Source organism: Pipistrellus hanaki (assembly GCF_964339955.1).
Source record: "Pipistrellus hanaki genome assembly, chromosome: 14".
Lineage (NCBI taxonomy): Eukaryota > Metazoa > Chordata > Mammalia > Chiroptera > Vespertilionidae > Pipistrellus > Pipistrellus hanaki.
In genome coordinates, this window is record NC_140516.1 from 54,129,937 (window position 1) to 54,273,161 (window position 143,225).

Here is a 143,225-nt window from a genome sequence, read left to right on the forward strand (position 1 = left end):
CGGAGCTCAGTGAGGGGCTGGGCTTTCCGATGCGGATGCGCCAGCCCAGGAGCAGCTGTGCAAGCGGCGCCTCCAAATCCGCAACAAAGGGGGGGGGGGGTGTCCCCCTTCGTGGATGCTGACGGCCCGCCCCGCCCAGCCAGCAGGGAGGTAGGTGCGGGGTGCGGGGCGCTGTCAGCCTCTCCCAGCTCCGCTCCCCCGCACCGGCCAGGCCCGGTCCCGCTTCTGCAAGAGGAGGACGGGGCGGAAGGCAGGGACGGCACCGGCATCAGGTCCACCGGTCTCAGGCCGGCGCCTCTGAGAACACGGGGTGCGCACAGCGAGGCGCTCAAAGCCGGGCTCCTGGGGCGCCCCCCGCCCCCAGGCTGCGAGGCCCCGCTCCTCCCGCTCCTCCTCCCGCGGGGCCCCCTCCGGACTGGGGCGACTTCCAGGCCCGAGGAGCGGAGGGTGACGGGGTGACGGATCCCGCCGGTGGGAGAGGCGCACGGGCCGCGGCCAGGGGCGCAGCGCCACCGTGTGGCCGGGCCGCGCAGCCCAGGCCGAGGGCTCAGCCCACGTGGGTGAGAGGGCGGCGGCGGCGAACTGGGGTCCCCTGGGGAACCCCGGGCTCACCGGGGCGCGGCGGCCTGTGGCTGCAGCAGCAAAAGGAACGGCGGGCGGGGACATGCGGGTCCGAGCGGGCGAGGCCGGCTCCGCTGGACGCCCCCTGCGAATGGTCACTGCAGCGGTCGTGCGTCCGCCCGCGGGCCGGGCCGTTCTCAGGCGGGAAAACGTAATGAGCACCTACTGTGTGCAGGGCCTTCAGCGGAGGCTGAGGTCCGAGGGGCAGGAGAGCCCTGAACCGGAGACCCTGGGCTCCTGGGCTCAGACTCGCCCTGACCTGCTGGGCAGCCGGTCCTCCAACCCATGAGGCCAACCCGCAGGCCCGCGCTCACCGCAGCACGAGGCGGACAGGGATGGGGCGGACAGGGATGGGGTGAGGCACGTCCTGCAACTGCGCCAACACCCTGCGCCCCGGAGCAGTGCGCCCCCTGATGGCGGCACCCCGCACTGCGCTGTGACTACAGCCTTCAGAGGTCAGAGCGAATGAGGCGGCTCCGCCGCCCCACCCACACCCGGGCCCCAGCTTTGTCCGCGGACCCCGGGTTAGGAGGCCGGACGTGAGCGGACAATACCTGGTGCAGAGGCAGGCAATGGCCACCAGGGGGCCCTGTTCAGCCAGTGACGCCACCCTGTCTGAAGGACCCCAGCCTGAGCCCCATCCCCCCCAATTCTAAGCCAGTCAGACTCATGTCTGTGCTGCCCAGGCCCTGCACTGGGATTTGCAATGTTGCCGCCTGGGGCAACCCACCGACAACAGCCATCGGCCGGGGAGCAGAACCTCCCGGAGCTGAATCTGCAGGTGAAGCTCAGCTTCCGGGTCCTTCCAGCCTCCACCCATGGCCATCCTATGGGGCCCCAGTCCCTCTGAGGCCAGCAGGGAAGCACCTGCTCCCACCAGTCCCACCGGCCACAGCACCACAAGCCGCGTTCTGGGGTGGCGGGGAGCGCCGGGCTGGGTCAGAAGTGGCCTGTGGGTGGGTCGGAACCAGCGAGGCGGGCTGCGGTGACGTCAGAGCTGGCACCGGCAGGAACACGCTGTTGACAAGAAGATTAACCAGAAGAACTCGGTGCCCATCAGTCACCAGGCCGCCTCCCGGAGTCAGCTCCTTAGGCCTTTGCTAGGTTTTCCCGTCTTTTAAAAAGAAGCTTAATCTCCTCCCGAGGCAGCCAGCACAAAGCTCCCGGCGTGCCAGAGAGCAAGTCCCTGCAAGCAGGTTCTGGGAGGGTTCCTGGAGCCGAGGGCCTCGGGCTGGCACAGCCGAGCCGGGCGGGCCTCCTACCTGCACAGACCCAGCCCCGGAAGCTGGGCCCCGAACCCCCCACCAGGGACGCCCCCATCGCTCCCTCTCTGCCGCCCACAGGTGAGCGTCCTTGAGAGGCGGGCAGCGCCACGCTGGGCCTCCTGGCTTAGGGCTCTGGCCGCCTACACCTTCCCTCATGTCAAATGTCCTTTCTCCAGCACGTCCGGCCATGTCCATGAGACAGGGCCTCACTGCCATCCGACAAACATGCACTGGCCTCTTCTGGGACACGGCAAGGCGTGACCTGGCCTGGAGGGGGTGCCGAGGGACACAGCAGAGCAAACTACATGCAGACGAGCTGTGTGCGCCCGGGTGGAGGCCTGGCAAGCATGGAGGGGATGGTGCAGAGGGCCTGAGGGGCAGCTTTGGGGGAAGGCCCGAGGGCAGGAAGGTGCCAGGGGAGGGAGGGACAGGAAGCTGAGGTGCAGGCGGGAGGCGTGCTCCTCCAATGTCTGTCCACTGGATACAAACAGGCTCCCTAGTTCTTTTGCTTTGTGGGAGTAGGTTCTTTGGGGCCTTGTTAAAACACAGACTGATTCAGGAGGGGGCCAGAGAGCTGCATCTGAATAGCTCCCCCTGCCCCCTGGCTGCTGCCACTGGTCCTGAGGCTCCATGGCCTGCCCAGGCAGCCAGCCGCTTCCAGCTGCATCTATCCACAGGCCCCCTCCAGGCAGCCGGCTCAGTCCTGGGTGCTGCTGTCCTTCCAGCCTTGGAGTTTTGAGACCTCCCACCCACCCGCAGCCCCCAGCCAGGCCCGAGGTGGCCGTCCCGGCTCTGCCGTCTCCGGGCACCGAGGCCCCCAGGCCCAGGTCCCTGGCACGCAGACCCTGGGCCTCTGCACACCTCCCAGGACTGGGGAGACAGCGGCAGAGGCACAGATGTCTCTGAAGAGATGTTGGGGGCCCTGGGGTCAGACATTTATGGGGAACCTCCTTTCCCAGCTGCACATGGAGGGACCAACCCAGAATGCTCATGCCCCTCCCAACCCATGGCCCCGGGCCTCCTCCGGACCCAAACCCTGGGAGGAAGCGGGTCCCAGGTCTGCTGGTGAGGTCCCCTCCCAGGACAGGAGCTCCTGACAGGCCTGGGCATCCCCATCCTGGGCCACAGCCTCGGCAGCCGCGAGCAGAGCTGTAAGGCCACGTGGAATATGGGCATGGATCCTCTCGCCCCTTAGCTGCCAGACAGACAAAGGGCAGTTCCCCAACGGGAGTTTCAGGGCTGCAGCGAGGCCACGACCTCATGTCCCCGTCTCTGCTGCCCCCTGCTGCCGGGTGCAGGCTGGAGCGCGGTGCGGGCAGAGAGCAGCGAGGCAGAAGCACTCTGGAAGGGTTTCTTAACCACGGGAACCTGAGGCTCAGAATGGGCAGGTTTCCTCCAGGCCACACAGCAAGTCTCTGGATAACGAGCCTACAAGGAAGACGCGGGAGTGGGCAGCATCCGCCTATCCTGGGAACTGGCTGACAGGCCGCCTCTCGGCCCCACGTGGCCCTGGAGGTGGGAAGATAGGTGGGGCTCGGCCTGCGGTTCGGGCCCAGGGATCCCTGCTCTAGGTGGAGTCGGAGAAGCAGCTGGACTCGGACCGTCCTGCACAGCTCGATAGAACAGCTGGGCGCGAGGGGAAATGCAGGAGTGGACGGAGCCCTGCTTTCCTTCCCCGCGGGCAGGTCCGTGCTGCAGAACGGCTGCTCCAGGCGCAGAGCGGGCCGGCCGGAGCTTCTGCGGAGAACACACTCCGGGCGTGGGAAGTCTGTCCTGGGCGACGTGGCGCCGCTCCGGGAGACAGAGCCTCCCTGGTCTCGGACCCGGACTCGGGCGAGACAGTCCACGCAGGCGCGGAGGCTGGATCTTCCCGACAGTGCTGACCTAAGCTCGCTCCTCACCACCCACTTGGCAACCGTTCCCTGAGCCCGGCATGTGCCCTGCAGACCAAGCAGCCGTTCGTGGCTGGTTCTGCCCTGGTTGTGGGTCGGGGGGGGGGGGGGCCAGGGGGGGCCAGACGGTAGACCTCAGTTGCACATGAAGTGAATCAGCGAGGGTCACTAGTCACGGAGCCCGAGGGGGACATTCAGTGCTGGACAGTCACGCAGGGCGGCCCTCGGTGGCTCCAGCTCCTCACCGGAGGAGACAGGCAGAGGGAGGGTTCCACCTGGAATCCTGTCTGCAGTGGGCGTACACCTCCTCCTCACCTCTGGAAGCCACACAGACAGAGGCTCAGGGTCCAGGCGCTCGGTCCTGCTCCGAGCCGCCCCCTTGGACCACAGCCTGGGCTCTCCGGGTTCGGGTGCGGCCGGCCGGACTCCTGAGGAGCCGGCACAGCGCCCACCTCAGGCCTGGCCAGACTTCCTGTTTATTCCTCACTTCTGTGCGTTATGGACATGAAATTCTCAGCAATAATTTGCAATAGTCACATCGCATGTTAAGAACACAGACAAAATTAAAGCACAGATTTCAAACAGGAGGCTTCAGTAATGCATCACAGCAGTTAACGTTCACATGCCACAGACCGTGTGGAACTGCGCGCTCAGGGTGAACTCCCGCGATGCAGCCCCGGACAGGAGCCCGTGCGCTCCCGGTGAGGACGCAGGGCGCTCGGCCTCAGCACTGCTCCGCTCTGTCGTCTGTGCCTTCAACAGCCGCACACACAGGCCAGCACCCATCTGGGAACAGGTCTTACAAACTCACCCCAGGTTCTCTAAACATCTTTAAACGTAACTGATGAGGAAAGTAATTCAGTTGCTTGAATTTTAAATTTAAAAAAATTAAAAGTCTTTCTAGGGACTCTTAAAGCTCTCTCTCCAAAAGTATAAAATGGCGCACTCGCTCCTCTCCTCTGAGCTGGGCAGGGGCTGGAGCTGGTGGGAGCTCGAGGACCTGGAGCGACGCGTCCGCCAGTCTGGGCTGTGACCGTGACTGTGACCGTGACCGTGACCACGGCCCGACCGACGCCCGCCTCACCTGGCTGGCGAGGTCAGGTTTCCCAGCGCCTGCTACCCTGTCACTCTTCAGCCGGTTCCTGTTTGGGGGATTCCAGCTCGTTCAGTAAATCTCTGCCGGCGGCTCCAGCTTTTGAAGCGAAAAGAACTGCTCCCTGTTTAAAACCGAGGCTCTTCAAGCTCCGGGCGTAGTCTGCGTACACGGCGGAGACGAGTCTCTGTGAGCTGCAGTCAAGGAGCTGAAGGCGGCAGGCCTGCTCCCCCCACCCCCCCAGCTCCCGGTGGGGAGGACCAGCTCCACCCGCAGGCGCAGGGCCTGAGGCCACTCCTGGCATGGCGAAGGCCGTTCTGTCTGTGACGTCACCGCACAGCACCAGCGGGGCCCATCTTCTCCCAGGACAGCGGTCTCCAGCCTTCCGGACTTCACGCACCACCAGCGTCCACGCTGGCTGGCGACCGCTGTCCCAGAAGATCCGCTAATGTCCTCCCAGGTCCCACGACCCAGCTCAGCGCCCCCCGGAAAAGCAGGAGCTGCCTGCCTGTCCGAGAGGCTGGCGTCGGGGGCAGAGAGGGCCGGGGAGAGGCCAGTCCAGGCCTGACTGCACAGGAGCCTGCTCTCTGGGCTTGGGCTGAGGGCCCCACTCGGCTGGGCTGCTGTCGCAATGGCTCCCCTGAACCAGCAGCTGCAGGGCTGAGGGAGCCGGTAACAAGACGCACAGACGGTGTCGGGAGACCACGTCCCGGTGGAAAAGGGCAGCGACCACAGGCAGGGCCGCACCCGGAAGGAGGGGAGCCGGCACCTCACGCCCGTTCTCTCTGAGGAGAGGCGGCCTGTTCCCTGCTGGGGGACAGGGCCCCGCGTGGCCCATGGCCAAGACGTCTGCCCGCGGGTCACAGTGTCCGCCCCTCCTCTCCCCCCAGCCCCCCACGTTTACTCCTGGAAATGTTTCCAGAGGAACATGCAGGGCGAGGGTGGAGGTCTGGAATGGACCACATTAAAGCAGCAGGCGCCTTGCCTTCCCTAAAGGACCCTTCACCTTCTCTAAGCTCAAACCGCATTACAGAGCCCGAGACCCCGTCCTGACAGACGTCCTCCTCCGAGCTGCAGCAGCAAGGCCCCACCCTCCCCCTCCCCCTCCCCCCACCCCCTCCGGGCTCGGGATCAGAACGGGATCTTTCTGGAGGAACTACAGCCCCTGCCCAGGCAGCGCTCCCAAGGGGCTCTGAGCCACCCGCCCATCGCCCCCTCCACAGCATCGCCGCCCGCCCATCGCCCCCTCCTCATCAGCACCCGCCCATCGCCCCCTCCTCATCACCGCCCGCCCATCGCCCCCTCCTCATCAGCACCCGCCCATCGCCCCCTCCTCATCAGCACCCGCCCATCGCCCCCTCCTCATCAGCACCCGCCCATCGCCCCCTCCTCAGCATTGGCGCCCGCCCATCGCCCCCTCCTCAGCATTGGCGCCCACCCATCGCCCCCTCCTCAGCATCGGCGCCCGCCCATCGCCCCCTCCTCAGCATTGGTGCCCGCCCATCGCCCCCTCCTCAGCATCAGCACCCGCCCATCGCCCCCTCCTCAGCATCGCCGCCCGCCCATCGCCCCCTCCTCAGCATCGCCGCCCGCCCATCGCCCCCTCCTCAGCATCACCGCCCGCCCATCGCCCCCTCCTCAGCATCGGCGCCCGCCCATCGCCCCCTCCTCATCAGCACCCGCCCATCGCCCCCTCCTCAGCATCACCGCCCGCCCATCGCCCCCTCCTCAGCATTGGCGCCCGCCCATCGCCCCCTCCTCAGCATTGGCGCCCGCCCATCGCCCCCTCCTCAGCATTGGCGCCAGCCCATCGCTCCCTCCTCAGCATTGGCGCCCGCCCATCGCCCCCTCCTCAGCATTGGCGCCCGCCCATCGCCCCCTCCTCAGCATTGGCGCCAGCCCATCGCTCCCTCCTCAGCATCGCCTCGGAAAGGATATGCGTGTCCTGGCCGCCCTCCAGGGCCCCGTGCTGCAGACACGCCTCCACAAACAGGGCGGCGCGGTCGAAGTACCTCATGCTGCTCGACAGAACACACAGGTCAGGGGTCACTGTCCTCGGGGAGAATGTCCAAGGAACCCAGGCACTGAGCCCTCTCACCAGCGCCTTTCTAAGCCCGGCTTCCGAGGAGGAGGCCCGCTCAGCTCTCCCCCGAGCCCCTTGTACTAACACGGAACCAGTGAGGAGCCGGGACAGAAAACTTCAGAGCCGCTGCCCAGGTGTAACACATCCTCTCTCTGTACTCACCTCCCGACCTCCGTCCTTTTAAACACGTGAAACCCTTATGAGTCCGGGCGATGCTCCTCAGACTCTCAGGCGACCCTCCCACCGCTCCCGGGCCTTCCCCTCAGGGGCTCGACTGAAAGCTGACTGTGCCCCGTCTCTAGAGACTTCCCGTCTTCCTCGAGAGGCACCGTACATCTGACCAGGATGCAGGCAGGAACAGAGCGGCCCGGCCCAGCCCGGAGCAGCCCCGCAGGTACCTGTGCAGCATCTCAGCGACGCTGGAGAAGCAGCCCAGGGAGAGGAGGACCAGGAGGGCCTTGGACTTCTGGTTGACCTGGGGAGAGCACAGGTGGTCCACCCACCGCTTCAGAACATCGGCGCACTCCTCCGAGCTCAGGCGGACCTGGAGAGACGCCGCGTGAGGACAGACACAGGACCGATCGCCACACCGCTCCCGAGACCACGGCTGGGCGTGGCTGCACTGGCAATGCCCTGGCGCCGCTGCTGACCACAGCGAGGGGACGAGGCAGCCTGCAGGGCACTCCGGCTGGCACTCCGGCTACAGTGGGAACTGCATCTTCCAACAAGAAGCCATGCAGTCTGTGCTCAGAAGAGCAGGAGGATGTTTTAAGAAAGTATTTGCAAAGCATCTCTGCAGCCAAACTGCTTCTAAACCTCGAGTATAAGGTTCAAGATTAAAGTTTCTACCCAAGTGCTCAGGGCACCCACAGGAGCCCCTACCTTTGCGAGCCACGCGGCCCGGCTCCACTCCCCGTAGGTCTGCAGGTAGCGGCAGGCATCCGCGGCCTTGTCAATCAGGCAGAGCAGCTGCACACCCTCTGCAAGACCCAGGCAGTCCAGTGAGCCCATGCCCTCTGTCAGCCGCCGCCAGCCAGAACACGCCTGACTCCACCTGGTCCCGTCATTTCACCTGCTGGAGACCCCTGGCTCCAGCTCCACGACGCTGCCACTCCAGTGACCAGCCGGAAGCACAATCCAGCCCGCAAGTGAATCAGCCGGTCCGGCACAGCTCCCGCTCTGGCTTTCAGCAGGCAGCTGATCTGCCCAGAGTGCCCGACTGGTGCCCACTGTCTTGGCATTTATGTCCAGTGCCCCTTTCACTCCTAGAAAGTGCTCTGGTCCAGGCAACTAAATCAGAGCCACCTCCTGAAGAGCCAGTAATAACCCCCTGCTTCTCCAGCACCCACAAAAAGGCAGAAACGCCCCCACTGACCTCCTCCTCTGCTGGGAGCGGCCCGGCTTCCCAGGGCCCTGGTGAGCAGGCCCCAGCTCGCTTACCTGCCAGCTTGCCGCTGGCGATCATGTTGGTGGCCACCAGCTTGATGGTGCTCTGGGAGGGCCCGGAGGAGGTGACGGTGGTGACCAGGCAGGCCTTCAGCGCGTCGCAGTAGTAGTGCTGGTTGTCCGCACTCGTCTCCAGCAGCAGCTGCACGGCCCTGTCTGTCTGGCAGGGACACGGTTCCTCCAATGACTCTCCCCCCTCCCGCCTCAGGCTCATCCCCTGGACACTGACGCTCACAGCTGCAAGAGGACGTTCCTTTAAGAACTCCTGACGCTCAGTTTACGAGACAAACACTGAGCGTGTTCCCGCTCCTCCGGGCAGCGTGACCCGCCTGGTCTACAGGAGTGCCCGTCGGCTCAGGCCACGACACAACACACCGAGGCCTCACCAGCACCAGGAGGCCCAAATCACAAGCTGGGTCACCACAGTTTCATTTTCTTAGAAGATTTGCTGGTCTTACTTTGAGAGAAAGCCCACATTTATATTATACTTTCAGAGAAATGCTATGTTGTGTGTGTGTGTGTGTGGGGGGGGGGGGGGCAATGCTCTGAAGCACTAATCAACCAGCAGCTCCATGAGCACGAAAAGCTATAAAAGCTGACGTACTTGTCCCAAGAGCAGAAGCTGGTCCGTGCACTTGCGCGTGTGATCGTAAGTTGACCGTTTCACCTCCTGCAGATTAACCCTCTCCAGCTGAAATTTCTAGAGAGGGAAAAGGAGAATTGGATCTGGATTAGAAGACTTGAGTTATTTAAATATTACTATACTTAGTAACTTTATTTTTACTGACGTCACTGACTTCTGAGTCATTAACCCACTTTACGGAAGGACTGGGACAGGAGCGGGTGAGCCTGCCGTCCGCACAGGCTGCCGCTCAGACAGCAACTGCGGAGGACGGGAAGCCCAGTGGGTGCTGAGTATACCACAGGTTAAAGGTCAGGAAGCTGTCCTTTCGTATATAAAAAGCACATTCAAACCAAGAGAAAGAAATATTTGTTATTTATAGGAAATAATAAGAGAGAGAGAATAAACAAGTTAAAAAATTTTAGGCAAAGAAAAAAATAAAAGACTGCTAACAAAATATCAATGGTATTAAAAAACCTAGAGCCATCCATCGTTCCAGGTCCTGGGTCCGGCCTTTTTTATACAAGCGTGGGCCTGGGCTCATTCCGCTTTGCGGGCTGTCACTTAGCTCCAGCGCCCCAAGGTGAGGAGGCTCAGAAACACGGCAGTGCCCGGGGACAAGCTCAGGGTCTCCTGCTGCACACGGCACCTGGAAGTAGGCGTTCTCACAGAGCACGTCGTAGCAGATGTCCAGCGGGTTGCTCGCTCTGTCCTGGGGGGCAGCGTCCTGGGCAGCGGGGGTGCTGGCCGCCTTCTCCTGGGACCAGCTGTGCAGGTAGTGGGCGGCCACGGTCCAGAAGTGCAGCTCCGACTCGTCGCCGTAGAGCCTGCGAGGCAAAGCCAAGTGTCAAATGAACCCCCACAGACGCTGGACGGGCTCTGAGCGCCGAACGCCGGGCTCAGTGCTGCCACGTGACCCGGGGGAGGGGGTGCCCGGCTCAAACCATACGGGCCTGGCCGCAGCGGGCCCCTCAGCCCCAGGCCTCTCCGTCTGTGCCCAGAGCAGTGCCGGCCAGGAGCCTGGGCCATATGCCGTTTGCCAAAGCGCCCTTTCCTCGGAGCCACAGCACCACACGGAGGAGGCTCCCTGGTTAACTGCCTACGAACGAGGTCTGGGGACGCCAATCTGTCCTCCCGGGAGTGGAGGGAAGTGTCTTTCTCACAGGTGACAACTCCACGGTACGGTGAGAGTACCGGTGATGGAGTCTAATATAACTCATCAGTACACTGAAGTGCACGCCCTTTATAGCCGACACTGTAAAAAGCTGTCTGAGGAGGGAGTCTTTCAATAGAAAAGGCCTCGATCTCACGTTTAAATGTAATGTTTTTTCTATTTGTGTTACTACTTTAAAAACTGTTATATTAAAGAATAAACTGCACTATATTTTTCTAATCTAAGAGAGTTTGGTCTTAACTAAAAATCCATAAAAGAAATGAGTTAACCAATTCTGTCTCTTATACAGAACTCCTTTCTTTTATATATATGGCTTTTTAAAGATTAACCTTAGAGAGGAAGGGAGAGGGAGATAGAAACATTGATGACAGAGAAACATCCCTGGGCCGTCTCCTGCAAGCCCCCTGGGGGTTAAGCCCACAGCCCAGTCCCGTGCCCTGATGGGAATCAACGCCACCCCTTGATGCCAGGACAACACTCAGCCACAGAGTTCTTCAGAAAATGTTACCTGGACACCAGCAGGCATCTTTGCAGAAGAGTGAATTCTGGATCGAGCAAGAGTTTCTTTATGTCACTGCAGACGAATCAAAGGCAAGAAAAAACATTTAATTAGACAACAAAGCAAGGGGATGAATCAACAGGCTCTAGAGATAGAAATTCCACTCAAGGCTGTGTTCAGAACACATCCCTGGCACTAAAGACGCTTCTGGAGCCCAGAGCGTGTGGCCTGGAGAGGGTCCGTCAGACTCAGCGCTGAGGCTCTGACCGTGTCTGACCTTCTTGCGACCCTGAGACACAGTTTTGAAAAAGGGAACAGCTGCCCACAGACGACCCGCTGGTCACCAGCAGCAGCGTGCCCCTGAGAAGCACATCCAGCATTTGCTTCTGAAATATCTGATGTAACATATTTAAGGAAGAAGGGCTAGTGTCTTTATAAACTGGTATTTCTAAGATAGCCAAATATGTATTCATAAAAGAGAGATATTCTTTAAACCTATCCTTTTCCATTTAAACACAAATGTTAACCTTTGACTAGAGAAAACAATAAGGTAATTATTTGGCATTTGACCTCAATAAAGCATTCTGTTATGGTGCACTGTTCTAATTAAGTGTAACAGACTCTGGATTGCATAAATGGGTTAGGTGTTACCTGTATGCTTCCACTTCCTTTGCAGCATCATTCCTACCTAATCTACCTGCTCCTGGCTATGGAGCACTGACCTCCTCGCCAGACTGTGCCCGGGCCTGGACAAGGCCGCTGTAGGAGCAAGAAGTGGGCACACAGACCGCCTGGGCACGTGTTCGCAGGAGCTCGTGGGTTTGTGGTGGATGCAGCCTGAGCCGGGGCCGCTCGCCCCCAGCTCTGCTCCTGCCCCGACAGGAGACCAGGGCCCAGGCCCCAGGAATGTGCCGAGACAGGTCAGCGTCCCTTCCCACCCACCAGGCCCGGGGACACGTGTCTCCCGGCACACGTGTTTCCTGCGCTGCACCTGTCCTCACTTTAAACAGCCTGATGGACGGAGTGTTTCCTTCTCATCTTCTAATAAACATGGCTGGAGTGCTTACTTGGACAACGAGTTCAACTGCTCTTGAAGAAGGCTCTTTATTTCTTCATTTTCTGGATAATCACTGCACAGAAGAGATTTTGAGTGAGTTCATTATTTCTTCAGGTACAACCATTCATTTGTTCACCATAAAACAGGTTAATTAGAGAAATAACCTGTTTGTAGTCCTTGGTTAAAAGCTGGCTGCAGACCAAAACAGCAGCACTGTTCTCAGGGACTCTCCCTCCCCCCATCATCTTTGGTGCTGGCTTCTGCCTCATTGCATCGAACCGAGGACACGGCAAAGAGAGCCCCCCTGACTTTCAAGAAACCAGAAGACTTACTGGTGGGCGCCAAACCCACCGGGTTCGGCGATGACGAGTGGAGTGTGTGCCCTCCGCTCCACCAGAGGGCGCCCCTTCCCAGGCAGACACTCCCTGAGAGAGGGCCCCTTGGTGGGTCAGGTGTCCCTTCCCCTGGAGAGAAAGCCTGTCTTGCACCCCGCATGACACAAGTGCAGGAACACTTGTGGGTTTACGTACAACTGCCAACAATCCTTCCTGTGGATACTTTTGTACAATGAGGCAGGTACTGAAATGTATGAAACAAGATGCCTGAGGGGGCCCATGCCTGATGCTCTTAAAGATTTAAGTCTGGCCCCAAACCCTCTTGGCCTCCACCGGCCGTCTCCACCCTCATGCTGTCGTTCAGACTGTGAGGAGCCACAGGGCTGCCAAGGGCAGCACGGGCACCCAGCTAACTTTCATGGACGTCCTACACCCCCAAGGAGATGACAAGGGAAAACAGAAGTGCAGACACTCACACTTGAGAAATATCCAACGAGTGCTGTCCGCTCCACGGCTGGTGCAGCAAGAAAGCCTTCAAGGCGAGGGAGGCTCTTGGGACAAGGAGATATGGGCACCACACGGGCTCTGGACACACAAACAAAAAGTGGGTTTACAAAAACACAATTGCTATGCTACTACTACTAGAGGCCTGGTGTGCAAATTTGTGTCCCTGGGCCTGGCCTGCGGGATCAGGCTGAAACCGGCTCTCCGACATCCCCCAAGGGATTCCAGATTGCGAGAGGGCACAGGCCAGGCTGAGGGACCCCACTGGTGCACGATCAAGGCTGGGGAGGGACGAGGGAGGTTGGCCAGCCAAGAAGGGACCGAGGCAGAGCTCCAGGGTGTGTCCGGCCCATCTTGCTCAGTTCCAATCTGCTGGACCTCAGCAGCAAGCTAACCTACTGGTTGGAGCTCTGCCCCTGGTGGTCAGTGCACGTCATAGCAGTTGAGTGACTTTAGCATATCATTAGCATATTATGCTTTGATTGGTTGAATGGACGACTGGATACCTAGCATATTAGGCTTTTATTAGATAGGATGAAGCTTCAGCTATAGACAGTTTACAGAGTATGGTGGCAGGTGAGACAGTGTGGCTGACATCATCACCACTTAGACACACAAGTGGAGAGATTCTTCCTCAAACTAAAATTTTTCTTTCAAAGACCCGGTGTCCTGCGTGGTACAGGATAATTACCCCATCTGACTGCAAGACCCAGTGCGGCAATCCAGCAGGTGCCATACAGGTCATTACTTGACCATCCTAGCAAACACTCACCCGTGCCATCTTCCTATTCGATGGCTGCTTTCCTGAGACCATTAAACCAGCGTGGCCCTCGCCCTGAGCTGCTGGCTGCAGGGCCAGGCTACCCGGGCCCAGTATGTGTTCAGGCCTCACTGAGAAGGGGCCCGTGAACAAAAGCCCCATCTTCCCGGGCTCTGGGCCCTAGAATCCCGACACGCAGTGGTTGGCTTACTTAGGACACACCGACAATCTGCCTGTTTTCAACAAGTTCCTGTGCAAACTAACAGGAGATCCAGAATTCCAACCCGACATCTGGACTCTGACTCCCTGCAGGGCCGCACGCCCACTCCCGTATCCCGCAGAGCCCTTGCCCGGATCCGTGGACAGCTGCACACAGCAGCAACAGGAACCCTCACCCGGGCTGCCTCCGTGAGACACGCAGCCACGTGTGCTGTCCAGTCCCAGCCTCGGCCTCGGCCTCGGCTCCTGAAACCTGGGAACGCGGTCACACAGGGAAGCAGGTGAACTCTTCTCTCACTTAATTTTAATTAATTTACACTTAAAATATGACACCCAACCAGTCATCTAAGAACACTGGGAAGAGTCTGACTACAGCACTACGCTCTGAGCGGTGAGTTTTATAAAATCTAAATATGACTAACACGCGTTTCAATGGAGAACCTGCTTCTGAACTGAGGTACGCTCTACGTGAAAATACACTGGGATTTGAAGACTAAGTCCTGAAAATGTAAACTATCTCATTAGTAATTTTTAATAATGATTTTATGTTAAAACGATATAACTTTGTATATACTGGCTTAAATACAATTCTTATTAAAATCAACTTCATCTGTTTCTTTTTTATGTGGTCCGGGAAATTTAAATTTATGTGGTCCGCTGTGTTTCTATTGGACACACGGCTGTAGAACACTTCGTTCTATGTAGTTAAGTATAAATTAAGTCACAGATAAAATATTTTATGTGGACTTTTCAATTTCTAAGTTGGAAAGTGGTCAAGAGTATTTCTCATTCTACATTTTTCCACAACCGACAGTGTTACCATTGATCCGATGAAATCACCTAAAACGCAGTTCACACTCAGCAGTCCTCTGCGACCCTCCTGTCCCCAAGAGCTGTCTTCTTTCCAGAAACCCGGGGCCTCGGCAGGGCCCGCCTGCACTGGCTTGTCCTGTCTCTCGTCTCCGAGGCTATAGGACAGACCTCCCACTTTGCTTTTGATCTCACATGATGTTTTCATTTTTAATGGGTCGTAAGATAGGCATCAGAATTCATTAACTCTCTGAACGCTTCCCAGAGCGATTTCCCAACAACCGAGGGCTGCCGGGACACGACGCTCGTCCCTGGGAGGCAGCAGCCACCAGAGCTGTGCCCTCTGGTGAGACCCCGACATTCCGAGTCAGCCCTTCCTGTGAACGCAAACTTCTCTCATCTTTGAAAAAGCCCGAAAAGGGTCAGAGAAGGCACGTGGGGAACGAGCTGGGGAGTGACTGACACCTGCGATTACAGAGTCCAGCGTCTCTGCGTAGCAGCACCCCAGCTCCCCACCCCTTCAATCAGACCTCGGACGCAAGGGCTGAGGGAGCAGAAGCGCCCCCCACAGGGAGCACCCCCCACAGGGAGCACCCGCACAGAACAAAGCTCCTGTCAGAGTGCCTACCAGTGAGCTCCTGCTCGTCCACCCGGACGCCCGCGGGCTTCATGGACATCTCCAGCACTCGGAGGCACCCGTCGTCCGACGCCAGGATCACTTTGTCCGACGTGCACCAGTCCACGTCCAACACCCGGAAGGTCACGTTCCTGCCGCTCCGCAGGCTGCTCACCATCTGCACCTTCAAGAAGAGCAGGGGATGCTCACCGTCTGGTCATCGTCACACAGAGGCCCGGGGCCAGGGCAAAGCCGAGGACTCGGGCATCTGCCTGCCTCCCACATGCAGCTGCACTTTGAAGGCCCCAAGGCGGTGCTAACATCTACCGTCGCTGAGCTGTCCCCTCTGGAGCAGAAACGCTGGAAGGAAACTCAGCGGAGGAAGCTGCTCTCAGGCTGACGGCCCACACACAGGTTCCCCCTCCGAAGTGCCCGCACCCTCCACGGCGCCCTCTCCCTCCACGGCGCCCTGTCCCTCCGCGGCGCCCGCGCCAGGCCTACCTCCTTGGTGTCCCACACCTCAGCTCCGTCGTTGTACATGGCGACCAACTTCTGGTTCCCTTTCCCCGGGGCAAAACGGATCTTCCTCACCCAGCTGCGGTGGGTCGGGACCCCTCTGAGAACACACAGACAGAGCACAGTGTGAGAGAGAGGGATTGGGAGCTATATCCACGTCCCTTCCCATTTCTGCTTCGGACAAGGTCTGTGATGGGAGAGCCACTTCCCTTCCCGGGCCGGGGCGAGCTGACAGAGGGTCTGCCCCTTCCCAGCAGCTGGGATAATGTCCCCGCACCTCGGTGTGGACCGTCTGCAGGGCTGAAGGATCCAGAGGCGGGCTCAGCCCAGGGCCTTCCTCCCCAGTTCAGTGACAGGAGACTCAGCTCAAGAGGTCACTTTTTAAACCAGATAAGAGTGCATTCTTAGCTCATACCTGGATACTCTGCCTTTCAAGTCCCAAAAATTTAAATTCCCGTCCATATCTCCAAGGACTAGCATATCCCCTTTCCAAGCGATGCAAGTAATGCTGCCCATGCTTCCCTAGGAGAGAACGGCAACAAGTACACATAAACCCTACCCACACGCTGTCCCGACAGAACAATGTCTTTACTTAATAACCGTGACAAGCTAGTATTTTAATACTTAATTATAAATGGTCAGCTTTATTATGCATGCAATCAAATCACTAGTGTATCACTTTCAACGGTGAAAAACCAGATTTCAACTTGATGGATATTAAGTTATCTGAACCTGCTTTATGGAGAAGGTGTGTCCTTGAGAAAGAACTATCTGAAAGGAAAGAAAAGGAAAGAGAAGGAAAGGGAACCCTGACCAGAGAGCCCTGGGCTCCAGCTTCTCTCGCTGCACAAGAGAAACCATCTCCAGGGGAAGCCAAAGCGGTTTCACAACCATCGGCAGCAATTTTTCTCCTGAGGCAGAGGATCCAGCCTGTGGCTCCGGGAAAGTGGAGGTGAAGAGACTGCACCCCGCACAGGCCTGCACCCTGGGACCCACAGAGAGCCGTGCAAAGCAGGCACGTGAGAGGCAGGAGGTCAGACCGGCACGCCTGGGCCCTCGCGGTGGGAGGACCTGCCGCGGCAGCACAGTCCCCCAGGCTGTGGGATGGGAGCCGAGGAGCCTGGCCTCGAACCCAGCTTGACCACGTGACTGCTGCATGTTCGCTTCATCTGTCTGTCTTGGGTTTTACCATCAATAAAGTAGGGCAAGTCATGAAACTTAGGAGTTCCCATTAATAAAATTATTAATAAAAGTATGCAGGTCAAGGCCTCAGAATAATGTCTACCACAGTCAAAGGTCCACACACATTCGCTATTAAATAACATTATTGCTCAGTTACTTCTTATTAAAAAGCATCTTGTGTTTGCTTCTATAGAGCAATATACAATAAAACCCACACATTCAGTTCTCTAGGGAAGCAGCACCTGGAAGAACTGGGCCACAGCTGTAATTAATGATACGGCAGTGTGAACAAGTCCATCGATGATACCGTCTCCTTAGACACTGAACTTATTTACATTTCATTTTTCTGAAATAGTTTTCCAGCGTAGGTGTGGCTTCACCGGGTATGAACCACACCCTCTGACCAGCACTCAGCAGCCGTGCTCGGCGGGACTCACGTCGGGGGGGATCCGAGCGCTGTCCTTCACGGAGCTGCCCTCCACGGTGAAGTGGTAGACCTGCCCGTCGCTGTCTGTGAACACGAAGTGCTCCCGGGCCGAGATGTTCTGACTGAGCTCAGACTTACTCTCCGCCTCCTGCAGCAAGCTTTGGGCAAAACGAGATAAAAATACTCATCTCTTTAGAGCGACACCTTGACTAATTAACTCATCCAAAATTAATGGGGAAGGGGTGTCCAAAACCATTTTAAAAAAGCGGAAGCTAATAACAGGAAAACACAAGCCCCTCCCCGGCAGTCCTCCCGGGAGGACCGCCCCGCGTGGAGGAGCAGCTCCATCACACAGGAGGCCCCTCCTCAATGCTCTGCCCCAGAGCGCTCTCTGCAGGCGGGGCTTTCCAGGGCCATCCTTCCCTGGGGTGGTTTTATTGGAAAACTGGTGGGGATGGGTGAGGACAATACTACGTGTAGAACGCTGAAAGTTTTCTTTGCACATCAATGACAGCATGACCTCTGTATGTTCAAGGCTCCGCTCGTTTTACTGTCAGGGTGGACGGTGTGGGACAGAAGGATCACGTCACGATGGACATGACGAAGCACTGACTGCGCTCAGCGGCGCGGCAGCGACGTGACTCTCCCCCGTGACCCGGGCACCACAGGTGGCAGGCGGGCAAGGGCACCCACCTGATCACGGACGACTCGGCGATGCTCAGCTCGGCGTCGGAGACCACGGTCTGGCGAGCCATGGCCTCCCGGGTGGCCAGCTGCTTCTTCCTCAGGCTCTTGAGGTTGTGAGACGGGGACCACTCCTGTGAAGGGAGACACGGCACTGCTCAGCGTCCGCCCAGAGCAGCGGGCTCCTGCGGTGCCGTCACTGATTATTAATTATAACTATGAGCGTCACTTACTATTGCTGCCCAGGAGTTACAGTTGTCCCAGAGACTCATTATTTACAGAAAGGCCGAAGGAATGCATTTGCATTACAGCTTAAGGCAGACGATTTTCATAATCTACCTCTACCCCTTGCTACCTCTTGTCTTCAATTAGAGCTTAAGGTAGAAGAATTTAATGGCGAACTTCTAAAAAGTCTAACCCTTTGATACTCCCTTTTTATGAACTGGAAATAATAAACTCAACGGTGTATCTCCCAGGCACACTCCCACCCCTCCCACAGCCTTGGTGCCAGGGAGAGCTGACAGTGTTCTCTGCTCAGTGTTATCACCCGCAGGTCCACTTCCAACCTCTCTATTTATTGCTCCTTTTACACGCCTCCTGCTTTAATGCATTTAGTCTACTATCGTCTCGTACGTATAAACTAGAGGCCCGCTGCGAATTCATGCACCAGTGGGGTCCCTCATCCTGGCCTGCAGGATCGGACCAAAACCGGCTCTCTGACATCCCCCGAGGGGTCCCGGATTTGGAGAGGGCACAGGCCCGGAACATGGCGGGCATTGGCCACAGCAGGATGGTGGAGCAGGTGAGCGGGGGTGCCAGATTGGGGCGAGCCTCTGGTGGTTACTGAATATTCTTTGCTGCACTGGGCCCCTAGTTATAAGCATATTACACTTTGATTGGTTGAATGGCCAACCAGACAACCAAACACTTAGCATATTAGGCTTTTATTATGTAGGATTAGCATGTAGTCATTTTGTATGCATTTGTAACTTACATAAGTAGCACTGTGCTATCCATCCTGCTCCTCAAACTTCTGAATAAAATTTGAATTGGAATTGCACTAATGTAGCGTTAGCTTAACACATCCAAGAATAAGAGCTGTCTTCATTTATTCAGATCATCTTCTTTGGACACACATTTTTACAAGAAAACACATGGCGATAACAATTTCAACTCAAGCTAAGACAACTATTCGCCACACACTCCCATCCCTAAATAAACCGTTTCGTTAAGTACAACTCACCAAAGCGGTTATCCCAGGAAAGTTCTTGGACATTTCTCGAAGAATGGTACAAGTCCTAACATCCCATAATTCGAGTGGTTTATCTTTGAATACAACTGCCAAATACTGCCTAAAACAAACAAAATTACTAAATAAGTGCCTTTTTGCAAAATGTTCACATACATGGTAAAAAGTTCAGTAAATCACAAATGTACGGTCCATTTGAATCTTTCTCTTTTATTAGTGTAGATAATCCTGCCGTATATTCCCCCTTGGAGCAAAAAACTCAGAAGTGTCCTGGAGGTAAAATGAGTATACATTACAAATAAAGTAAGTTCTTTCACTTAATAAACCACAATCAGGTGGAAGTACAAGAGCATTTCAAGTCGTCTTCCTTCCATTGCTGATAGCGCTCGCAAACATGGTGAACGTTCCTAAAACCGGCAGAACTTTCTGTGAGAAGTGTGACAAGCACCAATCCCACACAGTAACACAGCACAAGAAGGGCAGGATCCTCTGAGTGCCAGGGAAAGCGGCGTTATGACGGGAAGCAAAGTGGCTGTGGTGGGCAGACTGAGCCTTTTTCCTGAAAAAAGGCCAAAACTACAAAGAAGATTGTGCTGAGGCTTGAATGCATTGAGCCTAACATCAGATCTAAGAGAATACTGGCTATTAAGAGATGCAAGCATTTTGAACTGGGAGGAGATAAGAAGAGAAGGGGTCAAGTGATCAGTTCTAGAGTGTCATATTTTGTTTTATTATATGAAAATAAAATCTTCATATGGTAACTTCAAAAAAAGAGAGAATTTCATCATCTAATGAACTGCCTTTTCTTAGTGGCTGGCAGGATTTATGTCAATTTGCAGCAGAACAAAACGGGGCTGCTGTTTTTACCAACCTAATGAACTATGATCCACACAAGTCCTCTCATCTCTGTAGAAGTGGAGAAATGGAGACAGCAACTTGTCTTAGCTGGTTTGGCTCAATGGATAGAGCCTGAGCCTGAAGGCTGAAGGGACCCGGGTTCAATTCCAATCTAAGGGCACATGCCTGGGTTGCAGGCTCGATCTCCAGAGGGCATGCAGGAGGCAGCTAATCAATGATTCTCTCTCATCATTGATGTTTCTCTCTCTCTCCCTTCCTCTCTGAAATAAAAAAAATATTTTTAAAAAGAGACAGCATATTAATTTTGTGACTAAATTATTTCCTTTGATATGGCTGCATGTCACCATTTGCTATTAGGAAGAGCTCCCCTATGGACTTTAGCACATTCTCACCCTTAAAGAGGACAGAGATTCTACTGCAATAATACCATAGATGTGTTTAGGCTGATACTTACTTCAAATGAGATACTTTAATCATTTCGATGGGCGATTCATCATTGCCTCGTTCTCCTCGGAAAGCAATGCTCCTGCCTATGATTGCAAATATTGAAGACAAGGTGAGAAAACGGCCCATAGAACTTGGGAAACTAGGAGCTATATCATGTACTCTGACCCCTGCAACCCTCTTCTCCCCTCTGCTTCTGCATCTAATAGTCAAATTCAAGCCATATTCTCAAAAGCATTACAAGTTAAAGACCAATAATATATTACTTATATTCAAATCCTATTTTATAAAAAGATATCTTCACTTGTTATAGTTTCTTATATTTCTTCTGTGGTTTCTTTCAATAATTTAATTTTATAAATTTAGAAATGCCAATTTCTAAAGTTTGAAAGCATTACAGGAGAGCACTGTCACTGTACATTCAAAGGAATATAAACATTCCCATGCTGACAAACACTAACGCATGGGGAAAAGATTCTTATTCCAGGTGCAAAATACCCAACTGCAATACTCTGACCTGTTCCTATCAAAAGTTCTCTACAAACTGAAATTGGGGAATGGCAGGAACTAGTTAACTGCCGGAGAAGCCAATGACGTTCTCTCATCAAAAAAGCGTGCCCAGCTGGAGCGGCTCAGCTGGCTGAACGGCATCCTGTGCACAAGGGTTGCGCCTGGTTCCCGGGCAGGCACACACCTGTGCTGTGGTTCGATCCCCAGGACCGAAGGAAACCTGTGGATGTTTTTCACATCGATGTTTCTCCCCGCCCCCACCCTCTCAACCCTCAGCATGTCCTAAGGTGAGAATTTAAACAAACAAAAAAAAGCAAATTCTACCTATGTCTGAACATATATTTTAATACATTTTCCTAGTGTTTTATTCACATTAATCAGGAGAGAACACACTCAATTTAAAGACAATGACGCCTCCAGGCCTCCACTCAGACATTGGTTCCTCAGAAGCAGGTTGTAACAGACAGTTATCTACAAGTCCTGAACCGGAGTGATGGGGAAAAGCGAACAGGGTTTTGGTTTATTTGCTTGTTTTAGTGAAGAACACGAGAGAGCGCCATTTCATCCTAGGAACCTTGGGACCAGAGACAAGCAGCCTTGTGGGGCACCTGGGGAATCTGGGACCTAGTCACTTCCAGGGACGCAAGAGCAACACTGGCCTGCAGGTGGCGCCAAGTCCTTGAGGATTAGTAACACTCTGATCTGTACCTTAGCTGTTCTCAACTCTACCTTGGAAATACACCTTGAGAATATAAGGAAGCAACAATATACCTGATTTACCACACACATTACACACACATACGCTTTTTATTGGTTAAAACCATCTACATATATTTATATTGCTATGGCATTTTAAAGAAACCACAATTTTGTAAAAAAAATTTATTTGAAATCAATGCATGTGCTATAAAATAATTTGAAATCCTCACCTTATTCTACTTTCAAGTTTTTCACTTTGAAATTCTTTGGGCTGTAGGTTTTTAACAATTCTGAACAAGTTACTTTACAGGAAGTTTCCTGTGGTAAAGTCTTTAAGCTCCCAAATTAAATCTCCCTGATTAGTCAGCCAGAAGCTATCAAATGTCTTAAATGCGATCATTTAGAAACAATCCTCACCTGTAAGTTTTTTAAGGATTTCCTTTAAAGTCCAAAATTCTGAAACAGAATCTGAGTTGAGCTACCTGGATTTATTTTAAAACAGAACTTCTGCTATCTATCTGTAACTGTGTGTAAAAGAAGAACCGATGGCATATGTATTTATGAATCTCCTGTTCAGGCCAATGGGGCTCCCTTCGTCACACACCCGTGGTGACACCATTTGCATACAAACAACGCTGAGTCCTCCCCAGGACACGGTGAGAGAACAGCAAGACACGCACTTACAGACACAGCAACAGAGCTCCGTGGGGAAGCAAGAGCTTCAGAGCCCGTACAGGAATGGCAATGGCTCTGATCAGCATGACCAGCCGTCGCCACCGGCAACAGGCCCAGAGCACACACCTGTGGGAAGGTCAACCAGCTGAAGCTCGTTCCTCACCAGCCCCATATTGTTCGGTGTTGAGGTAGCAAAAGAAAGGAAGCCAGTCAAACTCGTCCACTCAATACCCCTAGAATGAGAAATTAAAGATTAAGCTAATACTTTTTCTGTTTGAAAAAGTTATTTGACAAGTAAGTTTTCCCAAGACCTAAATTATACAAGTTAATTAAGAAGTAATATTAACATAATCTCTTATTTGAGCCTAAATTACCATATATTTCCAACACATATGAAATTATTTCTAGTTAAAACTTTATCTCCAGATACTGACAAGACAGTTTGGCTATCGGCATCGGTAGCAGCAATAAAGTAACTTAAAATCCGGTAAAGGAGTCACGCTGCGGTGGTTTCTGGGAATTCCTCTGCTTAAAAACAAGTGGTACAGAAATATTCTGAGCAGACTGCTTGAAGTTGAGTCCACTTAGGAATTTTATCAAATTTTATCAACATTCTTGGTCAGGAGGCATAAACTCCCAAAGCAAGCCACACACACTGAGCCGTGCGATCTGGAAGAGCCTCCCCCTTGTCAAATGCAAACAGCACGTCCGGTGAACGCACTACGACGTGGTCAGTCACCACTGGGGAAGTCCTGTCTCCAGTTTCTCTTTCTCCTGATGGGTAACATCCTCATTCGGTTTTCTCCAAAGAGGAGAGTCAGCTTGGACTCACTCTGCTCCTAAGTCTGAGGCTTCAATCAGACAGAACCTCAGGGCACACTCCGAGCCTCACTGCTGGCATCTGAACCGCTCGGCTCCGCCCACGACGGCCACTGTCGCCGGACACTGACAACTCCAGCCCCAGCGCTCCACTCCACGTTTATAACAACACACTCGGTGCGTGCCAGTGGGTGCGCTAGGCCCTGGGAACGCTGCCCTCCTGAGCTTCCGACGCAGCAGGAGCGATCGCACCTCATTCTATTCTAGTTCCCGAGGACCGGAGAGGCGCAGAGGTCAGCAGAGCTGTCAGTCCCTCGGGGCAGGCGAGGCTTCAGGACCATGAAGCTGAGACCAGAGGGCGCACAGGGCTGTGCCTGGAAGCCTGCACCACCGAGGGGCGGGGGGGGGCCGGGGGGAGGAGGGCCGGGGGGATGAGGGGCCGGGGCAGCTGGCTGAGAAACGGCACTAGACCTAGACATTCTCTCTCTCTCTGAAGGGAGGGACCAGTGCGTCTCACAGGCACAGGACACGCTGCCCCAGTGGTAACTCCTCCGGTTAAATGAGCGAGGTGGAGAAAAGCCTCACATTGTCTTATGTTAGTCTCACACCTATTCAAGGAGTGCTTGCCCCCTGGCTTACAGGATGTCCCAGGGTTCACACATAACAGAAAGGGGGTGGCTATTATTTGATTTGATTTTATTCTAACACCAGGCGTGCTGCCTTTGAGCCAATCGATTCCAGCAGCAGCTGGTATATCCATCCCATGATCCACTGCAGAGAAAGAAAATCAGGTGGGACCTCAGAGTAGATGAGATCAGGGGGTTATTTCTCAAAAGAAAAGAGTGAAAACTCTTGTCAGACACAGCTGAACACCCAGTGCTTGCTCTGAGGATTAGAAACTATTGCTTAGGTTATACTGTGCACTGAGCTTCACACACAATGGGAGAGCAGCAGCTCACGCTCGGACTCTATCCAGGCAAGTTCTGTAGGATCCCTAACTACTGAGCAGTGTCTGGGGTTCTGACCCCCTAAGGTTTCCTGCTGGGCGCGCGGACCCCCACTGGGGATGGGTGCCACCATTTACTTCTAGTCCTTCCCAGGACATGGTGTGCGTGCTGGGGGAGCACACACTTCCTGACAGGCCCTAAAGTTCTGGGATTATATAAAACGAACGTCTGCAAATTTATTGAAAGACAAAACAGAGATCATTTTACTTTCCACAAATCACTCCATTTCCTCAAAACAGCACTGAGCCAGACAATGTTCTGATATCCATATAAACTACTATTCTAATAATTTCTGATACTGAAAATAGTATCGGGCTATCTATATACTGTATATAAAAGCCTACGGTAAGCAACCTTTGCAACTGGTTGCCATTGTGTGCACTGACCACCAGAGGGCAGACAACGCAGGAGCTGCCCCCTTGTGGTCATTGTGCTCCCACGGCCAACCTCCCTTAGCCAACCCAGATTAGCCCCGATTGCTGGGCAGGCCAAGGAACCCCACCCATGCACAAATTCGTGCACCGGGCCTCTAGAATTATAATCTAGTCTACTGGACAAAGACACAAGCTAATAACCTAAGAAAACCGACATGAGGCCACTTCACCTACTTCTAGGAATCTTCCGTCAGATCATGAGCCACACCTGTCTGTCTGCAGGCACAGAAGCTGCTCAATAAAAGATAACTGGTTAAAACACCATGACTTTCAAAGACCACACAGAGACAACTTGCAGCTGGGCGATCCCTGGCCGTGAGCGTGCGTGAGATTCAAGTGCTTCAGACTAAGTGGTTTTACACAACACATTTAGCATGGGGTAGAAAAACAACTTTCTAAAAGCTGGCCTTTAATTTGCATGTGAATATCCAGAGTGTAGTGGGTTGATTGCTAATAAGTTCAGCAGTTTTTGTAACATGCTGTGAGATTTTCATAATGGCTTTTGTAATTATGATGCTATAATTGTATTAATTGAAGCACAGGACGGCAGGATGTTAGCATCTTCTTGGGTAACATCTCTGAATATAAAAGGTGAATTTTCTTCAAAATGGCAATAGGGAGAATTCATATGAAATAGGGTCCAGATTGGTGTATCCTTCACACCAGTACGAGTGAGGAATGTACCCCTGGAGTTGTCTGGAATCCAGGTAACAGTTTCTAGGCACTCTCAGTGTCACTCAGTAATAAGTATTACCATAACAACTCTAAGTTATGGACTGACTGACATCTAGGACCCAACGGAGCCAGGAGAACAAATCTGACTTTAAGAAATGAGCAGTTCACTGGGACTAGCTACTGCCTTCATTCAACATGCCAGTGTTCAGAGAGAAGGAAAACGTGCTTGATTTTCCAGAAGCCAAAGTCCTAACATGGATCCTGGCTCGGCCAAATTTTTACCTTACTGTCAAAACGTCTCCTGCTCAGGTGCACACACCATCCATCCGCAGGAGGCCCCCCTGAACTGGGAAGGAAGGCCTCCCGCCGGAGCTGAGAGGCGGTTCAATGGGAGGAATGCCTGCGAGTGTGAGCAATGCCTACCGAACCTGAGAGCGAGTGTGGGCAAGTGGAGTCTGGCTGCTGGTGCTGCCACGAGGAAAGGAGGAGGCTGTCGGAGCTGTGGGCACACAGACTCCTGCAGAGGAGGAGGTAGAGGCCAGCTTTTGGAGACAATGTGCCCCATGGCGCGTATCAGGGAGACACAGGGGAGGCACAGGGTGGACGGTCACCCTGGCTGCACCACAGAGCACTGCCCCTGGGAGAAGAGCCCATCGAACTCCTCAGGAGCCTCCACCCCCTCAGCAGCTCGGATACCCGCAGGGCCAACCTCTGCCCCTTCAGACACGGCGTTTGCTCAGAATAGCGTGCTCTTTAAGGGTTCGCTAAGAATTATAACAAACGGATAAAGAAAAGTATAGATGATATTATAACAAAAGTATAGAGAAAGTATAGATGATACGTTTGTTATAATATTGTCAACAATACCGACAATTTAATGTCTTTACATTACACAGTCCATCCTTGCTCGGGCACAAAAGGGAAACAGCCATACAATCAGCACAGCAAGGCCATGAGAAGAGAGAAAGCAAGAGGCACGCACCCCTCTGTCACTCTGGCTCTCCCTCACTATGTCTGCACACTCACAAAAAGATCACATCTCGAAATTTTACAATGCTAGCGTTTGGTTCTGTTCTCATGGTGCTTAAACAAAAACATAAATGAGATTAATTATTAAAATGACCTTATTCAAATTTTCATCAGCAGTCCTACTAAGGGATCTCTATAGAAATGACAAACCAGCTGATAAACCCGACCAAGGAAACAGTGATTTCCAGTAAGAAAACAGCCCGAGCCTCGGGAGAAACACCTCGTCACAGCGATGTGTGGGCAGTACTCCCTGCACTGCCCTTACAGAAGCGGCCATCGGCGCCCATCTCGCTGAGCGAGCCGTGCCTGACGTGACTGCTGACCGTGCCGGCTCTCGGGCTTCACCACACGGCCGGGCACCGTGCAGAGCGCCGGGCGTGGTGTTGGTGACACAGGGCCCTCACCTGACTTCACACGAGTGGACGCTCAGCTCCTTGTGCAGCAGTCCGCTGGTCAGGTGGTACACCAGGACGGAGCCGTTCCCTGTACCTGCACACACAGGAGAGCAGTTACCCCGCGGGAGGTCCAGATCTTCCCAACGTGAGTCTTTTCTCAAGATTTCAATCATTTACAACATTTCTCTTTTATAAAAGGGACCAAAGCTATGTGATAAAAAAATTAAAATTCTGTCTTCCTTCCTATCAAAAATGGGCCTGATCTTGTGTGCTCTGAAATCTTACTGAACCTTAAAATTCCAATCACTTTCAGAAGATAATAATGAAAAACATGAGGGAGCCGAAACCGGTTTGGCTCAGTGGATAGAGTGTTGGTCTGCAGACTGAAAGGTCCCGGGTTCGATTCCAGTCAAGGGCATGTACCTTGGTTGCGGGCACATCCCCAGTAGAGGGTGTGCAAGAGGCAGCTGATTGATGATTCTCTCTCATCGATGTTTCTAGCTCTCTGTCCCTCTCTTTTCCTCTCTGTGGAAAATCAATAAAATATATTAAAAAAAAAAAACATGAGGGGAAAAATGTTGCCAAATAGCAATATTCAAATGAACCATCAGTACTCACATGTCAGCCATTCAGCTGACATACTAGCATAACTCAGACATACCAGCAACAAAATAAATGTGGTCAGGTTTTCATTTTAGAAACATAAAAACAAAAAAGAACCTGTTCATAGACCTGGGGAAAAAGCCAGAGGCCAACAAATCACAGCTTTAAAAAAAACAATTTCACTTAGCCTCTTCCTCTTTCTTCTCAAAGATAAACAAGGATTTTCCAGTAACTAGCAAGTTAGAATGTAAAACATGCATGATGAACTAAAGACAAACAGGTCCTTGCCCTGGCCGGTGTGGCTCAGTGCGGTTGGGCATTATCCCCTGCACCAGAGGGTTGCAGGATCAATTCCTGGTCAGGACACATGCCCGGGCTGCAGGCTCCATACCCATGCGGAGGCAGCGATCAATGTTTTCCTCTTAAAATGTCTCTCTCTCTCTCCTCTCTCTCTCTTCTCTAAAAACCATAAAAATGTCTTAATAAACAAACCAACAAACAAAAACAGGTCCAACACTCACCAACAGCAAGCAATGGCTGATACATCTTGATGTTCTTTGTGGTCAGCGGGGGACACATACGGACGGTGAACGGTGGCGCGGGCAGTCCTGAAATCAGTCCCGTGAGCAGGAATTTGAGGTGCACTTCCTGCAGCGCCGAGCCTTTGGGATGCTCTTCCCCGGCAATTGCGCTTTGCCCTGATTGGTAATCAAGATCAATGCATCAATTACAATGTGTGCGATCTTCATAGAGCACACCAGGGCCGAAGGTGAGCTGTGCACCGCGGGCGGGAGCAGGAGCGGCCCTGCCCTTGGCTGTGGGCCCTGCTGCCCGCTGCCTGACGCCTTCAGGCAGAAACTCCCGGGCATGCTTCCAGAATGCAACCTGTCTCCTAAGAAACACTGTTTCAGCCAGAGCTCCGGGAATTAGGGCACCGAAGACAAGCCAAGGCCCTCCGTTAGAGGGCCATTTCCGTGGAGTGACTCTTAATCGATGACTTGGTAAAAGGCACCCAGAATCACACAACACACAACAGGTTCAAGAACTAACATGGCTTTCTAATAAGAAATCTTACAAAATGTAAGCTTTACACTTAAATCCATTATATGTTAATATATAAAATGTATATTGCATATAACCTGCAACTGCCAAGAGCTAGGTATTAAATGGCATAACTTTCAGATATAACATTTACACTTAGGAAATTCAGTATCAAACTAAAAAGATGACTCCAACAAAAACAAGTGTAACAAATATGAAGACTACAACAAAATCAATACTGTTCACTTTCTTCCTATACACCACTACTGATGACTGGATTAAAATGTCAAAAATACTACAGTAAAGAATATGTGAGTGGAAGTTCACAGGCAACTATACCCTCACCACCCCAGCATCATGCAATGACTCCCAAAGCTGCCACATGTCTGTGCAAGCACCTTCCACACATATGTGAGGGCACCTTCCACACCTATGTGCGAGCACCTTCCACAGCGGCAACTCACCGGCAGGGCAGAACAGGCCTTAATAAGCAGTAGCCTTTACCCAACAAATAGAAATCAGGCCTCATATTTAACTGAACTGCTTTCAATTATCATTAAAGAAATAGTGAATTTCAAATTAAAAATTTAATTAAAAGTTTTAATTAACAAGTAACAAAGATTTAATACTTTTAAATCAGCTACACTGTCAAGAACTAGTGCACAATCTGTATCCTTTTGTCTCTTGAACGTGTAATTTGTATCGCTTACTTAATCAGCATAAAATCCCAGTGTCTTTCATATTACCAATTAGTTCTGTGCATGTGTGTGTTCGTAATTCTTTTCAATTTAATATTTTTATCAAGTGCAGACAAGGTCAATTAACTCAGAAAATTGTGTTACTGATAAAATGCATTTTGCAAAATGAGTATGTGTCCAAATTTCCTAATATGGATTTATGCCTGGCAGGTAGGAGGAGAATTTGAGATTTAAAAGTGACACTGAGCCGAGACCGGTTTGGCTCAGTGGATAGAGCGTCGGCCTGCGGATTGAAAAGTCCCGGGTTCGATTCCGGGCAAGGGCATGTACCTTGGTTGCGGGCACATCCCCAGTAGGGGGTGTGCAAGAGGCAGCTGATCGATGATTCTCTCTCATCGATGTTTCTAACTCTCTATCCCTCTCTCTTCCTCCCTGTGAAAAATCAATAAAATATATTATAAATAAATAAATAAATAAATGTGACACTAAGCAAAAGGACTTGACATCTTCAGGAGCCATGAGAGAGCCGAGGCTGGAGGTCCGTCCTGCCAAGGTCACATGGGGCGGCCAGGACTGGAGGCCCTGGCCAAGGAGCAGGCACCAGGCCAGGTGAGCAGGTTCCTTTGGCTCTCCACGTATGGGTTGTGTGGCTCTAAGAAAGTTTTAAAAATATCTCAGGGTCTCAGTTCCCACAAACACAAAATGGCAATAACATCACCTACCTACAGAGCATTTACACAGCACTGAATCTAATGCTGAGCAACCAATAAATGTCATCTCTGATTAAAAAGATTAGTAAGTGCCTAGCTGCTGTGGCTCAGTGGTTGAGCATCAACCTATGAACCAGGAGGTCAAGGTCCAATTTCTCATCAGGGAACATGCCCAGGTTGTGAGCTTGATCCCCCGTAGGGGGTGTGCAGGAGGCAGCGGATCAACGATTCTCTTATCACTGATGTCGCTATCCCTTCATCCCTTCCCTTCCTCTCTGAAATCAATAAAAAAAAAACCAAAACATAAAAACAATTAATAAGGTAATGCACTTTTCTTGTATATCATCTATCAAGCATTTCAACAAAACAACCTACTAAATAAAAGCGATTTTCAATTACATTATGGAAGAACAAATAATGATACACAAAATCCTTTATAAACCACAGCTACAATTTTAAAAGAATTAGACATCAAAATTTCTTGGCATACAGTATTTATACCTTCTAGTTATATAATCTTTATTCTTCATTTGATTTATACTGGCCCTAAGTTAATGGAACAAGTTGGAAGCATTACTTTAACTGCAAATAAGCATTTGAAAGGAAGGCTCACCAGCATGTAAACAAGACAATGTGTGTCTCCAGTTAAAATAATTGCCTCGCTCCTTCCCAGCTCGTTATTGCTCCTCCATCAATGTCACCGTGCGTCTGGGCACACAGAGCGCAGCTCTCCCACTGCCGCTTTCTCAAGCACTCACTTCGCCTTTGTAACTGCAAGTCCTGGACTATTAACTGTGCCTTTAGGAAGGATCCACAGCGTGGAAGTCAGGGAAAATGAAAGCTCACCGATCATGTTGTCCAGAGAGAGGTCGGGGAGTTGATTCTGCAGCACCCCCACCGGAGCCCCACAGAAAGACACCGGGGCGTACAGAGGTGACACGCCGGGGCCACTGCAAGGACACCATGGTTAGCTGGTTCACATCCTTAACACCTGCAGCCCATGACAGCAACTAGCCAACCACTCACTTCCGATCACGGCATTCAACTTTCCTCACCCACAAGTGAAACATCTCCAGCAGCTTTACATAAAGTCTTAATTATCACTTTAAAAGGCCCTGCTATTTTTATGATTCTGGCAATTAAAAAGGAAAAAAAAAAAGAAACAGAAAACAAAGGAAGAGCCCTACTGCATGACTTACTTGCTCCGTGCACTTCGACTGCAAACGGCAGACCTCAGCTCCCATACCATGACCCGGCCGTCGCTCACCACGAGGGCGGCGGCGTTCTCGTTGACGGGGCAGCACACCATGCTGAAGGGGCGGACGGTCTTCGTCACGCGGATGGCGTCACACTGGCTGCGTAAGTCGTAGGTGAGCTCCTGGACGGGATCTGCATCTGAACACAGTGGCGCCTTCTGGTCACTGTCAGTAAGCAAGCCCATCAGCATCACTGCTAGTCCCTTTACTTCAAATAAAACCTCCACTAAGGTTACCAGTCCGTCACTAATGAAAAGTCTGTCAAGAATGGCTTCTCTTTCAACAATTTCACCAGAATATATAGATAATTACTTTATTGATTGTCTACACCAAGTTTCATTTCCAAAATGACAATTATAATCAAGATAGCTTGTTTTTTTTTGCCCTAGCTGGTTTGGCTCAGTGAATAGAGTGTTGGCCTGCAGACTGAAGGGACCGGGTTCAATTCTGGTTAAGGGCACATGTCCTGGTTGCAGGCTCGATCCCCAGTAGTGGGCGTGCAGGAGGCAGCCAATCCATAATTCTCCCTCATCATTGATGTTTCTATCTCCTTCTCCCTTCCTCTCTGAAATCAAAAAACATACTTAAAAAAAAAAAAAAGATAGCCTGTTTTTAATGTCTCTAAAATAAAGGCTCTGAACGGTGATATATGATTACGTCATGAACATCTTAATTTACATGTCTGTAATAAGGCTGCAAATCACTGTACTTTACAAAAGCTGTTAACGTCACTTCGTGTCTAGTACGTAGTACATGACTTCACAAAACAGAATTGTTCTTCTCAGGGTAAGACTGAGACTGACAAGAGAACGACCAGAGCCTTACTTCCTGTCACTTTACAGGGAGATTCCTGAAGCAGAGGAAGGTCGGGGTGAAATAAACGTGCACACAAGGCTGGGCTTGTGCTGAAGAAAAATTCATAAAACATCACAGCTGCTTGGCCCTGGAAGCCATCAGGAGTGACAACCGGCTGCTCCTGTGGTACGCAGGGGCACTGTCGCCACACCAGGAGATGCTCCAGGCCTCACATTGTAACCTTCTTCTTTCTCAAGGCCAGGATTCTCGTTAACTCTAAGATTTGGCTGGTACTTGCTTTATGAAATAATTCTGAAAAAAAGTAACATTACTGTGAGATAGAAACTCACCTGGTTCCTCATTTGAAGTGGTGAAAATACTATTATAAGATCTTCGAACACGTAAAGTTATGCAACCATTCTCATGTAGGCAAAATAAACCATCTCGTTGAAAGCAGGGTATTACCTTTAAACAGATGATTCATTTATTTTTTAAAAACAAAATAAATTAAAGAGTATATACTGTGGGATTCATAAGCTCATATGTAGAGAATATAGGCTAAAAGAAAAAAGACAAACACAAAAATATACTACATAGTTCTCAAGTTTTAAAACTAAATGAATATTTTAAAAATCCATTTATAATCATAAAAAAATTGTCTTTATCCATGTAACTTAAATAATTCACTAAATATCTCCATTTCAATCAGAAGAGTTTCTAGGAGGCGTCAAGTCAATCAAAAGTGTAAAAAAATAAATGTACAATAACAGTTAATTTTTAATAAACAGAAAACAGCGAGTCAAACTAAGGCTGTCCGCATGGTTATACTCTTCCCCTACAACCGACCTGTGGGAGACAAGATCAGCTGCCGGTACCTGCAGAAACGGGACGCCCGTGCGCTCTATTGCGATCACGCCCACCGTCTGGTTCACCTCGAGGTCCAGGATCAGGATCTCACGGGGATAGAGCAACAACATGTGGCTCCTTTTGGAAGGCAGATAGGCCAGCTGCAGGCAATCGTTGAGGGTTATGAACTCAGCACTGAAAAAAACAAATGAATCAAAGACTTATTCATATCAGGCAAAGCTAATAGAGAACTGCATTTGGTAATATATTTTTTTAAAAAAAACTGTCAATGAGCATGCACAGTGGTTTTATGAAATGACCAACAGAGGCGAGTACCTAAAACTTACACCTCTTCTACATGCCAAAACTCAAATTATGACAATATCGTGTAGGCTGAGTGAGAAGTGTTTCTAAATATATAGAGTAGTAAGAGTAAGTCTATGATATAAGATGACAGGTTAAGTCTATACTATATTAGGCATTCACAGGAGAGTGTTTTATCTTCACTTGCAATTAGAAGTCTAACATGCTGAAATCCAGACTCAGGATAAAACAGAACGTTGAGTAATGAGGGACACGGACCAGGAGTCCGCGGGCTGTGTGTGGCCTTGGGCGGTTACTTCCTCTACTCTGTCTTCATTTCCTTCTTAAAGAAAACATATTTATTGATTTCAGAGAGGAAGGGAGAGGAAAGATAGAAACATTGATGATGAGACAGAATCGTAGATAGGCTGCCTCCTGCACACCCCTCACCGGGAATCGAGCCCACAACCTGGGCTCCAACCAGGAATCAAACCTCGATCTCTGGCTCATAGGTCAACACTCAACCACTGAGCCACACCAGCCGGGATTCTTTTCCTTTTAAGCTGCCTGAAATCTTTTTGAAACAAAGTAGGGCAATTTACTCATTTATCATAGCATTTTCTTCTGTGTAAATAAAATATACACAACTCCATGAAGAATGTAAAAGATTGTTAAAGAGATTCAAAAAAGCATTTTAGTAATCTGTGATTATTGCTTATACTTAATCATAACCTTTTTATAATAAATATATTTCAATAGGAATAGGCATACAGTTATATTCTATTTCTACATAATAATACTATTAAAAGGTTTTGAAATTTAAAATAAAGTTAGAGGACTAGAAAGAGGAATGTGGACTGCATTAAACTCCTGGCTCTGCCATTTCCTGTTTGGGTGAGTTGAGTAACACTTAAAACAACGTGTGACACAATTTCCTCATTTATAACATGGGACCAGTACTACTGCCCAGGACTGTAGCAAGATTAAAATATAATAATGTATGTGAAAACCCAAAGTACTTCTATTTGAAGGTATTCATAATTCATTTTCCCTAAACTCAAGGTGAACATGATTCATATGAGAAAAAATGTAATATATATAAATCATAACTTATAAAACCACTCAGGCCACAAAATAATTATTTCTTTATGAGACAGAATCAATGAAAAATAAATATAAAGTTCTCATATGCTATTTAAGGAGCTATCTTAAATTATTTTGGCACAGGATTGGGGGTAAATTAGTGAACTTAACCAGCCTGTAGCTTAATATATAAAAATGATATTTACATATAAATTAAAAGTGTATTTGTAGAGCAATTTGTATTTTACCATATATTTTCAGGTGATTACCACAAAGTCTAGATAGAATAATCTTAGCATATTAAAAGTAAAGCTCTTTTAAAATAAATGCCAAAAAAACTGCCAAAGCAATAAAAATGAAAGTATAATCATGGCTCTAGGAAGAATACAGAAATCCACTTCTAATGCATAAAACAAGTTACGTAAAATGAAATCTTATTCAGCAGCAGCTTCTGATATGAACAATGATCGCTAGGATTTACCTAGTGAGCGATCATGAAGTATCAGCCACAGTGGTAAGTACCTAAGTTACCGCATCTGTTAGCCATCACAGTATCCCTGGGAAATCCCTAGAACACGAGGTTAGAGATTGGGAGAGTGAAATCTGAGCAAGAGGGAAGAATTTTCTGAGTCAGAGAGCTACCATTTCCTCTAGAATCCTGGCCCTTAACCAGTCTGAGAAACATCTCTACGTGCATAAGAAAAATACCTATATTTGATAGCTCAAGGAATTGCACAGCATTTATTTTAAAATAAAAGCCAGATTTTGTCCTCAAATTTCAAATATATTCAATAGTCACAATGTTAGAACATTCTTTCAATATTTCAAAAGTAAATATCAGAAGACAAAAATGTTAATCAGTAAAAGTCAGCGGGGGTCGGGGTGTGTGGCACAATGAGAGGACACCAAGGAGCCAGGTTAAATGCTGAGTCTCCTCTAAGGGGAGGAGACAAAAAGAACATGGTTCCTCCTATACATTCAGAAGTGGAAGGGAGAAAGCTTGAGATGAAGAAAATCAATCACAGTACAAGTTCAAAACTGTTTTTTTTTCCAAGAACAGATAATAAACAGATGAAGGCTGTTGTCAGCTTCACACCTTTAACTTACCTAGGTTTCTCCTGTGTGATTAAGATTTTAACTTTATTAAGAGCCTTCTTAGCCCCTGTGGCGGCAGCCAGCTTGCCGTGAGCCGGGCTAGAGTGTGGGCTGGATATGTAGACTTTTTTCCCAGGGCCTGAGGGAGGCTTGGATGGGGAGAAGTCTGAGATGAACACAATGCCCTCGCTGGTGAGTACTGTATGGAGAGAAGCAAACCTGATTTAAATTTAATCAAGTTTAGCACAGTTTTCTCCAATATGATGTTGAGAGCAAGGTAGTGATAATCTTAACAATACAGAACTGGCAGCGTTTGCAGTCATAACGGGAATGTTCTCCAAGTTGAAGTGAAACAGGTGGTCCATTACGATTCATCTGAGGCCTCCAAGCTCAGCATTCTAAATTAATGTTTTATATTATAAAGATACCAGAGCCCTAGCCATTTGGCTCAGTGGATAGAGCATCGGCCTGAGGACTGAAGGGTCCTGAGTTCGATTCCGGTCAAGGGCACATGCCTGAGTTTCGAGCTCAATCCCTAGTAGGGGGCATGCAGGAGGCAGCTGGTCAATGATTGTCTCTCATCATTGATATTTTTATCTCTCTCTTCCTCTCCGAAATCAATAAAAATATATTTTTAAAAAAAAAAAACAAAAAACAGATACCAGAAGGTTCCTGGCAGAAAAATAAAAAATTTCAAATAATTCAGTGCATGGACTTCCATTAAAAACCTTCCCTCATTATATCCTATAGCTGTAGCATCTAAATACTTTCCTGAATATAAAATCACAAAAATCCCGTATGTACAGGGTGTCCCCCAAAAACATATACACACAATGTAGATTCTATTACATTTGGAAATGAAATGTATTTTAATAAACACCGCCTTGATAATTATTCACATACACTTTTTGGGGACACCCTGTATATATGAGGCCCTGCTTATCACACTTAGCTAGGTTCAAATATTTGACTTGATGATTTAAATTTATGATTATCATGAACTACTCAGTCTAAATATGTCTTTTTCTTCTTGATCCTCAGATGAAATCTTAGGATGTCCAGAGTTCTTTTTCTCTGTGGATCTAGAGGGAAGGTAGAATACCAACAGGGGCCTACATCTAACACAGCAGGCCCCGTGTTGTTCCCTTTATGCTGTTTCCCTCTGTTATACCACCTACAACCTCTTAACACACTAGACGCTACTAACTCATTATGCTCTGAGGTTAGACCTGACTCCCTCTCACTAGAACGCAGACTTGATGAGGGCGGAGTCCTTGCCTTGTCTCACAGATATATTCGAGGCCCCAGAACATGCCTCCCAGATAGTAAAAGCTCAAGAAACGTCTGCTGGATAATTGGATAAAAATGTTTTCTAAGTAATTAAGTCATAAAAATATCTGTCTAAAAACAAAACCTAATTTCTCCTGTTTTACTTTGCACATTGGTAAAAGCAACTTCTGCAGGAAAACACTCCCTTGGGCTTCTCTGTTCCCTGCATGCATCTGGTGACGGCCCTGGTTAGAACAGTGTTTTTTAAAAAGGGAAGGGCTGAATTTGGCCAGATTAAATGAAACCCTTAACTCAGATTTTTTAAATGTTCCAGAAAAAACAAGTTTAATTAAATTTGAGTTAGAACAGCACAGCGATTCTCTCTGGCTAACCTAATTCTATACACAAATTCAACAAGTGGAGTCCAGCTGCTGAATCCAACGTCTAAGTACAAACACCTGCCATCGCTGCGGGCTGAGGCAGCGCCTGCATCGGCAGAGGCAGGCTACGACTCACGCCTGTAGGAGGAGCTCGGAGGGGTGTCTCCCCCTCTGCTCAGCGGCTCGGACAGTGTGGGTGCAGACATATGTGACTTATGTACACAGTGTCACCGCATTATAAACACCTCACTCGTTATCTCCACAGGGAACCGTCACTCACAAGTTAAATGGGAGGAGTCAAAAGGGTCGAAAGCAAAGGAAAGGATGTTGTCTGCGTAGCTCTTCTTCCAGAGCTTGGTGCCGGTGTCCGCGTTCCAAAGCACAATGTAGTTTGGCGGGTGGATGGCGAGCAGCAAGTCTCGGGAGGCGTCTTGGCTCCATAACCACTGAACGTCTGAAAGACCAGACCAGGCAGAGCTGTGAGCACCCACCTCCAAATACCTGGATACTGACGCTCCTTGATATTTCGTAGCGTGGCATCTTTTTACATAATCCATAAACTCTTAACTACTCTCCCACTCAGTGTTGCATAGATGTGTCTACGTGTCAAGATTGCAGAGGAAAGTTAATTTTATATAAAAATTAGATGTGTCGACATTGGCATCTCAAGGTCAAAATTGGCAAGTAATCTGAAATATTACCTCAAAGAAAATACAAGGCTATTTGCAGAAACCAATACTTAAAACTTTATGTCAAAGACTGTCCCAGGCATGATCTCTGGTGCCAGACTTTCCTAACGTTTTTGTGGAATTACTTTATGGGACTTTGCAGTTTCATGTTTTTTCACAACCATCATCAGGATAAAGATCTAGCTCAGTACCTAGTACATAGGAAGTACTCAAATATTTTTTAAACTGCCATTTAAAAAAATTCACTCATTCAAACAGCCCATCAGCCAAATCCTTGAGTTCACAGAATACTCTTATTGGTTTTAAGACAACAAGTAAACAAGCAAACAAATTATCTATAAAAAATGAAAATATTTTGATCATCTCTATTAATGGAAAGTAAGCACCGAGGGCTAATATAAAATAGCAGTTTGGCAATGTTTACTTATCCTAGAGCTTCATTTACAAGACTGTTTATCCCGGCTTAATTTTTCTCATCAAGCTTGACTGAGGCAGATATTGAAATTAATGCACTTTATCAAAACTCAAATCAGCTGAGTTTTGAGGAAATATGCCCAGAAGTATAGGATAAAAAACAACTAGATTCAGATCCGGAGACCAGGGTAAACGCAATCCAGAGCTCAGTGGGAAGTGATGAGATTGAATGAATGGGGAAAACACACTAAGAGAAAGTGCACGAATGCCAACAGCAGAGCAAGCCTCCCTCACCCTGGATGGGCTTGGCGTGCTCCTGGATCTCACACTGAGCCACTCCGGCTGCCACGTCCCAAACGATGATCTTCCCACTGGCGTCGGCAGACGCGAGGCGCAAGGAGTAGGGAGAGCCGATGTGATGGTGGTAGTTCTCTCTGGCCCACTTAACCTGGCAGCAAGAAGGCGGGTCAAGCAAACACTGGCGCTGGATGAAGTTAAACATGTGTACCCCGTCCTTTAGCCGTGTGCACACTGCTTCCCTGGATGTATACGGTACTCGTCCTCTTTCCCGCCCTGCTCCTCCCCAAATGTGTTCTGTGCCTACCTACAGTTTACAGGGCCCTGAAACGCAGACTTCCGTGATCTTCCAGATCCCTACCACCAGGTAACGTGTAGCCCCTTGGTCTCCCCACAGCGCACTGTGCACGTCTCACTCATCACACCGTATTTGTGCTTTCCTTCTTCCTCGCTAGACAATGAATTGTCTGAAGGCTTTCACTTCTCTCTCCTTGGTACATGCCAAGTGCCCAAAACTAAAAATGAATGAGTGGTCCGGCAAATGACAGCTTTATGAGTGTTTTCCATCAGCTTTAAAATGACCTAAGAACCAGCATGCCATAGCTCGTCCTGGAATGACGTTAAGTCATATGCATGGAAGTATCAGGTTAACCCCAATAGATTATTTTAGCTCAAAGCTGTCCGACATTTATACGTATGACTTAATGAGAGTGTAGCCCTATTTAACACTTCAGAACAGACAACAGGTTACAGGGCCAAAGTGGAATCGGACTTACCTTGACAACATCAGCTTTATGCTTTTCTAAAACTTGAAGGGTTTGGGCAGTGCTGGAATCGATCACCACCACCAGGGAATGACACCCATACGCAATTAAACCTTGCCAGCCCCTAACAAAACAGTAAGGTGGAATTCAGGTGAAGCAAAGCAAGAGGTGCCCTAAGTCAACGACATATAACTACTAGGTATTAATTACCATTAGTAACATGACTAAGCCCAAAGGTCAGCCTTTCACATTATCTCATCTACATAAAATGTTTGCCTGAGCGCAACAAATGCTTGTTGGAATTCGTGTTTCGTGTGGTAAAAAGGCTCTAGGAGATGTGCACACAGGGCCTCGAGGAAGAATGAAGTAGCTCCTGTCCTCCATACTGGAGGCCATGCTACTCTTCCTCCTCGACTTGGAATCCTCAGCCTCCGCCCAGCGCCTGGGCCGGTGTGACATCTGCGGTCAGTCCCGGTCCCTCCCACCAGGTAGCAAGACCGGAGGCGGCGGCCCTAAGGCCAAGGTCCCCAGCGACCTCCGCCGCAGAAGCCCGCTGGCCGCTGGTCTAACTGCCCCGCCAGAGCCGCGGGGCTTTCACAGTAACAGGTGCCGGAAGTGAAGGGCGAGTGGAGAACAGGTGCCTGGCCCCGTGGAGCTTGGCGCGATGAATCAAGGTCGGGGGCAGGGACAGAGTGAAGGGGAGGGCGGACTTGCGGGAGAGAGGTGGGGCAGGTCAGCGGAGGGAGACCCCGGGGGGGCAGAGTGGGGAGAGGCAGAGGAAAACGAGGTGCTTCCGGCAGGTGTGGGGACCGAGAAACAAAGATGTGAGGAAGGACGGGGCGAATATATGTGCCCGCGGCAAGTGCCCACGCGAGGCATTTCCTGCTTTTACAGCAACAACCATCCAGCGCGGAAGAGAACATCTCCATGACGGGAGGGCGGCACCCCTTCTCGCGAGGCCACAGGAATCGGGTGACACCTCAGTCTGTCCCCTTCCCTCAAACTCCTGGCCGCGCCCGGCGGCCTGGGGCCCGGTGCCCTCACCAGTCCACCGCCGCCTTGTTGTGGGCGCTGAGGGCCCCGGTGAGGGTGCGGGCCGACACCTTGAAATTCACCGTCAGCGGCAACATCGCTGCTGCAGACTTGGCTCTCAGCCGACCCGCAACCCGGAAGCGGGGCCTCTGCATTTCCGCTTCCAACACAGTCCGGGCGGCTCCGTGGGCGTCGCCACTTGGTTCCGCAGGATCCAAGGTTCCATCGCCCCTAGATATCCCTGACCTTGTTCCGCCACTCCGGGTTCCGCCTCCTTCAGGTTCCGCCTCCTCCAGGTTCCCCCTCCTTCAGGTTCCGCCTCCTCCAGGTTCTGCCTCCTTCGGGTTCACAGCCCTGAGGGTCCCGCAGCTGGTTTAGGCCTGGGGTGGGCCTGGAAGAAGTGTGCTCCGCCCCAGTCACTGCTGTTTTCTCCTGTTGGAGACCGCCGGCCTCTGTACTTGCTGGAAGTCGTGAAAAGAAGAGCTAGACGGGTCGTTAGCCTGTCTTTGGCCGGTCACCTGCGGGCAATGCCAGCAGGGCTGCTGCGGGCGGGGGCGAGGGAGACAGCAGGTCCTAGAGGAAGCTGGTGAACCGGTTACTTGGATCCAGTGGAGAAAGCGAATTAGATTAACGGCTTGAACATAAAAAGGTCTAAATAGGAGAACATTCCTCATCTGGTTTGGAAATACTTGAACAATAGCACGATTCCCCAGGCCACATGCCAGCTCGCCCGTTGGATGAGTTTTCATTTTGCAGATTCTCCTCTTCGGCTTCCTCAATGCCCCTCCCGGCAGCCTTTTTTTTTTTTTTTTTTTTTTTAAATATTTTATTGATTTTTTTACAGAGAGGAAGAGAGAGGGATAGAAAGTCAGAAACATCGATGAGAGAGAATCACCGATCAGCTGCCTCCTGCACACCCCCTACTGGGGATGTGCCCCCAACCAGGGTACATGCCCTTGACCGGAATCGAACCCGGGACCTATCACTTCCTTATTAAAATTCTTCGATGCCTCTTGTGACCAAAGATTGCTAAACGGCTCCCCAAATTCATTCTCCCCTTCTCTCATTGGAACATCACCACTATTTGTATCCAGAAGAGATGGCCACACAGTTGACCTGCCAACACATCTCATTCCTGGCCACCTAGCCTCTGCCTGGGTGTGCTCACCCAGTTATTGACCTTTTAGAGGAAGAATAAACTGGAGGACTTTATTTCTCCTTCAGCATTTTATTAGCTCAAATAAGCAGTGTCTTAACATTGTTACTCATGGATAGCACTTCCTAAATTCGATTAACCGAACCAGAATGCATCTGACATGTGATCATGATTTCTTAGGGGAAAAGTGATTTTATTGATTTCTCCTCTTAACAAGCTTGGACTTTGGTGGAAATAGATTGAGGGACCTTCTTGCTGGTTTAAGAAGTCCATTGTCTGCTCTTTCACAGAATCCTCCAATTGTTGCAATTAAAAATAACCGCCAACTCACCACCGTTTCTTTCAATCTCTGCGTGTCATACTGTGCTTCTACCCCGAGTAGGTGACTGACTTGTAATTTAAGACATAACTCAGGATTAGTGCCGTGATTCAAACATTCCCTCTAGCAAGGCTTGAGTGTGGAAGTGTGGACAGACTGAATCAAGCAGCCTATATGAAAAGACCATGAAGGGTCTCCCACTGCACTGGTCTTTGCTGAAAGTGCTTGCTTAGGGGCCATCACATTGGACTCTTCTGCAATATGAAGGGCAATATAAGAACTTAAAAATATATATCTACACTCTTCACTCGCTAATGTAATTATTTTTGTGTTTACACATTTCTCCCAGACCTTGCCAAATGAAGATATGTTTTACATAGTAGCATAGTACTCGGACATTTTCAGTTTTTACTTGATCATTCTATCAAAATCATATTTATAATATTTAAATCCAATCATAATTACTGATTTAATGATTTCACAATATTTGGTACAGTGGATATACAAGTTATTTAACTATTCCACTTTTGCCTGATATTCAAGCTATTCCATTTTTTTAAATAACAAAGATAAAGCTATAGTAAATATTGTGCTTATAGTTGGTTTTAATTCTCTGAAGTTACTTCTTAAAAATAATTCACAGGAGTGAGTATAATTATATTTTTATACTATTAAATGTTTTAAATTACAATATAAATGCTTATTGCAGAACATATGGAAGTTTCAGAAAAGCATAAATACAAAAAAAATAATAATAATTACAGGCTGGTGACAGTCACAGGAGCTGATGAGAAGGAGTCTTTTCTGAAGTCCCAGGTTACTCCAAATCTGAAGCCCAGCCAGGTGCCAGGCTTAGAGCCACAGCCTCCGCCCCTGCCCCCTGCTTCTCTCACTGGCCTGCTCCGTGGGGGCCTCAGGTGCAGCAGCAGCTGACCCCCCGAATCTCACTACCTGCATGGACCCAGCCTGGGCTTCCCCACCTCCCCAGGCCCCGGCCATTCTGGTCCAAGGCCAGCCCTCCAGTCTCACCCCTGGGGCGGAAGGAAGGAGGCGCTCCAGGTGGAGGGGAGAGGCTGCCACAGACCACACCTCCAGGCAGATCTAGACAACATCACTGGGAAGAGGCACGCCCTCTGAGGGATACTCTTTTGAGAGTGAAGTCAGTGCCCGTGGGTTTCCAGCCAAATTAATTAGGAAAGTCACACCTGGCCCTGCTCAGTGCCAAGCTCCTCTCATCTGTCCCACCTGCGTGGAGGCTTGCAGTAGGAAGCAGAGAAGGAAACAGCCATTAATCTTCCTTAGGCTCAATGCCAATTCCCTGGAGGAGGCAGGCCTGCATCTCACATGTAAGTGACGTGTTCCCTTTCGGGCATTTTAAAAGGGAAAGCCACCAGGATTCCTGCGTAGTTGTAGGAAAGGGCATTCTGTGACACCGGGTGAGCTGAACAGCAAGGCTGTCTCTCGAGAAACAGTGCAGTCAGTGGAAATTCCTACTTCTGACTTTATACTCCACATACATCATTTATATGTAAAACCACAAACACAAACATTTATGTAAAAAGCACTTCAGTTTCTAATCAAGCTTGCCATCCAGTAAAATGGCAGGGTCTTCAAACGTCCTCGTTCTGCGTCTTGCGCCTTGGGCTGAGCGCTCGCGGCTGAAAGCCAGGCAGAGAGGGCGATGGAGCGGCCTCGGTCCGGAAGGCCCGGTGTCTGTGGGAGGATCCACGTGTCTCTGCTTCACTCGGCCCATCAGGACTCCCTCACGTGGTAATGAGTTCTTGTTGGGTTTTATTGGCATCGGCCCATTGCCTGAGGGCTCCTTCATCTACGGCAGGAGGCAGTCGGCACCTTGACGGGAACGTTAGTGATTTAAGAAAGTGATAACTACACACCATCAATTTTAACTGTGGGGAAACGGTCTGCCCCTGAACAGGACCCGTTGTTCTAACACAGAGCGTGTCAGGTGCAGTAAAAGGCTCCTTAATGCTTGTAACACCACGTGGCTCCCAGTGGCCCAGGGTCTCCTCTGTCCTCCTCAGCCATGGGGACCCCCTGCCTCCTGTCCTGTCCTGTCCTCCCACCTCTCCCGCCCTCCTCCATCCTCACTCACCACACGTGTTCACAGAGCACCAGCGGGCTGGGGCGGGCTCCGCTGGAGGCCGCTGCTTTCCCCTGACCCCTGGGCTGCAGCGAGGAAGCAGGCGGCTCCTGGGGTGAGCCAGCAGGGTGATGCCTCTTCTCCGGCTGCTGGCCTTTGTCTACCTGCTCCCTCCACCCGGACTTTTTTTGGGGGCCTTCCTCTTCCACAGATCTGGCCCAGCTGGAGTGGCTCAGTGGTTGAGCATCAACCTAAGAGCCAGGAGGTCACAGTTCGATTTCCGGGGTTGCGGGCTCAATCCCCAGTGTGCGGTGTGCAGGAGGCAGCTGGTCAATATTTCTTTCTCATCATCGATGTTCCCTCTTTCTCCCTCTCCCTTCCTCTCTAAAATCAATAAAAATTAAAAAATCCTACAGAAAAAAATAGAGGTAAGGAAAATTGAGTATGGTTCTCTTTCAAAGAATTGTTCTTCTCAGCTTCTTATAAACCCACAACAATTGGGAAGTTGTAGCCTGGGGTAGCTTGTAATCGCCGTTCAAAGAGGGATTATGGTAAGAGTCTCTCGCTTGCTCTAGGCCCGTGGTCGGCAAACTCATTAGTCAACAGAACCAATTAGCAACAGTACGACGACTGAACGATTGAAATTTCTTTTAACACCGGCGGGCCATCATGTAAAAAAAAAAAAAAAAAAATTCTTTGGAGAGCAAAATTTTTTAAGCTTAAACTTCTTCTAACACCACTTCTTCAAAATAGACTCGCCCAGATCATGGTATTTTGTGGAAGAGCCACACGCAAGGGGCCAAAGAGCTGCATGTGGCTCTCGAGCCGCAATTTGCCGACCATGGGTCTAGGCTACAAGGAGCAGAGCGGGGGGAGGGGGGGGGGAAGAGTCACGTTTCATGGGCCAGGCGAGTGCTCAGGGTCCAAGCTGGTCACCTGTCTAATCCTCACAGCACATGAGGGGGCGGCACCCCACTGTCAGGGGAGGCCACAGAGGCTCAATAAAGTAGCATCCCTCCTGAGCTCTCCTATGAGCGAGGGGTGGAGCTGCTGGCCCACAGGTGAGAGGCCCTCCCCTGTGTAAGGGGGAGTAGGGGTGGGGTGGAGGGAGGGGTGATGGAGGGAGCTGGCTGAGAAGCTGCTCACCCTGGGTTGGTGCACACACGCTCCTGTCTGCCACCTGCAACAGAGTCCACCTGACCCCACGGGTGTTTGCAGATTGGGAATGCCTTGCCCCTGCCATCGCTGCCATCAGGAGAGCCAGCAGGTCTGGGCAGAGGGTAGGCACTTGGCCTTCCTCCTTCGTTGCCCAGGTAACTAGAAGCCATTGTCTGCCCAGGCCCCAGCACCTGCCTGAGGAGGCGCTAACCACCCCACCACACACTGGCCTGGGGGTCAGCAGCAGGGCACTCCAGGCTTTGAAAAGTCCGGGGCAGATTTTTCTCTTTGGCTAATAAGTGACGCAAATTTTATTTTCATTTTCAGATATTTGACTTTCAACCACATAATAATGAAAGGAGTGGATTATTCCCGCCAGGTCTTACTGCGCTGTTTTCCAAATTGTATTTACCATCGTTACTGATTCCTTCAATCGACCACAGAGTGGCTAATTCCTGACCCAGCCTCACCTGAGCCAACGCTGACAGCTCATCAAACCTCCTCCCCCACGGCCCACCACAGCGAGTCTGAAAGCCATCGTGGCTTATCCTCGTGGCTCAGACCATCTCACAGCCACGGGGACTCCGTGGGGGACGGCTTATAGAGATGGACTGAGCTGCGAGTGGAATCCAGGTTATACGTTCTCAGCTGGGTGTTGGGCAGCAGAGGCTTTCCCAGTGTTGAAAGGAGCCGTTTGTCTCTAGACATGAGCCTCATGCGACGTGACCAGTGGAGACCTCGGGTTCCGCCCCTTTTCCTGGCAGAGCACCCCCTGGGGAAGGGGCAGAGAGATGAGAATCCACGTGAGCGCTGTTCCCGGAGACAAGGGGCCTCTGAGTCCTGGGGGCGGTGCTGGCTTCTGACTGTTTTGGGCGGGAAGTGCGTGCTCGGGGAGATTAATGTGGTGTCATTTCCTGTGAGCTTCGCTGTGATCTGGAACCCGCACTGCATTCCACTCCTAACGCGGAGCTCTCCACGCTGTAACTCAGAGTCCTGTGCTCCCGACACCACTATGGCTCCCCAGAGGGATGCTGTCCTATGGTCCTGCCTCCTGCCACTGAGAATAAATCTAACCTTTACCAGCCACGTCCTTGGGGACACTGCGCTTCCCTTTAAGACACACGGCTCGCCTCCCACCTGACTCCTCCACGGGGGGTCATCGTAATGACGTGGCCTGGCTGTCCTCGGGACTTGGAAAGGTCGTCTGCTGGCCGTGCCCTAGCTCCTGACCCGTCTCTTTCCCTCGATCTGATTTTACGCAGTGGGAGGCTGTCTTGTCCGTTTCCCTTCCGTCTCTATTTTCATTCTCCCGTCTCCTTTCTGGCCTGCTCAGCCGCTCCGCGTCCCCGCGCGGCTCCGCTGCTGGCACCAGAGGCAGCAGGTGCACGGCGCCATCTAATTGCGGAGTTATTGAGAGCATTTAATTCACATAATCGTGTTTGATTAGAAAAGAATGACTAAATCTGGGACCGAGTCGGCGTAACTATTTTAGGGCTCGTGCTTAGGGACTGTGACTGGGCAATGTCTTCTGCCTGTTTGAGCATCTGTTTTCACTTGTGATAACGAATCTCCTTGTCAGACCCTCTAGGGCCGCATTTCACACTTCACCGGGGCTGGCGCGTTCTCTGTGACGGGATCGCCTTACTGTTCAATGTTCCGGAAGCTTTTTCTCAGCCGCTCAGGTTGATGACACGGAGCCTGAGGCCACAGGACCTGCCTGGAGCTTGCTGGCCGGCGGTGGCCCCTTCTCTGGCTGTCAGCTGTCAAGGTCAAGTCTCCTCCGCTGCCATGGCCAAGCCAAGCGGTCCCAGAATTCGCTTTTCCGTTTGTCTTCAGACAATCTGGGAAGGAAGCTCCCTGCCTCCCAGAAGCAGGGCATGGCTGCTAGTTACTCAACAATTTCTGCAGAAGGAGGAGGTGCCGAGTTCCCCTCGGAAGCTGGCCACTCTGCAGAGTCGTGGCCTTAAACCTACGATCTGTTCCCCGCGAGGTCCTTGCTGAGATGTGGGCACCAGCATCCAATCACCATCGATACTTCTTGTGAGATCAGGGACTATTTCCCCTCTTACTGTGGGTTTTTATGTGTGTTTTTTTAATTGTTGTAAATTTGGGTTTCTAAACCTCAGTCCTAATCACATATCAAGGCAGGGTAATAAGCAATGGTAATAAAAGTGAGCACAGCCCACTTGGTTCCAGGAGAAAAGACAAACTCTGGATTTCTTAGGAGAGAAGCTTGGGTTTCACGATGGCTTTGGTTAAGGCCTGGTCACTGCTGCTGGCCTCATGCTGGTCACGGGCGGCGTGAAAGTCACCCTGTCTCAGGCCCGGACTTTCAGGGTAATCGGTGCTACGGGATGACGTGCCCATCAGCACCTCCTTTGGGGAGGAGGGAAGACGCGGATTCGTCCAGGCAGGTGGGCCTGGGGGTTCTGGTTCCTTCTCCTGGGCGGCACGTTTCCTGTGGGCGATCAGCTGCCGTTGGCTGACATACACGTGGATTGTGGCAATAAACATGCGTGTGGGAAAACACAGTCCACGGCAGAGGAACCATCTGTCAGCTGCCTCTCGTGACTCACGAGGTCACATCTGTTTCAAAGCGTTAAATGCAGAAAGCCCCCGCAGGTGGGACTGGGGACGCACGCTGTGTGCTGAGTGGCCGGCGGAACAGCGGGCCATTGAGGAGCGCCCTTTCCTGGCTGACGGCACACAGCGGCCAGCTGACCTGAAAAGCCTCTTTATTTTCTGAGGAATAAGTCCATGGCAAACACTTCAATAAACAAAGGAACAAAAAACACTCGGAGCCCCGAGGAGAACCAAACCCGCCCGCCGCTCTCCAGACAGCAGAGGGTGCATCTCCCCGGGAAGGATCTGGGATGGGGCCTGGACCCCCTGTCTTTCTCCTCAGATAAACTCAGTGCAGCAGAGCTTTCAGAAATCTGAGCAAGCCCAGCCACATGGAACCAGGAGGTCACAATTCAATTCCTGGTCACGGCACATGCCTGGGTTGTGGCACCTCCCGGCCTCAGACGCCCACCTCCCAACCTGAGATGCCCACACCCCGGCTTCAGACACCCACACCCTGGCCTCAGACGCCCACACCCCGGCCTCAGAAGCCCACACCCCGGCCTCAGATGCCCATACCCTGGCCTGAGACAATAAAGCTGTGGTGAGTTGCCCAGGTGGGCACTGGGCTGCGGCTGCCCTCGGAGACGATACAGGTGACGGCACTGATCAAGCTCCCACCGATGCTGCCCCATGAGAAACACCGGCATCCTTCTCCTGCCTGGTAAGAGAGTCAGAATGTAGGCTTGTTCCCTATAAAACCTCCCCATTCCAACGTGCTGGCGACAAGCAGGGAAGACTGAGGCACCACAGGCAGGCGAGCAGTGAGCAGCGCTGGCCCGCGGTCACACTGGGACCGCCAGCCGAACCTCCCACCGGCTCACTGGCTCCACCTGATGGAGGCCCAGGAGCTGCCAATAGGATGCTCCTGGCACTGGTGTGCGGACACAGAACCAAAAGCATTTTCTTTTAGCTCACTTACTTGGTTGGGTTATTGATTCTCAAACTTCTAAGCCTGGATATTCCATTGTCAACATTAATATCATGAAACTCGGAAGTGGAGTCCTCTTGGTATCTGTCGTTTCATGTGTTGAAAATAACTATTTATACAAAGGCGAGCAGTGAGAATGGGAAGACCCCTGGATGAGTAAGAACGTGTGAAGCCCATGTTGGTGCAGACCTGCAGGGATTTCCCGTCCAATTCCTCTGTGCTCTGCTTTGCTTGCTCCTTGGTGCATCCGGTAAAGGAGCTGCAAAAGGTAACGAGAGCTTAAGTGCATCCCTCAAATCTGATTAACAAGCTTGGAGAAGAAGAATGGGTCTCACTGCTCAGACAGATCTGATGCCCTGAGACACTTCCAGCAGCCCTTTGACGCTGTCGAGAGGATGGCACACTGCTGGTGAAGGACCTTCTGAAAGCAACCCCAGCTGTCTGAGCTGAGGCTGTAGCGTCCTCATGGCTCCATGCTGCAGACACAGGTGCCCACAGAGCCAGAGCGTGGCCGGGGCAGAACTGCGGGAACACAGACATGGGGTGACTACCGTCTGACTGACGGGAGCCGGATGCACTTGGAGGCGGGCTCACCTGCCAAGATCTCCTCTCAGGTCGGGGCAGACGTGCTCACTGCAGTGAAGTTCCCTCCGCCTGGGAGAGGCCTGGGCGCAGGCTCAACAGCTCAGCTTTCCCCGACCACCCGCCCTCCGAAGGGCACTCACCCTGTCTGCTGGGCTCTGCCGAGTACAATTCCCTCCTTCAACTGTACAAGTATCTCCAGCTCATTAACCTCCCAGGGAAAACAGGAGGCTATTAAAGGCTAAAACAGTCAATTAGCAAGAAAATGTTTTTACTTTAACATAGTGTTTTAAAGCTTAATTGTGAGAGAGAGAGAGAGAGAGGGAGAGAGAGGAGGGAGGGAGGGAGGAAGGGAGGGAGGGAGAGAGAAAGAGAAAGAAGAGAGGGGGGATGGAGGGAGGAGAGAGAGAGAGGAGGGAAAGAGAGGGGAGAGAGAGAGAGAGAGAGAGAGACAGAGAGAGAGAGAGAGAGAGAGGGAGGGAGAGGGAGAGAAAAGGGGGGAGGGAGGCTAACACCCCTAGTTTGCTGGCTCTGCAGGAACAAGGCCAGGGCGGGAGCTGTCCGTGGTACCACATGGTTTGCACTCGCTGTTGGTCACTCACTGTTCACGTCCACTGTCTGCTCTCCCTACACCGGAGGCCCTGCCCATAGCCTCCGGCCCAGAATCCACCACATGCAGTTCCAGCCCCGAGTCAGACCAGAGCCCGACTGCACATGCGGACTGCACAGACGAGAGAGCTCCCGGAAAGGGGCCCTAAGCTGGTGACTGAGGCAGAAATCAACTTCGCTTTCCTGACTATTACTCTGGGGCCACTCCGTTCTGCTCCTTCTTTCTCCTGATACCTGCTTCCCGCCCCTCCCCCACTGGGAGACCAGGAGTCCTGGTTCCACAGCCCACAAGCTGACAGCACCAGACTCGGTCCCGTGGGGTGTGTGAAACGACCGTCCTTGGGAGAAGGCCCACAGAGGAGAGACTGGAACGAGGAGGGAGCCTCCCACGGACTCGAGAGGCAGCGGGCTCTCCGATGCATCGTTTTCCTTCTTTAAAATGTCCGTGTCCAGCATCCAGTTTAAAGACAAGCACGGCATGGCCAGGGTTCTGTGAACTCGTCTCACGGCCAGCAATCGCTGATGCCGCCTCTCCCAGCTTCTCGCTAAAACACTACTGAAGGCGCAGAAACAAAAACACTCACACGATGAAAAAGCACTGGCAGCGATCTCCTGTGAGGATCTGGGGAGTTTCCACCATCGACAAGCCCTGCAGAGAGGATGGAGGCCCTCCATCGAGCAGCACGTGCTGTGCTGCGTTAAGTGGAGAAAGCCCAGCAGCCTTCAATACAGAGGCCCAGAGGCACCTCCTCTCTCCTCGATGGCGTCAGAGCTAAGTTGTGCTGGCGCGTCCGGAGGAGTCTCGGTGACGCCGGGGATGTGCACAATCCGGACGTCCCGCACAGCAGCCACCACCGTGCGTGACGGCCGAGCCCTGGATGTGCGGTTAGCACACGGAGGGTTTTAAATAAGTTAGCGTTGGATAGGGACTAAATGAGATGAGGATCATGTGCAAACCATTGAGCCAGGCGCCAGCTACAACCACCACTCAGTGCCAAATGCTCTTATGCCGATATCTCTTCTCCAGACGTACCAAGGGAGACAGAGAAAGGTTATGTCTGTGCTGAGACAATTTCTCCAATGGGGACAGTTTTAATTTTTGAGAAAAATGGGAGGAAACCCCCCGTGTTAGCTTCTACTTTCTCGCTAAGAAAGATTGTGTTAAGCACCCACAGCAAATGGGAAAGTTAGAATTTCAAACGCTGACTTCCATTCTTTCCGAGGCCAAGAGTGAACACCAAGGGCCTCTCCACACACACGTCATCCTAGGTGTGATTTGTCACGGGAACCAGCGGGCACTTTTTAAAACCCCAGCTCTGTTCAAAGCCGGGTCTCCCAAAGGCGCCTGAGAGGAAGACGGCATTCCCAGGCCTTCCCCTCGCAGGCAGGTGAAGCTGCGGACCCGCCAGGGCACCGAAGAGGAAGAAACGGCTTTGGGGCCCGGACCTCCCGCGGGGCCTCGGTTAGGGTTAGGGTTAGGTCAGCGGTGGCCGCGCTCACAGGAACGGTCACGGTTTGTCGTTTTGTGTTGCTGTCCTAAGAGCGTCTCCCTGCAGCGGTGGCAATGGCATCAGGGGCTCATCAAGGCCAGAGAGGGGCCGGCGGAGCTCACACAGGCCCCGGCTCTAAGGCAGTCACTCGCCCACACATCACGTCATGGGGTGGGGGGTCGGCCCCCAGGTCACACCATGGCGTCTGGATTTCCTCATACTCACCGTCCTGGACAGAATTCAGAGGCCACTCGGGGCGGCTCTCAGCCGCGTCAAGGCCACTCCAAGCTCCTCCTTCTCCCTCGACTGGGCCTTGGGCAGGATGTCCCGGGTCCCCCAGCTCTGGTGCAGATGGGGCAGGAGGAGTCTGCTTGGCCCGGGACCCTCTGGCTTTCAGACACCCGTGCTTCAGCGTCCCAGGGAGGCTGGCTAACCGGAGACTGAGACGCCCACCACTTCCCAGCTGAGGACAGTGCACGTCCCCCTTCCCCAGGTGCTCCTGCCGCTGCCAGTCCCTGAGAACCAGCTGTGAGTGGGCACCCTGTCGCTGTGGAGATGCCTCCCTCCCTGGGAGAGGCCACTCAGACCAGCCTCCCCCCGTCCTTCCCGCGGGGACCACGGAGCCGATGCAGGGCTCCCGCACAGGGGCTGAGGGTCACCTGGGGTGAGGGCTTCCCGTCCCGGAATCTGACTCAGGAGCCCAAGGAGGCAGGTAGGACGGTAATCAGACCAACAAGAAAACCACCTGCCCGGAGAGTGAGGGCCAGGGACCGGGGGCTGGGGGGGGGGGGGTCCGGGGGAGGGCAGGGCCCGTCCACACAGCCCACAGCTGAGCCTGGGATGAGCCGGCTCTGCCTTCACCAGCAGCTCGGGGCAGGGCAGCTCTGGGCCGGAGGCTTCTACGCTGGCCCCCACCCCCCGAGCCACTTCTGATGCCATGGGCTCGCTGAGGACACTGTGGGGTCAGTCGGTCTTCAGGAGACAGGCTCGGCCCTGGGGCCAGGATGCAAGGCCGAGCGTGAGGCCACAGCATCACACTCCCCGCCCCCACCTGTGGAACCCGAGCATCTGCTACGATCTGCCACGACCCCGCTCCTGTCTTCCACGTGGGAGTTTATTATGTTTCACAACCACGAAGACACAGGAAGTGGCCGAGAGAACCTTCTGGCAGCAGAACCAACCACACAGCACCCCCCACCCCCCACCCCAGCCTCGTCCCCGTCTCCTTCCCGGTCGGTCCCATGTCCTTCCTCTGCGAATCCAAGGACATGCAAGGTCGACATCTAAAGTGGCAGGAGCCAGCGGCGACATGAGGCCGGACGCAGGAACACGAATGGGGACGTGGCAGGAATCTCACGTGTGACAACGTCAGTGGGAGAGATGCCAGCTCGTGTCCACCTCCTGAGCCCTGGTCACACGGGGCCCTCGGTGGCGCCCTCCGGGGGCAGGCCGGGCGCACTGTCGGCCGCCGGCACCTCCTCCTCCTTCAGCGAGGCGGGCCCCCGGAGGCTGATATAGGGCTTGTGGCACGCCGTGTTGGCCAGAGGCGGGTAGTGCTGTCGGTAGCAGATGTAGGCGAAAAGGAGGCCAATGACGCCGCCCACGAACGAATCTAGGCAGAAAGAGCGAACCGGGAGAGGGGTTACGATGATGAATCCTTCAAAGGGGCCACGTGTGTCTTCCAGGGAGCACGTGTTCCAGGGCCGGCTTGCTGGCTGGGCCCTGACGGCCGCCAGGAAGAGAAGCTGCACCGGAGGAAGAACTTGGTGCCTCTGCAAAGTGTCCTGGACCTCACACATCCCTTCAGAATGTGTCCTTGGGCCCGGACAGAGTGGCTCAGTGGTTGAGCGTTGACCCATGAACCAGGAGGTCACGGTTGGATTCCCAGTCAGGGCAGATGCCCAGGTCGTGGGCTCGATCCCCAGTGGGGGGGGGGGGGTTGCAGGAGGCAGCGATCGAGGCCTCTCTCCATCCCTCTCCCTTCCACTCGGGCGGTCAAGGTGCCATACCTCATCCTTAGCTCACAATGTCATGTACAGCTCATCTTTCCGTTCTGTCTCTGAATCTGCCGTGAATGTGGGCCTCTAACTCTCTCATGTATGTGGGTCTCCCGTACGCATGTAATTAAACGTGGCCATTTTCTCATATTAATCTACCTCACGCTGGTTTAATTATTAGATCCGCAGAGAGAATCGAGAAGGGCTGAGGAAAATCCCTTCCTCCCCCACAGCCCCAGGTGCTGGGGGCAGGAGCGGACTGCTGGGTTCACTGCTCTCTCTCGGACGTCTCCCCTCCTACTCCAGTGGCTACTGCCAGGGCTGAGCGGCAAACAGCAGGCTGACCCTGGGCCTCACATTCCTGAGCCTCCATGCAGGTGTTTGAAGCTTTCTGTGATGATGGCCACGAGGGCAGTCTGTGAGGTCACCAGTGGGGTGGCCTGGCCATGCAGGACCAGGGGAGTGCGCTGAGGATGCCTCCCGAGGGCCGGCCCTGCAGGGCAAGCAGGCGCCACAGGGGAAGTGAGAAATGGAGGCAGGGAGGCCCTGCAGGCTCCCAGCCGGAAGGAGAGGCTTAGCCAATGTGAGAGACGGGAGGCAGGCGCAGCGGGCACCGAGGGGCGGAGTCCCCAGGCTCCAGTGTGGGCCCTTCCGGGCTCCAGTGAGCTCTCAGACCAGCCAGGGCCCCCCTGGCTCCTGTCTGCATCTCTTTAGCCTCTAAACCCCCACTCAGGGCCTGGCAGGGAGGCATCGCACTAATCCAGGCAACAAGCAGCGGGGGTTTGCACTAGACAGGGACGCAGACGTTGGATTCTGGAAATGTTTTGGACACAGAACCATGAAGAGAAACTAGGGAAAGCCATGAGGAGCCGAGGGGGCGGGGGGTGTGTGCCTGGAGGAGCAGGGAGCGAGGCTGCCTGTGGGCTGGGGAGCCGTGTGAGACCCAGAGCGAGGCCTGGGAGATGGTGGCTGTTCACTCGACATGAACGTGTCATCAGAAGCCAGACTGACTTCGCAAGAGGAACGCCCCCCCCGGGCACAGCTACTCAAATGGAAACAGAAGTGGAGGCATAACGTCTCGTCCTATTCATGTTAACGATGTCTAGAGGAGCTGCTCGGGCTTTTCTGGTCATGATGGTGGCCCTGCCCACGGACGCTGGCAGCTCAGTCACCACAGAAAAGCAGCCACTCCTCTGTCTCAGTCAGGCCGCTGCCCCGAGCCACCTCCGCGGCAGCCCACGCCTCCGGTCGGTCCCTTCTCCAGCTGCAAACCTGAGCCTCCTTGGTTACCCCCAATACGTGAGTGGGATGGACACAGCCCCCCATGCCGTGTGCACTGCTGCTCCTAACGAGTGATGAGGGGGACACGGAGCTGAGGGCTGTGCGGCTGGGGGTTCCCCGGCCCTGACTGCTGCCTCCCCACCTGCACACCCCCCTGGAGAGGGGAGAAGGGCGTCCCCCCGGCCTGGGCGGCAGGAACAGAAAGGGTGGAGGAGGAGCAGCACCCGGGCAGGAGGGGGGCTCACCTTGCCAGTGGTGCTTGTAGTCGCACATGCGGGACAGTGCGATCATCATGGCGCAGTACAGGGGCAGGATGGCGGCGCACAGCCGCCAGCTCTTCCCCCGCCCACTCTCCGTGAAGCAGTGCAGCTTGCCGGCCAGGTAGAACGTCGTGAAGCCCAGTCCCGAAAAGGCAACTGCCGGAGAGAAACGCAGGGTCACCCGGCAGGTGGTGAGTGGCAGGGATGCAGAGCACCCGGACACCTGTCTGCCCTCATGCTCTCCCCCAGGATGGCACTGGCACCATCTGGGCAACCTGTGCTCTGCTAGGACCAGGCGGGTATGAAGCCCTCAATCATGAGAATGCCCTCCCAGGCTTGCATGTGACCAAATCTATTTTATAATATCCAGCCAGCCAGCCAGCCAGCCATTTACCCATCATCTATCCACCCATCCATTCATGCATTCATCCACCTATCCATTCATCATCCATCCATCTATTCATCATCCACCCACATCCATCCATCCATGCATTCATCCATTCAACTTACCCACTCACCCACCTATCCATCCATCATCCATCATTCATCCATCCATGCATGCATCTATCCATCCTGTTGAGGAGCATGGGTTCCTGAGACACACCAAGCAGATGTGGTTCTCAGCTCTGCCATTTGCACCTGTGAGCTCCCCTCAAGGCCTCAGTTTCCTTATCTGTGCAATGGTGGTAGCACACCATTCACAGAGTGACCATGAGGGTTAGTCTGTGAGGAATTGTAAATTGCCAGCATAGTGCTTGGGACCTACTGACCAAGCTCCTCACACTGCTGGTTCAGTAGCCACCGCTGTGCACAGCCTCAGGTCTGGAAAGTTCCATCCTGGAGAGAAGCCTTTGCAAGGGCTATCTGCGCTCCTGAGTTATGTAACGGCAATGATTGCTTAGAGAGGATTCCAGAGCCAGGTTCTCAAGGTCTCATCATGCTGCCGCCCTCGGGGCTCTCAGCAGATGCAAACCATCCCTGCTGGTGAAGTAACGAACCTGAAGGCTCTGAGGTGAATCATGGAGCCTGGCCTTCCCATCCTGCTCTGCAGAACGCCGAAACTCAGCTCTCGCTGAGACGAGAGGGACAGCCAGCCAGGAGCCATGCCTGCTTTTCTCCAAGATTCTTTGGAAACAAATTCCACTTTCAGAACCTGTTTCCATGCCTCCGTGGCCCCAAATCCCTTAATATGGTCAGGTTTTTTTTATTTTATTATAGTTTTAATTTCACAGCTTCTCAATCCAAAGTTTAGCCTAGCTAAGATGCTTGTTCTGTTTCCTTTTTTATGACAAGCTTTATGCACTAGCATTCTAGAATATTAAGGAATTTCACTTTCAACAAGAGGATGAAAGATGACGGTTACAAATCGGAGAAGGCAGGTCTGCGGTGCATCTACAGGTGAAACCATTCCATGAGCACCCCCCAAGGCCGTGATTTCTTCCTCATGAAATCACAGGAGTTCGTTACCATCCACTGACCCAGCCAGAGTTCAAATTTCAAGGGAAATCTTGATGAAAACAGCAGAGCAGACTCAATATGCACAGTAACTTTTTAAAAAAACAAAACAAAACAATCTCGCTTCTCTAAACCCTCAGCCATGAGATACTTACGCTCTGTCTGATGTAGGAAACAAAGTCTGTCTCTGCTGGGTTGAAGAGAATTCTCAGAATCCTTGAAATCTGAATCTCACACCAATGATTCTTTTAAAATGTCTTTTAAAGACAAGAGTTCATTGCAATTATTGGTAGCAGTAATTCAACAGCCTAAAAAAATCAATTAAATTCAACTAGATAATTTAGGGGAAATTATTTGGGTCCTGATATAATTTTATAGGCTTGTTTTATGGATGAGAAATAGAGGCTCAGATAGTCAATTATTTGCTGAAGGTTAAAACCGCCCTTACAGAAATGAATTGCGCTGGTGGTGTGACCCATGAACCAAGAGGTTGCTGGTTTGATTCACAGTCAGGGCACAGGCTCAGCTGTGGGTCTGTCCCTAGCAGGGGGCATGCATAAGGAGGCATGCATAAGGCAGCTGACCAATGATGTCTCTCTCTCTCATTGCTGCTTCTATCTTTCTATCCCTCTCCTTTCCTCTTTCACTAAAATCAATAAAAATGTATTTTTAAAAAACAAACACCAACTGTGAATTATTTCTAAACAGAAAAGAAAAACACTCCATAGGATTCCTTGCAGAAGGCAGTCACAGGACTGCTAACTGCCCATTTGTTTCTATGCCTCTGCAGGTGTGTGGCCATCAGAATGGAGTTAATACGGAGGGAAGTCACCGTCCGTGGTGACTGAATGGATATAAACATCACTGTCTCTGCTAGGGATTCCTGCAACAGACCACAGTCCTTGGGGGCAGAACAACATACGTGGCCACAAAAGGTCATGCCCTTCACCCCTGTTTTGGGCAGGGCTGTACTTACACTACCTGAGCCAGTGCAATGTCCATCTCAGAATGGAAATGACAGTGCAATCTTGTTTGAGCATGAGCAATGGGGAAAAGGAAAAGAAACTAAAATGCTTGTAATTAAGCTGAAAGCAAATGTCAGCGGCAGGAAATGCAAACAGAAAAGAAGCAGACAATAACCTCTTTCTGTGGCACCAGTTTGCATCTTCCAAGAGGATTGTGTTTGGGGGGGGTGGAAATCCCACCTGGGCACAATGCACGAAGGCACCGAGGAAGCATGAGGGGCAGGGAGAACGGCTTTGAGGGGAAGTTTCTGCCCTTTGGTCAACCCTGTGGTCCTGGGAGTGGGCAAGGCCTTGCCTGGGAGGATTAAGGGCTTTGAAATGACAGAAGCCACTCTGTCCCTCCCGCACCCCCCTTCACCCCGCACTACTCAATGAAAAATTCTTATTAGATGCTGTTCCTTACCCTGGAGAGAGTTACGAACCGTCACTGAGATCAGAAGCAGTTTCAATCCCCAGGACAACCTTCGCATTTCCCATCTCAAGGATGTGCCACAATGATCAGAAACATAAATATGAGAACAAGACTTCAGAAGGGAGAAATTACCCTGCTCCATAGCACCGTTAGGGGAGCTGGTAAGAGCCTGGGCAGGATTATATAAAGATAACATTTTTATGAAAAATAATTGCATTTTACTTCCAAAGGCCTCACTAGGACATAAAAGTGATAGCAAGATTTGAATGCAACGTACATGTTTGAGAAACAACTACGAAGACTGTAGACCTTATTTACCCAGGGTGCTCATGGGATTACCGTCTTCTGGGGGGCAGGCCTCAGGAGTCCTGTAAGCTGTAATGACCACCACTGCCCAGCCACCATCTGAGGAGATGCCTCAGGTGCACCTGCGTTTCGTGAGATGTTGTATCACCTGCACTTGGGTTTGTTAAGAAAAAGCAACCCTTCGGATCAGACCCCTAGCCGTCGAGATTGGGGACTTGAGCCCACACAGGAGGGAAGGTATGAGAGACCAGAAATAGATATTGGTCTCTGCCCTCGGTTCCTGGCACAGAGCTCCTAAACCTACGTGGTAAGAGCACCAGGAACAGCTTTTATCCTAATGAGGCAACGTGGGGGGGTCCTGAATGGAGGCCAGTCATCGGAAGACCAGGTGATGAGAAGCTTGGAGTTTCAGCCCGATCACCCATTTTCCAGAGCAGGGGAGAGGCTGGGAGCAAAATGAAGACTTAATCAGCGTGATGAGCCTCAGTGGAAATCCTGCCCTGTGTTCATTGCAGAATTATTCACGGTGGCCAAGACATGGAAGCAACCAAAGTGTCCTGCGATCGAGGACGGGATCATGAAGATGTGGTCCATATGCACAACGACACCACTCATCCATAAGAAAGGATGGAATATCGCCATTTATGACCAATGGATGGGCCTTGAGAAAATGATGCTGAGTGAAATACGTCGGACAGAAAAAGCTAAGAACCATAGGATTTCATTCGTAGGTGAGATGTAAACTGAAACAGCTGTTCAGTGGTTGCCAGAGGGAAGGAGGGGGGGTGGGGAGTCCTAAAGTATGGTGACAGGAGAAGATTGGACTCAGTGGTGGGCACACTGTGCAATCAATAGTTCTTGTAACACAGAGACCTACCCCTGAAACCTTGTGCATGGTGACCAATGTCACCCCAATAAACTTAATTAAAAAAAAAAAAAGAAATCCCAACAGCATAGGGTCTAGAGACTTCCAGGCTGGTGAACATGTCTACATGCTGGGGGGTTATTAAATAGCATGTGAGGCCGAAACCGGTTTGGCTCAGCGGTAAAGCGTCGGTCTGCGGACTGAAAGGTCCCAGGTTCGATTCCGGTCAAGGGCATGTACATTGGTTGCGGGCACATCCCCGGTAGGGGGTGTGCAAGAGGCAGCTGGTCGATGTTTCTCTCTCATCGACATTTCTAGCTATTTCTCTCCCTTCCTCTCTGTAAAAAACCAATAAAATATATATTTTTTAAAAATAGCATGTGAGACAAAACCTAATAGAGAACTAGAATTGGAACATGATGGGTAGATAGATGATAGAAAACATGAACATCTTGAAGGAGAGGTTAAGTGACATGGATAACACGGTGAGAAAGTCTAACGGATGTCTAACTGGAGTTCCACATTAGAGAGAAATGAAAGGAAAATGGGAAGAACCAATATGGACACACATAACGGCTGAGGATCTCTCAGGATGTTGAGGGACACACACCTGATTCTCCTACAAGAGCTGTGACAGGAAACCCACGCAACACTTGACGACACACAGGAAAAGCAAGGCACCGAAAGCATCCAGAATGGAGAACAGGACGCCAAGGAAAGAGCAAGACCACTGACTTCAAAACACCAAGATACTGACACACAAAACTGCAGAATAACACCCTCACAGCTCAGGGAGACAGCGGCGGCCAGATCAGAATCCCAATGCGATAAAGCTGCTGCCCAAGGCTGTCAAGGAAGGAACACGTAGAAATGAAACACACGTGTTACCACAAGGTACAGCCAAGAAGGACAGGCAAAGGGCATTCATTGTTCAGGCAGGAGATGGAGCGGATGGGCTACCGGGTACATGGATCAGAGCTGAGGTATTGCATGGTTCGGCATTGCTCAGAACAAAAGGAGATTAACTTCATGTCCAACAATTTTAAAATTCACGTTCTTTTAAAGCCATGTGGGACATTTATGAAAACCGGCTACATGCCAAGCCTCAAATCCAGCCTCGGATCCCAAGATCAAAGGACAAGCCATTTTTACAGATCAATCATCTGACCACCAAGCAGGTAAACTATAAGTCACATAAAAATTCAACAGCCAGTTTAGTGTATTTTGTAGGTCTTTTTTGTACTTCTCTCTGGTGTGGTAACAGAGATTCTAAAACCAGACAAGTGTGGTACAAGAAATGAGAATAATCGACCAATATCACTTAGAAGATATTTACAAAAATCTTAAACAGAATATTATCAACCAAATTTAGCAGCGAGTGAACAGGGAATGCATCTTAATGGAGATGGGTTAATTCCTGGAACAAACACTGGCTTAATGTTTTTAAAAATGATTACTATAAATCATCATTAAAGGGAAAAATACCAACTTGTTAGAAGCACAACATTCAAAATTCATCCTTAGCAAACTAGAGATAGAAGGAAATGGGGAGCAGGGGGCAGGGAAGTCTACAAAAAAGGTCATGCTTAGCGGTAAAATGCTGAAGATCCCCTTCATAGCAGCCATAAAACACGGGTTCAGGAAAGAAAACAAATAAAACTCATTATTTGTAGGTGATATAATTATCCGTGTAGAAAACCCAAATAATTGACAGACAAGGAATTAGAATTACTAGGAGAGTTAGAAAATTTATGCATTAAAAAAACTAATACACCAAAGTCAATTGCATTGCCGGACACCAGGAAACCATCAGCTAGGCAATTCAATTTAAAATATAAAATTTACAAGAGCAATAAGAACATAAAGTGCCTGTGGATAGCTAATAACTACTGTGCAAGGCCTTTACAGAGAGGAGGGTAAACGACTAGAAGACACCAAGTCCTAAACAGACGTGCAACGCACTGAGACAGGAGGAAACCACTGCTCCCCCAACGGAGCCATGGAGTCAGCAAAAGGCCAATCAAATCTGAGGAGGATTTCCCTGGAACCGATTCTCAGACACACAGGGAAGAGCAGAAGACGGGACCAGCCACAACCACATGGAGAACATGGCAGAGGAATAGCCCAAACCACACGGAGAACACGGCAGAACGTGACGAGCTCCACTGAGGGGCGCCGGTGGAGCTGATAGGGGACCTGTCCGGGAGGAAGCTGCAGGAGCCGAATGTTACTCCGAAGCTCTCTTCTCCCTTCACGCTGGGTGAGAGCAGAGCCTGTCTGTCTGAGCCCTGCGGGATGACAATCCTACAGGTAGCAGAAGCGGAAACAGTCTTCCTGGTTTTAAGCCACTGAGACTTAGATGCAAAGACAAGCCATCCGATCCTGACGACATGGCGTTTGCCCTACAAATTTCAAAAGTTTTACAGACCTACAATGATTGAGACACTCCAGAGAGGGATCAGAATAGAGAGGCCTGCCCTGGCTGGGGTTGCTCAGTGGTTGGAGTGTCAGCCGATGGGTTCAATTCCTGGTCAAGACACATATGCACCTGGTTTGCATGTTTGGTCCCCAGCCCTGGTCAGGGTGAATGAGGGAGATAACCAATCAATGTGTGTCTCTTTCTCTCTCCTTCTCCCCCACCCACCTTCCCTTCCACTCCCTAGAAATCAATTTAAAAAAAAATATCCTCAGGTGAGGATCAACAACAACAAAACAAAACAATAAGAATAGAGAGAACCAAGAAAAAAGTCCATTCTCACATGGGCGTGAGATGCGGCAGATCAGTGCAGATCAAGCATGTCACACTCGCAGCAGCCGGTGGGCCACCTGCCTGATGCCCGCACCTCCCTCCGTTCAGGGGCGCTCGGCCTCTCTGCCTCCACCAGCAGCAGGAGAGAGCAGTGGCCCCGCTCCCTGCACTGCGTTTCACAGGCCGCCCCTGCACCAGCTCCATCGGCTCCCGCCTGGCCCACCCCTCGGGCAGACTGACAGCCTTCCAATCACTGAGCAAACCCTCCACGTGGGGATGAGGCTCAGGGCGCAGGGGGTCATGGATTCAGTCAATTCCGTGTGTTTGTTTTAAAGAAAAAGCAGCCACCGCAGCAGCCACTCGTCAATTCCGTCAACATGTCCACTGGCCTGCCAGCCAGAAGCTCTCCTGGGAATGAGCAGAGTGGGCACATGGGGAGCCCCAGAAAGGGGGTCGTGACCCACAGGTTGAGAACCACTACCAGGGTCGCCCAGGACCATCGGAAAGCACAGATATTTACATTACGATTCATCAACAGTAGCAAAATTACAGTTATAAAGTAGCAACGAAAATAATTTTATGGTTGGGGTCACCACAGCATGAAGAACTGTATTAGAGGGTTACACATTAGAAAGGTTGAGAACCACTGGTCTAGAGAAAGATGACTTGATCCCTAACACAATGCAAGGTTTTGTCCAAGACAAAGAACCTGACTTGCCAGGATCTAGAAAAATAGGCAAACGTCACAAGACACACACATCCTCGAAAAGCAATGGCCATCATACCCACCTGGGGCCAGAAGACTAAGGATTCTACCCTAAAGGTGTTCTTCCGACAAACATGTGTACAGTTCCTGCTGCACAGCAGGCAGGTATGAAGCTCAGCTCGAACAGTGAGAGGCAGGGTTCTTCGCCTTAGCTAAGGACGCAGAAACAGAAGTGATTACAAACCTGGAGAGTGCTGGGAAAGGAACAAACGGGCTCTCGGAGGAGAGAAAGCTGAGGGGACCAGGAGGCATCGCTGGGTATAAGGTCAGGTGATTAACACAGGAAGGAGCAGGAGAGTACTGAGCGTGGAGAGAGCGTCCGGCAGGAAACAGCGTGCAGGCCTTGGAGGACAGTGGGTGCAACCAGGAGCTGTCGGAAGCCAGCATCCTGACCCTGGAAAAGTGCTGGCCGTATGTCCCGGCCAGCGTGGCTCAGGGGTTGAGCTTCGACCTATGAACCAGCAAGTCACGGTTCGATTCCCTGTCAGGGCACAAGCCCCGTTGTGGGCTCAATCCCCAGTGTGGGGCATGCAGGAGGCAGCCGATCATGGTTGTCTCTCATCACTAATGTTTCTCTCTTTCCCTCTCCCTTCCTCCCTGGAATAAATAAAAACATACTGAATGGTGGAGGAAGGGAAAAACTGCGTCTCCTGCTGGAGAGTGTGAGCTGGAATGCCGGCCTCCTGCCCCAGAACTGGGACCCTCGCCATCAGCACCTGGTTCTTGGGCCTTGAACCCAAACTGGAACTTACCCCCAGCTCTCTGCCCCCCAAACCCTTCTGTCTGCAGATGGCAGATCGAGGGATGTCTCAGCCTCCATAATTACATGAATTATGTATTAAAATTCCTCACAGTGAATCTCATTATAGCTACACCATCGGTTCCGCTTCTCAGGAGAACCCTGACTCGCATGGAGAGAAAATGCAACTTGCTCCAGCCTGGCTGGGGATCCCCCGACTAGAATTCCCAGTGAATTATTCAAGAAGCTGCTCGGCTGTGTTAACATAAAAAACCACTGAAACCTTAAACAATTTTTGTGAGTTTATTTGAGCCAAACTGTCGACATATGCCAGGAAGCAGAACCTATACGAATTGAGATGATGCTCCGGAGAATGGCGGGTTACATCTGTACTTATACATTGCCATCAAAGGAGGGACATAGGTGGGTTACATGAAATTCACTGGTGATGGATTAAGGAGGTGGGATAAAGCAAAGAAGGGAAACCCCTGGGATTGGATAAAAAGTAAAATGATGGACACATACTTAGGGGGTGCAGGAACAATTAATATGATAATGAAGGAATTGGTGGTATCTGTCCTGGCGCCCACCACATTTGGTTGTACCCTGAGGGGTCCAGAAAAAGGGAGGTTACCAGTCACTAGACATTTCAAGGGTGTGTTATCTTAGATGCAAAAAGGCAAAATCTTGTCAGGGAAGATACCTGCCTAGGAGGTGACTACCCACCATCACTGCTTTTAAAGTTTAATTTCAGACGATCTTTTGTGGTGACTTTAGCTCTGAGTTTGCAAGACTGCCACGCAGGCCTCCCCTGAGCTGACTGTCAGGTCAGCAAGTGGCCCCTTCGGTCCACAGCTGCTCGGAGGGACGCTCAGCCGGTCTCAAGCCTGAAACACGGAGGAGCCGAGAGGCGTCAGGCCTCCATGCGAAAGGCCGGAAGAGGAAGACGGCACGTGTGCACCTGGGCATCGGGGAGGTCACCCAGGTCCAAGTTTCTTTCCTGGGAAGGATTTAAACGCAAAGCTGAAGCACAGCCAAACCTTCGTCCAGTGGCCTTCGCACTGCACTGCCTCGACCCCCCGCCCCGGGGCAGAGTGAGGGAAACGGAGTGATGTTCCAGGGACCCTCAGGCCCGGCTCTCCACCTGGGGCCCTGGGCCCACCGCCTCCGCCTCGGGGTCCACAGGCAAGATCGTGCTGGGAATCGCTGGGAGCTACAATGCTGATGATGCTGAGTGTCCCTAGGACTGGCTGCTGGGACCCGGGACGTCCCTCCCTCAGCTGGGGCAGGGCAGGGCCAGGGCAGTGGGTCCTGTTGGTCCTCCTTTCTCCCCAAGGTGGCCCAGCCCTGCCACCCACACCCCGAACTGGCTGGGGAGAGAGCAGTGTCATGTCCTCCGGCCGACTTCGCCTAACAGAGCTGGTCCAGCTGCCACTAAAGTGACTGCATTTCTCAAGCCGATGCCAGCGGATGGAGAGGCAGCCCGGCCTGAAGGGGCCAGGAGCGAGCCTGGAGGGAGATGGCGGCTGGGGACCACGATGGCAATTGCTCAGGGATGTTTCTGAGTTTTATGTGAAAGGAAAAGAAGGACACATCTTATCTTTCTAAGGATGCCCACACCAGCTACAGGTCAGAGAAAATACGGAGGCCGTATGTGCCCACCACTGCGCCAGCTGAGGCCCGGCACCACTCAGTGCTTGGACACTTTCCAGAGGAGGGTTTTGTGAACACTGTTGGCTCACGATTGATCGATCGATTGATTGATGGACTGATTTCTCTCCTTTCCTTTCACCCATTTATCAATCCGTGAATATACCCATATCCTCAAATATGTCTATTACAGAGGACATGTGGTGATTTGAATTTTCATCTTTAGAATACTCGTAATATCTGGGACAATCTTTGGGCCAAACTGGAAGTCTGAGCTAAGAGCCAAAGGTCTGAAACAGCGGTGAGGAACCACACTACGCCGCCCAAGGGGGTGAGGAGGGCTCATGGGTCGACACTCAACCACTGAGCCGTGCCGGCCGATGCGATGCATCTTGTTTATCGTTGTATCCCCAGCACCCGGCACTGCGCCCAACACGGAGCCCTCCAGCGAACATGGCGGCGAATGCGCAGAACAGCCCGGGCCTTGGCTTTGGCGATAAACAGCAACATGGATAACAACGTCCACTTAACACCAAGTACCTGACATACGCGAGTGGATCAAATAAGACAACGCACCCAAATGCTTAGGAACAGCGGGCGCTGAAAAACGCCAGGGTCAGCATCGCTTATCCCAACCCTCACCCACAAGAACCAGGCATCGTCTCCCCACCGACCACAGGGAGGTCATCGCAGAGGTGATGCCGGGCAGAGCAGGCACTGCCATCCTTCCAAGTCCCGCTCTCTCCACCTCACTTCCCTGCACCCCTCTCTCCACCACACCTCCCTGTGCCCCTCTCTGTCCACCACACTTCCCTGCACCCCTCTCTCCACCACACCGCCCTGTACCCCTCTCTCTCCACCTCACTTCCCTGCACCCCTCTCTCCACCACACCACCCTGTACCCACTCTCTCCACCACCACAGCTGCCTGCACCCCTCTCTCCACACCTCCCTGTACCCCATTCACACTATTTAGTCTTGGTACCAGCTAGACCATCTATAATAGATTACATATTGTGTGTAGGCACACATGTATATGTAAGTGTGCTACATGGTGATACAGTCTCTCTCTCTCACACACACACACACACACACACACATAGCACGTCCCTGAGGGAATAAACTGGAGCCAACCCGGAGCTAAAGGCAGCAGCCCAGCACCCGAGTCACAGGATGTGGGTGAAGGTCACGTGTGACGCCTGCTGGGCGGCAGCGGCACCAATGTTTCTGAGCCCTGGAGCCTCTGCAGCTGAAGGTCCCTTTGTGAGCCGACGCCCCACGGCGAGGAGTCGAACCCACCCAGCACTCACACCCTCACTGTCCCCACCTGACCCCGCAGGGCGACAGGACCGCAGGGAGCCATGTCCGCGGCACTTACAGGAGGAGTGGATGCTGGGGAAGCTCTTGCGGCCCTCGGACACCAGCTCGGGGTCCCCCGTGCAGTGCATCTCGGCGTTCATCACCCCATCTGGAAAGCAGCGGTGAAAGAAATCGGGGCGCGGTCTACAAGAGACACCATGGACACGTTCCATGTAAACTCTGCCGTCACGAGCCTGAGCTGACCCCGCCAGCCCCAGCCACACCCAGCCCCTCGGCCACATTCAACTCCTCCACCCACACCCCAACTCCTCCGGCCCCACCCCAACCCCTCCGGCCCCACCCCAACTCCTCCGGCCCCACCCCAACTCCTCCGGCCACACCCCAACCCCTCCGGCCCCACCCCAACTCCTCCGGCCCCACCCCAACTCCTCCACCCACACCCCAACTCCTCCGGCCCCACCCCAACTCCTCCACCCACACCCCAACTCCTCCACCCACACCCCAACTCCTCCGGCCACACCCCAACCCCTCCGGCCCCACCCCAACTCCTCCACCCACACCCCAACTCCTCCGGCCCCACCCCAACTCCTCCGGCCCCACCCCAACTCCTCCGGCCCCACCCCAACTCCTCCGGCCCCACCCCAACCCCTCCGGCCCCACCCCAACCCCTCCGGCCCCACCCCAACCCCTCCGGCCCCACCCCAACTCCTCCACCCACACCCCAACTCCTCCACCCACACCCCAGTTCTGCCCAGGGTCCCAAACAGGGCAGACAGACAGACAGACAGTCGGGGTAGAGCTTAAGCCTCAGGTCAGAGAAACCTGAGCTGAACTCCTGCTATGCCGCCTCCAAGTGCCCCCTGAGCCTGTTTCCACTTTGGTCAAGGGGAGGCCTCTACCTACAAGGTGAGGCCTGAGGGGAACAGGGCTCAGTGCTGGTGACGTCAGCACTGCACCGGCCCAGGGTCCTGCATTGAGGCTGCTTCGGGATCCAAGCCTTAGGGGGGCTCCTGTCCCTTCACTGGGCCTCTGGGTGGCCGGCTACCCCTCAGGGCTCAGCTACCCCCCAAGAGGACCCCAAAGGTCCGGTCCATGAGCGAGTACCCGGCCATGCAGTGCGGTGGGAGAGGGCCCTCCGCAGGGGAGCGCCCAGGCCTCCGGCCGCAGACTCGGCTCGGCTCAGCCCGGGATCAGATGGTGCTGAGCGAGCAGCTGTGCGGGTCCAGGATCCCTGACAATCCTGCGGCTGTTCTGGGACATCTCACTTTACAGGTGCAGAACACAGCTTCGGAGGGTACCCCCTCCAGGTCACACACAGCCAGCTCTGACCCCCCCCCACACATGGGTTCCTGCACCCACACACCTCACCCTGCCACTCTGCCTCCTTCCCGTGAGGGTTCTCTCCCAGGCGTGTGATGGCCAATGGCCAACCACCCCTCATGGAGTCAACCCAGGAACGCCACCTCGGGCAGGGCTGCCAGCACAGGGCCCTTTTCCGCACACACTGGGGCACCATTCACACACACTGGCTCACGGACACCCCCAGCTCTAGGAGGTAATCACCAATAATCACCAGTAATCACCAGTACCATGCCAATAATCAATGTTAGTCATCTATCAGAGTCTTCCCCTATTGAACGCACCCTCCGAGCAGGACAGCCTGAGAACCAGCATTCCAGCAGGGCCCCTGGCGGCTCTAAGCACGGGCTGCATGCAGGCGCGGCAGCGCAGGCCATGGACCGCCTGCCGGACAGGTGTCCCTCCCCTGCTCCTCGGAGCCAGCCCGCACCTGCCCCAGGCAGATAGATGGTCAGTAAAGGCCAGGCTCTGGGGGAAATAACCTGCCTGAGACCTACACCTGGTCAGGGCCCAGGCAGGGCTGAGTTCAGCCATTTGGCTGCTCTCCTCTACGGAGACCGCCCTTCCAGGCAGGTGGGGAAGAAGGCAAGACACAGAGAACGGAAATCACTTCCCAGGAGGGTAAGAGCATCTCCGTGCCGATCCACCCTTCTCATCCCCGAGAACGGGAAAGGGTGACCTGACTGATTCTGGAGGCAAAACCGATGAGCAAGTGGGTGTTGGGAGGCCCTGGCAGCACAGGACTGGAACTCCCGAGGAAGTGGAGTCGGTGGATCCCCCTTTACTCCCCCCCCTTCCTGAGACGGGGGCTGGGAATTCAAAGTGAAGGGGAGGAAAGACCTGTGCTGAGGACACAGCCCAGGACAGCATTGGAGGGGAACCAGCCGAGCTGGCATCTGCCTTGTGCTGTGCCCTCCCTGCGGCCCAGGGGACCCTGGGCACCTCAGTCACAGCCGTTTCCCTGGGACTCACCTGCCCACGATCAGCTTAATGGTGTTTGTGCAGACGCCGTTCAGAGCGAGAGCCAAGGACACGGCTGTGAGACAGAACCACAGACAGAAAAGTGACCAGCTGATCTCAAAAGTCAAAATCACCATCACATCACAAAGCACTATTTCCTTTACGGCCGCAGGAAGACGATCCAGCAGCAGCTTTCAACACAGGGATGTTTGGGTGGCGAGTAAATGTGATTAGGACAGGACTTCGGAAAGCGACTCATAAAATCCTGAATCCTGAGCTGCGAGATTTATCTCCTCCTCGACTGAATGCTCAGTATCACTGAGGAGCCATCGGTCACGGGCAGATTTAAGGCTGCACAGGCGGTTTCTTTTGCTGATAGCAAAAAGCGTGAACTTCTCATTTCCTTCTGCAACCTTCTCAGAAAGTTCTCATGATTAAGTCCTTCTGCAAACGAGGACACTCCCATTTGGCAAGTATCCTTTTCATTTTATTGAACTTCGGGGGTGACGTTGGTTAACGTGGTCACACAGGTTTCGGGCATGGACTGCTGGGTCATGTGGTGGCTCCAGTCGCAGCTTTTCTGAGGGACTCTGTGTTGCTTGCAGAGTGCCTGTACAGTCTCCCTTCCCACCAGCAGTGGACAGAGGAGGGCTCCCTCTTCTCCAGTGTTGCTATCACCTGCCTTGTTGATAATCGCCCTTCCAACAGGCACGCGATGGGTTCTCACTGTAGTTTTGATGTACATTCCCCTCATTGCTAGCGAGGTTGGACATCTCATATATCGATGGGCTATTTGTATGTCTTCTTGGGAGAGATGTCTGTTCAAGTCCTATGGCCATTTTTTTTACTAGTAAACCTTTCTTTTGAAAGTATCACGTTTCCTTTACTCCCCATTGACCTAGCCTGCTCCCAGCCTAAGTTATGCATATATGCATACAAGTTCTTCGGTTGACCTCCTCCCACCCACCCACCCTATGGCCATTCTTTTCTTGGGTTGTTTGACTGGTGTTGAGTTTTTTGAGTTCTTTATATATTTTGAATATTAGACCTTTGTCAGAGCTCCTGTTTGCAAATATCATCTCCCATTTGGCCGCTGCCTCTGTTTTGTTGTCGCTTCCTTTTGCTGTGCAGAGCTTTTCAGTTTGAAAGCGGCAACTACCGCCTGTTGACTCGTCACCTGCCAACAGCTGCCATCTATTATCCAGCAGGCAGCTGTGTCTGAGTGGGTTCTGAGAAGGCTGGCCTAAAGCACCAGGAATCCCGGGATACTTCCTTTAAAATACCCACCAGGGGGCTCTCTGGCTCCGAAGGACTTTGATGCCTGAGGGACAGGCCATCCAAGGGTGCGAGTGATGGAGTCAGGGAGCTGCCCCTGCAAGGACGTCACCCCCGTGTTCACTGCGACCTCACACGTGGCGAGCCGTGTGCGGGAAGCTCAGCCGCCGTGCACACGGAGAGCCCTCGGAGGCCCGCGCATTGCTCTGCTGAACGACGAGGCACTGGAGCTGCCCTTCCTCTGGCAAACAAAGGACCCAACAGGAGCCGAGACTCGCGTGGGAACAGCGGTGCAGGGACATTTCTGGGAAATGCTGCCCAGAGCTACTCCTGGCCATCAGGGGACGAGCGTGTTGTCCTTACGAGCAGAGAGAGCTTGGAGTGGCAGCGGGCACCGCGGGCACAGGGACGAGATGGAGAAAGCCGCTTGCCTTGTTAAGATGTTTGTGTTAGGCTGGGGTGACCTTGGTTAACAAAAAATTATAAAGGTTTCAGGTGCACAATCCTACATCACCACCCACAGGCTAGTCCCCCCATCATCATTTACTCCGTTCACCCTCCTCTCCCTTCCTCTGGTAGTCACTGCTGTCTGTGTCCACCAGTTTATTTTTGCTCAATCCTGTCACCCTTTTCACCCAACCTCCCTTCCCTTTGACAGCTGTCAGGCTGTTCTCGGTATCGATGAGTCTGTTCATTTATTTTGGTTCATTAGATTCCACATGAGACCACCTTTTGGTACGTGTCTCTCTGACTGACTGATTTCATTTAGCATCATGCTCTCCAGGCGCATCCATGCTGCGTAAAGGTAAGACTGCCTTCTTTTTTACAGCTGAGGAACCCATCACCTCACACCCCAGGATGGCATCATCAACAAATCAACCAACACTAAGTGTTGGCAACGATGTGGTGGGAATGCAGACTGGTGCAGCCATTGTGGAAAAAAATATGGATTTCCCTCAAAAAGTTAAAAATGAAACAGTAACCCTGGCCAATTTGGCTTAGTGGATAGAGCATCAGCCCTCGAACTGAAGGGTCCCAAGTTTGATTCCAGTCAAGGGCACATACCTCTCGGTTGCAGGCTTGATACCCGGCCCTGGTCAGGGTGCATGCAGGAGGCAACCAATCAATGTGTCTCTCCCTCTCCCTTCCATTCTCTTAAAAAAAAAAAAATCAATGGAAAAATATCCTCAGGTGAAGACTAACAAAACCAAAAAATTAAAGAAAGAAAAAAAAAGAAACAGCATGACCCAGGGACCCACTTCTAGGAATATATCCCGAGAAACCCAAACGCCTCTCGGAAAGAATGTGTGCACCCCTGTGCTCGCTGCTGCGTTATTTACGACAGCCATGTGCCCATCGGTGGACGAGTGGATGAAGCGGCTGTGGTACATGCGCACGTGGAAGGCCCACCTGCTTTAACAAGTTGGGGGAAGCAGAGAGAATGGGAGCAACCAGTTCCAATGAGCACCTTTGTCAGAGGAAGACTGACCACCTGAGTGTGAGATGGGGGAATTGCCCATCTTGGGGGGCGAGGGGGGGGGCGGGGCGGGGCGAGGAGAGAGGAGCCACCGGCCGCTCAGCTGCGTGGTCCTACCACTTAGACACCACGCCTGGGGCAGCTGGGGGCGGGGGTGGCGGCTCAGGAATGGAAACTGAGAGTGGGAAACTCAGGGAAACCCTCTGCATCCCGAGAGCACAGACCCTCCTTCCTAAACACTGGCCTCTGCCGTCTCGCAAGCTCGGGGCCTGCTGGAAGGTCTCCTGGGCCGAGGAGGGGATCCCTGGTTTGTCTTCATGCCGCTTCTCCCAGAGCCGTGACAACGGACAGGCTGTGAGGACACCAGGACGTGACTGGGTCTCCCGACACCATGGTCCAAGGGCGCACTGCTGTTCTCCAGCCGGTCCGACTTCCCACCTGGTCCTGGCCTGGCCTCTGGCACAGACCAGGTCTCCGGGAGGAAGTGTCTCCAGCTGAGCTGCCAGTGCCTCTGGGAACTTAAAGGGGAGGCGTCAGTCCAGAACCCCACACCCCGGCCTCTGCACCAGGGGCTCGCTGCCGCACAGAGCGGGTCTTTAAAAGACCAAGTAGCCGAGCTGGGAAGCGTGTGCATGTCACGTACTGCCCACAGCGGGCAGCCTCACTCCTGACCCGAAAGCCGAAGGAGAAGAAAGGAGGGGGATCTGGGTGACAATATCCAGGGCGGAGAGCATCTCCTCCTGGGAGCAATGGTGAGCTCCTGCTGCCAGAGCACAGCCAGACTCCTCGTTCTGGGAGCGACCTGAGTTATTTCCATCTGAGCAGCACCCCAGGGCATCGGCATGGCCTCTCAGGCGGACACCAGAGAGAGGGCAGCCGAGTGCAGATGCAGGAAAGGCCGAGAGCAGGAAATGAGTGACCTGATCCGGAGCTTCCTGACGGATAGCAGCCGGGGGTCTGGTGTGAGGGCTGGTCTGCAGCATCCACAGCTCTGCGGGCCCAGAGGCCAGCATGCCAGCCAGGCTGTCTGCTGAGAAGATGCAAAGCCACGTGGTGTGAGGAAGGGGTTACTGGGGATAAAAGGGAGACTCTGCAATATCTTTAAGAATAAAGATAATTTTTTAAAGTGAGGAGAAGGGATTTCCAAATCAGTTGAGAAGGCCCCGAACAGGACATCCTGGGACCACAGTGGGATCCATCCTAATCCAGCCCGGCTGCTCGGGGCATGGGTGGGAGGGCTCCAGTGCCCCGGCTGGAAAAGCTGACCTCCCACCACCAGCCTCAGACACTGGGCCACGTGACCACCACACCCAAAGCCACAGACGAGCAGCCGGGTCGTCGCCTGGCCTATGGGGGAAGCAGGAGGCATCCACAGGCTGGCCGGAGATGACCAGGCCTGAGAAATGATGGAGCCACACTCGGCGAGTGTGGACACGGTCGATTTCTGAGCTGCCTGTGGTGTGAGCCTAGTAGTCACAAACATGAGACGGACAGGCAGTGGTGACCAAGGACCAGGTTTCTTTCGCCACAAGAGCTGCCCTGCGCTGAGCCCGAGCAGCACCGTCTCTGAGGGAGGCAGACACCAATGTTCAGCACAACGGACAGCGGCCAGGGCCACAGGGAAAACAGGGCTGCTCCCACCTGTGCCCTGGACCTTCCAGGCTTACGCCTGCTCTTGCTTCTCCCAAGCTTGATTTGACCCAGAGAAAAGTTAGCTGGAGCACCTGAGGTTTTCTTAAACCCAGTCATCTAATCCAGTCCTGCCCCACCCCTAAAACCAGAACCGTGGATACTCTACCTAGGAAGGCTTCCTTAATTTCAGTCTTGTCTGTCCGCCGGATAATTTTCACCACACAGATCACAGCCAGGGGCGTGAGGAACGAAATGGCCTGGAAGAGAGGACAGACCCCGTGAGGACAGCGCTGGGCCATCTGAGGCTGGTGGGTCATCAGGGCCAGAGATGCCCCACCCCCTGCCGTGAAAGCCATACAGTAAACTAGTCAGACACACCCCGGTTCCTTTGATCTAGGATTCACAGATTTGACTTAGAGCCAAAATGGAAGAAGTCTCATTTAATACTCAAGTGTTAGGTAGTGCTCTCCTTATAAACACCTAGTTTTTAATTTCTCTGAGATTGATGAAAATCATTTATTTTCCAGCAGAAAAGCAATGATTAAAAAGCAATGAAAATAAGACTTGAATGCTCCTGTGCTCTGAGCTGTTGAAGGAGTTTGCAGACACAAAGACCTTCCCCCTCATCGCTAACGACAGGAGTTCCTCCATACAACCAGGGGATCTCTAAAAATGCAACCATGCTTCTCCTGTGCTCTGGGAGAGCTCTGGGACCCGGGCCACTGGCTCCAGAGGCAGAAGGGCTGGCAAAGAGGAGTGACCGTCCTCTCTCATCGCCGCGTGCCTGGAGGGCTCCTCTCTCCCGCAGTGAGGCCCGCACCAGCCAGGAGCCCTGAACCCGGTCCCAGAAGCCGAGACCCAGGCACTGCCCAGGGCTGGCGCCACACTGGGCGCCTGGTCAGTGGCAGGCAGCTGACCAGCTGAACCTGTGGCAAAGACCTCAGCTTCTCTTTGCAGTAGGCGAGCTTTGGTTTGCAGCCGATTTCACTGTGAATACTGGGGACAGCCCAGCGCAGCTCGGCCGGCAGGCCCCTCCTCCCAGCGCCCGGCATCACTCCTCCTCGCGTGAGCCAGCGGCGCCCACCGAGATTTGGTTTTGAACTTGAACCTGATGGACTGCTCACCGTCTCTCTCAGGCGGCCCCGTCTCCAGGGGGTTAGAAAGCTGACGGGGAAACTCACTGGGTTTGCACTTGGGAGGAAGGCCGAGCCAGCGGGAGAGCTGGTACTTACAAACATAAGGCGGGTGGGGATGTTGTCCGACTGCACCAGGGGGTTTTTGTACAGCCAGATCTCCTCTGGCTGGATGACTCTCTGGAACGGGTCCAGAAACTCCGTGAAACTGAAACAGCAAAGAGATGCGTGAGGGCCGAGCGCTCAGCTGCTGTCTTAGTTCCGGGAAGGCCGCATCCTCCGCACCCCCTGGGAGGACCAGCCTCCCCCCACCCCTGGGAGGACCAGCCCACCTCACACCCCCTGGGAGCACCAGCCCACCTCACACCCTAGGGGAGCACCAGCCCACCTCACATCCCCTGGGAGCACCAGCCCACCTCACACCCTAGGGGAGCACCAGCCCACCTCACATCCCCTGGGAGCACCAGCCCACCTCACACCCTAGGGGAGCACCAGCCCACCTCACATCCCCTGGGAGCACCAGCCCACCTCACACCCTAGGGGAGCACCAGCCCACCTCACACCCCCAGGGAGGACCAGCCCACCTCACACCCCCAGCGAGGACCGGCCCACCTCACACCCCTGGGAGCACCAGCCCTCCCCTCCCATCCTAGGGGAGCACCAGCCCACCTCACACCCCCAGGGAGGAACGGCCCACCCCTCGGGAAGAGCAGGGTGATGCTGCCCCAGCTGGTGGCTCTCAGCCCCGACCAACTGGGGAAAGACAAAGAATGACAGAGTGGGTGGCATCTTCCTCAACACCTGCCGGCATGGGCCGATTCTGGGCGTGAGAACAGCTGTGAGCATAACATGCAAAGACCCTAAGAACCGGGGATTCCAAGGTGAATGGTTCTAGCTCTGCCTGATGCCGAGCAGGTGCTCAAAAGAACTTATGGAGGAATGAGGGGCCTCTCCCTAATTTCAGAGAGAAAACACGCTTGCTGCTGTCCCCTCTGACGAAGGATCGTCATCGCATTCTAGCTGCAGAAGAGAGTTATGGGAAATGAGGGGTCACGCCCTTCCCCCCTACCCCCCCGCCGCCCCCAGACACCGGGAAGCCGCATGCTGGCAGGATGGCAGGATGGCAAAGCGCACAGCTCGCGGCCAGGAGCCTGACTATTCGATGCTCGCCCGTCCCTCTGCTCGAACAGCTGACTGTTAGGAAGAGCTCCACAAAGGAGCTGGCTCACGTGGGAACCCTCCATCTCACTGGTTCGCAGGAACACTCTGCTGGACAGGCTCAGCTGAGCCGAGACCCCGAAGCAGGTGGGAACACCGGTCATCAGCGGCCGAGCCGAGAGCATTACAGACTGGCTGAGCTCCGAGTCAGTACGTGAGCAGACATGGCCCCACGGCCAGGAAGTGGCGGCAGGGCCTGAACCCGGGGCTTTGATTTCTGGTCCGAGCGGCCCGAGGGAGACCGACGCCTGCGTGGCACCAGCACGGAGGTGCTCGGCCGCGTGCTGCCCGCGGGATCTCCACCCCGAGCTGCTGGCACCGAGGAGGGAGAGCTGCGGCCGCTCTGCTCAGGTGGCGCCCGCCCAGGAGGAGCCATGCTCAGTCCCAGCAACAAGACCGCAAAGCCGAACGGCGAGAAGCCAGGCGAGTTCGAGTCCAGCATCGCCCAGACTGCCGGGACGGGAGACGAACTCGGACCTCAAGGCCCAGGCTCGGGACTGGACGTTGCAGCGGCCAGGGAAGTGACGTTGGGGGCCGTCGGAAAGCTATCATCTTTGTTCTGGTTCCTCAACTCAAGTCTTTACAGGAAATCCACATCCGACTGGTCCTCGAGCTGAGGTGGTGGTCCTGGGAGGCACGTGGTCTTCATCGGGCAGAGGAGGGTCTGTCTGCGCCAACCCCAAAAAGCCGGGCAGGGACAAGCAGAAGCATCTGGAGCCGGACGCCGACCGCCATCCTGGAGCCCCGCTCTTCCGAGTGCCATAGTGGACAAGAGGATCTGCGAGAAGCTGGACACAGCCGGCTCCCAAGGTGCATCGGGACACAGCGCAGCACAAGGCTGAAACTTTCTCCCGAGTCTGTAAGCAGCTCATGGCAGGGACGTTAGTTGTGAATTCCCAGAGTTCCAGTTGAAAAGAAAAATGTCTATTGTTCTCGGTTTAAAAAAAAACCGAAGGGTGAGGTGCCAGCCCACACACAGAGGGGCAGGGGTGGGGGGAAGGGGGCAGGGGGTAAGGGCAGGGGTCTCTACTGGATGGGCAGAGTCCACAGCACTGATCCCGCAGGAGCAGGTGCAGCCCAGGGCACGCACAGCATCCCAGGCCTCAGGGCCCAGACCAGTGACTGACGGCGTCTCAGGGGCCTCGTCTGCTGGGTGGAGCCACGAGAAGCACACACCCTCAGGGAGGCGGGAAGCAGTGTTGATGTAGGGTTCGTTATCACCATAGTTTTTTTTTTGTTAACCTTCACCCAAGGATATTTTTTCTATTGAGTTTTAGAGAGACTGGGAGAAAGGGACGGGGGAGGGGAGACGGGGGGGGGGGGGGGTGATTGGTTGCTTCCCAGATGCACCCTGATCCTTGAGCCTGCAACCCAGGTTCGTGCCCTTGACCAGGAATCAAACCCAGGACCTGAGTTACAGGCTGACTCTAACCACTGAGCACACCGCCCGGGGCTATCCTTCATTTTCAACTCCTCCCTTTCCAGTTGGAACATCCTCTCCACAATCAGCCGGGGGTTAACGGGAGGCCCCCAAGCAAGCAGTCTGCTTGTGGTTAGATGGTGTCTATGATTTTCAATCTCTGTTCAAGGAGCGGGGTCACCCCCACCCCCCGAAACCCCCATGCTCCTCCGGACTCCCAGGATGGTCCACACCTGGGCGTGGTCTGGCGCAGCCTCCACAGGTCCATCACCTGCACACCTGTCACTACCTGGTGGTGAGGGGGGTGAAAATCCGAAGATGTGGGGCCCAGAGCCCTCGCCCACAGTCTGAATGGAGAGGCCCCTGGGCATCTGCTGTGTGCCAGTCGCGGTGTCGCTATTCAGGGCAAAGGACTGACCGCAGTCAGACTTGCAGGAGCCCCGAGTCCGAAGCAGGTGGACAATCAGACAATGGCCGCCTTGGGGGAGCACTGTCCAGTGGGAGAGGCTGTCTGGGCGCTCAGTGGAGCGTGACAGACTCCACACTGCAGACTTGGAGGAGCTTCTCAGGAAAAGTCAGAGCCTGGCTGGGCCCGGAAGCCAGAGCGAGATCCGTCAGGGCGGGGCGAGGGCGGGGCGAGGGCGGGGCGGGGGCGGGGTGGGGGGGGTGGATTTGGGAAGCCGGGCTCCAGGAAGGACGCTGAGGCAGTTCATATCCTTAGATTTGCAGCTCTACTGCAGTTAGTGACACAGTTACATTTACAGTCACCACCTGGGAGCCCCAGGCCTTGCTCTGCACCACCTGCCTTCAGGCTGGGCCTCCCTGCCTTTCTCCCCTCCCCCCTTCCCTCTCCACTGCTGGCCTGGCTGCCGGCCCAGCAGGACCTCACAGGTAATCCTGTTAGGCCCCCTCGTAGTTCAGCCCCATCATTCCTGCCAAGATTTTTATGAACCTTGATTCTATTATCCTACGTATTAGCCTTCCACCCCAGTTCTGTGTCATTCGCAAATTCGATAAGCTGCTTTCTATGTCCTTATCCAAGTTGCTGATAAAAACCTTGCACAAGAGGTTGGAAGTCAGAGGCCTGAGGCCTGAGGCCTGGCCCAGGCAGCACCCTGCTCCCTCCCCCGCCCCCCCCCCCACACACACACACCCACTATGCCCTGAGCACAGCCAATGCCTGCTCTCTGGAGGCTCTGCTGGTTCACCCTCCAGCTACTTCAGCAGCCAGAGGACTTCCTTCCCTGTCCCCCAGGGGCACAGACTCGGTAACAACAGTAACGCCTCACCCGCCAGAATCACACCAGCAAGCCAGCACCCAAACAGCCCCTGGGTGTGCAGAACTCGAGCCTAAGTGGGAGCCTATCAGCCCCTCCAGCTGAGCCTATAACTCTCATGTCACCCACAAGCATGTTTATACGTGACCACCTTCCTTTCTTCCTTTCAAGGAGCGTAGCTTGGTTTAAGTAAGTAAAAGGTCTGAGGCCTTTCAAGAAGACAAGCCACAATAATTAAATTCCCACTAATGCGCCCGGCTGGTTTGGCTCAGTGCATAGAGTGTGGGCCTGCGGGTTAAAGGGTCCCGGGTTCGATCAAGTCAAGGGCACGTACCTCAGTTGCAGGCTCTTCCCGGGCCCAGGGCCCTGGTCAGGGCACCTGCAGGAGGCAACCGATTGATGTGTTCCTCTCATATCGATGTTTCTGTCTCTCCCACTCTTCCTAAAAATCAATGGAAAGATATCCTCAGGTGAGGATTACAATAAAGAAAAAAAAATCCTACAACTGCATGGGAAAGGGGTCTATGCCTCAGTACACCAAAAGGAACCACGGACCTCAGTGGTTGAGCGCTGACCCATGAACCAGGAGGTCATGATTCAATTCCCCATCAGGACACATGCTGGGTTCCAGGCTTGATCCCCATTAGAGGGGATGCAGGAGGCAATCAACTGATGATTCTCTCTCATGGATGTTTCTATCTCTCCCCTTCCCTTCCTCTTTAAATCGATTAAAAGATTTTTATTTTAAAGGAATCACAGGTTCCACCAGTGACAGGTGGGACAAACAGAAAACAAATAACCAGGTGCAGACTTGTCAACCTTAAAAATAAAACAGCCAGTTGTTTTTCCAGCAAGAATGACCTCACTTGGGAATAGCAGAGGAGCTGCAATTCAGGACTTGCAAATGGTTTCAACTCATGCACGTGTGGAGAACAAAGGGGGGAAGTGTTACTTTTTAGAGAGAAAGGAGGAAGTTGGGAGGAGCAGTTAAGAACAACTCCTTCAGAGAGCCCGAGTTCCTCGTTGCAGTGGCTGGTTTCTCATTGGCTGTGCTGTTGCTGGGCAAGGAGAAAACCTTCCTTCCTCTGCTGGGGTTACCACGTCAGCTTCTTCCTGCCCCCCACTGTCAACCAGAGGGGGTGTGTCCACTTACAATTCAACTGCATGCCCAACCTCATCTGTCTCTCCACAGTCTTTCAGCCCTTGGTTTTTCTTTAAATAGTTAGCGGATATAAAACATAGAAAGGCTGATTTCTGACACTCACTGCAGGATTCCCAAAGCAATCATGAAAGAATCAGAGCCGTTCTGAGGATATTTCTGTTTTCCCCCAAACAGGAAACATCAATACTGATCTTCCTGATTATGAATGAAAGTAATACACTTTACTGTAAAAGAGTTTAGACCATAAACAGTATTTAAAAAACAAGTATTACGAAGTTCCATGCCTTGAAATAACCATCATTAAGATGTTTGTGTATTTTCATAGACATGTTTCTTACAGACGCGGACGCAAATTCGGGTACTGCATCGCTTGCATTGAGCACACTCCTGTGACTGGCTTCTTACCACTTAATAGATTGTGGGTATCCTCACAGCTCATCTACGTAATCAATTCCAGTGGCTGCATGTTCTTTCCGTTGTAGCACATAAAGCTTGCTCCCATCGACTCTCAGAGCACACCTGGCATTTCTATGGGAACCACAGTGTTAGGGTGTCTTAGTTATCAGCATCTGCCAGTTCCCTGCTCATATCTGCTGCCCCTGTGTGGACTGAAGCGCTCTCTGCTCTCCCTTCTGATGGCAGGCGCTCTGTGTGTGAGGCTCTAACGCCTCACCCTGTAAGCTAGGACGGGGCGGCAGAGATTAAACTATCTGAGGGTGCCAAGCCCCTAGCACGAAGCCACAGGCAGGGAGCTCAGCTGTGTCCTCCTTCCCTCCACCTCTCTCCTCCACCTCCCTCCCTCCTTCCCCACAAGGTGGAGGCTCAGGGCATCTAAGAGGTACCTACACATGCACACACACTGGCCGCTTCTCTCCCAGGGGGGTCCTGGGTAATTCTTCAGAATGCCTTCCCAACTTCCTACGTGCTACTCAGGGCTCAGCTCCGCTGCAGCACCGAGAGCTGCACCCTCATCAATACACTGTGACATGAGGAACCTTTTGAGTGACCTTTGCCTCTGCCTCCTCCTAGGAGGGAAAGGGGGTGGGGAGGGGAGTGGAGATGGGCTTTAGCGCGGACCTCGTGCAGCGTGTGCTGGGCACCATCTCACACGACGTTTCATCTTCACAGCCTCCTGGACGAATACACAACTCAGTCAGGATGCTTGTCTCACAACCAGCAGGCAGGTTTCGCCCCAAAACCTGAGGGAACGGCCCTCCTGCAAAGCAGGGTCCAGCTCTGGGCGTCCTTGTGGCTTCACCCAGAGCAGCTGCTCTGCAGACCAAGACGAAAGCAGCACCCGGGCCGTTCTCTCTCTCAGAACGAGGGCTGTCTAGAGAAGCTAATCCTTCTTACCTCAGGTGAATGCCAGCACGTCCACTCCTTAGTGCACACCAGTGGTCGGCAAACTCATTAGTCAACAGAGCCAAATATCAACAGAACAACGACTGAAATTTCTTTTGAGAGCCAAATATTCTAAATTTAAACTTCTTCTAATGCCACTTCTTCAAAACAGACTCACCCAGGCCGTGGTGTTTTGTGAAGAGCCACACTCAAGGGGCCAAAGAGCCGCATGTGGCTCGAGAGCCGCAGTTTGCCGACCATGGGATCATTTACCAATGAGACAAGCATTGGGCGTAACAGCCCAAACCTACAAACAACCCAGGTGTCTTCAGGAGTAGATGGGTGAATGAGGAGAGGTACAGGGATGCAATGAGACGTTCACCAAAGTGCGACCCACAAACCACCACCACACACCACGAGGACGCCCGTGCTTCCGTTTCTCCACCCACGAACAGCGCTGTCAGCATCCCCGTCTGAGGGCTCCCCACAGATGCGTGACCCTCCTCCTCAGGGCCTGGCACACGGTGAGCCCCGCATGCAGTCACCACCGGAGAAAAGCTGGAAGGAGCTGGTGCTGGTCTCAGGGCTGCTGACCGGCCGCCACGTCTCCTCGCTGTCTTGCTCACGCAGGCCGACGGCTTCAGCATCTGCAGAGATGCCCCCAGAATCTCCCCTGGATGATGGAGGGCATCTGTGTGCCCTGCTCCTGCTCTGCTCTGCCCACATCCGTACGTGAGGGCCAAGGGGCCTGTGAACCCAGAGCTTCACGGTGCCCAACGCAGCCTCCACGCCCCGTCACACTCGGACTTTTCCTAAACTCCTCGTCCCTCCACCAGTGCCGTTCCTGTTCGGTCACCTGCCTGCGCCAGCTCCGGTTTGCATTACTCACCCCTCATTTCCTTCCCAGTGACGTTCTCAGGCTGGACTGTCCCAAAGGCACGGAGCGCCCTTCGGGGCGTCTCTCAGGGCAGCTCTGGGGGCTGGGAGCACCTTGGAATCCCGAGTCACCAGCACCTGCCTGCACAGTGAGCACTGGTCCCCCGGTGAGCCGGGGACACTGTCACCCCACCATCGTGGTCCCAGATGCACGTCATTCCCGCAAATACAGACGCCACAGGACCCCCTGGCATCGGGGGATGGGCTTCCTGGCCTCGCACAGAACAACTGTGGTCAGAGAACAGGTGCGTCCACAGGTGATGTTTCCCCAGAGGCACCAGTTTGCAGCGCAAGGTAATCCCTCCCACCAGATTTTTCTCTTGTCCGGGGCAATAAACAGGGTAGAAACACCAAGCAGAACCAGGTGAATTAAATCAGCATCGGAGACATTGGGTTCTGCCTGCCCAAAGGGACTGTCCACTCCTGCCCAGGTGAGGCCTTTGGCTGAGACCACCGTCTTCATGAGCAGAGTACAGCCCGCCCACCTTGCCATCCGACCAGCGCTGGCAAACGAAGAATAAAATTCCCCTGCCAGCCTCTGCCCTTGCCAGGCCTGTCTGAGAAGACAGAGGGTCATCTGTGTCTGGGAGCCCAGCGCCTGTGCTCCGGAAGCCGCCATCTGCCTGCCAGTACAGCTCTGAAGTCTGGGTCCCACAGGGAGGCTCCCGCCAACACTGACGCTGGTCTTTGCAGGTAAAGGAGCCACTAGTTGACACAGCGATTTGATATGAAAACCAAGAAATCGGCCCAAAGTGCCGTCCATGCCCAGGTGTTTCCCTTTGGGTGAGAGCAGATCCCCCATTAAGTCGTTAATTCCAAGGGGGGTTTGGAGAGAAGAATATAAACTGGCTTGCTTTTACATATCAAGGGCACAAGAAGCACATTCACAGTAATCATAAAATTTCCAATTCCACTGCACAGATCTTTATGTATTTGTAAACATCTCATAAATGTTTGAGGAAACATGAAGGAAAACCTGAAAACAATACAAATATGATTGGACTCTCTATTTTTTTAATCCTCACCCAAGGATATTGTCCCATTGACTTTTAGAGGGTGGAAGGGAGGGGGAGAGAGAGAAACATCGATGTGTCAGACACATCAATTGGTTGCCTCCCTCCTGCTCCCCAACCTGGTGCTGGGGATCAGGCTGAGACTGAATGGAACCCAGGACCCTTCACTCCCAGGGCCAACGCTCCATCCACTGAGCGGAACCAGCCCCGAGGTGTGGACCCTCTCCCACCTTGAGGTTCTCAGCAGCAGGCAAACCAGGCAGCTCTCCTCACTGCCCTTCAGCACTACTCAGGCCCCAGCAGGTGCTCAGTTCTACCTGCACCCAACTCTCATTTCCGACACATAATTTCATGAGCAGAGTACATTGGACACTGTCCAGTCACTAGTCTGAAAGCACAGTAAGAGGGAACCGTGTTGTCCCTTTTCCCAAGATGCACTGAAGCTCCGGGCTCCTGTTCCCTGAATCGCCGGTGTTCCCTGAGGCGGGAGGGCTGCCTGCACTGGGGGTGGGAGGAACACTGGTGGCTTTCACCCGGGAAGGAACCGGGGAGACAGGGCACTTCTGTCCCCGGTGCCCGCTGCCAGCAGCTCCCAGCCTCCCACCTGCCCTCAGCCACTGGCTCCGCAGAAACCCGGGAGGAGGGGCCTCCCACTGGAATGGCTCAGCGAGCTTCTCAGCAACACAAACAAGCAAAACAGCCAGCAAACCCACCAAGTTCACGCAACTTGAACCTGTGACACGTGTCAGAACAGCGTGGGCAGAGGGGAGAGGGCCTGCGGCCACTGGGGGGACAAGGCCCGGGGAGCCCTGGTGGCAGTGATGGGGGGGCGGGGTGAGCTGGCAGAGGCGCCAGGGCTCCTGCTCTGGGCCCGAGGCCGGTGGGTGGCGGGCCCAGGGGCACCCACACCTGTGCCAGGCTGACCTCCTCCTTCCCAGATCTCTGTTCCGCCCCCCGCCCCCGGGCTCTGGGTCCCTCCCGGCGGGCGGGCGGCGGGCGTGGGGAGCCCCCCTTCCGAGCTCCCGGCCAAGAAGCGCCGCCGGCGCCCCCCGCACCGGGCGCTCCGCCGGGGTCAGGGCAGCACCGAGCCCGGCCTGGGGCGGCGGAGCCACGGGAGCGGAGCCCGGAGCCAGGGCAGCCACAGGGGCTCCGAACTCGGAGCAGAAACTTCCCGAGGGCGCGCCCGCCTCCGGGGATCCCCGAGCCCCGGCCGGTGCGGCGGCGCCGGCTCCGCCCGCTGGGGGGGCGGCGGCGGCGGGAGCGGGTCTGAGACCCGCGCGGAGGGTCCGCGGTCCCCAAGGCGCAGCCCGGCTGGAGCGGGGCCGGGACTGGAATCCAGGCCCCGCGGGACGCCGTGGCCCCAACAAAGTTGGGGCGCAGCATCGCTCGGCCCGTGGTCCCCGGCCTTGCGCCGCTACTTACACGAAGACCCCGAAGAGCAGGGCTCGGACCCCGATCTCGACGGCCAGCTCCCGCATGGCGCGGCCGGGCGGACCGAGGCGGCGGCGGTGCGGCGGCTCCGGCTCCGGCCCGGGCCCCGGAGGCGCTCCAGGCCGCGGCGGGGGCGGGCGCCGGCGGGGGCGGCGGGCGGGCTCTGCCCAGACCTCCCGCCTCCGGCCGGGCTCAGGGACGCCGCTCGCCCTGCCTCCCCGCCGCCCCGCGCCTGGGGACTCCCGGCTCCGCCGCCTCCTCCGCCTCCTTCTCCGCCTCCTTCGCCGCCGCCGCCTCCACGCGGAGGGAACCCCGCCGCCCCCGCCTGCGCGCCGCTCCCCGCGGGTGGGCGGCCCCTGCGCCGCGTCCTGTCCTCCGCGCGGGGTCCCTGCCCTCCCGCTGTCCGCTCAGTGGGCGCCCGCCGCACCCCGCACACGCCCCGGCACACGCACAGGCACAGGCACGCACGTGGCTGCAGCACAGACGCGCCGGGATCCTCGGAGCTCCTGGCGTTTCTCCCTCCTCCCTCCGCACCCCTGCACCTCCCGCACCTGGAATCCTGTTTCTAGGAAGTTTCCCTGCCACTCGGGGGAGCCAGGTGCCCATTGATGGGGCAGGGTAGTCAGTCAGTGTCTCTGTCTCTCTCTGTCTCTGTCTCTCTCTGTCTCTCTGAATTTATAATTAAGGACAGAAACGCTTTGCTCCTATGAAAGGACTGGCATGGCCCCATTGGTGTCCCAGATCCCATAAGGCAGCCAGCCAGTCCAGCAGCTGCCCAGCTGTGAGCGCGCACACATAAGGCCTTTGGTGCCCTCTGCTCCCGGATAAAGGATGACCTGCAAGCAGTGAAGGCGGCTTCAAAAGCCCGCCAGCCCCAGCACCCAGGTCCCAGCCGGACTCCTCTGGTCTGCGTGACCCCAATGTTCTCTCATCAAGGATGCCTGGGTGCGAGGGCCTACCCGCTCAGAACCCTCTCATTAGAGAGTCAACAGGTTTGCCTGAACAAAACCAGCTCCGTAACTGAAGTGTGAGGCTGATCTTTGAAAATCACTTCAGGATGCAGCCACTCAAGTAAGTGCAGCGCCCTCCAAGTGCCACTCTGAAAATCTCTCCTTTGGTGTCAAGGAAGTCACCTCACAGCCGTGCTTCTGCTGTAGGATCTTTTAAATCCCCAACCGCACTGTCCGGTAGGATGACCCCATGTTGACCAGACTAATTTAAAGAGAAAGCCACCGAGGAGAATATCACTTGGCAACAAATTCTGATAATCTAATTTCCCAATGAGAGGGTTGGCATGGAGACCCTCACCTGTAAGAACCCGTACTTCAGGCTTTCCGGGTTACCTGGTGTGAACTTGCTAATAAGCCTCAAACACCAAGGATCCAAGAAAAATTCCCAAGAGGTCATCAGGTTCAACCCAGCACATGACTGTCTCCCATGGTGGTCTCAGTAAATAGGTCTTCTGCACACCTCCAGGATGTGCAGCTGGTGGGCCGACAGCTGTCATGTCCTCTCAGTGACCTCTCCCAGTGAGTGATTGTCAGCTGTTAATGATTCCGTTCTGAAAACAATTACTGCCCATCTCTCATGCTTCTGGAATTTAACTGAAGAATCCACACTGGGTTGAAAAGGTCTTAAAAACCCGGTGTTTGTATTTGTAGCCGTGTACCTGTATGAAGACAGACTTTTTCTTCTCCACACAATCCAAACACTGCTACATTATCATCATGTTGCCTGTTCTGGGCTTACTCTCTCCTGGTTGAAAATGCAGATGAAAGAGTATATTTGAAAGGAGTTTTGTGGGGATTTAAAAAAATATTTTCTATTGATTTTGAGAGAGGGGGAGAGGGAGAGAAACATTGATGCGAGAGCAAAGCATTAGGCTGCCTCCTGCATGGCCCCCACCAAGGATGGAGGCCAAAACCCACGCATGTGCCCTGACCGGAATCAAAGCAGCAACCCCTTCTGTGCAAGGGACAATGCCCAACCCACTGAGCAACATCAGTCAAGGCAATAATAGCTATAGTTTCTCAGCACTCACTCTATGCCAAGCATTGTCTTAGGAACTTTATATTCTTCATGAACTTAATTCTTACTCAACAGTGTCACCTGTATATTATTATGCCCATCGTTCAGATGAGGAATTTGAGATACAAAGAAATTAAGAATTGGGCACAAAGTCACACAGGAGTAAATAGCGCAGGCAGGAGTTGAACCTGGGGACTTGAGTCCCTCTGTCCCAAGCTCTGTGCTTCCAGGGAGGAGGGGCATATGGACCTGAAGATGAACAGCCATGGGGAGAGCCAGTGAGGGGGTGTTGGCTGGAAGGATCCTAAATGCTGGGAAAGTGTTGAGGTTTTAGCTTCAGGAAATGATTTGTAGGAGACAAAAGGAGGGTGAAGCCAGCCCTGGGCAAGAAGTGCAAAAAAGAAAGCTGAGTCTGCCCTGGCCAGTGTGGCTCAGTGGATAGAGAGTCCGCCTGCAGACTGATGGTCCCGGGTCAATTCCGGGTAAAGGCACATGCCTGGGTTGCAGGCTCAATCCCTGGTGTGGGGTGTGCAGGAGGCAGCTGATCAATGATTCTCTCTTATTACTGATGTTTCTATTTCTCTCTCCCTCTCCTTCCTCTTTGAAATCAATAAAAAATATGCTTTAAAAAGAACTCAGTCTCAGATGAGAAACAAGCACTTCCGTGAGGACTGTAGCTACTCGAGGGACTTGGTCATATAGAATAGAAACCAGAGTTAACTAACTTAAGCAGTTCTTCAGATGGGTTTTATAAGACGGACAGAAAAGACAAAGAACCAGACTAAAACAAACAATAACAACAAAAAACCACCAAGAAACAAGGAAGATCCCGCAGCAGGAAGTACACGTGGCCACAGGGAGAGAACCGCCCGCTGAGCCGAACAGGGGGCTCCTGAGTCAGGTCAGGTGGCAGAGTTCTGGGGACCAGTGGGCCAGGTGCCGAAGGAGGAAACCCAGCAAGGCGTCCACAACCGGGGGAAACCACACGCCCTCTGAGATGGCTGAGCACCGCAGACATCTGCTCTCAAGGTCTTGTTTCTGGGGTCAGCGTCACTGCCTTGTGCAAAGGTCCCGCTACATAGAAGGCCAAGTCCCCATCCCAACCCGACGCCAGACCCTCATAAGTGATGGAGGTCGGTGGCCAACGCCATGGCCGCATGCTGCTGGGCGAGTACATGGCCGGGAGCCGCTGCCCGTGACCGCCTGAGCACCTGCTTAGCATGGCCGCTGCTCAGAGGAACTGGGGCAGGAAAGTGAGCCTGATGGGGGAGAGGGTTCAGGGCTGCCTGCTGACCTCAGATGACCTTGCAGTCTCGGGTGTTTTCTCCATCTGACCAAAGGCTGCGCCTGCATCGTTTTTCTGCCTGTGCTTGTGCCAACCTGACATCTCAACGTGAACCCTGTTGCACAGAGACGCTCCCAAATTTGCTGTTGTAGATTCCTCTTTTTCCTTTTTTCCAGCTTGGCCCGGCGGGCTGTTACAGCGAATCAGTAAGCAGGACTCGATGCTCCTGCAGGTGCCTGACAAATCTGGCCACTGATGCCGAAGCAGGAACTTGGCATGACAGGGAGAACACAATTATCATTGTGAACATGACCCCAATGGGTGATTGAGCGCACAAGAAAAGGAAACTTTTACTGGGGAAGCTTCATTTCAAAGGAAAAGGCTCCAGATAATTCTAAAAACAACCCTTTGATTTAATCATTAGCATCTGAATTGCTCTGCATGAGAAAACGCCTTTAAGCATTCATAAGATTAAGGTGTCAAAATTAATGTGTAGCTATTATAGAAGTGCTTACAATTGTCCAGAAATCGTGCATAATTAAATAGCAATTTTTCCAACGCTTCAATAAAACGCAGTCAAAAAAGAACAAGAAACGTTTGTGAGCTGTGAGCCCCCTTGTGGCCACAAAGCGCAGTGCAGCCAAGACCTCCACCCTGTCCCCCACCTCAGTCCTGGAGCAGGCGGATTTGGGGGCCAGAGTCTAATTGTGAGGCCTGACTCCCTCACCTGCCGGGCAGTAAGCAAATGCTCTCCTCTCTTTCTGGCGCCATTGAGGTCGTCAGAACAGACCCGGCCTTTCCAGCACCTCCCTTGTTACTGGGCAACAGCAGGCAACACTTAGGGAGCTTAGTTGCTTTGACGGACAGGTTGTTGGAGAGAGAAAGGGCCAGGATTCCTGTGTGCAGATGCTGCAGCTGAGGCTCCAAGGGGCTGTGTGACTGGCCCACGGTCTCACTCTTCCCGCCTGATGTTAAATGCCACCCTCCTGGGTTTGTTTGTTTATTTATAAATATTTTATTGATTTTAGGGGAAGAGAGAGACAAACATCGACACGGGAGTGATTCCTCCACTGGCTTCCTCCTGCACGCCTCCTACCAGGGATCCAGCCAGAAGCCCAGGCGCTGACAATTTACCTGCCATGCACCCACCCGGGGCACCTGCTGCTTCGACCCTGCCGCACTCCTTCACAGGTTGTCCTTGTGCCTCATTGGCATTCGGGCAGCAGCCAGCCAGCTGTCCTTCCGGCCTAGGCCACCAGAGGGGCTTGGCTTCCAAACCTCAGAGCGAGCCAGTCTGTCACTTAGAACCCTCGGGGGCCTGTTGCTTTAGGAGGAAGTCCAAGATGGCCACTGTGACCCGTTCAGCGGCCTGCTCCCCCACCCCGCTCCAGCCTCACAGACATTCCTCAGGGCACGCACTAGTGCTAGCCACACCACCTGGTTAAGTTCCACACCTTCGACAGCTCCTTCTGTCTCAGGCTGCTGCTCCACACCCTGATTACCGTCACTGACAATGCTGTTAAGCCCCTACTGTGTACAGGACACCATGTGAGGCAGACTCCAGGGCACTCTCTCCACTGAACAAGTCATAAAGCACCTTGTTCACACACGGTCAGCAAGGTGCTACCTGGAGACCACCTGACTCAGCCCTTTAATCCCAGAATCTAGGACAGTGTCCTGCATATAATGGTGCTCAGAAAGTATTTGTTCTTTTCCCTACTCCATGCCATCTTTCAGGATGTATAGTTTATATTGTTTCTAGAAGTCTCCTCTTATGAAAGATAAAACATAAGAAAATATGAGCTTTGCTTATGTTCTTCCTTGGTCTTTGGGCTCCTATGAATCTAGAATTTTTTTTTTTTTTTTTTTTTTTTTTTTTTTTACCTCTCCAGGTAAAAACTATACCATCACGCAAGTCTCTCACCCTATTGGCAGTTTCAATGAGGCTGTGGTGAAGATGCTGGCGGATGTGAGCCATTCGTAGACCATGTTCCGCAGTTCCCATAGAACAGGAGCCTCAGGGGTGATCGGTGTTGGGGCTGGAATGAGCTCTTGCAAAGCCCACAAAGGCACTGGCTGCTGGGCGGGCTACCGACCTAGAGGGAGGAGCCTGCCAGGCAGCTGCTCATCCAGTGACAGGCGTTGTCCGTTTCCCAGTGTTGCCTCGGCAACCTTGCCTTTAAGATTTGGAAAGTTTCATGAACAAGATCGCCCTGGTGGTAAAGATTTCATTTTTTAAAAAACAAGTAACAGGCCGACTCAGCCCTGGGGAGTGTACTTGTTTGGAGGGCCTTTCCCATTAAGCCAGGCACAGGATGAACAGGTGGAAGGCTGGGACCATGAACAGGAAAACAATGAAAACCACTTTAATGTTCATCCCACTAATTCAGGATTTGTGGAAATTGGAAACCATTGCCCTGGGATGCAGTTGTTCAAAACTATACTCTGAATATCTGAATGCAAGAATGTGTTTTGTAAAGTGGACTTCTCCTATAAGTAGACACAGCCTTAATGGAGATACAAATCTGTCTGCCCCATAAGGCTGCCTGGGAGAACACAGCGATGGGTGGTTTACGGAACATCCCCCTGTCGGTGGGAAAGCTGCATCTCCCTGAGGATCAGGTGCCACTAGTAAGTGACTGTCTCAGTGAGGGTGGTCATGAGAATGAATAAGACAGCACATGCTTAAAACTACTGCAAAAGCTAACGTGCTAAGCCACTGCTAACGGTTTTATTTAATCCCATCTCACCGAATTCCGGGGCTTACGTTTCTGCTCACTCGGACCCTCCTTCTCTTTCCCAGGGTATTACATAATACTATTCTGCTGCCTTCAGCAAGCATATCACCAAGAAGGTCACAGTGTGATGTTCACAGAGCAGAAGTGTGTGCAGGGTGGACACGGCCTCGGGACACCAGTCACTGAGCAAAATCCCGGCCATCCTGGCCCGGTAAGCACAGTCCTGGTGACTGACCTCTCAGCATTGGGTTTGCTTCGGGACAAATGACTTCACTACTGGACATGGTTGGCAGGTCTGGCTGAAACGTGCTTGCACCTTTTATTGCCCCTGAGCCACAAAAATTCCTTCCTCCACACAGATCAGTTTCTTGGAAGGAATGATAGCACCTAGGAGCCATGTGTCACTTGAGGGGCCGTCAAATCCCTCCAAACTGAGAGGTCTACTTGTCTCTCTCATCCTCCAACTGGTTAGGATGCTCGCCGGCTTCTTCTGCAGAATGAATGGGAGGAATGGACATGGGCAGATGGTATCTGAGAGCAGAAGAAAGCCTCTCACCTATTCCATTCATCACTCACTCAATGAATCTGGTAGGTACCACACAGTGCTATGTCCACACTGGGTATTACAATGCCTGAGGAAGAGGACCCAAACCTGACCCTCACCTCTGCTCTCCATTCTCCCATCTCATGGGTGCTGTTCCTGCACACCCTGTTCCTGCCCTGGGCATCTGCACTGTTGTCTCTTCTGCCTAAAATGTTCTTCCCCCAACTCTCTAGAGCTTATGCCTCCCTATCCATCCCTCTGCCACAAGTTCCCAGCCATCTTTACAAAGAGGCGTCCCCTGACTGCACCATCTGAGAGGAAATCTCCCCTCCCCAGCCTGCATTCATTTCCTTTTTAGTTGCTGTGAAATTTTTCTGATTTTTGGGCAGTTCTTTGTTTTCCTCCCTATTGGGTCCTCAGCAGCTGGCACACTGCCTGGCATATAATGAGGGATAATAGATTGCATTGATCTAGCCAGTTGCCCTTTAGAGTGCTTTCCTTTTTATGGAGTGTTTTAATTAGTCATCCCCACAAGCCTACGAAGTGGGTACCAATAGAGGCAGAGAAGCTATGCAACTTGGCCCTACAGTTAGTAAGACCTGCACCTGGTACACTGCACAGCCACGTGCTGAGTAAGGAGAAACAGGCTGGTTTTTGAACTCATGAATTTTGGTTCCAGTATTTGGACCCCTGACCCTGTACCAGAGTTGTCAGCCAGTGTTAGGAATGAATGAGTGAATGAGTAAATGAATATAAGAATGAATGAATGAATCTAGGGTGGAAGACAAGATAAATGGTTAACACCTGCAAAAGTACGAAGACCTGTAGGCTACTGAGCATCTGACAGTGATCAAACCTCCCATCAGGGGACACCTGCCACGCCGTGACACGCAGTGACAGAGAGGAGTGTGGGTGGGAGTTCCTGCAGAAGATCCGGGACAGGCTCCATGGAGGAGATGAATGAGTAAGAGCATCAAAGGAGAGGAAGATGGGGAAGCAATGGAAAATGCATGAGATCTAAAACGAGCAGACTGGCATGGCTCGACCAGTAACGACCATCAGTGATGACTGAGTGGCCAGGGAGGAGGTGACCCAGGAGAGGCATGTGGGCCTGGCCAATGGGGAGCCTGGAACGGCCACTCCCACCACTTCCACTGCCTGAGAACACGCTCACTGGCACTTCAGTGCTGACCCTCCAAGCACTGCTGTTACTTCCGAATCCTTATATCAAACAGATATGACTTACCTCCCATTTGAATTGATGGAAATTTGTTTAATCCATGCTGACTTTCTTTATAAAATGAAAGGTCCACTTTTAGAAAGTCCTAGAGAATGAGCATATGGATGATGGTTGTTCGGGGCCAGCCCCCGGCATGTTAACAGTATTTACAGTGGCAAGGAGGCGAAGCTGGGTGTCTGGGCCAGTCTCAGGGCGGCCAGGAAGCTCACTGCTGTATGGACCAACACACCTGCCCCAACCTGTCATCAGCTGTTTCTCCTGAGTGATGGGAGCTGCTCCATCCCCTCCCCCCCCTCACGAGGCTGCTCCACTGCAGACACCTGACAATCTCTCATCCTCCAGATGGCAGGTAAAACACTGAGAGACTCTGAGCACTGACACCTAAAGCCCTTCCTGGGTAACTTTCAGAGAAACTCAGAAACAAATGTTACAACACTTTAAAGAGATTTGGCATTTGAGGCCACAGGAGGATACATAAAGTGAATTAATTATTTAGCTATTTTCTGTAAAGCAGCCAGAATTGCCTTGGAGGCATCTGAGTTTAATTCTGCTAAAGAATTAGCAGTCTGCTGATTTCACCCTTTCATATTTTACTAATGTTTTTCCCCTCTGTTTACACCATTAAAGTCTGTAATGGCAGAAAAGATGAAACAACACACTCAATTGCTATAAAATGCTAATCTCACTCTGGCCTGAGGTGGCTGTTCAAGGTGCTTTCTCCTTTAATGAGGAAACGCCTGGGTACATTTCTGCCTCCCAGCGGAAGCTGCTGGTGCGGGTCACAGCCTCCTACTTTATGGGTTAATTTGATCAAAAGCAGTTTACATTGCAAACCTGCATTTCCTTCACCGTTGGCAGCAGCGAGGAGCCAGTTGCACAGCCAGCATTTGCTCCTCCTGAGAGGAGTGCAGGAGCCGCAGGGATGGAAACCACGAGTTGTTGGCACTTTCTTGTGCTCAGAGGTGATGAGGAAGGAGAAATGATGGGACAGAACGGAACTCATGGCAGCGGCAGAAACAGGCACAAAGCATTGTTATCCTGAGGGCTGGACTCTAGGAAAGGGGCAATGAATAGCCACCTGGGGGGGGTTGGCGCGAGTTAGTGATGTCACCTCAACGAGGCAGAACCCACCTGGCGTCCTGTCCCTTGGAGGCCCAGTGAGGAGGTGACAGTTGGGCAGAGATTTAACTGAAGCAAAGGAGTCTGCCCAGGAAGCCAGAGGTGACGGGTTTGGAGCAGACGGTCTGAGGCAGGAGGCATTTGATCATTTGGGAGCACAGACTCATGAGTGATCTTGAGTGAGAGGCGGGGCGGGAGCCAAGTCTAGGCATGGGAGTGGCTGTGCTATGTTTGATAGGAATCTATCCAAGGATTTTAAGCAGGGAAGTCACATGATCTGATTGGCTCAATTCAGAGATGAAGATCACTCTGGCTGCTCATCATAGAGCTGACTGTGATGTGATGCAAAGGTGGAAACGGAAAAGGAGAGAAGCTAGCACAGGTGCGAGGAGGACCTGGTGGGGAAGTACTGAGAGAGCCCAGTGGGTCTGGAGTGCAGTGTGAAGGCCGAGGAGACCAGGAACAAGATTTGGATGCAAGTAGTTTACGGAGAGATGGATCCCAGGAAGCACCCCCACCTGCCGTGCCCTCCAGGCTGGGCCAAGGGAAATGGGGGGTTGGGCGGGGGGGGGGGGGAAGACTCCCACTGCACCTGCTCCTCTCAGACCTCTGCATCTTCAGAAGCAATGGGCCTGGTGCCCAGGAGGAGACTGGGGGACAGGGAAGGTGTCAGGCATTTGAGGAAGACGCGGTATGAAATAGTCATCGGGAAGCATGAGGAGAACTGACCAGAAAATGGCCTGGGCTGCAGCAGAGCGGGCGCCCACTCTGAGCTCAGAAGCATCCCCTCAGCCCGTGTTTGTCCGCCACATTCAGGTGCATGGCAGTCAGCAACAGGGGCTGGCTTCCCGGGGCTGGGGCATGGTCAGGTGTGTGTGAAGAACTGGGGGAGGGGGACTAGGGAGTTTGGTTTATGCCATGCATCAGGAGAAACCCAGTTTTGTGGGGCCTGAAATGTAAGCAGCTTGGGGCCCTTATTCAAAAGTCCACAAAATCAAATACAGAATTAAACACAAAAGTGAGTATATTTTTAGAATAAGAAAATATATCATAAAAAATTTAAAAGTCACAGATATCACAAAATTCAGAAGAAGAAAAAAACATTTTTTTTTTTTTAATGAATTAGCTGCTTAGCACTTCATGGTCCTTTCTTTCCTGCTTCTTTTGCCAATCCACATGACAATAACTCTGTGTTATTTTCTACACAGAGAATAGAAAGTTAGTTCAGTCTTTCTCCTAACAAGGTTGACTGATAGTTCTTTTTTCTAACTGATAGTTGGGACAAAGAAAACATGCACTTTCAGCCAGCTAAACGTCACTGCTTGTAACACTGCCACAGGTTGTAGGCCCCAAACAGGATGTCTGATAAATTCTACTACACATGATGCCCATCAGGAAACACACAGTGCATTTATCATGCAAATATTGCATCACTAGGATCTGCCCACCATTCATTTACTCACCCACAAATCCACCCACCACCCACCTAAGCATCCAGCTGTGCACCCTGTGCACCTGTCCACTTGCTTGTTCATCCATCCACCCACACCCACCCACCCGCCTATCCATTCACCCACCACCCACCTATCCATTCACCCACCACCCACCCACCCTCCTATCCATCCATTTAAACCCTTAAGCACTTGCTAAGTGTAAGACATGAAGCATACTGTTTTATTTAGACAACAGAAGCCTTTCAATTTTTTTTTATTTCTCATCTCATTCCCCCTTTTTCTCTTTATAAGGATGGGTTTTATGCAAATCCCTCATTTCATTTATAATTCCTTCTTCAAGACCACAGTAAGCCATTTTCTCCTCATAAAGGCCCCTTCTCCACGCTTCTTGCCCTGCTGGTGCATGACTAATTAGCTCCTCTGTCATAACGACCTTCTTCTAACATTCAGGCACTCAGCATCGTTATGTCACTTCCTAAAATTTAATAAGAAACAATCGCTGGGGTTTGTAATTTGACCAACGGTAGCTACATTGCCCAGCGCAAGGTGAAGAAATAAGAGCCAACTCAGTTGCTAAGAGAAGAAAACTGCACAGAGGCCAGGACTGTGGAAAGTAAGGGAGGTCCCTACCACGCAGGCTGAGCTGCCCGTTCGGGAGCCTCAGGGATCACGCGTCTTGATAGGCATCCGGACTGTTCTCTTCAGCAGCTGAAAATCTCTCTAGTCGCACCAACCTTCTGACATTGACCGCCCTCCTCCGCCCCCCATCCCCAACCACATTTCTTAACTTTGGACAATGTGACAGGTGAACAATGGCATCTCTCTTGATTTGCATTTTTTAATTATGGAGTGAGGTTCTCACTTTCATTTTTAACCTGTCACTGCAGTTGGTGACAGGAGGAGGCAGCTTAAAGCCGAAGGTAATGTGAGCAGCTTCCTCTTAATCCCAACACCACCCTCACCAGGTGAGATAACAAAAAGCTGACTCTGGTTTAGCTTTCAGAGAGCTGGGCTGTGAAGTCTCAGCAGCACCTGGAGCCCTAACCTCTGCCGTTTCCATTGCAATTCTCCTTAGCACACCAGGAGTCGGGGCTGCCTCACGCCTGGCCGCTCCTGGCCGCTCCTGGCCGCTCCAGGCCGCTCCTGTGGCTTCTTGGAGCTGTTGAGGCAGGTGATCGTGGCTCCACCCCAGCACAGGGTGGCTGTGAGGACTTGCCTGCATGTAGAAGCTCCTCACAGCCTTCTCTGACCCACCGTCTGAGTGTCGAGCCCTCCCCGTGGTTGGACACATCCCTGAGGAATGTGAGCCCAGCCTCATGGGTTTCAGGAAGCGCTGAGGTGGCTTTGTCAGTCCCCGGGCGGCTGTGTTGGTTCCTTGGACAACCTGGGCGGCTTGAAACAACAAAAAATAGTCCCAGTCTGAGGCCAGGGTCTGAAATCTAGGTGTGGGCAGGAATATTCTCTCTCCAGGGCTTCAGGGGAGAAGGTTGAGAACGAAGGAGGCGGCGGAAACAATCTGCTGCTCCCTGGCTTGTAGCTGCGTAACTCCAGTCCCTGCCTCACCCTGCCGCCTGGCCACATCTTGTGGGGAACACAGTTCAACCTGTAACCGCTGCCTAAAACTGGAAATTTTCCTCTAAAATCTCACCTTCCAACCCATTCTTTACCTCGCCACTTGGGTCCACTTTCTACGTTCTAGGACTGCCCTCCCACCCTTTTCTCAGGAACCCGTCACATCCCTGGCCATCTGCAAAACCAAATCCAAACTCCTCAGCACGTGTGGGTCTTTGCTAATTTCTGCCTCTTCTTGAATGTCTTTTCTGTCCCCAGGTTTTGCCTTCCAGCAGCCCCCAGCCATCCGCCCTCCCCAACATACCCTGCACTTCGACTTTTATTTCTGTGTCCAAATATCCTTTCATCATCCACTCACCTCCTGAGCTCTCACTCATCCTTCAAGCCCCAGAGCAAGTGCTGCCTCCTCCAGGAAGCCTGCCCCATCCCCTTCTCTCTGTAAACAGAAACTGCTCCCAGTACAACGTCATTCTGCCAGGTCTCAACATGGCTGTCTTCCCTACAAGGACATTTCTTCCCGCCAGAACTGTGACCTCCATGAATGAGCCTGGGGCACAGAAGAAGCTTCTGAACAAGACACATGGATGATCACATGATTCTCTGGTTGCAACAGAGTAAAGCTGGCACATTCCCGTGTCTGATGATCGTAGAAATGCTGAGTATGAAGCACCAAGAACCTGTCTCTCCCTGGACAGCAACTGTCCTGGTGGAATCCGGCCGACGGAAGCCTTTGGAGCGCTGGAGTCCGCTGAAGATTCACGACGGCAGCAGGAGCACGTTAGGCGGCCAGTTGTGGCCAATCCCATGCATTTCAGAGGCAGCAGCTCCCACCTGCCACTCCCCAGGCCCGTGGCAGGGATGACTCACGAGTTCCCAGGGTGGCAAAGGGACCCTCTCCTCCAAAGACGGGTGTGTGCTTAGCCCTCTGATTGTGGCTTCTGACCCCAGAGGTGCAGACAGAAAGGCAGCAGCTTCGTGTGGCCCCACCTCCTCTGGGGCAAGCCCCTCCCCTCTGGCTGAAATAACTTGTGGGGGGGGGGGGGGCTTCCTCTTAGTTCTTCTCTTGTCCCCCTTTTGGGAGCCAAACGTTAAAGGCTAGGGTATGACAAAACAACTGTATACAGGAGGGAAATTAGTGATCACTTTAGTCAGGGTTTCTGATCTGCCCAGACAGCCTCGAGCATGAATTTTAATCAGACCTGGGATTCCCCCCAAGGATGCTTCTCCTGTTCCCAGAGCAGCTTATCCCACAGCCCCGGCTGGGAGAGCCAGCCCAAACCTTCCTGCCAAGAGGCTGAAACTGACCTCTGATTGCTAACACCCTCCCTCCCCTGGAAGGTTTGAACAATGCCACATCTCACAGCCCCCAGACACTTCCGAGCCAACAAAGCCTCAGAGTGAGGGGCTCTGAACAGTTTAAATTACATCCGCAGAGAAAGGGAAGGAGCCAAATCCAAGGGAGAAATCCCATCAGTGTTTCCCAAACAAAAGGTCTCTTCCGTTATTACTTCAATGATTCTGCCCGCATTTCTGATTAAAATGTAATCACTCTCACACAGGTTCACAGGAGCCAGGATTCTGGGAAAGAGATGGTCCTTTCCACAGAGATAAATTCACAGATTGGGAGACTATTTAGTCAGAAGTGTGGTGGGGGCAGGACCAGACCTCACCTCTGCCTGTGGTCAGGAAGGGGCTATGGGAGTGTTCACAGCCAGAAACTCCACAAGGGCAGGCATCTTGGTCTAGAGCAAAGGCTGACATTTCATAAATACTTAATAAATGTCCACTGAATGATCAAATGTGGAGAGCGGCCATAGTGTTTGGACACGTTCAAGCCTCAGACTAATGAGAGGGCACGTGAAAGCCCTCCAAGCACAATTATAGCCAAAGGCTATACATGTAAGCTTGAACCTGTGGTCCAAACCTGTGGTCCCACGTGGTTGACTGATGTGGGCTTGACAGAGCTCTGGTGCACCTAACGGAGTAGATTAGAGCATCGATAACATCGCGACCAGGCCCTTACTTTGCTCGTGGAATCTGCCTATAAAATAAAGACTTGGCTGCAGGCGGTGTCGCTGTCTCTCCACCAGAGAAGCAGTGTCCCACTGAAACCCGCTTTCATTCTCTTGTCTGTCTTCTCGAAATCCTTCACTGCGCCCCCTCAGGTTCACCCTTGGCCGTGCTGGCGAGGCACAATAAAAAAAATGGAAACAACCAAAATATCAATCAATAGGGAATAAGAAACAGAGATCAACTGTAAAACACATGTGGACATACAAGGTGTCCCTGTCCAAATGAAAAGAACAACAGCCGTGGGAGGTGGTGGTGGTGGTGGTGGTGTGTGTGTGTGTGTTTGTGTATGTATGTACAGGCCTGGCTAAGGGTACACTGAGCTGTGAGCTAGCACAGTGATCGGCAACTCATTAGTCAACAGAGCCAAATATCAACAGTACAACGATTGAAATTTCTTTTGAGAGCCAAATTTTTTAAACTTAAACTTCTTCTAACACCACTTCTTCAAAATAGACTCGCCTAGGCTGTGGTATTTTGTGGAAGAGCTACCCTCAAGGGCCAAAGAGCCACATGTGGCTTGAAAGCCTAAGTTTACCGACCACAGAGCTAGGAGATTGGACAAGAGAGGGTCGAGGGAATAAGTCACTAGTTATTTTATATTCATCTGTTGGGTTTTAATTCTTAGCAAACCACATGTATTAATTTTGTAATACAATAGTATGTTGCCTATTGACGTATAAACTGAGACTCAGCTGTACCAGATTTTGTTTTCAATTCTCTGAACTGAGCCCTTCATTGGGATTGCTCTGTCTCTTGGGAACTCCAGGTGGAAATGTCAGCCAGGCTTGGCTGTGGCCACAGGACAGGAGTGACGGGTGGGCAGGGATGGAGATGCAGTTTACAGATGAGGTCGGGCACCTCAGGGTGGGGTATGGCTATAGACTATAGGAGACAGCTTACAAAACACACGGCTGAGCCTGGTTAACCGCTTTGCATGAAGCATCAGAAATCAAATGATCCACCTGACATAACTGGGAAAAGCATGAAGTCATCTGTCATTGGAGTTGTGAGACAAGGCTCCAAACGCCACCAGAAATTCGTATGTCGTCCACCTGAAAACCATGCATCTGCTGGGTGAGGGCTGACATAATAAGAGTTAAGTGCTCAGCACCCAGAAGGGCCAGGCAGCAAACCACCGTGTGGCCAGGCAGGGCCTCTGAGACAGTAATGGTGGCCTGAAGGCTACCTACACCCATTCTTTCCCCTTTTCTGTTTCCTGTCTCCTTCCTCCCAGCCCCCAGGTGGGCATGCTCTGTTCCTTCCTCTTCAACCACCCCCTCCACCTCCATCTCCTGGGTTCCTCTCCTGTCCCACACTTGGCTCTGGAATAAAATACCAGTTTCCTACATCTGACTCTTTAACATGACACTCCAGTCCCCTTCTTGTTTATTTGAAGAGAGGTGTTGCCAGTTATGAGAGACAGAAAGGATTACAAAATTATGCACTTAGGGAAATGACAAAACTATGAAGCGGTGGTTCTAACTTTAATATTCATCAGAAAAACTGTAGAAACACCCAGACTCCTACGGCTGATATATAATATGTTCAAATAAAACTGTCACGTACATTAAAAATTTTCCACATGTAACTTATATTAGTGAAAACACTGGGAGACTTTTTTATTTTATTTAGCCAAGTAAGAAAGCAAAACAATACAGTCCAACTAGTCACATCCCGGTAATAACAGAAGGAATCCAAGGAAAGCAGGAAGTGGAGGCCACAGAGAAAAAACATCTGTGCCTTTTTATGCCTAAAGTTAACTCAGAATATTTTAGAAAGTATTCCAGAAAATATTCAATTAAATATTCATTGTATCGTCCATTCTTGTGCATATTGAAAATATAGATCATTGGCTCCCCTTAGAAACCCTTAATTCTAAATTTAATATTTAGAAATTAAAGAAAAAGTAAGACAATAAGGTTCTTCTACTGTCATTTCCTGAGAAAAAAAAAGATGTGAACACACAGGTCACGTGGAAGACCTTGCACAAAAGCAGCCAGGTGGTCTCTGGAGGCTGCAGTTGGAGGAGGTGCCCCCCCGCTTCTCCTCCCTCCTCCCCACTCCCCCTCTTCCCCACTCCCCATCCTATCCCCTAGGAGCATCTGCTGTGGTGGGGGCTATTCTGGAGAAGAAACCTGTGGTCCGGCTGCAGCCTAAACCAGATGTGGGGATGCCAGGTGGGACCCGACTGCAAGGGCCATGGTCTCCCTCTGGTCACCTTCAGGGGAGTAAGACTGCAGCTGAGAGGGGCACCATGGGCTCCTGACGGCCTCCTCCTTGGCCCAAATGACCAAAGTCTCTTTGTTTTGCCAGGAACAGAGCTGCTCTAGCTAGATGGGAGTGAGGGAGAGGTGAATGGAAACTCTTGGAAGGACACTCCCAGAAGCAGTTGTAATGGCTGAGGAGCCTGAGGTTTTTGCTTGAAATCTCTACCATTAACATGACATGGCTCTGCAATGCTGCCATGAAGCTCTGACATAACCGTCTGGAGTTAGCCAGACTCCGCAAGTTAAGGGCTCAGACTCCAATAAGACTCACTTCAGACACAAGTCATCAGATGGGGTTCCAGGCCACCTGCTCTTCTAACCAGTTGGCTACAAATTCAGAAGGTTCACATGAACCCCTGAGATTCCAGAATTAGCTAGAAAGACACAGAACTCAGGAAAGTATGTACTTACTATTGGTTTTCTTGTAAAGGACGAGACAAAGGAGAAGATGTACTAATAGAGGGTGAGGTCGGGAGGTCTCAAAGGCAGAGCTTCTGGGTCCTCCCCCATGAGGTCAGGGCACATCCCCCTCCCAACATCTATGCTCACAACCAGAGCTCAGCCAAGCCTAGGTGACCAGAGTTCTCGCCCGAGTTTCATTTTGTAGACAAGACTGAGTGAATCCCTGGCCACGTGACTGGACTTGGTCTCCAGCCCCAGACATGGGATGTGCTACCCAACTCAAAGCCCAACCCTCTAACCAGCCCCCCCACCACCCCCCGGAGCCATTGGAACATAAACTCGGGTGTAGTCCAGTGGACCACCATGACCAACAGACACACTCCGCCCACTTGGGATGCTCCGGGGGTTAAAGCTCCCTCCCAGAACCAGGGACGAAGGCCAGGCATCGTCTCTGCTACACAACCGCTCTCCATGGCTCTCCAAGTATTTTCTCGAGAACAAATCTAATTGGTCCAGCCTGGGTCCAGAATCCACCCTTAGTTTAATATGCCAGAGACCCAAGGGGCACAAATCCAGCTGCTCAGTAGACTGCTACCTGGGAGGGACTGCAGAGGAGGGGCAGGCGGACTCCCTCCCCACAGGTGCCTGTTAGGTCCTGAGTAATAGCATCAAATTGAGAACCCAGCAGCCTGCACCAGGAGACCTGGTTCTATCCCAGTTATTCCCTTGGAAAAAACAATCCAGTAATTTGATATCATTAGTGAAAGTATTGAATGCATTCTCAGAATACTGTCAGTGTTGAAATGAGCATCATAAAATCCATCAGAAATGTGACAGGAAAACCTGAGTTCTGTGTCTTTCTGGCAAGTATGGAATCAAACTTTGTATGAGACGTATTTCATTAAAATGACAACATTTTCTTCAAGTAATTGAAACCTTCAATCTTGCTACAGCAATACCAATAATAATATTTTTATCTTGTGAGGTTCAGAAATAAAATTAGGTCCTCAACTTCTTAAAAATAATTTAGAAAAATTCATACTAAGGAAAATATACCACTCTGAAGATTCTAAATTCTAAAGAGCAAAGGATAAAGTGAAAAGTAGTTCAGCTTGAACTACTGAAACACATTTTTGAGTGATTTTCATAAAAAAAGAAAGCTGGAAATACGAACGTCATTGTCCTGCCTGATTCACAGAGCAAATCCTATCACACGAGACTAGAGAAATGCCACCTGAGGGCCATAGCCGTGTGGGTCATGTGTCCCACAGAAGCTGCTATGGAAGCACTGTTTCTCTTTTAGAAACAACCAGACAAATGCACGTTATGTTTATGAGACACGTGCCCTTTCCAAGCCGCCCAGTCGAGTGAGCGTGGCACCTGTGTACAGGACGCCTCCGATGACGCTGATCTGCATAAATGTGGCCCACAAGCTCCCGCTGCCAGAGGAAGGCAGTGTGGTTCATCGCCTCCAGCCTCTGGAAGAACAGCACAGTATCATCGTCAACCAGGACTGTTTTTGAGCCCACTGGCCATTGTGTTAAACCACTGAATGTGGGCTCAAGACCCAGGCAGGTTTGGGTCCCATCACCCCCATCTCTACAGGGTTTTGACTTGGCCCAGGGACTGGGGACCCTGCAGTTGCCCACGGGCTTGCCTCCGTGTCTGCGTGGCTTCACCCACGGTTTCACCCACAACAAAGAACTTGGGAACTCAGATTCCTCTCAACAGCTGGGGGGAGAGTGCCAACAGAATCAACATCATCAAGACCCAACTGCAAACTTGGAGAGTTACCGGAGGGCAGTTTGCTCTCCCAGCCATGCGTTCCCACACAGCTCCTGCAGAATACTCCCACCCCCACCCGCCGGAGGGCAGAAGACAATGTCCCTGACACACTCTAGCAGGGGCTTTCTTAACCTGCACATGTCACAGACTCCTGGCATCTTCAGACGGAAGAGGAAAAGAATAGCTCCATGTGGCTACTTTGAATTCCTACATTTTCAGATATTTTACAGGAAGTGGTATTGTAAGATAGCACTCAGAAATCAGTATTTTAAAAATCTTATGACCCCATTATTCAAATAAATGTGCCAACCGAGCACTCCCTTGCTCCAAGTGGCTCGGGGAGCCATTAGAAGTGGACCTTACTCCTTTAACCTCCTGCACGTGTAATTCTATTACTGCTCAAATCTATGTTAATGTCATAATGGCTCTATGCTGCCAGCTAATGGGGTGCATCATAAAGTTGAAGAACTCCATAATCTTCAGATTATGGGAAACCTATTAATGGGCACCTAAATATGTATTTATTACCTCCTCACAATAAATCACAGAAATGATCCAGAAGTGTTTAAGTACACATTTAAAAACTCCTCACAGCCCTACAAACCTCAATACATCTCTTTGTATAAATTATTAAATTATTACATAATGTTGATTGGGCTCCCACAAGAAAAATGTATTCTTAGATGCCTATGAGCAAAACAACAACAAACTACATCTATGTAAGTCACTTTTGAGTTCATTTATCAAAAGGAGAAAAGGGGGAAATGTGCCATTTAACTGAAAAATCCATCAATTTAATTCTTTCTCATAAATGAGATATACTCTACAAAAAAGAAAACTACTTTAAGGAGAAACTTTGAGTTAACTATTCAGCTAGTTTAAATTAATATGCATTTGAAATATTTGGATTATGTTCAGTTGGAGGTAAATTGCATGATATAGTCACATAGGTTGTCCTTGGACTCTCTGTGTTCTAGGATTGTTCTGACTCCCGTCCCAACTCGTGTGGCTATAAGATTGTGGTACTTTCTTAACTCTACCCAAGAAGACCTCGCTTGCTGCTTCTTCGTGGGAAGAAGGAAACATCCTGCTGACTTAGCATGAGCACGTGCCCTGCAGAAACTGCTCTGACCTGAGCCGCAGCTCATTGGCTGCACATGGGTTTTTCTGGGCCCGGGCTTCGCCCACTCTTTGGGCTGGCTCCTCCTCACCCCACACACCCTGCAGACCAACCTTGGCTTTGGGTCTGGATGGTTTCTGCTGACCCTACAATTTCGACCTCCGTCCTCCAACCTGCACTGAATGCTAGAGGCTCCTCCAGGGGCAGTACCCACAGACTCCACTGGTTCCACCTGAGAGGCACCCCAGGGCATGGAGGCAGGAACAGTGAAGCTGGGGTGTGATGTCCCATTGGCCCAGTCTCTGTCTTGTTCTTAGCTGGGTTGTTCTACCATGGCCCATCTTTTCCCCCAGCACCTGTTATTAGGTGTACCGGTTAACAATGCAAAATTTTTTTTCAATAGATGGAGTTACACATATGTTGATATCTATGCCAATTTGATAAGTATGCTATTTTGTTGTATTGACAAGAAGCTTCAAAACTTCATATGTCAAATTTGCTGAAGGTGTTAACATCATAGATATTTTTACACTTAAAAATGTCAAATTTTGTGCCATGAAAAGCATTTACGGCAAGTTTAATTCATTTTTTGAAGAAAAATACTGCTGAATACTTCGAGAAGCTTATGCTCCATCTCATAATGCTGGTTATGCTCCATCTGAATGCTAGTTTAAACTCTTTAAAAGTGATGATTTCGATGTGAAAGACAAAGAATGTCCAGGTCAACCAAAAAAATTTGAAGACCAAAAATTATAAGCATTATTGGATGAAGATGTGTGTCAAACTCAAAAACAACCTCAGAAAGATTAAATGTTGCTCAGCAAACAATTTCCAATTGTTTACAAGCAATGGGGACAATTTTAAAGGAAGGGAAATGGGTGCCACATCAACTGAAGAAAAGACAAATGGAAAACTGAAAAGTCATCACTAAAATGTTGCTTCAACGGCACGAAATAGTCTTTTTCGCATTGAATTTTCATTGGCGATGAAAAGTGATTTTGAGAATCCCAAATACACAAAATCACGGGTTAATCCAGGCCAAACTTCAACATTGACTGCAAGGCCAAATCGCTTCGGAAAGAAGACAATGCTCTGCGTTTGGTAGGATCAGGAAGATGTGGTGTATTATGAGCTTCTACGACCGGGTGAAACCACCGTTAATACAGATGGCTACCAACAACAAATTATCTACTTGAACCACACTTTGATCATGAAAAGACCAGAATGTGTCGGAAGACACAGCAAAGTAATTTGCTTCATGATGATGCACCATCACACACTTCAAAACCAATTAAAAACACGTTAAAAGATCTTGCCTGGGAAGTACTAGCCTACCCCGCTGTGTTCACCAGATGACCACTTGTTCCGATCAATGGCACACACACTTTCTGAGCAGCACTTCAAAATGTACGAAGTGGAAAATTGGGTCTCTGAATGGTCTGCCTCCAAACAAGAAAAGTTCTATTGGGACGGTATCCACAAATTATCTGAAAGATAGGGGAAATGCGTAGCTAGCGATGGACATTACTTTGAATAAAGCACTTTTAATGTTTCTCTTGAAATTATCGTGTTTCTTTTTTACAAAATCCACCATTATTAATTGGCACACCCAGTAGAAGGCTCTCGCCTCCAGGTTGGCTCATCCTCCTGGGTCCTAGCAGCTGCCCGCCAACCCCAGGGGTAGGAACATCCCCCGAGCCTTGCATCACCCTCGGCCTTTTCTCTCCCCGACCCACATCTTATAAAGAGCCTCTGATGGCTCATTTCATGACTGGGCCATGGATGCCCAGATGCCTGACTAAACATTGTGTGTGTGTGTATGCGTGGGGTTCATGTTTCCAGAAGGGATAAGGGATTTGATTGGTAGGCTGAGCGAAGCAGGTGGCTCCTCTCAACATGGTGGGTTTCCTGACTCCACTGAGGGCTCCCACAGAACACAGAAGCGGAAGAATGTTGGCTTCCACTCCCGGCAGCCTAACCGCAGAGCTGGGATGGGCAATGCTCTCCGGCCCCCGGCTCCTGGCCTCAGGCCTTGGCACTGGGACTGCAGACACATTTACACTGTCATAAGCAGGGGTGGGGCTGCCCAGGGACAGGCAGGGACTTCAGGGGACATAGGGAGCTGGTGAGAGTCGATTAGAATCCCCTCAGCTGAGCTCTTATGATGTGGGCTCTTTTCTATAAGTAAAATAAAATTTAAAAAAATTAAGGTACGAAGAGTTTAGGACAAAGTGGGCAAAGACAGAGATGGAGGCAGAAAGAGATGAACTGGGGTGGACAGGCCAGGACGGCATCACAGACCACCCTCAATGAAAGCGTGACACCTGGCCGTGTTGGGTGCTAGGACACCAGCTTGGGGTGGGGTGGAGGTAAAAGACGCACTGTTTGCAACGACTCGATCTGGGCCACATTCCAACTCTCAGGCAACCACAAACATTGCACCCATGGACCACGGTACTGGAAATTATGGATTTCAGAATGAGCAAAGCTGTGCGAACTCTCATCAATGCCCAGCCCAAGAGAAAGGAGCCAGAGACCAGCCTCCGCACTGGTTTGCTGAGTGGTAAATACACAGCCTGCAGTGTTCCTAGGGGGAAATGCTGCTCACTCATAACTCACCACCATTTAACAACGGTAATAAACGTTAATGATTTTTTCAAACACCGTGGTAGTGCTGGGATCGTGAAGCAGCATAGAAAGCTGTTGGAAAGGCGAGCTATCACATGCCCCACTTCCCGGTCCCGATGGACCAATCAGCACCCCACACAGCCTTGCACGTGACAGTCAGTCTTCTGCTTCTCAGCAGAGACCCAACAAGGTGTTTTCCAGGGGCCTGTGGCTTTAATTTAGTTGGGGGCGCACGAGCCCCGGGGCGCAGCGCCATGAATTAATTGCTGCCATTCGTGTACCCAAGGCGCATATACTAGTATTTGGACATGGCCCTCACTACTCAAGTGTTTCTCCACTTGATTTATTATTCTCCTTTAAATGAACGTGTTGATAATCTGCATTACCAGTCCTCTAATGATGCTGTGTCAGATCCAAATGCCACCTCATTATTTCTGATACTCAGAACCCACAACAGTAAAAGCCAATTATAGACGAGAACTCCCAGAAGACCTTGCCTGCTGCAACAGCTAATAAGCCTCAGCATCATTACACCCTGCGACAGCCCCACAGGTGGCGCCTGCGCGTATCCTTCCCGGCAGTGGGTCCTCCGTTCACAGAGTAGAGACCCCCTGGGGTATCGACCTCGGGCTGTGGAAGCCGTTCGGAATGCCCTGCAGAGAGCCAAGGGAGTCCGCAGCAGCGTGGCGACCGAGTGCTGTGTTTTATTGCAGCCCACACAGGGCTTGGTCTCAGAGGGTGGCTCATTGTCCGAGTCAGCAGCCAAGCAGGGACCATGTTTCTGGGTCCAGCAGAGAGCTGGCCAGAGGAGCACGCTGCCCAAGACCTTCACGGTGGAAGTGAAGGGGCAACCGTCACGTTCTGAGGGTCGCCAAGGTTACACAAGGTGAAAACAGGCCCTGAAAGGCCAGTGGGTTCCCACTCACCCTCATTCTCCACCCAAACTGTATCTCCCTCTTTTTCCCAAATGCCAGTCTGCTCCCCAGATCAACTCAGACACAGAGAGAGACCTACACAGACTCCCCCAGCCTTGACCCCCCCACCGCCGACGTAGGACCTGCTGGCTGCTTCCCAGGCTTGCCTGCCAGCTCTGACTTCCCTGCCGAGCTGGTCCCTCTGGAGGCTGGTGAACGACTCCCACACTCCTTTCTGCACTTTCCTTCCAGCTTGAAGACTGGCCTCGGCGGGAAGGGTCCTGACCGAGCTCTGGTCATGGGGTCAATGGGAGCAACCAGTGAGAGTTCACTGCGTCAGCCTGGGACATGGACAGCAATTCTCCAATAATGACTGTAGATGTTACGTTATATTTGTGGTATAGGCCTTAACCCACCAATAAGAAAAACATGTTTTAAGAATTACCATTTGATTTTGATTATGTATTCCAGTCTGCAAAGCAGTATTTCCCTCTGGGACTTCAGATGCATAGAAACACAGGGATGTGGTTAATCCAACCACTTCAGGTGGTGGGCAGTAGGTCCGCTGGCATCAAGACCCACCAACAGCTTCATTTTGTGCCTGCAACACTACCAAACGTATTAATTCTGTCCCCTTCACCAATCCCTAATCCATTCCCATCCCACTCTGTGCACATGCTCACGTATTTAACATACAGCTGCCCCAAAGGACTTCATTTACATCTAGATGTATCTTGACAATATCTTACTGTGGTGGGATTTCTTCCCACAAGCAGGATTGTGCTGGGTATCTCATTTAACTTTTTACATAATTTTACATATTTAAGATGCATCAATGTGTGTGTGTGTGTGGGGTGCAGGCACACACTCACACTCACACACACTGTACTGACTACTGAGACTGACAGTAAAACTACATCTGCAGTGAGGTCACCATAACCATCGAAACTGCAGGTGCCCGTCTGACCCACTACCTGCCTGCTCCCATGGGGAGCTGTTTTCCAGAATGCTGCTTATTTTCTTACTTTGTTTTATTGGTTTTACCATATATGCCAGATACACCTAAATAATACACTGTCTAGTTTCACCTGCTTTTAAATGTTACATAAGGGAAATCATATGTATTCTTATGCAACTTTTAAAAATGCAACCTTATGTATGAATCATTCCTGCAGATGCTGTGACCATTGTGTGTACACTCGCATAACTGTGCACCATCATGGATCCACAACCCATCCTCGGGGCAGTGGCGGTTTTTCCCTACTATAAAGCTGGGAAGAACAACCCTACCCCTGCATGCAGGAGCGTCTCGGCCACAAAGGGGAATGGCAGGTCAGGGGTACACACCCCTGCAGCCTCACTGGACAATGCCAAACGGTGGTCCAACGTGGCTGTGGCAGTTGGCACTTCCACCAGCACATTTTGTGTTCTAGGGACCCTGACCCCAAGGTCCTGACAGCATCAGAATTAAACTTGTCCCATGCTGTAGCTTTAAAATATGCCTTTAATTTGAATTACCTTATGACCAGTGAACTTGACAATCTTTTAATGTTCATCATCCATTTGGTAATGACCGTTTCAATTACCTTTGTGTATGTTGTCCTTTGTGTGTGTGTGCATGTGTATGTGTTAGTGGTTTTTGATTTTGTTTTTTTGTCTGTCAGACTTGATACAAGCAGATGATCATTTTTACTGTGTGATACCCCATTTTACACGGATACCACTTTATCCATTCCCCTCACGGGGCTACTTAGCTTATTTCCAGCCCTTGTTATTACAAACAACACTGCGATAAACCCCCTGTACAGCCTCTTCCTGTCGGCAAAAGATCCCATCTGAAGTGGATGGCTGTGTCTGGAGGGTGTGCATATTCCGTTTCCTTCAGGCTGACAAATTGCTCTTCCAAGCAGCGGCACCCACTGGCTCCCCGCCACAAGGTAATGAGGCTTCCCGTTCATTATCTCACCCACTGCCAGCACTTGGCATCATGCACAGAGCAACTTCGGGTATAGATGGTCTCATTTCATCTGTAAACAATCCTGGGAGGTAGCAAATTTAAAAGAGCTGACATCTTTCTAGTTCTTTACAATTTGCAAAGCACTTTCATTTGCATTATCTCCCTCAGTTTATGCTGAAATCCTCTCACTCATTCCCTTGCAAAGTCAGATTCAAAAATCAATGTACTTGTCTGAATTCAACGTGCTACTTCACATGTCCATGTCAACACAGACGTCCTGCCCACCTGAGTACTCCACAAACCTTCCCAAGCCCTGCTTAGTCATGACCTGGCCTTGATTCCGCCCTGGGGAGCAGATGAAGCCAGAGGCTATCCTCTGTCATTGGGTCTCCAGGAGGGAGGATGTGGCTCCGTCATCCTCTCCCAGCACGCCTGCCTCCTCCCAAGCCAGGGAAGGTCAGGGTTCCTCAAGCAGGGACAGGAGTTTGGATACTGATAAGCCAAAGAGAAGGACATGTTGGCCAACAAAGAGATCATCAGTGGCAGGTTAGTTAGGATATGTGCTCTTGTCGTTTCTCCCTACACACAACCTTTCCCCTTCCTGTTTCCTTCACCCAATGTCTGGTGATAGGTTTGGAATAAAAATTGAGCCACAATATCATAATTACTCAAGAATTCCTACCAACAGAAGCTCGCTCAAGAACGACTTATTTTTCTAGAATAATGTGATTTTGTTCCTTATGTTGGCAATATGTCATCCTAATGACTTTATTTAACAGAAATGAATTATGACCCTGTTCCCATAGCAAGGCACATAGCCTCCCTTCTCAATCCCAAGTGAATCGGTGTTGTAGTAATGAACACCGCCGTCATCAATTACATTAGAAAAGTGAAATGGTGCTCTCCCGTCACTGTCATCTCTTTCTGTAATCTTTGCACTCTGTCATTTTGACTAATATTTTCTAGATTTAGCTTCCTTTTATATTTACAAAACTTTCTTGCATGTCTGCCTGAATTATAACCTCCGGAGTCCAATTTCATTCATGTTTGAGTGCCTACGTAAGGGCCTTTTCACACAACAAATCCATTGCTTGTACCTATGACAACCTGGGCTCAGAAAAGTGAAGGTCATTTGGTCAAGGTCATAGACATGATTTAACCTTGGATTTTGACCACAAAACCTAGTGCTTTTCTACTATGCCACACCCCAAATGTACAATATTGTTATTTTTAGAGTTGGGCAGCTGACATCTGAGCACAAAGATGGAAAAGATAGGAAGTTCCTTGTATGGGACGGACACTTCAGTCTGTGGAATGATAGGGACAAGGCCCAGAGCAGGAGACTCGTTGAGCCGGAGCAGAGTCAGCAAGATGCAGTGCTCAGGGACACCAGGGCCCAGGCTGTGGTACCTCGTTGGCCATCTTGTGGATGTCAGCTTTTGCAACCAGAGAAATGGAGAGACTTTAGAGGACTTGGAACAGAGGTGGTCAGATTCAGAATATTCGATGAGGCCTTCCTGTTGGACAGACTGAAATGTGATAAAGGACAGGCCTGGGCAATTCCACCATGGCAGCTTATATCCTGTTTATGTACTGTCTCCTTCATTGGACGGGGCTTGGCTGGGACAGAACTTGTCTTTGGATCCCCAGTGTCCAGCCTAGGGTCAGGGACACAGACAAGACGTGTGTGCCAAGTCTGGTGGTCAGATGAGTGTGTGTGAGCCACAAGTTTATGGATGAACGGGAGAGTAAACAGCTTCCTGACATCACTTGGGAAAACAAGTCCGAGGCAGGGAATCAATCTCCTCCTCCCACAGGGTATTCAGTGGACACTGTGACCTCTTCTTCCGTGGGTGGACAGGGAAGTGCTGGCTCCCAAGGCCACTTTACTTCAGGGTGCCGTGGCAGATGGGACTAGCCTCTTGTATTTGCTGATGCGTAAGGAGAGAAATCTCTTTTCAGCATGTTTCAAACAAAACTATTTAGAGCCCAGGAATTTCCCCAACGCCCAGTTACAACCAAGGATGCTGCCTGCACAGGGCTTTACTTGGATCTGAGATGGCTTAAATGGGGGACGTGAATATACATTCAGCAAACACTCTCCAATCATATAGAAATACAGAACCCAACCAGACGTGGGCTCCCACCGCCAGTATCTTAGAGTCATTCACATCTGAGACCAGCTCTGATGAGTGCAGGCACCACAGCGGTTAAATGGAAGTCGGTAGTACAGCAGCTGGTGACTGTGGGCTTAGAAGTCAGACCACTTGGACTCCAAGTCAGCGTCCCCCTCTCTCCCCCCTCCCCCATCCCCTTTCTAGCTCTGTGACTTCTGTGTAACCACTTCACGCCTCTGATCCTGACCTGAAAAACGGGAAGGTAACCAGCAGTGCTGTTTTACCAGTGTTACCGAGCGGATGGGTGAAAGTGCTTGGTGTGCAGTAAGCAGTCAATAATGCCCCCGTGATGATGGTGAAAACTCATCTCACTTGTCTGAACCATATGCTGCTAGTGAAGTTACGGCCAGAGGGAAATAGCTTTTGCTCCTTTAGTGACTGACAAGGAACGGAATGGGGCATGGTCAACACCATGTCGGATGCTGAGGCCCATGATTTGAGCTTGGGAGTGGCCTACAGCATGGGGTTTGGCCCACAGACATGGCTCGGTACATGTTTGTAGTAATTGGATAGAGCACCAGTGCTTCAGGGGCTCCGAGAAGGAATAAGATGTTCAGCTAAACTTTGAAGAACGTGCACCAGCACATTTTCCCCAGATGTGGATGGCATTTGTGTCTGCCTCAAAATGGTTTCCTAAAACTTACCAGTGAGACCATCAATGCAAAGGGCAACCAGAAACATTTATCTCCAAAACGCAAATTTCTCTCCAGAAACTTATATGGCAGCTAACATGTTTTGTTTTTATTTCTATTTCCATAAAAAAATAACCAAATGTCAGCCTTGTAAATATTTTGATCCTAAGCAGACAGTCCATATTTGAACATCAACTGTCTGAAGGCCATTCGAGTGCTTTTTATCAGAAATCTTTTATCCGACACATTCCCTCGACACAACAGTTGGCACATCCCCCTTTATAATGTGGCCCAGCATAAGGGCTCACAGGTAACCAAGGTGAGTGCACGGCCCGTCCAGAGCTTTGGCACCTCCTGGGGCTCTGCCTCTGGTCTCCTCATATTTCTGCAGTTTCCAGAGACACTGGATACAGCCTGTCTTAGCACTCAGGTCTCCAGTTTTGAGCCTCTGCCACAGTGATCTGGACTAGTGTTTGTCACTCTGGGCCCCGTGAAACTCCTGGCTCTGCAGGAGTAAAGGTGTAGAGATAAGTAAGTCTGACTATCTAAAAGGGGTAAACGATGAGTGATGAAGTTTTGGGGGAGGTGGTAAGGTCCATTAGATAAGGGGGGTAGGAGGCTCAGAATAATGTCCTGAGTATTGCTAATTCCATTAGGAAGGTGTCATAAAAGTGCTTAGTACAGGGCTGGCTAACCTTTTCAATAAAGAAGCAGATAATAATTATTTTAGGGTTTGTAGGACATACTGTGTTACAGATACTCAACTTTAACATTGTCCCCATGTTGCCATCAATTAGAATGCTCCCATGGGGTGTGTGTGTGTGTATGTGTGTGCACCTTTCTCATTCATAACAACTATTTCTAGGTAACAGGTTGGACTGTGCCCCAAAGAGTTCCCACGGGAGTACTCAGCCGAGAGAGATTCCTATCTGAGGGACAGAGCAAAGTTCATGGCTCCTGATGGGCCTGAAGAGAGAAATACATCTTTCCTCCTGTAACACACCACCTTTCAAATGATACCTAACTTTCTCTGGAGCATCAAACCCCAGCCCATGTCACTGTGTCCCTACAAACTAAAAACTGAGCCCAGACTCTGAACCATCTCCCTCACAGCCGTGCTTGGTCACCAATTTGGCCAAACCTGCTTTTAGGGGATGATTTAAACCCCAGCCCCTCAGAATGATGGATGTCTATTCCCTCACACCTCACACAATTCATGAGGAACAGCCAACCACTGGGAGGATAGCCAATTCCCATTGAATTTTGGCAATTATTTAAAAGGAGTGCTTCTCATTCGAACTACCCGTGTACAATAGATGTTTGGAGACTATTTTCCAAAGAAATCCAATACCTGGAAGAGAAAGCACAGCTGCCCACCCTTCCCCTGGCGGAGCTGACAGTCAGCCAGCTGGTACTGTTCTGATGTGGATCATTAGTCATCTTGACAGGAGGACTGAGAAAGAATTGACTGATAGCTTGAATCCATGTGATCACATACTTGTATAAAAAATAAGTGTCTGCAATTAGGAAGCTGATAAAAAAAATATCATAAATCCCTAAACTCTCCACCTGTCATTATACCAACCTCATTTAACATTCTAATAGGAATTACATCACAGCTACTCGATGTTTAGGGCCCATAAGTTTCCTGCACAGCCCATTACAGCCCCCCACAGCTCCTCACAGCCCCTCCTGCCCAGCACAGCCCCCCACAGTCCAACACAGCCCCTCACAACCCAGCACAGCCCCCCACAGCTCCTCCTGCCCAGCACAGCCCCCCACAGCCCCTCCTGCCTAGGTGTGCAGGCAGCATTGGTGTGAAGCTGCAGTTATGTGGGATAAATGAGTCTAGAGAGCTAGTTAACATTCAATAGGGGGACTGGTTACTAATACTTCAATGAATACTGAAATTTGCTGGTGGATTCAGGTGCCTCCACCACAAGGAAAACGAAGAGCTGTGAGATGGATCTGTCCATGAGCTTGGCTATAGTGGCCATGTCACTTTGTATGCACATGCATGTCAAATCATGTTGCACATCTTAAACATATGCACTTTAATGTTAAAATATAATAAAGAAACACAAGTTCTCCAGCCTTGGCTCAACCCACTGAATCAGAACCAGGGGCCCACAACCCTGTGTCAACAAACTCTCGTGCACACTCGTCAGGGAGTCGCCGACGGAGAGAAACTGCCACAGAGAGTTCCGGCAGCTCCAGCAACAGAGGAGGAAGGGGAGCCAGGAACTCGCCCGTCAACAGAGGATCTCATCTAAAGCTCCTACTCACTAACCGCAAGCCAACCGCCGACATGAAATGCCAAACGAAAACACTGAGACAAGTCTTCTTGGCTAATTGTCATCAACTCCGGATGTGAGGACTCAAAAATAACGACTGCAGGTTATGGAAATAAACAGTACGTCTCACTTCATTCTCCGGATCTTTGGAAAGAGGCTAATTGGGGCCCATAAATTAGGAGAAATTACTCAATAAGTTGATTAATGCTCCAAGAAAAGGAGTGAAAAATGGACACATTCTGATTTCTAAAAAGCAGCTTTGATTACAATTAACTGTTTAACCCACGTAGACAGGCCAGTGTCTGTGATGGGATATCACCACTGCCAAGAACAGAAAACAGTCAGCAGGATCTCCGAGAGATTCGGGATTTGCCGAAGGACTGCTTGTCACCGCAGGAATGAAGCGTGTGGACGGGAAAATCAAACATCCCGGAATGGTCCTCCTGTAAGTGGGAAAGGGAGCCCAGCCCTAGTCACTGAGCTCAGTCACTTACTCCATGGGCTAAGCTGCTGCAGGCTGCGGACCGCGGCGTGGTCTCCAGGAGCAGATGGCCTCGGCACCGCTGCATCAGGGAGGCACAGGGAGGCCTCATTAGTCAGCGGGGTCCCTGGCTCTGCAGGTGACCCAGATGGCTGGCAGAGGCAGGTCTGCACCCCACAGCCTTTCTCCCTCCACCGCGGCCTCAGGACACTTCCCAGACAAGACAGGTCCACACCTTCCACAGGTCCTTCCCTCCCACCTTCCCCACGGAGGCCAGCACCCCCACCCTGCAATCTTAGGCCTCATCCTGCTTCCCCAGGCCTGAGCGACTCCTGCTCCACCTCTGAGAGAGCTCTCCTCCAGGTGGAGAAGGAGGCCTGCATCGGAGAAGCAAAGAACCCGGGGCCAGTGCCCTTAGGCTGGCCAGCATGGAGAACACCAACACAGGCAGACCAGGCCTGGGTTGGGGCAGCAGACAAAGTAATGCCCCCGAAGACGTCCACATCCTAGTCTCAGACCCTGGGCTTAGGTGACCTCACAGGGCATAGACCAGCTGGCCGGGACAGGGGAGGTTAGCCTGGATGGTCTGGTGGGATCAATCTAATTACATGAATCCTAAAAGGGGAGAGGCAAAAGAGAGCCAGAGAGACACAGGATGGGAAGGACGTGGCCCTCTGCTGCTGCTCGGATGTTGGAAGAGGGACATACAGGCAACTTTTTGGAGTCAAAGGCAAGGAATCGGATTCTCCTGCAGATTCTCTGAAAGGAAGGCAGCCCTGCTGACCTGAGTGTAGCCCAAGGAGATCCGAGGCTCCTGGCCTAGAGAACGGCGATGCTAACCATGCTCTCACCTCTCCACTGAGGTCGGCATCAGTGATGCGGTGTTCACACCCACTGCCCTGAAGGTGGGTGTGAACACCCAGGGCGGCCCAGGCACCAGTGAAGGCTGGGCTCCCACCTGTTTGCAGCGCTCTGTGGATGCTGTAGGGCCTGCTCTGGCTGGGGCCTGGGGGGGTGGGGGGGTGGGGTGGGGCAGGCACTGCTGCCTGGATGGATGGATGGATAGATGGATGGGGAAGCAAAGATGAAGCAATGAGGGGCAAAGACACTTTTTAAAAAACTATTAACTTATCCTTTGAAGTTTCACAAACACGGAAATAATGGAAATTCAAATAAATAAGGTCGGCACCCTCAGTATTGATTGCATGAAGCAGGTTGTTGAAAACAACCTTGACAAAGCAATCTTATCTTCAGATTACATCTCAACGCATTATAGGGCTTGTGAAATTGTTTTTGTTGTATAAAAGGGAAAAATGGAATACAGCAATTAATTTTTTACAAACTCCTTATTTTGTTAAAAACATTTGACTTCAATAGCTAATTATATGCCATTAGCAACATCTAAACTATGCAGTTTTTAAATAGATTTTTAAAAAATTTTTGTGTAAATTCATACTCAGCACTGCCCTCCATGGTAGGAATAACAGAGATCCTAAAAGGGGGCAGACGTACTAACTGTAAAAATAATCTAGGTTGTGGTTTTCAGGGGCTTTGGCAGAAGAAACCCAGGGCTCTCCATCACACTCCATCCCTGGCTGCCCCCGAGGAGAGGAGACTGTGTGAGGCCAGATGTTTGGCCTGCAGGGCAAGGTCAATGCCACCCTCAGCTGCAGGTCTCTCATCTCTCACTCTCCTCAGCTGAAGGTCAGTGCTCTGCCCATACAGTCACCAGACCAGGGCAGGGCAGCCCTCGGCACAAGGACAAGCAGGGTTCTCTCTGGCTAGTTCCTTTTCTCTGGGTATGAGAGCCTGCCCCCTGGTGGTCAGTGCTTGTCATGGTGACCGGTCAGATGGTCAGATACTTAGCATTTTAGCCTTTTATATATATAGAAAAATTCATATCATTTTAAGCCAGTAAGTTGGTGGCAGTTGGCTACAGCACACATAGGAAACTAATACAGCATGGCTTATTTTTTAAGCCTGTCCCCACATTACAGGACATACTGCAGCCATGTGCCCACCCCCCTCTGAGTCATGTGATAATCAGAAGTACCCACTCATTTTCAAGCTGACTGGGGGGAAAGGGGAGCACCAGCCCATTGAGCACAGCTGCCCAGAGGATGAGCAAACCTTTCTTTCCTGCCTCAACCCCTCAAGCTTTCATCACTCCTGGCCTTTCTTCTCTGTCGATGCCAAGTCATCACATTAAAAGGCTCCTAAAATATTTCAGAGGTGACAGAAGGAGGCTTGGCAGCAAAGCTGGGAGCAATGGGTGGAAAGATCATCCATTTGACTCAGACACATTCACTTCCTTTGAGACATGTATTTCTCTGTGCATGTTCAACCAAGTACAAGGAAACCACTCACAGGGGATTTGCACCAACTGGAGGTGGGGGCAGGCAAATCAAGAGGCCACAGGTTAATGGAAAATGTGTTTGGGCCTCTTGACTGATGACATTCAATCCCCATCCGCCTTCCTTGGGGGCAGGGCTGGCTAACAGGCTCAGAATCCAGAAGGCAGAAGGGATTTCATTCTGGACCCAGAGAAACCTGAAAAGCAGAGCATGCTGAAGAAGGGCGTGCAAGGGCTGCTGGAAGCACTGACTCTGCAGTTTTCAGTTTGGCTTTCCTCCCAGATCCACACACCGGAGACCAGTCGGCTTTGGTGGCCCGAGGACCTCCTGCAAAAGCCTCATTTGGTGATACTGCAAAGACCAGAGTCGATGTGGGAGGACAGGTGGCTTATCTCCAGCTTAAGTTTCCAAGAAAAAGAGACTCACTGATCATGCCATTGTTTCCCATGAGCCTAGAATAGGGTCCATCTTCCCTTGGAAAGGGCTTCCCATAGGCAGTGCTGCTTCCAGGCCCATGAGAGGGGCAGGAATTCAAAGGCGTCTTCTGCCTCCAGCGAACATCCTCCGTATGCTCCTTTGAATTATTCATTATCGGAATTATGCCATCAGCAAGCCAACCCACAGATGTTTTAGAAAGTGGAATATAGATTAGCATCACCACTCCGGCTTTTACCTTAATTATTATTTTTCTTAAAATCCAAACATCACTACAATTAAAGATACAGAAAAACAAAATTGGATTATGTGTAATCATTGATATATAGTTAATGTTTCAAGGGTGAAATTTGTTATTAAATGTTAAATACTTTTTCTGAGCTGCAAGAGAATTTTCAGCTATGTTATATTATTAATCTTCTTCAAGGGGAATATCAGCAGCATCAAGATGTGAACAGAATTTTCTTAAATGTCAGATGAGTCTTATTCTTATGTTTCCAGAAGGAGTCGTTACCAAGTTCTCCTGTGAGGGATTGTGAGGTTGCTCTTACGGGGTCTTCATACCTCTCTCCATCATGCCCTCCGAGCGGGGTATGCATCGTATGCTCATGCACTCATATGCTGTTGCATTTCTTTGGGCCTTCATCTTTTCTGCCTTCAGCTTAATTTAGAATCATGAGGTTAGGAAAAGTCTGCAAAAGAAAAAAATCTATGCTCCTCCAATTTTCCTCACATCCCACTGACCTGCCCTTTGAGCAAATGAATAAATAAGCGAGGCTGAGGCATAGCTGCCAGGTTAACCAAGCTCCACAATTCATGACTGTGTGACCTCGGGCAAACTGTTTAACTCTCTGTGTCTCAGTTTTCTTATCTGAAAATTGCAGGTTAATTATACTACCCACTTCATAGAGCTGCTGTGAGAAGTGAATGGATGAATACATGAAAAGCACTTTTTAAAAAAATATATATTTTATTGATTTTACACAGAGAGGAATTGAGAGGGATAGAGAGTTAGAAACGTCAATGAGAGAGATACATCGACCAGCTGCCTCTTGCACACTCCCTACTGGGGATGTGCCCGCAACCAAGGTACGTGCCCTTTACTGGAATCGAACCCGGGACCTTTCAGTCCACAGGCTGACGCTCTATCCACTGAGCCAAACCGGTTTCGGCTGAAAAGCACTTTTAACAGAGGCTGGATGCAATAGATAGATGGACAGAGAGATGACACATGGATGTTTTAAAATAGCTGAGAGAGCAGCATGCTTCAGAGATTAACCAGCCAATCACAATAAGGATTAATTCAGCACCTTGCAAGAGGCAGGCCTGGACTTGTTGCTGTGATCTGAGCATAAACAGTGAGGCTTGCTTGGTCCTTGCTCCCGCAGAGCCACAGTGCAGTCCGGAGCACGGAGCCCCTATGGAACTGACATGCTCAAATCATTGCCGTTCTGATGTGAATTGAGCTGTGGGCTCAATTATCAGTGGACAAATGACAATCATAACAAATGATGGAGGCATTACACAATTCTGCAGACTAGCCTTGAAAGCACTGCAATTGGGGCATTCCAGAATAACTTACGGACAACTTTACAACGTCTTTCAGTCATTTAAAAAGAAAAATTTACCTTCTCTATAGCAATCATTTTTCTTTGGTCGCAGGATTGAAATTCAATCCCAAAAGTGTATCAGGTTTCACTTTCCGAATGACATATTACCACCCTCCCTGCAAACCCAGCACACCTGGTGCCCACGCGAGGCATAGGCTCCAGTGCTGCAGTGTCTAAAAGGCAAAAGCACAGGCAGCTTTCACGAGGCTCGGGGGGTGGGGGGGTGGGGGGTCAGGCTCAGGTTAACGGGCACCTCCTTTTAGTTGTCCATTCAGTGCTGCTCCAGCCAACCGCAAATTCACTCTCACAGGATAACCCTTCTGACCAGGCAGGATGAGGGCAGCAGGCCCAGAAGCCGGCCTCATTTCCAAGAGGACGGGGATTCACCACCAAGAGAAGCTTGTTTGTACTTCTTTTCCTGAGCTCATAGGGACCACCCAGCAGTGCAGAGATTCCAGAGGGAATGGCTCCTGGTACCGGAGTAACTCGTCCTATTTTCCGCAAACAAACCTTTAAGGCGTATTTGCAGCCTTATTTCTGAGCAGAAGAGAAAAGGCTTAATTTCAAAATTCAGTGTGATCACAAGAAAGAAGGCAACTTCCTGGGGCCTTTCATGCACGCGTAAGCACCATACCAATCTCTCTGAGCCCAGTGTTCCCAAAGTCTGCTAGTCACAGTGAGCGGGCTAGTTAGGGAGCAGTTACTCTACTGCAGATGTTTTTTAACTGAGATGTAAACTCAAGGTGTACAACATGTTGACTTGGCACATGTATATATTACAATATGATTGCCACTGTAGTGTCCACCAATGCCTCTATCTCCTCAAAGGACTATCATTTCTTTTGTGGGAAGGGAATAAGATCCAGTCTCTTGGCAAGTTTGATGTTTAAAATGCCGTGTTGTGCCGAGACCGGTTTGGCTCAATGGATAGAGCGTCGGCTTGGGGACTGAAGGGTCCCGGGTTCGATTCCGGTCAAGGGCATGTACCTTGGTTGCGGGCATATCCCCAGTAGGGGGTGTGCAGGAGGCAGCTGATCGATGACTCTCTCTCATCGATGTTTCTGGCTCTCTATCTCTCTCCCTTCCTCTCTGTACAAAATCAATAAAATATTTTAAAATAATAATAATAAAAAATAAATAAAATGCCGTGTTGTCCCCTATATTACTGTACTGTACAGTGTGTGTCCAGGACTCACCTACTCGTTCATACCCTTAAAGATCTTTCTCCTATTCCTCCACCCCTGCCCCTGGTGACCATGATTCCACTCTGTCTTTACAGTTTGTCGTTTTTAGATCCCACATATAAGTGATACCACATGGTATTTGTGTCTGCCTCACTGTTTGCCAGAATGGCCTGGGCTGGGGGTTACTAGTAAGTCTGCCAATTTGGAGGCATTGAATAGGAAGTTCCTAAGCCAAGTTTCCCAACTACTTCTTCGAGTAATAAAGCTGACATTTTCCTCTTCACCTGCCTGACTCAGAATTCACGTGGGTAACTTTTTCCTCAGAAATCTCACTTCTGGAATTTACCCTGAGAAGCCATCTCTAATGTCAGAAACAGCACACACACACATTATTCATGTTGTTTGGAATAGCAAAATACTGGAAATAGCCCAAATGCATACCCATAGAAGACTACCTATGGTACTTAATATTACCAATCTTTTTTTTAAAGAATGGGAACGATCTCAATAAAGTGATATGGAATAACTTCCAGGATGTATTGATAAATGAAAATAAAAAAGCAAGGTTCAAAAGAACTATTTAGCTAAGAGGCACATAATCACAATGCCATGTTTATTGGAAGGTGAAATTATTTTGTTAGATTAACAAATATCTCAGCATGTGATATTCCAATAATAATTTTTAATAAGAGTGAGAAACACCATAGTAAGTTTATTAATGTTAATTAAATCAAGTATGATACAGTAGGAATTCCCATTTGTCCTTCTCATAACTATGAAAGCAGGTGCCGAGGATGGGCTGGAGAGAAAAATGATACTTCCAGGTGAACAGGTGAGAAAGCCACCAAGGAATATCCTGAAGTTCATGCTTTCTACAATAGTTTTAATTACCTTGGCCCAGTTCCCATTGGAAGGTGAAGAAAATCCATAATGTGTTAGAGTACTTTAATTTCTTCTCAAATCAGAACGCAATCTGTCACTGCCAGATAAGAAGTGAAAAGGTCATCTTCTCACTTTGAAATTCTGAATCATTTAATAGCTAATTTGTCCTGCTAATTACTGACCTTCATTTCTGTAATTATTATGAATTACTGTCCTTCTGCTTTTAGTAATGAGTAAGGCAGGGACAACCAAACATGGCTCTCCTTCCAATTGGTCAGCCTGGCGATTGAGCCGCTCCGACGTGGCTGGTGGAGAGGGACTGTCTATGTTACTCAGCTTCGCTGGGTTGGTGACGAACGTCAACAGCTGAAACAGCATTTGCATTCCCATCTGGAACCCCTCTTCGGTAATGTATGTGCCTCTCCTTTTGGCTGAGCAGCAGCAATAGTGACGTGAAGAACATTCCACTGCTATTAGAAGTGTTTCTGAATCCTCAGTTACGCCTCAAACAACTGTAGTTCCATCACTCTCCAAAACCTTCTGGAAACAGCCCAACAGTCATGTATCAGGAGAAATCTTGGCCAAAGCTGAGTAGTGATTAGATGACATTTTAGAGATATTTTTAATGTTATGATTCTTGAGTAATATTTCTGTGAACTTAGCATGTTATTCCTTCCTTTAAGGCATTTCTGGCGACATTATACAGCTTGACCTTGGCCATATAATTGTGTTGGTTGGATGTGAAGGAAACCAGAGAGGTGTTCCTGACCCAGATTTCTCCCAACCAGAAGCTTGAGGGTCCATATTTACTTTTTTAAATCCACTGGCTCTTTGGTTCTTAAGGATGCCCTATTTATGGGCAGATTTCCCCAGGAAGCCCAGCATCTCAAACATTTATCGACTACCCTCTCACCGGGCCTCTAGCTTGGATGGGGCTCCGGTGAGAGTCACCTCTGAAAAATGGGAAAAGTTGAGAGAAAACTTCCATGCTCTGTAATTTTGCCAGGGTTAACCCTTCTCATAACATTTGAGGAGGTTACTGTAATGTCTTCTATTGGTATACTTTCTATAATATATAAACTCATTTATTTTACTCAAATGTATTGAATTGGCTACTACTAGGCATAAGTAAAAAAAAAATACTTTGGTGTAAACATGCCATGTGGAAGTTTGAAAGTGTAAAATTTGATAAGTAGAGTTCGGGGTACCTTACAAGGGATGGGCTGACGGTTAACTTTGTATACGATCCACGTACTACATGTAGAAGTGATGGCATCAGAGAATAGAATGTCTGTCTTTCAGCATTAATCATTACCATCTGTCAGCTGCAGAGGGTCCTGGGGCATGTGGAATAAGTGTAGGGTTTGGAATAATAAACACAATAGCTACCACTTATTGTGCTATTGCTTCCAAGCTGTTGCTATGCCCAATTCCTTGCAAGCATTCTCTCATCCCCTCATCTGATGGAAGTGCCATCATTACTCCATTGTACAGCCAGAGAGTCAAATACATTCCACATTCCACAGTCACAGCTAGGAAATGACAGTGACTGGACTCAAGGATTTTTTTTTTCTAAAAAACAACTTTAAATTGTTACATTTCTGTATTTCTGCTTTAATTTTTGTCTTGGTTGTGAAATAAGTTTTTTCTAGCTTCTCAAAAGATGAAACTTTGATCACTGGTTTTAAGTCTCTTTTATTCTGGGATAAGCACTTAAAGCAACAGCTTTTCTTTCTGAGCCAGCTTTAGATGCACCCCACATGTTTTTATATTTTGTATTTTTATTATTATTCAGGTGAAATATTTTCTAATTCCCTTGTGCCTTCTTTAACCCATAGATTATATAGGAGTATGTTATTTAATGTTTAAATATCTGGAGTTTCAGTGTTTTGCAATTTATTGAAGCTCACTTTAGGGCCTAACATATAGTCTATCCTGGTCCATACATTCTGTGTGCACTTATAAAGAATGTTGTTGGGTTTAGCGTTGTGTAAATATTGTCACATTGGTTTATAGTATTCTTCAGATATCCCTCCTTAACAAATTTTTAAAAAAATATTTCATTGATTTTTTTCTAGAGAGAGGAAGGGAGAGAGAATTAGAAACATCAATGAGAGAAACATTGATCGGCTGCCTCCTGCACACCCACTACTGGGGATGTGCCTGCAACCAAGGTACATGCCCTTGACCAGAGTTGAACCTGAGACCCTTCAGTCTGCAGGCCGCTGCTCTATCCACTGAGCCAAACCCATTAAGGCTCCTTAGTAAATTTTTGTTTACTTGTTTTATCAATTACTGAGACATGAATGGCAAATCTCCAATAATAACTGTAGATTTGTCTTTTCTCTTTTTAGTTCTGTCAGTTTTTGCCTCATATATTCTCAAAATGTTACTGGGCGCATAAATATTTAGAACTGTAGGTCTTCCTGTTGAAATAACTATTTTATCATTATGAAATATCTCTATGTCCTACAATATTTAATTTATTAGCAGTTAAATTACTTGGTAATTAGCTTAAGCTAGTGTGGTTCAGTTGGTGGGACATCATCCTATACTCCAAAAGATTGTTGGTTTAACTCCCGATCAGGGCACAAGCTCGGGTTGCAGGCTTGTTCCGGTCAGGGTGTGCAGGAGGATCGATGCTTTTCTCTCACATCCACATTCCTCTTTCTGCTTCTTCCTTCTTTTCTAAAATAAATTAAAACATTTTTTTAAAAAGGGCATCACCAAAACCGGTTTGGCTCAGTGGTAGAGCGTCGGTCTGTGGACTGAAAGGTCCCAGGTTCGATTCCGGTCAAGGGCATGTACCTTGGTTGCGGGCATATCCCCGGTAGGGGGTGTGCAAGAGGCAGCTGGTAGATGTTTCTCTCTCATCGATGTTTCTAGCTCTCTATCTCTCTTCCTCTCTGTAAAAAAATCAATAAAATATACTTTAAAAAAAAGAAAGAAAAAAAATTTAAAAGGGCATCAAGATAGGGAATGTTTAGATAACTTTTACAAATGAAAATAACAACTCAAGGTGACTGTCTATAGTACTTTGTATGGAGTTGAATGTGAAGATGCTGGTGATTGACTCAGGAAAGGATGCCATTTTTTTTCTGTTATCCTTTGGGTCCTCACTCACCATTCGTACTTGGGTGTTATTATAACTTGGTTTTATTTGGAGATAACTCCTAAATGCTGAACTTCTTTAAAAATAACAATCACACTGCCCTAAAACCTCTAACACACTGGGTTGTATTCCTATGATTTAGCTGATGACAGTGGTATCATGGAACTGATGCGGGAAGGCTTCTGAGCAGACACTGAGGGATTACATCCAGGTGTGCTTGTAAGCACTTGACATTCTGCATTAGTGAGTGGGCAGCAGAGGAATTCCTTCTCAGCCAGTTTGTCTTCTGTTTGCATCTTTTACTTATTTTCACTACTTTCTTCTGGATACTTACCTCATCTCCAACATTCTGCTCCAAACTTTTTTGGTATTCCACTGATAATCATCTGAATTTAATTAGAATTCAAGAGAAACACATACTCCACATTCAGGGGTAAAATAGGAAGAACTGAGCTCGCTTTGGCAGCACATACTTTAAAAAATGATCAGTTTCTTAGGATGCGATTGGTTCTTAAGCAAAATACTGATTTGTTTCCCAAAAGGCTGAAGGTAAACAAGTCACTCAACCCCTTTAAATGAATAGCTCAGCTTGCCATTAAGCAGGCTCTGCATGCGGAGTGTGAGATAAGAGGACCTGGAGCGGCAAATCTTGAGATGTGTGGCTGATTCTAATCCAGTGGAGTGGAGAGAGGCTATTTATCCTCATACTGAAGTAGGGACACAGTGAATGCAGGACTGTTTAGAGCTCTTGAACAGTTTATGAGTTTTCCTTTACCGAGAAGTAAAGCTGATGCTTAAAACTACTGAGGTATATCCTACCCGATTACAGAAACCAAAAGTGAGATATTCCAATCAATTGCACTTGGAGGAAGAGCTGACAATTAGACTGTCAGGCCAGGCAAACAACAGACTCAAACTTCATCAGTCAAAAACATATATTTATATCAACCAAATTTGAGAGAATATTGTCATGCCTAAAATATCTGTGCATATAATCTCTCTCTCAGCATATAGAACCAACCCGATAGGTTCTCCTCATTAGACAGCTAATGAGTACTTTCTAAAAATATAGAGTATGGTCAGCTTTAATTTAAACATAGCTATAAAATAGGAAGGAGAATTTGGGTGCTCACATAATCCAGCAGTTGTATATATTAAGAGGACCTGTGACACTTTGTGGAGGAGGCGGAGCTATGAGGAATCTCAGTGTGAGGTCACCCTGAAGTCTCCCCAGCTCCTCACCTCAGCAGGTTTATTCGCCTGCAGATCTAGGTCAGCTAGTCCCTCAAGAGTTAGGGCTCCTAGAGCTGTGACTCAGAGCCTAGCTCTGGTGCCTGTGGAGAGAGGCGCCTCCCTCCTTCATCATTTGCTACCTACTTGCTGACCTACCCATGGACCCCAAACAATTCATTTCTCCTATTTTCTGGTTCCCTATTTCCGCCTTCCAGGCAACCCCAAGACCCCAGTGCAGATCATGGAACTGGTGAGCAGTAATGTGAAGGCATGACACCTCCTGGCCAGTGTCCTTTCAAAGCCCTCCCACATTTCCAAGGCAAGTGTCTGAAACATTTTTCTCTCCTTCCTAACTGGACCCAGTTCCTTCTCTATCCCCAGAACTTAATTCTGAACAGTGAGACACGCCAAGCAGGGTCACCCCTCAGTTTCTAGGGAAAAGACAGTGAGTCCCTGTCCTGTCTGGAGAGAAGCAGGGGCAGGGAAATCTGCCCGCTCAGAGCTGAGTGCTCACATCTTACTAACCCGAGTACACTGCCCTTCACAACGGACAGTCCAATGGCAAGAGAAAATGGTAAAAAGAGCATTAGTGCACCTCATTACAAAGTGTAGCTTGGTTATAATGAATGATGATGATGGGGCAGCCACCACCGCTAAGTGCTAATGCTGAACTGGAGAGCCTCCGCTGTCTCGATGATGTTCCGGGTACAATCGGAAATAGATTAGGTCCTCCCTGACTGTGCTCAGACTCCATGCTAAGAATACTTTGTTGAGACATTTGAGACTTTATCCCTGGAATGGTATGAATAACAGTTTGGGCAACAGAAACGGTGGGGGCCTCTCCTCCCCATACTGAGGAGCCGCTGGAGCCCACATCTCAGGACTTCAAGTCCAGTGCTCTTCTACTACAGGTTCCTGAGGTTAGAATTTGTCCCCTGACCACGGATGTCATATTTTATCAGAGACTCTTCCAAACGGACACCTGAAACTTTGGTTTTGAGATGGTTATAAATAATTTAGCTTCTTTAATTTGGGCATTTCTTATAAATCTCACAATACAACTTCCACTTCCTATAGGTAATTTATACTACTTCATATTTTAAAAAATTACCTACTGGATACTATGGTTCTTAAATCAATCTCAGAGGAACTTCTGGTATAATTTTATATGCCTGACATTCTCAGGTCACACTAGCTGGGCTTTGATAATGGCCAATTCATTCGATCAGTTTCATCTCATACAGAGAGAATTAATCCGCTGAGTCTTCTAGACATTAGCAATATGTAAAAATCCCATAATGAAGTATGTTATCATCTCTCTTTGAATATGAGTAATGAGGCAGGATAATTTCTTTCTAAAGCAATAATCAAGAAAGAGAGCCCTGCATTCCACTCATTATGTGAGTCTATAGAAAGAACAAAAGAAAAATAAACCTTTTCATCCATTTCAATCATAAAATGGGAGGTTCTTGCTATTTGAACTTAACTGCTATCACAAGAAACGTAAGTTTTGTGATCAGATATTTCACAGGATACAAAATCCTGAATCCTTGGATTTTGGAAAGTAATATGATTATCTTTGAACCAACATGAACTGATATTCTCTCACAGATAATTTTCTTTTTTTAATATTGGAAATGAACACAAACTCAAACCTCAGGAAATTTAAATGAAGGTATGTAGTAGATTAGAACTTAGGTTCTGCCCTTTCCCAGTGTCCACACTTATAACTAGTAATGAATATTATTAACCTCAGGACTTGGCTAATCACATCAGCACTTTCTTAATATAAAAAATTGAAACTCGCCAAAACCGGTTTGGCTCAGTGAATAGAGCGCTAGTCTAGTCTGTGGACTGAAAGGTCCCAGGTTCGATTCCGGTCAAGGGCATGTACCTTGGTTGCGGCCACATCCCCAGTAGGGGATGTGCAAGAGGCAGCTAATCGATGATTCTCTCTCATCGATGTTTCTAACTCTCTATCCCTCTCTCTTCCTCTCTGTAAAAAATCAATAAAATATTTTTTAAAAAATTGAAACTCCAGTCATGATAGCCTGTTATCAGTCAGCACGGCGGGCCCAGGGGATCCCAGACTCAGCAGGGAAAGCTTCACAAGGTCACGGCTAACCCTGGGAACGCAGCACCGGTGTGGGTTGGAGTGCAGGTCCGGTCCTGTCCCCTCCAAGTCTGTGCTTCAAGGAAATTGCTTCTGCATTTTTGGGGTCTTCTTCTGACTCTGTCTACCCTCATTTCTAATGTCAGATTTTTATTTATTTTTCATCATTTATGAGCTTTATAAAAATTGTAAAATATTTTAATCTTGCAGAAAATTTCAGAAAATACCATGCTGTGCCTACACAAGTTTCTCCGATGTCATTTGACCATGGCTGCTTCAGATTTTTAACACCTTTTAAAGGGAGAAAAACCTCATTGTATTCCTGGAGGGTTGTCTGCAGGGGGAGCAGGTCAGTACCTCCACTCCCCAACCCTCAAGGTTAATCATAACCTTGTGAGGGACCTTTCTCCTGCTCTGCCTGTTATTGTTGTCATTTCTGGGGCTGGATGAGATTTGCTGACCCCTCATTATTAGTGACATTGAGCATCATTTCATATATTTTTTGGCAATTCAGGCTTCCCTTTTTTTCTAAGGAATTCTTACATGTAATAGGTGCTGTTGATCCTTTGTCAATGAAATAAGTTGCAAATATCTCCAACTTTCATTTTTTTTTAATTAATCTTCACCCGTTGATATATTATTATTGATTTTTAGAGAGAGAGGAAGGTAGAGAAAGAAAAAAAAATCAATGTGAAAGACAAACATTGATTGCTTGTCTCCTATATGTACTTGACCAGGGATCAAATCTGCAACCTGGGCATGTGCCCTGACTGAGAATTGAGCCAGAAATTGCACAGGAAGATGCTCAACCCACTGAGCAACACCATCCAGGGCTTCAGCTTGGTTTTGTTTTTTGTTTTTTGTTTTTTAATAATTTGTATTGTTCATATTATTACAAATGTTCCTCATTTTTCCCCCCATTGCTCCCCTCCACCAGGTTCCCATCCCACCCTCTGCCCTTTCCCCATCCTCCATTGTCCTCATCCATAGATGCACAGTTTATGTTCAGTCTCTTCCCACACCCCCCCTTCCCCTTTCCCCTAGAATCATCAGTCCACTCACTCCCCTTCCATACCTCTGATTCTATTATATTCACCAGTTAATATTGTTCATCATGTTTTTTACTTCCCTTGGTTTTTAGATTCACTTGTTGATAGTTACATATTTGTTGTTCATAATTTTTATCTTTATTTTCTTCCTCTTCCTAAAGAACCTCTTTCAGCAATTCATATAATTCTGGTTTGGCGGTGATGAACTCCTTTAGCTTAAATTTATTTGTGAAGCTCTTTATCTGGCCTTCGATTTTGAGTGATAGCTTTGCTGGGTAGAGTATTTTTGGCTGTATGTTCTTGTTACTCATCACCTTGAATATTTCTTGCCATTCCCATCTGGCCTGCATGGTTTCTGTTGAGAAATCAGCTGATAATCGTATGGGTGCTCCTTTATAGGTAACTACCTGCTTTTCTCTTGCTGCTTTTAATATTCTCTCTTTGTCTTTTGCTCTTGGCATTTTAATTATGATGTGTCTTGGTATGGTCCTCTTTGGATTCCTTTTGTTTGGGGTTCTGTGCGCTTCCTGGACTTGTAAGTCTATTTCTTTCACCAGGTGGGGGAAGTTTTCTGTTACTATTTCTTTCAATATGTTTTCGGTATCTTGCTCTCGCTCATCTTCTGGGACACCTATTAATTCTGATGTTGGTTCGCTTGAGGTTGTCCCAGAGGTTTCTTACACTACTTTCAACTTTCTGGATTCTCTTATCTTCTTGCTTCTGCGGAGGAGTGTCCTCTGGCTCCTTGTGTTCCAAATCTTTGACTTGATTCTTGCAATCTTCCATTCTATTTTTAGGACTCTGTAGAATATTTTTTATTTCAGAGAATGTATTCTTTATTTCTAGTTGATCCTTTATTATTTCTAGTTGACCCCTTTTCATATCTTCATAGGTCTTGTTTATCGGCCTTTTCTAGGAGATTTTTGAAAAACCTTATAAGCGTGGTTTTGAACTCTATCCAGTCGCTTTTTGTCCTCCATTTCTTTCGTTTGTGATCTGTTTCCTTGTCTTGGCATTTTTGCTGCTTCCTGAGTTGGTAGGGTGGGAGGATCAGCTGTATCTATACCAGGAGTCAGCCTTATTCGACTAGACTTGGAAAACTGCAAGAGCCTCTGTGCTCAGTTGGATGGGGCAGAGTTTCAGGGTGGAGCCTACAGCCTTGGCTTCCGGTTAGCCCCGCCCTATGAGGTTCCTGAGTCTCAGTGTTCCTCAGTGTCCTTTGGTAGTCACTGCAAGCACCTCTAAGAGATGGGTACCCTGGAGTTTCGCCCACTACCAGACAGTCTAGTCTCTCCCCCAATGAGCCCGCAACTGGGGTTCAATGCAGTTGGAAGTGGGGTTAAAAGCTTATGTCTCCTTCCCGCTAGGCGGCAATCCAGCAGCTCAATCAACAGTCTGTCCTCTGCGAGAAATGTGCACAACTCCGGGGCTCTGCCTTTCACTGCTCCCCTGAGCTTCCACCTTACAACCCAGATTCCCTCTGTATGAGCCTGGGGCCCAAGGGTCTCGCCCAGAACTGGGGTTCAGTGTAGTCAGAACTGGGGCTCAGCACAGTCTGGAGTTTTTGTCTCCTTCCAGCTATGGAACGCCAGCCAGGCACTCAGCCACCCCTCCTCTCCGGCTCCATCCTTTCCTTACATGTCTCTGTACCTTAGGCTTTTACAGCTCCTCTGATTTTCCTTCTGGTTTTCTCTTTCCTTCTAGTTGTAGAATTTCCTGTCAGTCAACTTTCCTGTAGTTCTGGATAATGTCCACTTTATATTTAAGATGTATTTTTTGAAATTGTTGTGTGAGGCTGCAGTTAGGCATTTACCTATGCCGCCATCTTGGTTTCTCTGTCCCATGACTTTCTTTAATATATACTATATTTAACACAAGTGTTAAAGTATATAACTACATTTTTCATATCCTGGTTTATGGTCTCTGCCCCTTTAAGTGCAGAGTGCTATGAGTGGGAGGATCTTACTCCTATCCTGGCCTGTCCCCCGCAGCAGGAGATAGGACAGGCCAACATGGTTTGAAGCAAAGGACACCAGGCATTGGGGCTGTGCTCTCTGCTGTAGCCCAGAGCCCTCTGAAGGGGGAAGGGGATGGCCCTGTCCCATGCCTCTTGCCTCTGCCTCTCGTGTCCCCAGGGCCAGAGCTGAAGTTCAGACCCACATCTGACTCACCCAGACCCCAAGCAAAGACCATGTCTGACTCACCCAGACCCCAATGACCCAGAAGAGCTCAGGACAGTGATCTGCATATTTAAAGAATGTACATCACTGGGGTCTGCATTGGGAAAACTACTTAACAGTAAGAACTGAAGAAAATATTTCATGACAAAAGTCAGAGCCACCCAACCCCCATATGCAGCCCAAATATTTCACTTGTACACCGTATATTTTAGGATTTGGAAATACAAAAAAAGGGAATGAAGCATATTTTCAGTAGGTAAAGTTAAGAGAGTTTGTAGCTTAGAAAATTAATGCATACACAGTATGTGGTATAGCTCAGTAAATACGGGAGGGCTTGGAGTTGATTTCTATCTAAAGATACTTAGAAAGGTCAACACTTCACATTAAATTGATGTCAGAGGCTGCAATCAAGGAAAACTCCTAGGGCAGTTTGCTTAAAAAAAGAGTTTTCATATAACTAATCTATGTTGCTTTCCTCTTGAATTGGCTGAAAGCATCAAACCATTTCTTCTTTGGAAATTGAGTCATCTTTTCATCAGGAGAACTAAGTGGTCAGACAGGCACCAACCTAAGGTATAAACTCAAAAAGGGCACCCATTGTTTCTGCCAGAAGCATCACAGCTCAACTCAATAACGCTCAAATGACCTCTATTAAAGAGAAGTGGAAGGATGAAATAATAATTTTTTATTGCCTTTGAGAACTGTTGAGAGTCTTTCCAATGTCAATCAAAAGCCTACAATATACATCATTGTTCATCACCAGCAAACACCCTTTGGCTGGACCTTCTATCCATCCTTATAACGGGAACCTCCTTAGGAATATGAAAATGTATCAGAAAGTCAAACAGATCAGTGGCTGATTTGTATAAGGTGGCAGGTACATCTTACCTTAGATCTTATTTATTTTCTACAAGTTAATGAATTAGTGTCAGTTTTCTATGCTCATATTTGGCTTCGGGGTGCCAGTAAATTCTGTTTCTGCAGCAACCCGATAAGATAATAGGGCTCCTTTATGTTTGTGCCACAAATATCACTGATCACCACTGCTGGGCACCAGGCACTGTGTTGGAACTTTATAAGCATTTTCTCTGGGGGACACGAACACATTTCACATAGGAGGTCACTGAAGCTTGGAGAAGTCAGGTAAGGCCCCAAGTTAAAAAGTGAAGCCTTCTTCAGGATATGGAAGCAATCCAAGTATCCATCTAGCCATCATGGGTAAAGAGATGTGGTACATACACACAATGATGTATTGCTCAGCCCCCTGAAATAATGAAATATTACCATTTCTGACAACATGGATGGACCTATTATGCTAAATGAAATGTCAGAAAGAGAGAAAAGATTTCACTTTTATGCGGAATCTCAAAGACAAATTAAACAAATGAAACAGAAACAGACTCATAGATACAGAGAACAAGCCGACGGGTGCCAGTTGAGAGGGGTTTGGGGGCTGGGTGACAAAGGTGAAGGGATTAAGAAGAACAAATTGGCTCTGTCCTCCTGTCCCATCTCGCTCCTCCAGCCACACTGGCCCTATTTCAGTCCCTAGACTAGGGCCTCAGGGGAAGAGACCAAAGACCAGCAGAAGGGAGAGAAAAAGCCAGGCTCTGGGGATAACTCTTTCATGTACAGCTTCTATGCAAAACCAGTGAAGTTTATACCTGTGGAGATTGGAATTATGAATTAATTGGCAAGATTTTTAGGAAAGTCTTTCTGAAACTTCGGTGGCCAAGGAGAAAAACATATCTTTAGGAGGCATTTGGGTTTTTGAAGTATGGATATACGTTCATCATAATTATGAAATTTAAGCATATAAGTTGTTAAGATGGCTTTTGAATGACATATACTTTCAGTTGTTCCAGAAGCTCCCAATTGAGGTCTTTTGTACTAAAAGCTGCACTGCTGTTTCCTTCTGTGCATCTGTCTTTCTTCTGGAAATAGAGTGACTCATCTGCCATGCACCTGGTAGGTCACTGTGTCCCTTGAAGCAATGATTTGGAACAATCTCCATGTTGTCCTTCAGACTGAACTTCTGGAGGACAATGGGGATTAGAGAGGTCTTGACCTTGGCTGCGAGGCAGTTTCTAAGGATCCTGTATAGGACTACAGGCCAGTGTGCTGGCTGCAGCTGCCTGCACATTTGTGCAGTGTATCTGGTAAGGTCAGAAGGTGGGCAGTGAGGACTAGCTGTCGGCAGTGTGTAGACAGCCTCCTGGGAGCACTGTCTCCAGGAAAGTTCCATCAGCAATACTGCACCTGCCCATGAGTCAGCCCCACCTGGAGAAGACAGATGCTGAGCCCAAAAGGCCCACTTACTTATTTGCTAAAATCGTTAATGAAGTATCACATTCCTACAGATAAGCACACACATTCTAGGTGACAGCTCAAGCTTTTCCTAAGTGTGCTCACCTCAAGCACAAGAGCGTGAACATCACCTAGAGATGCTTTTGGGCTCCTCCAATCACTGTCCCCCAAGGGTAACCGTCTCCTTACTTCTGACAGTGGAAATTAGAAGGGGTGGCCTGCATCTGGTGCATTATGTAAGTGGAATAATGCCCTACACACTCCTGGTGGCCTGGCTTTCCTTGTCAATGTTATGCCTGGGAGTCACTCAGCTGCTGTAGTTGCTCATTCTCATTGCAGGTGGCAGCCCACTGGTGAATATACCACAGTTGATCTGTTCTGCTATTGATGATGTAGTCCATTTTTTAAATTTATTATTGGTGGCTAGTTACTGTCCATTCTACTTTTTGGGCAGTTTCCAGTTTAAAGGTATTACAAAGGGTGCTACTTGGAACATTCTTGCACAGGCCTTTTGGTGAACACGTGAGATATGAGGCATTCGTGTGCTTGGCCGGCACAGGCCCTGGCTGGGCCTCTTGGGCTCCCTTGCTTGCTCCTGACAGGATTTTGCCCACATTCTTGAAAGGCTCAGGCTTCCCAGAGATGAGCAGGCAGAGACCAGATCCTCCAGGGACCCATCTTACAGCGAGCTGCTCCTTCCATGTGGAGCCTTGGTGTGGGCTTTGAAAACAGTTTCAGTGACTAATGTATTTTCATAAATCCTTACCTGGCACCTGAATAGTCTACAAAAGAGAGACTGCTTCCCAAAGACCAGGGAATAATTTATTTTCAAGGGTTGAAGTCCAAGGAAATTGGACTCACATTGTGTGGAGCAAAGTGGATCATAGTTCACATCCCTGAATGACTTCTGGCCCTGGTTTTACCCCTGGCCAACCTTCCCGGTTTCGCCAAGACCCCAAGCTCCCTGCACCCCACTTTTCCACGTGCATAACAGCAGCAATGATCTCCAGTAGGAGTGTCCTTTCTAGCGCTCAGGTGTGATGCTCCCATAACTAATGCCTTACTGAGCTTCGAGAGCCGCACCTCGGGAGAAGCTGAGTGTGAGGTAAAGGTAAGGTATGAGCTGTTTGACACACACACCCCAGAAAGAGAGCAAAAAGGGAAACATGGAAAGACATGGCCCCAACGTTTCTGGGTGAGTTAATGGTGCAGCAAAATCACCATGTCTGTATCTATCTAGACACAAAAATGTTCACTGGCCTGCGAGCTAATGGATCTGAAACAAATTTTCAAAACTGCAAACATGAAAAGCATGCTATTTATTCCAGAGGTGACCTTGCCTCTTTAGCCCCTTTCCCCATTTCATGATCAGAGTCCCAGATGCTGTTACCAAGATCTGATCGTTCCCTCTGACAGCACCTGCAGGAAGGGGCGGAAGAGGTCCATCTAAATGACCAAAACCCTAATGTAACAGATTAGATGGAAGCTATCAGATATAATGATGCCCACTTTTGACCTAGCAAATGCCAGTTTTGCTATATACATACAATGGGACATTATCCAGTGCTACAACCTGGATGTACCCTGAGGACGTGATGCTGAGTGAACTAATGAGCCAGTCACACACTCGGAGCTGTGTTACTTAGAGTGGAAATCGCAGACAGAAAGCAGATGGTGGTTGTCATGGGAGGGAGAGGGGGAGTTCCTGTTAGTGGGTACAGTGCCAGTGCCAGTCTTACAAGATGAAAACAGTTACGGAGACGGAGGGTGGTGATGGCTGCACAGCATTATAGATGTTTTATACACGGAAATGTACACTTAAAATGGTTAAGATGGTACATTTTAAGTTATGAGTATTTTCCACATAAAATAATTGGGAAAAAGAGACAAATTTCATATTTATCATGTTTCTAAGTAGACTCATACTTAGTATCTATAAGCACAAGGAACAACTTAAACTAGGATAGCTACTAGTTTAAGAAATAGATGAGCTACTTTACCTAGTCAACAGCAGGTTGAGTTTAATGAATAAAGAAGACTTGAGTGGCCACACTTATTTTCTGGAGGTAAATAATAATTCTGGACTGCTAGAGAGTACAAATATTTGGCATTTGAGTATTCTTTCTGTAATCGTGACCTCTGTAAAGGGCAACCGGCTTAGTCGTCATCGGCACAATATGAATGACAGTACTTACCTTGTAGTATAAGAACATCTGACAAGTGCAATGTTATTAATATATCGGTGATTAACAACACAGTTCACATCTGAATTGCCAATTAAAGAAACTCTGCCTCCCAGGATGACTGTAATACAAGAGAACTAGAAGAAGAAAAAAACCCTTTAACAGATGATGTGCTTGAAAGATAATAGAAGTGCACTCACTACACATATTATTCACTTATTTTTCGAGAGTCTTAATTAAAAATGTTTCAGATAATATTAATGTTGAAGCCTGAAATTGCAAGAGAGGTAAGAAGAGGTGGTGGATGCAGAAATGAGACCTATTTGTGTCTCAGGACACATTTGTGTCCTAATGGAGTCTCCTGGGGAGTCTGAGAAAATGTACCTGCTGTGCCTTTTTCTGCCTTCAGGTTCTGGGCTTCCAAGAGCTAGTTTTATTCTTCTCTAGGCCCACCCAATCTCTGGCTTAGACCTTGGGAGTAAAATCACTTCCCTGCCTCTGTCTCTTTCTATCCCTTTCAATCTATTATCAGTCAGAATGACTGTAACAAACACATTCTCATCACATTATTCCCTGATAATTAGCACCTTGTTATAGGACTTTGAGCTCCTGAAGGCCAGACTGCAGACCCAACCCTCCCTTTCTGTTACACTTTTGTTCACAGCTGCACATAGATATCTTCTCCCTCATCGATAATAAAGTGCAATGTTAGTTAGACCAAACAGCCCAACAGCCTTCCGGATGAAGCCGGTGCTGCGAGGGCCAAGGCCGAGCCTCTTGCACGAATTTCGTGTGTCGGGCCTCTAGTGTGTATATAACCAGCCAACTGGTGAGGGGGTTGGAGCACAATTTCAAGGAGCACAGCTCTCCCCATACTGACAGCATTATTGGAATAAACGCTCATATATGATTCAATCCTGTCTCTCCTTAACTTGACTCAGGTACTGACAGGCGGCCTCAGACCCACTGTGTCCGGTTTCACTTTAACGGTGACAGCATCTCCCAAGACTCAGCAAAGTGGGCTGAGCACCTGAGAGCTGAGGGAACAACAGGGTGCTGTGATGTGTGTGCTGATGGCACCAGGTGTTTTAGACCCCACACTGGTCTTCCAATAAAGTCGTTTTTCCTCAGAACAAGACCATAACAATTTAAAGGGAAGATGCTAGTCTGGCAGTGACCAGCTTATAAGCAATTCTCTGCTGCCTTGAATTTAACAAGAATAAAAATTTTACACCAAGTATAAGATTTTGTATTTGTATTCCCTTGGGTTTTTTTAAAAATGTCCTTCATTTATACTAGTAATAAGAACATATGTTCTAAGTAATTCCCATTTGGCAACTGATCAGAAACAGCTAACCAGCATAATAACATGACAGTGGCTTTAAAACATATTGACTTAGGAAAAAGATTTCAAGGGGAAGAATAATTTTCAAAGGAAGTTCTCTTACGTGCAAGCAACAGGAAAGATTTTTTAACCCAGGCCTTCTGCATGTGTACCTTCAAAGCAAACTAGTTCGTTGTTACCTAATTTTAGACTAAATTAAGTGAAAGGAGGGATGGAGTGAAACAAATGTGCAGGGAAGAGAAGGGAGAATAAGGTCAAAGCCTTTCTAGCTGACACATGTGGGAAGCAGACCATTGCCAGCAGACTGCTCTCCAGTGCTCTGCAGGCCAACCTTAGGATGTCCCAGGCATCACCTGGGAAATGGGGGACCTCACCTCCCACTCAGCTCTGCCATCACTTCCCTGGGCTGTTTTGGGACCATACAGGGCAAGAAAACCACATTCACATGTATAACCATGACCCCTCCAAAATTCGGGCTCCTCACCTGTGTTCTGATGTTCACAGCACTTGCCATCACCCAACACGACATACCCCTTTGCCCACCCCATCCCCTCCCCCTCTCACCCAGGGCATCATTAGTCCCCAGGAGAATAAAAGCTTTGTTCCATTTGCCCCAGAATCGCCAACTGATAGCACCTAGTAAGGCCCAAGGCTTTAGGAACAATTGGCCTGACTTATTTGTCAGCAGGAGTAACTGATTCACTTTGCAGAGGTACGCGAACCCAATGCAGATGCCATGCAACACCTGAAAATAATCCTCCAGCACAGTACTGCTTCACGTGGCCAATTAGTCATGCATTTATTTTCTTCTGATTTGAGCAGAATTTATCACTTATAAGCTACATTTCCCTATTTTTATCATGTTATGTATTTATGAACACATACTGCATCTGTGCAAAAGAGAGGAAGAGAAAGTCCGAAAGGAAATAAAGCACAGGATCTCTCCCAGAAACTATAGACTTTTTAAAGAGACTCAAGTTCTCTTCTCAGTAAGAAACAGGAAAAGGAAAAAGGAAACCTTGACAAGAAATCTTTTTATGAGAATCAAGAAAGAATGACAAAGACCTCATCTGAGTTTTAGTTGATTTCGGTCAAGGGCACATGCCTGAGTTTCGAATTTGATCCCCAGAAGGGGGCGTGCAAGAGGCAGCTGATGATTTTCATCATTGGATGTTTCTATTTCTCTCTCTTTCCTTTCCTCTCTGAAATCAATAAAAAAATTTTTTTTAAAAAGTCATATCTCCAAATATGAGGCATTTTTATTTGATAATACTGCTTACTTTTGGGGATACATTCCTTAAAATAGTTATCTAAATTCCTAGATGGTAGCAGATGCTCTTGAGGCTGACTGTAAGAGCTCTGCTTATGAATCTAACACATAACGAGGGCCAGTCCCTTTTTATGTTTCAGGCATGAAAGTATTTTAATATCTTCTCAGAATGCATTACCAATGAAACAGTGGAGAGGAATACTTCTAGACTCAAAGGCTTCTAAATAAATACAATCCTATCTGTGTTAACATAAAAATCACAGAAAGTTCTTGTTTCATCACTTCAGTTCTTTGAGGTTTATGCCTTGGCTCTCAGGCACAGGCAACATCTAAACAAGAATGCAGGCTTGGAAAATTAATTTGCAGGGTGTCTTTCCCTTGTGAGGAAAAGTTGGGGTGTTTTTCTCTTAAAGACATGACATGCTAACTCTTGGTTTCAAGCACATTTAATTGCAACATCTGTAATCAAGGAGGATACGACTTTGCGACACCAGAATGTGACCGTGAACTTGAAAGGGACCCCAGGTCCCCCTGGGAGCTAATGAACAGAGAGCCATTTCCCAGCTTCTGTGGAGGCCTGTCTGCTTCCCCGCGGGCTCTGCTCAGCTGATAGGCTAGCCTGGGGTTGGACCTACACTGGCCGTTTCATCAGTCTGTATCCCACGTGGTACCTACAGGGAAAGAACTTTACCACTCTCACCCTCCTGTTCTGGAACTTGGCCCACTTATTATTTTGCTTCCTGATCCTTCCAATGAGCCAAACCCCAGAGGCACTTAACAATTAAAAGAAGAGCCAGAGGCACAGGGTTGGACCATGCACATTGGGTATGAAATCTAATTGTTCTTCATGGTCTCCATTTAGTTAACATTGCCCAGCTAGAAATGGAAACTGCCACATGATGTAATCTTACCTTTATGCAACTAGAAGTCAATAAATTAAAAGTTTTTATTCTGTCCTTTTCCTCCCCTAAAGAAGTTAAAGCGTTAAAGGCTCTAACAGATTTCAGGTTCAGGTGGAGTTCCTCTGGGTGGGGAGGCACAGGAGGTTTGAGCATCCGTCACAGAGACATCAGGCAGCATTACAGCAGGTTGTTGGTTTTCATGGCCCCCAGGGGGCTTCGTTCTGTTTAGCATCATTGGGCAAGGACTTAGAACTCAGTAAGTTCAGTCTATTTCCAAAAATGTTATCCCTCTGAGGTATAAATCAGGGGTGGGAAAACCTTTTTTCTGCCAATGGCCATTTGGATATTTATAACATCACTGGAGGGCCATACAAAATTATTAACTTTAAAATTGTGGGAGAATCCAAGATGGCTGCTCGGGTAGACACCTAACTGCAGCAGCACACAACAATTTCAATGGAATACAACTAAAATGTAGAGTGGACATCGCCCAGAGCTACAGGTAGTCGACTGACTGAAAATTCTACAACAAGAGGGAAAGAGAAAACCAGAAGGAAAATCAGAGGAGCTGAAAAAAAGCCTAAGGTACGAAGATATGCTGCGCGCTCGCATGCACGCGCGCGGAGAGGTCGCAGCCGGAGAGGAGAAGAGGGCTGGGTGCTGCCCGGCGTTCCCTAGCAGGAAGGAAATAAAACCTCCAGCCTGGGCTGAACCCCCGAACCGGCAGCGCTGAGCCCCAAGTTATGGGCCAGACCCTGGGGACCCACGCTCCGGCAGAGGGAGACGGGGCTGTGAGGCGGAATCCCAGGCGAGCAGCGAAAAGCAGGGCCCCCGGAGTCGCGCGCACATTGCGCGCAGAGGACTGAATGTTGACTCTGATGCTGGATTACCTTAGCCGGAAGGAACAGGGCCTCCGGCGGCGCTGAGCCTCAGTCCGGACTGCTCTGAACCCCAGTTCTGGGCCAATCCCTGGGGATCCAGGCTCAAGTAGAGGGAGACGGGGCTGTGAGGTGGAGTCCTGGGAGAGCGGCGAAAGGCCGAGCCCCCAGAGTCGCGCACATTGCTTGCAAGGGAAGGAATGTTGACTCTGATGCGGGATTTCCCTGGAGGGAAGGAAACGGGAGCCCCGGCTGTGTTGGGCCCCAGTTTCGACTGCTCTGAACCCCAGTCCTGGACCAGACCCTGGGGACCCAGGCTCGAGCAGGGGGAGACGGGGCTGTGAGGCGGAATCCCAGGGGAGTGGCGAAAAGCGGAGCCCCCAGAGTCGTGCGCACTGCGCGCAGAGGACAGTCTGTTGACTCTGATCCTAGACTCCCCTAGCGGGAAAGAGAAAAAAAAGCTCCAGACTGGAGGAATGCAACAGGGAGCAGGAGCCCCTGCCAGACACCGGACACCGGACAGCCAGGCGCCGGCAGGGAGCCGGGCGACGGGGCCCCCGGGGGGGGGGGTGCCCCTGAGCCTTCGACCTCTGAGCACGGGCAACGGAGCCAAGGCCTTGGGCTGCTTCCTGGGCGGCGCCGACCCTGGCAACAGGCTGGAGCAGTGCGGGAGCCCGCGGAGAACAAAGGGGTGCCACAGGCCAACCTGCTGAGCTCCCAGGACAAGGAGGAAGAAACCAAAGAAGTTCTCAATGTGAAGAAATCAAGTGAGAGCAAAAGATAGTAAAATTACTTAAGAAAGAATACAAAGAAGATCTTGAAAAATCAAAGAATAAGTCAGAACTCAACTCACCAGCCAACACTGCAACATATATGCATTTAAAAAAAAAAAAAAAAAAAAAAAAAGGACAGAATGTTGGAACAGCGGCGGCCAGGCCTAGAGTGCCCAGGCACAAGGCAGTGGCAACCGGGCCCGGAGCAGCAACGGCCAGGCCCCAGAGCAGCAGCAGCCAGAACCAGAGCAACAACAGCCAGCACTGGAGCAGCCAGACCTGGGGCAGTGGCAGCCAGGCCTGAGGCGGAGGCAGCCAAGCCCAGGGAGGCCAGTCCAGGAACACCCAGACCCGGAGTGGCCGGGCCCGGAGAAGCCGGGCCCAGAGCAGCTGGGTTGGGAGCAGCCAGGCCCAGAACAGCAGTAGCCAAGCCCGGAGCATCCAGGCTGGGAGCGGCCAGACTCAGAGCGGCCGGGCCCGGGGCAGCCAGGCCCAGAGCAGCCGGGTCTGGTGCGGCCAGGCCCGGAGCAGCGGCTGCCAGGCTGGGAGCGGCCAGGCCTGGAGCAGCCGGGTCTTGTGCGGCCAGGCCCGGAGCAGCGGCTGCCAGGCTGGGAGCGGCCAGGCCCGGAGCAGCCGGGTCTGGTGCGGCCAGGCCCGAAGCAGCGGCTGCCAGGCTGGGAGCGGCCAGGCCCGGAACAGCTGGGTCGGGTGCGGCCAGGCCCGGAGCAGCAGCAGCCAAGTACAGAGCAACTAGGTCGGGAGCGGCAATGACCAGACCCAGAGCAGCTGGTTGTGGAACGAACCAGAGCAACAGAGGCCAGGCCCGGAGCAGCCAGGCCCGGAACAGCTTGCTCCTCGCCTGCCCCTGCCCCACGGCTGCCTCTCAGACATGGCTGGAAACTTTTGTGGGAACTTGAGGGTCTGCTGAATCAAGTGATGAAGGCTTAGATCTGGATGTGTTGAGTTAGTATAGGGCTGTGATGATCTGTGAGTGCCTTGGGTGGGGCCTGGATGAGGCTGGTTGACCTATTTGGAAATGTCTTTTGTGTGAAATGTATCATTGAGCATGTGGAGGTATTATTGATATGAGAAAATGTTAAGTAACTGATTTACTATCTGAAAAGGGATTTACTATCGGGGAAAGGGAGGGAGGAAGAGACTGAACATAAACTGCACCTATGGATGAGGACAATGGGGGATGGGGAGGGGGCGGAGGGTGAGGTGGGAACCTGGTGGAGGGGGGAAGAAATGAGGAACCTTTGTAATAATATGAACAATAAAGATTGATTTAAAAAAAAAAAATTGTGTGGCCTGCTGTATTTGGTCAAACATGTAATTAACTCACCCCAATGCCCTGGCAGGGCCGGACCAAATGATTCTGCCGCCTTATACAGTCCACAGGCAACACGTTCGCACCCCGGTCAATACTGGCCAAGTAGCCTCCCCATTGCATTAGCCACGCAGCAGGCTGGTTGCCCACATGTGGGGAAGCACGGGACTTGATTGGAATGTCTGTAAGGAGAATTCTCTGAAAGCTTGGGGCCTCCATGGGGGCCTTACCCAAGGCAGCAGCCCCTACCTTGACTTTTCCAAACAAGTCCAATCCCCTGGTGTGTTTTGCTAGAATCTCTGTTTAGTCCTTTAAAGACCTGACCTTGTAGAAGCAAATACTTTCTCGTACATTAACTCCAATGATAAAGAATAGCACCTGATAATTAAGTACTTCACAGATAGTCTATCATTTTCTCTTTGCAACAACCCTGCGAGGTTGATACTATTATCATCCCTATATCATGGATGAGGAAACTAAGGCTGAAAGAGGTTAAACACATTGTCTATGGTCACACAGCAAGTAAGAGCAGATCTGGGATTCAGACACAGGACTCCCAGGCTCTACTCTGGCCTCGACTCTGCCTCTCATGGTTCCTGACATGCTAACTGGAGTTCCCCAACTGTCCTTACTCTGCCTGCACTGGCCTCAATCCCTTCAGAATCCTTGCAGATCTTCCAAGCCTCTCTTGCAAGTAACCTAGGCTCTCTCCAACAACTCAGGTTCCGTGGCCCACTGAACTGTTGTGTGCCTCACCTGGTCCGGGCTCCAGAATGTTCCATCTGTTCTGCCTTGAAAGTAACAGTCCCACCTGTTCATCCAAGAATCTGTATACTTTACCATCATATTACTTCACTGAATGCCTCTCAGCATCCTGAAAAGGATAAATAGGTTCATGCCTATTCTTCTAGAAATTGAAGATGACAGGGATGAAGTCACTTCCACAGATCATTCAGTTTATTTAGTGCCAACTCTTGGATTCAACCCCAGGAGGTGCACTGTTTTTCCAATTATCCCTGGAGCACAATATGTCTCCCTCCAATGGATGGTTGCTGATTAACTCATAGTAATGCCTTTCTCTCCACCACCACATATTCCATCTGTGGTAATTTCTAGTTCAGAAAAAAAAATTCTCAAAAAATTATTTGTTCAACACTGATAACCAGCATGCCCCCTAAATTCCAGTGGCTTAGCTCAACAAAAGTTCTCATTCATGCAAAGTCCAGGGTGGGTCCAGATGACTCCCCATGGAAACTGTCCACCATGTACTGGCTCAGCCTGGACCCCCACATCAACCCATTCTTCCACAGATGCCACATCAGCAAAGAGTTGGGTGGAGAGTCAGCATCAGCAATTCATTCTTCCATCCAGAAGCGAGACACCTGCTTTCACCCCCAGTCTGTCAGCCCCAGCACGTCACAAAGTCATGTAGTCCTTGCCATCTTCAAGAAGGCAGAGAATATGGCCTTCCGGATGTCCAGGGGGGATGAAACAGCTGTCGAGAAAATGGTAATATTGCCAAAGCCAGTTTGGCTCAGTGGATAGAGCATCAGCCTGCGGACGGAAAGGTCCCAGGTTCGATTCCAGTCGGGGGCATGTGCCTTGGTTGCGGGCACATCCCCAGTGGGGCGTGTGCAAGAGGCAGCTGACCAATGTTTCTCTCTCATCAATGTTTCAACTCTCTATCCCTCTCTTTTCCTCTCTGTAAAAAATCAATAAAATATATTTAAAATTTAAAAAAAGAAAAAGAAAATGGTAATATTTACACAACCAGTGAAGATGGAGAGAGTTGAGATGCAACATGAATGGAGAAGTAACAAGGCCATGCAGTTAAAAAGTGGCTTAATCAGTACCCAAATCCAAATTCATCTATGTCTAAAATATGAATCCTTAACTACCACATGGTTCTTATGGGAGCTGTATCCATTTTATAGGCCATGATTGCATGCCGTGCTTGTTCTGCATGAATAGGCAGGTATTGGCTGACCTTGCTCACTGATGATACGCAGCTGACAGCGGGTCTAGGCTGGCTTACTTGAGAGAAGTTGGAGGCTTGGGCCTTTTTTCATGGCAGC

At 50.3% G+C, this 143,225-nt stretch overlaps 2 protein-coding genes across 4 annotated transcripts; both read right to left on the reverse strand.

Moving 5' to 3' along the window:
* Positions 1-4,235: 4,235 nt before the first annotated feature.
* WDR11 (WD repeat domain 11) lies at positions 4,236-40,078 on the reverse strand. The gene is made up of 29 exons (XM_084904422.1): positions 39,887-40,078; positions 38,855-38,966; positions 38,076-38,229; positions 36,959-37,132; positions 35,042-35,228; positions 32,578-32,743; positions 32,053-32,167; positions 30,851-31,046; positions 30,498-30,601; positions 27,724-27,900; positions 26,609-26,693; positions 22,367-22,473; positions 20,367-20,442; positions 19,049-19,157; positions 17,815-17,939; positions 17,132-17,279; positions 15,928-16,034; positions 15,498-15,612; positions 15,009-15,180; positions 12,564-12,672; positions 11,763-11,825; positions 10,705-10,770; positions 9,672-9,849; positions 9,005-9,100; positions 8,395-8,560; positions 7,837-7,934; positions 7,353-7,498; positions 6,809-6,889; positions 4,236-5,059 (listed from the first exon to the last, which is right to left on the reverse strand). The coding sequence occupies exons 1-29, from the start codon at positions 40,027-40,029 to the stop codon at positions 4,903-4,905; spliced, it is 3,732 nt and encodes a 1,243-aa protein (XP_084760548.1). The 5' UTR covers positions 40,030-40,078; the 3' UTR covers positions 4,236-4,902.
* An 11,844-nt stretch (positions 40,079-51,922) lies between these two features.
* Positions 51,923-83,836, reverse strand: PLPP4 (phospholipid phosphatase 4). 3 transcript variants are annotated; one of them, XM_084904221.1, is made up of 7 exons: positions 83,769-83,836; positions 73,602-73,710; positions 72,536-72,626; positions 67,998-68,061; positions 65,725-65,814; positions 54,366-54,536; positions 51,923-52,454 (listed from the first exon to the last, which is right to left on the reverse strand). In XM_084904221.1, the coding sequence occupies exons 5-7, from the start codon at positions 65,804-65,806 to the stop codon at positions 52,255-52,257; spliced, it is 453 nt and encodes a 150-aa protein (XP_084760347.1). In that variant the 5' UTR covers positions 65,807-65,814; positions 67,998-68,061; positions 72,536-72,626; positions 73,602-73,710; positions 83,769-83,836; the 3' UTR covers positions 51,923-52,254. The 3 variants fall into 3 exon arrangements, with proteins under 3 accessions (XP_084760347.1, XP_084760346.1, XP_084760345.1); XM_084904220.1 differs by lacking the exon at positions 83,769-83,836 and adding an exon at positions 83,292-83,443 and having other exon boundaries at positions 51,938-52,454; positions 65,725-65,849; XM_084904219.1 differs by lacking the exon at positions 83,769-83,836 and adding an exon at positions 83,292-83,443 and having other exon boundaries at positions 51,940-52,454.
* Positions 83,837-143,225: the final 59,389 nt, after the last annotated feature.

Excerpts from the sequence above, each read along its gene's own strand:
- WDR11 (XM_084904422.1), bottom strand. The coding sequence starts at position 40,029 with ATGCAGAGGCCCCGCTTCCGGGTTGCGGGTCGGCTGAGAGCCAAGTCT. Across the intron at positions 38,230-38,854 it reads ATAAAGCTGATGTTGTCAAG|GTTAAGTGGGCCAGAGAGAA; the intron begins GTAAGTCCGATT and ends TCTTGCTGCCAG. Across the intron at positions 11,826-12,563 it reads TCGTTGGATATTTCTCAAGT|TGATTATCCAGAAAATGAAG; the intron begins GTGAGTGTCTGC and ends TCTTCTGTGCAG.
- PLPP4 (XM_084904219.1), bottom strand. The coding sequence starts at position 83,347 with ATGCGGGAGCTGGCCGTCGAGATCGGGGTCCGAGCCCTGCTCTTCGGG. Across the intron at positions 72,627-73,601 it reads TCCCCACCCGCCTTATGTTT|GCCATTTCGTTCCTCACGCC; the intron begins GTAAGTACCAGC and ends CCTCTCTTCCAG. Across the intron at positions 54,537-65,724 it reads CCCCAGCATCCACTCCTCCT|TTGCCTTTTCGGGACTGGGC; the intron begins GTAAGTGCCGCG and ends TCTCTCCGGCAG.